Source organism: Salvelinus alpinus, chromosome 6 (assembly GCF_045679555.1).
Source record: "Salvelinus alpinus chromosome 6, SLU_Salpinus.1, whole genome shotgun sequence".
In the NCBI taxonomy this organism is placed as follows: domain Eukaryota; kingdom Metazoa; phylum Chordata; class Actinopteri; order Salmoniformes; family Salmonidae; genus Salvelinus; species Salvelinus alpinus.
In genome coordinates this window covers 24,204,572-24,308,289 of record NC_092091.1, presented here as the reverse complement: position 1 = coordinate 24,308,289, position 103,718 = coordinate 24,204,572, and the positions used below count along the sequence as shown (strand labels likewise).

Genomic DNA, 103,718 nt, shown 5'->3' with positions numbered 1-103,718 from the left:
TTGGGTTAATGACCATAGATTACATTATATTATAAGACATAGAAAATATGTACAAAAAGGTGGACCCGTCTTTTCTTTTTGGACAGGTCACTAGGATGTGTTGAGTGAACAATACTAACTAAGGTCTCCGTCATCATGTCACAACTGGTACACTACGATTGAAATTGTTCTTGTGAAAAGATCTGCATGTGTGTGTTGGGCTTCTTTCGGCATGTGTAAATGCTGTGTGTTTCTGGCTAAGTGAACTGTGCACTATCACCTGACTGCTAACAGAATGGTGGCTTTTACAAGTTTTAAGACCAGATGGATAAATGAAAATATCAGGCACAGCGAGAGGCTTATAGGCCTAGTCTGACAAAAGTGGTTTTCTACAGTCCTTCAGTAGAGGTCAGGTATATAGTTATACTGCTTTCACAGATGCCCTCTCAAGTGAAGTTTGTCAATGGTGCTGTGTTAATGTGCTATTGATGCAAGTATATCACAAGTACAAGAAACCATTATTTTTGATTTAATATACTTGAGAGATCCAAATTCCCTGTCACTGTGATTGATATGAAAAACAAATGCATTGGATTAGCACACTGAAGATACACACCAAACCGTCTCTCACAGTGCTCTCACAACATCACGGTCAAGTTATTGGCATTGTTAGAACATTGCAACAAGGTCACATTGACTTTACATTAGAATGGCATGATCGCTAAGAAGCTTGTGCTATCCAAACATTGCATCTAGCATGTGAACCACCCTTGTTCACCACCCAAGCATAGAAACAATAAAAAGAAGCCAAAGACCAGCTCTACTTGCCACATAAAAAAAAAAATCTAAACAAGAAAAAATGATTAGGAAATTTCTTTGTGTTTCTCTCATTAAAATGAAAGGTAGTCCATTCATTCAATAACAATCCTTTCCTTTTTGGCAAAGTTACCCACCCATCCCCCCTTTTCTCTCTTCTATTCCATCTCAGAGCCCTACTCCAAAACACAGTCTCGACTGGATGCACCACCGGTCCATTATCGCCTGCGCAGCAGTGTGGCCAATGAGAGCAGGAGGAGGAGGATGGAGGGGTGGGTCTGGGTTCCTGTGCTCTTCACCTTCTTGTTCTCAGGATGATTGTAGTATCTGGTGCTGTCTGCTTTGGGCACAATGACACGAGGTCCATTGCGGGCACACGACTCGCCTGTACACATTCCACTTCCTGAACCACTGACGTCATCACCTGGAGACAAGGGAAAGGCATTGGTTAATTGAAATTAGGATATCAGTGAGACCAAGCGGTTCAACATGTTTCTGATACACTCCCAACTCTAACCTGCACATCCAATACCCCCCATCCCCAAACCCAATACCCCATACTCTCTCACCCTGTCTACTATACTCTTGGCCCTTCCTCCCTCCTCTCTCAACCCTCCTTCCCCCTCTCCTCTCCCGCCCGTCACTCACTGGCATCCTGGAAGTCCACGTCATTGCCGTTGAGGGCGTTCCTCAGCCGGTTGGTCATGATCTTCAGCTGCATGATCTGCTGGCGGATAGTCATGTCTGGCTTGGTGATGTCGATGTCCACTTCTGGGTTGTTGATCTGGCTGGCCAGGCCGTCGCCCATCACCTCAAGAAGATACCTGGACACAGAACACATCAATACGTCACTTCGCAGGCAACACATTTGGTACTACTGTGGATTTCTGTGGTACTACATTGCATGAGGATAACAAAAATGTTGGACTAGGCCTCCTGCTGCACATTATTGTAATGTGAATTTGGACCATGATGGAGATGTATGACAAGTAGGTTTTTGAGGGTTATGTTGTCTTTTTCTGTTGTAATCTGTGGGTATTTATGCTTGGACAAATCAATTATCTTTCAGGGATTTGGTCTAGCGATTTCACCAGTTATTGATTTGTCATCCTTTGTATGTGTCTGTCCATCTATCTCAGTCTCTCCTTATCATCTCTATCCTGTCTTCTTCTGGGGTCTCTTCTCATCCACTGGACTATATTGCTGTGGTCACAGTACTGGATGGAAAAACCACACACTCATGCAAATAGTCCGGGTAGCCATTTGATTACCTGTTAAGGAGTCTTATGGCTTAGGGGTAAAAGCTGTTGAGAAGGCTTTTGGTCCAAGACTTGATGCTCCGGGACCGCTTGCCATGTGGTAGCAGAGAGAACAGTCTATGACTGGGGTGGCTAGGGTCTTTGACAATTTTTAGGGCCTTCCTCTGACACCGCCTGTTGTAGAGGTCCTGGATGGCAGGCAGCTTAGCCCCAGTGATGTACTAGGCCGTACGCATTACCCTCTGTAGTGCCTTGCAGTCGGAGGCCGAGCAGTTGCCGTACCAGGCAGTGATGCAACCAGTCAGGATGCTCTCGATGGTGCAGCTGTATAACCTTTTGAGGATCTCAGGAACCATTCCAAATCTTTTCAGTTTCCTGAGGGGGAATAGGTTTTGTTGTGCCCTCTTCACGACTGTCTTGGTGTGTTTGGACCATTCTAGTTGGTTGGTGATGTAGACACCAAGGAACTTGAAGCTCTCAACCTGCTCTACTACAGCCCCGTCGATGAGAATGTTGGCATGCTCGGTCCTCCTTTTCCTGTAGTCCACAATCATCTCCGTTGTCTTGATTACGTTGAGGGATAGGTTATTATTCTGGCACCACCCGGGCCAGGTCTCTGACCTCCTCCCTATAGACTGTTGTGTCGTCTGCACACTTAATGATGGTGTTGGAGTCGTGCCTGGCCATGCAGTCGTGTGTGAAGAGGGAGTACAGGAGGGGACTGAGCACGCACCCCTGAAGGGCTCCAGTGTTGAGGATCAGCGTGGCAGATATGTTGCTACCTACCCTCACCACCTGGGGCAGCCCGTCAGGAAGTCCAAGATCCAGTTGCAGAGGGAGGTGTTTAGTCCCAGGATCCTTAGCTTAGTGATGAGCTTTGAGGACACTGTGGTGTTGAACGCTAAGCTGTAGTCAATGAATCGCATTCTCATGTAGGTGTTCCTTTTGTCCAGATGGGAAAGGGGAGTGTGGAGTGCAATAGAGATTGCATCATCTGTGGATCTGTTTGAGCAGTATGCAAATTGGAGTGGGTCTAAGGTTTCTGGGATAATGGTGTTAATGTGAGCCATTACCAGCCTTTCAAAGCACTTCATGGCTACGGACGTGAGTGCTACGGGTCTGTAGTCATTTAGGCAGGTTACCTTAGTGTTCTTTGGCACAGGGACTATGGTGGTCTGCTTGAAACATGTTGGTATTACAGACTCAATCAGGGACATGTTGAAAATGTCAGTGAAGACACCTGCCAGTTGGTCAGCACATGCCTGGAGCACACGTCCTGGTAATCCGTGGCCCAGCGGCCTTGTGAATGTTAACCTGTTTAAAGGTCTTACTCACGTCGGCTACGGAGAACGTGATCACACAGTCGTCCGGAACAGCTGAGCATAGAAGTGATTTAGCTCGTCTGGTAGGCTCGTGTCACTGGGCAGCTTGCGGCTGTGCTTCCCATTGTAGTCAGTTTGTAGGCCCTGCCACAGCCAACGAGCGTTGGAGCCGGTGTAGTACGATTCAATCTTAGTTCTGTATTGGCACATTGCCTGTTTGATGGTTCGTCGGAGGGCATAGCAGGATTTATTATAAGCTTCCGGGTTAGCGTTCTAAGAAAATCTTGTCTGCTAAATTAACTAGTGTAGCCCACAGCCTTACGGCATAGCCAGAACAAATCAAATTTCCTTTGTCACATACACATGGTTAGCAGATGTTAATGCGAGCGTAGCGAAATGCTTGTGCTTCAAGTTCCGGCAGTGCAGTAATATCTAACACATAATCTAACAAATTCACAACGACTACCTTATACACACAATGTAAGAGGATGGATATGTAAACATTATTAAAGTGGCATTATTTAAAGTGACTAGTGATACCATTATTAAATCAATTTATTAAAGTGGTTAGAGATTTGAGTCTGTATGTTGGCAGCAGCCTCTCTATGTTAGTGATGGCTGTTTAACAGTCTGATGTGCTTGAGATAGAAGCTGTTTTTCAGTCTCTCGTTTCCAGCTTTGATGCAACGGTACTGACCTCGCCTTCTGGATGATAGTGGGGTGAACAGGCAGTGGCTCGGGTGGTTGCTGTCCTTAATGATCTTTTTGGCCTTCCTGTGACATCGGGTGCTGTAGGTGTCCTGGAGGGCAGGTAGTTTGCCCCCGGTGATGCATTGTGCAGACCACACTACCCTCTGGAAAGCCCTGCGGTTGAAGAAGGTGCAGTTGCCGGACCAGGCGGTGATACAGCCCGACAGAATGCTCTCGATTTTGCATCTGTAGAAGTTTGTGAAAATTTCTTCAGCCTCCTGAGGTTGGAGAGGGGCTGTTGCGTGGACCATTTCAGTTTGTCCATGATGTGTACGCTGAGGAACTTAAACTTTCCACTCTCTCCACTACTGTCCCGTCGATGTGGATAGGGGGGTGCTCCCTCTGCTATTTCCTGAAGTCCACGATAATCTGTTTTGTTGATGTTGAGCGAGAGGATATTTTCCTGACACCACCCTCCGAGGGCCCTCACCTCCTCCCTGTAGGCTGTCTTGTCGTTGTTGGTAATCAAGCCTACCACTGTAGTGTCATCTGCAAACTTGATGATTGAGTTGGAGACATGCATGGCCATGCAGTCATGGGTAAACAGGGAGTACAGGAGAGGGCTGAGAACGCACCCAGTGTTGAGGATCAGCGGGGTGGAGATGTTGTTTCCTACCTTCTCCACCTGGGGGCGGCCAGTCATAAAGTCCAGGACCCAGTTGCACAGGGCGGAGTCGAGACCCAGGGTCTCAAGCTTAATGATGAGTTTGGAGGGTACTATGATGTTGAATACTGAGCTGTAGTCAATGAACAGCATTCTTGCATAGGTATTCCTCTTGTCCAGATGGGATAGGGCAGTGTGCAGTGTGATGACTAGGATAGGGATTGATTGAATATGTCCATAAACACACCAGCCAGCTGGTCTGCACATGCTCTGAGGACGCGGCTAGGGATGCAGTCTGGGCCGGCAGCCTTGCGAGGGTTAACACGTTTAAATGTTTTACTCATGTCGGCCACGTTGAAGGAGAGCCCGCAGTCTTTGGTAGCGGGCCGTGTCGGTGGTACTGTATTGTCCTCAAAGCGCACAAAGAAGTTATTTTACTAATCCGTGATTGACTGTAGACCCTGCCACATACGTCTCGTGTTTGAGCCGTTGAATTGCGACTCTACTTGTCTCTATACTGACACATTGCTTGTTTGATTGCCTTGCGGCGGGAATAGCTACACTGTTTGTATTCGGTCATGTTTCCAGTCGCCTTGCCATGATTAAATGCAGTAGTTCGCGCTTTCAGTTTTGTGTGAATGCTGCCATCAATCCACAGTTTCTGGTTAGGTAAGGTTTTAATAGTCACAGTGGGTACAACATCTCCAATGCACTTCCTAATAAACTCACTCACGAGACAGCGTAAACGTATAGGGCATATACATATAGGGCCTAACATAAGGACAACTCAGAGTATGCTATTCTGTTCTTCTAAAATAGACTGCATTTTTTTCATATCATGTTTCTTTAGAACTGTCTAAAATAAATAATGGATTTATTGTGATGGGGTAGGCTATATTACATGGATTTATTAGACTTAGACTAAAATGTAGATGTTCCAAAGATCTGCATCAGTGGCTTATAGGCTATGCGTGGAAAGCCAGGAGATGCTAAATGTGTTTATGTTAATTAACAGTCAGTTATTGTGAGACTGGCAGTTATTTGCTTGATTATCACCTGCTGACAACATTTCATGACCGCCACAGCCCTAGCTACATGCATTACTAATGGTCCCATTGCCTTGGAGTTGCATTTTTATGACATGGCCTGTCACATATTTCAATATTTCAGCATCACACACACACGCACATACACTTTTATATCAGCATCCAATGCTGCTTTAACGCTAACACAAACACACCCATGAACCCACAAGTACATACATTTTTTATGACACAGTCTGACATTATTCAGAGTAAACAGTCCTCCATAAATCAAATTGCCCAATCTCAATCCAATAAGGGAAGAGTTGTGGCTCTGCAGAAGGGGAGGTAAACTGCTCAATAATGTATTTAGAATACAGAGGGTCTTGGGGATTCACTCTAACCAGAGAGAGCGTTGCATGACAAATAGGCAGTGCTGTGTCTATAGCTCTGTGAATGGTTAGCATGTTCATCCTCATTCTAAAGGGCATCTCAGGGTTACCTGAGCAATCCACATCCAACACAGTACAGATGTTCTCAGACATTTGAAGCGGGATAGTATACCATGGGATGGTATGCTACATATTCCTGTTGACAATGTGTCAGTAACAGTCTGTCTATGCCAGACAGCTAAACTACAGGACAGGTGCTCATCCTACCTGGCCTTGGTCATGCCATTCCAGCACTTGTCATCACTAGCTGCTCCTGCTGCCACTTTACTACTGCACAGAGCAGCTGGCAGCTGGACCCAGTACTGCTGCATCTCCCGCAGCTTACTGGACACATCAGATATCTAGGGGAGAAATGACAAACTAGTCAACACAAAACATGCATGTACACACACACACAGAGAGCGAGAGAGAGTGAAAGAGAGAGAGAGAGAGAGAGAGAGAGAGAGAGAGAGAGAGAGAGAGAGAGAGAGAGAGAGAGAGAGAGAGAGAGAGAGAGAGAGAGAGAGAGAGAGAGAGAGAGAGAGAGAGAGAGAGAGAGAGAGAGAGAGAGAGAGAGAGAGAGAGAGAGAGCTATTCTTGGTCTACTGGGCACATTAGACTCAACAGAGAGGATATCCTGCAGTTTTAATGAAACACACACCTGCATCTCCAGCCGGACCCCTGCGGTGGGGCTAGGTTTGTACTCCATTGCGGTGCTGGCGGGGTTAACTCTCTTCTTTCTCTCCTCAGACCCTGAACTTTGTGTGCCTGCCACCTTGGGGGTCCCACAGGCCTGAAATACCTACCACCAAACACACAGTAAAACACACACCTTTAGACACACACATCTGAGACTCAAACACATGTAAAATAGCATAGAGCGTGGGAGTAAAGGTTTAGTCAGGATTTGGTGCTGGTTGAACAGACCTTGCTGGTGAAGACCTCTGTGTTCTCCTGCATGTAGAGGATGGCGTCTGAGATACGGAGGGGGATGGAGTAGATGACCACGTCCACGCTGGGGTCAGAACTGAAACTAGATGCCACCTGCAGCATGGTGTCTGGACAAACAGAGACAGGAGATTAACAAGGGGAAAACTGAGTGTGTGCTTATATTTGCTGTGTGTGTGTGTGTGTGTGTGTGTGTGTGTGTGTGTGTGTGTGTGTGTGTGTGTGTGTGTGTGTGTGTGTGTGTGTGTGCGTACGTGTCCATGTAGTCGGGCGGACATGTGTGTCTCTCACCGATGAGGTTCTGCCACTCGGTGTCGAGGTCGGCCTGGTTGGCGAGGCATCCCTTCATGACATTTCTGCAGTAGTTGGCACAGGGCTTGACTGAGGCCAGGCCTCTACAGTGAGGACAGTACACCAGCTTCATCATGGCACGGGTACACTCTGGGCTGAGAGGTACCTGGAGGAAAAGACCAATCATCATCATCATCATCATCATCATCATCATCATCATCAATGAGCTTTGCATCTTTTCAATTTTGACTTCAATTATGAGGAGTTATGAGTAATACAGCGAGTTGGAATGGGAAGGTTATGTTTTGTAAAATAACTGCTATTCTGTATTCTATTTTCACTCAGGCATGATGACTGGCGCCTGTGTAGAGTAGAGAGTTGTTCTTTGCTACTTCTTAGGTCTCTATATGTATCAAGTCAACTGAGCATATCTGTGCTCCAGCGATAGAGGCCGTTACACTTGTCAGTGCGAAGACCGATGAAAAGCCCAGTAAAGCTCACTTAGAGACATCTTTCCTCCCCTGATGTACTGACTGGTTCCCTCCAGCACTGCCATTTTGTACACCATCTCCAATACAGAGACAGAAGTTCACCCTCATTGCATTTGTGGTTATAATATGTATTATATTCTTGATTATCATGTATTGATTATGATTAAGAGTATTGTGCGATATGGAAGGGCAACACTACCATGCAGCTAACACATGACCGTGGTTAGATAGTGGATAAAGAAGTGGATATGTAGGTCTATGTTGTGAAGATGTTTGTGGTCAGAAGAGTCGGCCATCATTTCCAAGGACAATCACGCATTCAGAGAAGGAACATGTCATTTTCCCAGATTGCAGTTTCAAATTTAGCTCCTTAATGTGGATGTCTAGAGTTTGACACCATTAAGAACTTTACAAGCAAACTGATCAGATAACAAGATTAAAGAGGCATCATTACAACCGGTCCTTGTATTGCCAGACTTCACAGGGACACATCAACAGGGCTTAATGTAAACAGACAGCCGGCATCCTAACACGTCCGACAGTCACCGATTGATTGTGACATCCCCGTGTGAGATCTCCTACAGTGTGACACAACAGGAGGGGGAGTGGAGCAGAGCAGAGGCCAGTTATTGGTGGCTGCTAAATTAAGATCAATGATGGGACAGACGCCCATGATGCCTCACTGTTACAGCAGCCACCATCACTGGCAGTAATGACAATAATCAACCATAGCTCAAAGGAATTCTTCCATCTGCATGCTCTCTCTCTCTCTCTCTCTCTCTCTCTCTCTCTCTCTCTCTCTCTCTCTCTCTCTCTCTCTCTCTCTCTCTCTCTCTCTCTCTCTCTCTCTCTCTCTCTCTCTCTCTCTCTCTCAATTCAATTCAATTCAATTCAATTCAATTCAAGGGGCTTTATTGGCATGGGAAACATGTGTTAACATTGCCAAAGCAAGTGAGTCAGATCCTCTCACTCAGATCCTCTCTCTCTCTCTCTCTCTCTCAGATCCTCTCACTCAGATCCTCTCTCTCAGATCCTCTCACTCAGATCCTCTCACTTTACTCAAACTCTCTCTCTCATACACTCACGTTCATCGATCTATCTATACCTCCTCCTCTCCTCTCCATGTGTTCTATTCAAAGGTGGTAAAGCGTGTGGTATCATGTACTGGAAACACAGTCTGTATTTAAATGGGCCAGACTCTGGCCTCTTTGTGCCAACATAAAGAGTGGTTTGAAATGGTGGTTATTTTTAGCAAGAAGGGAGTGAAAGTCCACTGGATTCCTGCAAGTAGCTATTGGCCTCTGTGGTGTTTGTGTAAACAGCTTGTGTATGTTCGATATGTAACGCACAAATACACATCAATCCACTTTAAAAAACACAACAGATTACACAGTAGACATGACATTACACGTGTAGACTTAAAGTACTTTCATAGAAATGTAACATGCACATTAACTTAAAACCTTAAAACCTCACTCATTACATAGTCTCAAAGGCTCCTTCCTCTCTCCAAGAGTGTGCCAGGAATCCCCTTTTGAAACTCTTTATACCACCAAGAGCATCAAAAAATGGCATACATCCACTGCTGAGACAGAGAAGTGTCCCACTGTTACCCTACTTATGGTTGAAGAGAAAAAGTAGAATGTCCAAGTATTCAGCAAGTAGACAGTGGCTGTAGGAACAGGGACAGGAAGGCCAGACCTCTCTGTTATTCACTTCTGATGGGGAACAGATGTTAAGCTAGCCTAGCTACATTATTCATCTGCCTCTCAGACAAATAAAAACATATTTTATTTTTCACATGCTTTGTAAACAACAGGTATAGACTAACAGTGAAATGCTTACTTAGGGGTCCTTTTCCAACAATGCAGAGTTAAAGATCAAGATTGTATTTTTTTACAAAATAGTGGTACGAGGAATAAATATGCAGTGAATAACGAATAACAATATGGAATAAAAATAAAATGTCCATATATATAGGGAGTAGAAAAGAGGAATGTCCGCAACTCCGGTATGCTCCCATGGTGATTTAATCAGACGCACAATAAACACTAAGTTTTGATCCGAGTTGGATCTTAGTCGTGAAATGCTTTTTGTCCTGCACCTGATAAGTTCAATGTGCATATTTATCCATTTTTCCCCCATTTATATAAGGAGTACCAGTACCGAGTCGATGTACAGGGGTACGAGGTAATTGAGGTAGCTGAGCTGTAGTCAATGAACAGCATTCTTACATAGGTATTCATTTTGTCCAGGTGGGTGAGGGCAGTGTGGAGTGCAATAGAGATTGCCTCCTCTGTGGATGAGTTGGGGCGGTATGCAAATTGTAGTGGGTCCAGAGTGTCTGGGAGGATGGTGTTGATGTGAGCCATGACCAGCCTTTCAAAGCATTTCATGGCTATAGAAGGGAGTGCTACAGGCAATGCACAGCAGCCTTTTACACACCCTTACTGAGACACGCCACTACTGAGACATGCCCCTACTGAGACACGCCCCTACTGAGACATGCCCCTACTGAGACACGCCCCTACTGAGACAAGCCCCTACTGAGACACGCCCCTACTGAGACAAGCCCCTACTGAGACACGCCCCTACTGAGACAAGCCCCTACTGAGACACGCCCCTACTGAGACATGCCCCTACTGAGACACGCCCCTACTGAGACAAGCCCCTAGTGTGCTTTATCTATCCACAGTATTCATATGTTTTCACCAGGGTAACCAAGGTTAAACATTACCTGTGGGTGAAAATTACATAGTCTCATCCAGGGACTTTACTTTTTTGTGACACATTTACACAAGACACTAACTCGTAAAAATCCCAATTTGAACTGGTTGAGAGGGTTTCAGTGTGTGCTGTAGGATGTGAGTAATGTGTGTTAAGGTGGTTAATGGTTAACGGTGTGGCAGATGTGAGGTGATAATCTCAGGTATAAAAAGCACAGCCATGTTTATCAGAGGCAACAGCACGTGAAACAGCACAGGTCTCTACAACAATAGTACCTGGGAGACTTTGCGGACCACCTCTCCACTGACGGTCAGGCCCTGGACGAATGACCGCGCCGCCACCAAGACCCGAGTGACCTTGGACTTGAGGTCGCGGGGAACATCCCCAAAGGGCCGCAGGGTCTCCGTCTGCTTGGCGACACACTCCAGATAGTCATCAGTGAGAGTGTACTGTGGGAGGGCGGAGGCCTTGAACAGGTGCTCCAGCAGCCGTGCCCAGAAGTCGTTGAGCGTCTCCTCCAGGTTGACAGCGGAGCCACGGTAGTAGCGACGCAGGTCAGTGTACAGGTCCTGGAACACAGGGGCGTTCTTGGAGTAGAGGGAGCTCAGTTTGGCCAGGAAGGACTCCTGGAGGGAGCGCTCTGAGCTATTCAGGAGGTCTGTGAAGTATGCTGAGGAGAGAGGAGAGAGGGACGAGGAGTCAAATACTGGACTAGTCAGTTGTATTTATAGGACAGGAGCAGCACCTATCAATGCCTTTGCCAGACCACAAACAGGGCCTAGGGAGCGTAGAGTGAGATACATTTCTTTACTTGAGGAACTTGAGGCAACCGACCAATCAAACACGGAAGAGATTATGAAAGAGACAGGCCTCCAAAGCTCTTTGGTCTAGTCTACAAAAGGGTGATCAGGCTCATTCACACGCATGGTCACCTGCGCCTGGCTGGAGATGCAGGTGTGTGTTTCATTAAAACTACAGGATATCCTCTCTGTTGAGTCTAATGTGACCAGTAGACCAAGACCAAAAATCAATCTTTCCCTCTCTGACACACACACACACACACACACACACACACACACACACACACACACACACACACACACACACACACACACACACACACACACACACACACACACACACACACACACACACACACACACACACACGTGTGGTTCCCACCGTGAAGCATGGAGGAGGAAGTGTGATGGTGTGGGCGTGTGGGCGTGCTTTGCTAGTGATATTGTCTGTGATTTATTTAGAATTCAAGGCACACTTAACAAGCAAAGGCTACCATTGCATTCTGCAGCGATACGTCATCCCATCTGGTTTGCGCTTAGTGGGACTATCATTTGTTTTTCAACAGGACAATGACCCAACACACCTTCAGGCTGTGTAAGGGCTATTTGACCAAGAAGGAGAGTGATGGAGTGCTGCATCAGATGGCTTGACCTCCACAATCCCCAGACCTCAAACCAATTGAGATGGTTTGGGATGATTTGGACTGCAGAGTGAAGAAAAAGCAGCCAACAATATGTGTGAACTCCTTCAAGTCTATTGGAAAAGCATTCCAGATGAAGCTGGCCAGTTAATGGTGGCTGCTGGTGAAGCTGGTTGAGAGAATGCTAAGAGTGTGCAAAGCTGTCATCAAGGCAAAGGGTGGCTACTTTGAAGAATCTCAAATATAAAATATATTTTGATTTGTTTAACACTTTGTTTGTTACTACATGATTCCATATGTGTTATTTCATAGTTTTGATGTCGTCGCTATTATTCTACAATAGTAGAAAATAGTCCAAATAAAGAAAAACCTTTGAATGAGTAGGTGTGTCCAAACTTTTGACTGGTACTGTATATTTTAGGAACTCAGTCAGGGTCTCAACTTACTGTTGAGAGTTAGAATAGTATAGCATTTAGAATAGTATAGCATCAGCAGTTTTTCTCTTGTTATGGTAGTCACTGACAGTCAATCAATTAGCCCATGTCAGCTACCATTTTTTAGATAGGTAAATTAATCAACCGTTCGCTGCCTGCACCCGCACGCCCGACTAGCATCACCACCCTGGACGGTTCCGACCTAGAATATGTGGACATCTATAAGTACCTAGGTGTCTGGCTAGACTGCAAACTCTCCTTCCAGACTCATATCAAACATCTCCAATCCAAAATCAAATCAAGAATCGGCTTTCTATTCCGCAACAAAGCCTCCTTCACTCACGCCGCCAAACTTACCCTAGTAAAACTGACTATCCTACCGATCCTCGACTTCGGCAATGTCATCTACAAAATAGCTTCCAATACTCTACTCAGCAAACTGGATGCAGTTTATCACAGTGCCATTCGTTTTGTTACTAAAGCACCTTATACGACCCACCACTGCGACCTGTATGCCCTAGTCGGCTGGCCCTCGCTACATGTTCGTCGTCAGACCCACTGGCTCCAGGTCATCTACAAGGCTATGCTAGGTAAAGTGCCGCCTTATCTCAGTTCACTGGTCACGATGGCTACACCCACCCGCAACACGCGCTCCAGCAGGTGTATCTCACTGATCATCCCTAAAGCCAAAACCTCATTTGGACGCCTTTCCTTCCAGTTCTCTGCTGCCTGCGACTGGAACGAATTGCAAAAATCTCTGAAGTTGGAGACTTTCATCTCCCTCAACAACTTTAAAAATCTGCTATCCGAGCAGCTAACCGATCGCTGCAGCTGTACATAGTCCATCTGTAAACTACCCACCCAATTTACCTACCTCACCCCCCATACTGCTTTTATTTATTTACTTTTCTGCTCTTTTGCACACCAGTATCTCTTCTTGCACATGATCATCTGATGATTTATCACTCCAGTGTTAATCTGCTAAATTATAATTATTCGATTTATTGCCTACCTCATGCCTTTTGCACACATTGTATATAGATTCTCTTTTTTTTCTACCATGTTATTGACTTGTTTATTGTTTACTCCATGTGTAACTCTGTGTTGTCTGTTCACACTGCTATGCTTTATCTTGGCCAGGTCGCAGTTGCAAATGAGAACTTGTTCTCAACTAGCCTACCTGGTTAAATAAAGGTGAAATAAAAATTAAAATTAAAAATAAAAATAAAAAAATCTAGCCAGCTATCTTGTAGTAACTTGTAGTAATCGTGGTAGTAATCATAGTCGAATATCGACCAGGCACAAAGGGCACGTTCCCAGGGGCCCTGACTTCCAGGGGGCACCCATTGATTTTGTTTGTCACTCTTACTCAGATATCATATTAACTTGGCATAAATTTGCTTGAAAACGGCTAAAGTGTCTCTCCACCCCATGGCATAATATGTAGAATAGCAGCAAACTTGTTTTAAAACTGCAACATTTTCTCTGAGCCCCATGACAAAATGTGTAGAATTGCAGGAAATTTACTCAAAAAATGTTTCCTCTCCACCTTCAAAAGGGAGGCCACTAAAATGTTTTGCCCGCAAGGTTTTGCTTGAGGCCCCCAAAAGACTAGGGCCCTGATTGTGACATACAAGGAGGAGTGCTCTAGCTTTCCTGACAAATGAGCTATAGACACTGTTAGAACCTGTGAATTTATCTGTAGAACTGTAGAGCACTTTTTCAGCTGCAGTTCAGTTCACAGCACTGTGCGGGTACACTCTTAGAAAAAAGTGTTCCAAAAGGGTTATTCGGCTGTCCCCATAGGAGAACCCTTTTTGGTTCCAGGTAGAACCCTTTTAGGTTTAATGTAGAACCCTCTGTGGAAAGGGTTCTACATGGAAACCAAAGGGGTTCTACCCGGAACCAAAAAAGGGTTCTACCCGGAACAAAAAAGGGTTCTACCTGGAAGCAAAAAGGGTTCTTCGGCTGTCCCCATAGGAAAACCCTTTGAAGAACCCTTCTTGGTTCCAGGTAGAACTCTTTTGGTTCCCTTTAAGGTTCTAGATAGCACCTTTTTTCAAAGAGTGTATAGTGAGAGGAGAAGAGAAAAACAAAACAACAAAATCAACAAGGGACAATGTCATTGCCCCATATACCTCCTTATTGAGCCTTGCAATAAAGCGGCATATGTTGAGAGTTACAGTGTCAGTGGGAAATGTAATACATCTCTGTATCCTCCCATTCTGCTGACACACTGACTGGGCTGCTGCTGCTGCCTGCTGCTGGAGCTGACCCCTATAGAAAGAGGGTTAAGATGGGCAGACTGCCTCTGACTCTCCCTCTAATCTGAGGTTTGCATGCTGGAGGAGAGGGGAGGGCCAGGGTGGGGCCTGGGAGTGCTGCTGCTGCTGTGGAGATGCAGTAAAAACCTGCATTTATTTGAGCGAGTCCAGGGCCCACGCCCGACAACCCTGAACACAACCAGATGGCCATGTAGCTCTTACCGTCACTGCTCTCCGCGTCCTTCTGTTCCTTCTGTTTCTACTGCTCCTACTGCTACTACTCCTGTCCTCTACTGCTGATCCGACACAGCTGCAGTCATATCAAATGGGCTTGAAACATCCCCTGCACACTTCAATTTCCTCCTCTCTCTATCGCTGCTTCATGTAGCTATAGCTCTCCTGCTCATTCCTCTTTGATGCGTTGCTTCCTCCTCATCAACATCTGACTTTCCGCTGTCTCTGTGGTTGTAACCTCCTGATGTTGAGGGGATGAAAAGGGGTTGTGGGTTTTGGGGTGAGGGAGCTGTACTGTATGCAGCTGGACTAGCTCTATACTGTTCTGCCAGCCCAGCCCCTGTGTGTGTGATAGTGTCCGTGTTGTTGTGTGGCCCAAACCTTCCTCCTGTTGCTAGGCTAACTCTGCCACATCAGTCACACGTATTTCATCTCGCTGCGTAAATCAGAGCAGCCCAGCAGTCCAGAAAGTGCAGAAAGCAGGAGAAAAAGGAACTGGAACTCCCCATCTGACAAACACTGCCTGACTCATACCACCATACCCTCTCCTCTTTCCTTCTTTTTTAAATTCTTTCAAATGTCCATTAGCATTGCCAGCATCTCAGCCTGTGGCAGTGGATAGGAGGAGGAGAGATAGAGGGAGGGCTCCCTGCTCCCCCCATCCCCACCAACCTGTCAGACGGTGTCTGCTAGGTTCCATGACTCATTACCACAACCAATCATAACTCACTCTCCCAACCGCCCGCAATCTCCTCCCTGTCTCTGTGTCTACTGCTCTCTGTCTATGCCACTCTGATGACAGCTAGGGCCCATCAAAGCAGGAAATATGACTCCATGCCATCATCCCCAGTTCCTGTTCTAATTTTATGTTAATCAGATGGATGGATGGAGGTCCAGATTACTTGTGGGGGATTTATTTCCCTGAGAAAACAACCGTGTTTCAGGCGTTATCAGCTGCTGTCATCGGGGCACCATATCCTTTGGGCCACACTGGTCCTGTAGCTGGAGCCTCAGGACTATATTGATTAGTTTATAAATAGAGTTTATCAGTGATGTGTTAAAGATTGCAGTCTTTAAAATTCTCAGAACAAGTCAAGGACATCATCAAGGGCATCCAGGTCTTGAACTCAAAGATCACACGCAAATACGTGTGTGTGTGCGTGCGTGTTTGTATTGTCAGCATAGAGGAGTGTATGCGTTCTGGGAGGCTGCTACTCACTGTCGAAGCTCCTGTACTGTGCATTGAGAGAGGCCTGTAGCGAGCGTCCAGCCTCTCTGACCAGGCCCTCAAACTCCCTGCGACTCAGGTTGGACAGGGTCTCCTCCATGGCACTGGTACAGCAGGTGTACCCCTGGGGACAGATCCGAAGGTGCTCACCTACACAGACGTAAGACAGAGGAGAGGACATGTTTAGGGTTTTATCCACAGTACATACAAACTATATTTCCATACATTTATTTTATTCTTTCTGTATTTTGTTCATACAGCAAAACAGCACAACTGTGATGGTCATTGTATCTGATAAACTGAAAATGGTCCTTAATGGATTGCTACTGGTCTCTGTAACCTGTGGAGTAATCAATCTCTTAAGGATCTAAAAATAGCTGTGCAGGCCCCTCTGCTTCCCTAGAACCCACAGTAATAAGAAAGAGAGAGGATGATATCTCATTGTTACCACCAGTTCATTACACTGACCTACATGCCATCACATGGCCTCGGGCCCTCAGGACCCCAGAGGTGGAGGAGGCAGCCCACTGGTTATCACATATCACCTCTCCCCCTCTCTCTGACTGTCTCTGAGCAACACATCAGACCAGTCTCTGTCAGACTACAGCCAGAGAAGAGCTTAACCAGAGAGAATAGAGATGAGCTCAGTCATAGAACAGAGATATTGATTATGTTAAAGGACACAGTGGGATCAACTCAAAGAGCATGGAGGTGAAAACTACACTGGAGAACGGGCCATTCCAAAGACTCATATATAAAAACAACCAGATGACATATACAGGTAACTGCCAAAAACACGTGTGTAAATGAGGGATACAAAGTGTATTAAAAGCAGATGCTTCCACAAAGGTATGGTTCCTGAGTTAATTAAGCAATTAACATCCCACCATGCTTAGGGTCATGTATAAAAATGCTGGGCAGGCCATTATTTTGGCCATTATTTTGGTTACCATGGCTATGCCCCATGAGATGACAATGCCCCCATCCACAGGGCACGAGTGATCATTGAATGGTTTGATAAGCATGAAAACAATGTAAACCATATGACAACGCCGTCTCAGTCACCAGATCCCTACCTAATTGAACACTTATGGGAGATTCTGGAGCGGCGCCTGAGACAGCGTTCTCCACCACCATCAACAATACACCAAATCATGGAATTTCTAGTGGAAGAATGGTGTCGCATCCCTCCAATAGAATTCCAGACACTTGTAAAATATATGCCAAGGTGCATTGAAGCTGTTCTCGCTCATGGTGGCCTAACGCCCTACTAAGACACTTTATGTTGGTGTTACCTTTATTTTGGCAGTTACTAATAGAAGAATGGCGCCGTAGGGGTTGGCTGCCGTTTTACAGACTCCTAATCAATTGTGTTATTTTGTGTTTTTGCATTGTTTGTAACTTATTTTGTACATAATGTTGATGCTACAGTCTCTTATGACCGACAAGAGATTCTGGATTTCTGAAAAGCGATCACTCACCTCGAACTGGACGAAGATTATTTCTTTAATGAGTCTGACACGAAGGATATAATGTTGTTTCCTGGACAAGGCCATAATCCCTGTTATTCGCATGAAGAAAAGAAGGAAATACAGTAGACACAGATCAGGGTGCCTTGTGAGAATTCGACAGTGACCCGCCTCCACCATCCGTTCTATTGGCCAATGTGCAATCACTGGAGAATAAACTGGATGAGCTCCGTTTGAGACTATCCTACGTACCAACAGGACATTAAAAACTGTAATATGTGGCTGAACAACGACAGATGATATACAGTTGGCTGGGTTTTCCGTGCATCGACAGGACAGAACAACTACGTCCGGTAAGACGAGGTGTGGGGGTGTGTGTCTATTTGTCAATAACAGCTGGTGCGCAATGTCTAATATTAAGGTAATCTCGAGGTATTGCTCGCCTGAGGTAGAGTAAGCTGTAGACCACACCATCTACCAAGAGAGTTTTCATCTATATTTTTCGTAGCCGTCTATTTACCACCACAAACCGACGCTGGCACTAAGACTGCACTCAACCAGCTGTATAAGGCAAACCAGAAAATGCTCATCCAAAAGCGGCGCTCCTACTGTCCGGGGACTTTAATGCTGGCAAACTTGAATCTGTTTAACCTCATTTCTACCAGCATGTCAAATATGCATACAAAGGGAAAAAAACTCTGGACCACCATAACACCACACACAGAGATGCGTACAAAGCTCCTGCTGAATCCTGCTTACAAGCAACAACTAAAGCAGGAAGTGACTCGCTCAATACGGAAGTGGTCAGATGACGCGGATGCTACTCTACAGGACTGTTTAGCTGGCACAGACTGGAATATGTTCCGGGATTCATCCAATGGCATTGAGGAGTATACCACCTCAGTCACTGCCTTCATCAATAAGTGCATTGACAACGTCATCCCTACAGTGACTGTACGTACTAGAGGTCGACCGATTAATCAGCATGGCCGATTAATTAGGGCCGATTTCAAGTTTTCATAACAATCGGTAATCTGCATTTTTGGATGCCGATTACATTGCAATCCACGAGGAAACTGCGTGTCAGGCTGACCACCTGTTACGCGAGTGCAGCATCAAAAGAACCTTGTGGCTGCAAGGAGCCAAGGTAAGTTGCTAGCTAGCATTAAACTTATCTTATAACAGACAATCAATCATCACACAATCACTAGTTAACTACACATGGTTGATGATATTACTAGTCTAACTAGCTTGTCCTGCGTTGCATATAATCAATGCGGTGCCTGTTAATTTATCATCGAATCACAGCCTACTTCAACTTCGCCAAACGGGTGATGATTTAACAAAAGCGCATTCGCGGAAAAAGCACAATCGTTGCACTAATGTACCGAACCATAAACATCAAAGCCTTTCTTAAAATAAATACACAAGTATATTTTTTTAAACCTGCATATTTAGTTAAAAGAAATTCATGTTAGCAGGCAATATTAACTAAGGAAATTGTGTCACTTCTCTAGCGTTCAGTGCAAGCAGAGTCAGGGTATATGCAGCAGTTTGGGCTGCCTGGTGCACAGCGCTGTTTATGACTTCAAGCCTTTCAACTCCCGAGATTAGGCTGGCAATACTATAGTGCCTATAAGAACATCCAATAGTCAAAGGTATATGAAAGACAAATGGTATAGAGAGAAATAGTCCTATAATTCCTATAATAACTACAACCTAAAACTTCTTAACTGGGAATATTGATGACTCATGTTTAAAGGAACCACCAGCTTTCATATGTTCTCATGTTCTGAGCAAGGAATCGCTTTCAAGGAGCAGGACACTAATCCGAACACTTATAAGATGTAGCAGAGCTTGCAAACTACTATGGACTACAAAGAGAAACCCAGCCATGAGCAGCCCAGTGACGCAAGCCTACCAGATGGGCTAAATGCAGGTAGCCTAGTGGTTAGAGCTTTGGGCTAGTAACCGAAAGGATGCTGGATTGAATCCCTGAGCTGACAAGGTAAAAATTGTTCTGCCCCTGAGCGAGGCAGTTAACCCACTGTTCCCCGGGTGCTGAAGACGTGGATGTTGATTGTGGCAGCCCCCCCACACCTCTCTGATTCAGAGGGGTTGGGTTAAATGCAGAAGCCACATTTCAGTTGAATGCATTCAGTGGTACAACTGACTAGGTATCCCCCTTTCCCTTATGCTCGCTTCGAGGCAAGCAACACTAAAGCATGCATGTGAGCACCAGCTTTTCCGCACGACTGTGTGATCACACTCTCCATAGCCGATGTGAGCAAGACCTTTAAACAGGTCAACATTCACAAGGCCGCGGGGCCAGATGGATTACCAGGACGTTCCCAGAGCATGCACAGACCAACTGGCAAGTGTCTTCACTGACATTTTCAACCTTTCCCTGACCGAGTCTGTAATACCTACATGTTTCAAGCAGACCACCATAGTCCCTGTGCCCAAGAAAGCGAAGGTAACCTGCCTAAATGACTACCGCCCTGTAGCACTCACATCGGTAGCCATGAAGTGTTTGAAAGGCTGGTCATGGCTCCCATCAACACCATCATGCCAGAAACCCTAACAGATCCACAGATGACGCAATCTCAAGTGTAATCCACACTGCCCTTTCCCACTTGGACAAAAGGAACACCTATGTGAGAATGCTGTTCATTGACTACAGTTCAGTGTTCAACACCATAGCACCCACAAAGTTCATCACTAAGCTAAGTACCCTGAGAATGACCACCTAACTCTGCAACTGGATCCTGGACTTCCTGACGGGCCGCTCCTAGGTGGTGAGCGTAGGGAACAACACATCTACCACACTGATCCTCAACACGGGGGCCACTCAGGGGTGTGTGCTTAGTCCCATCCTGTACTCCCTTTTCACCCACGACTGCATGGCAAGCACGACCCTAACACCATCATCATTAAGTTTGCTGATGACACAACAATGGTAGGCCTGATCACCGACAACGATGAGACAGCCTATAGGGAGGAGGTCAGAGAACTGGCAGTGTGGTGCCAGGACAACAACCTCTCCCTCAACGTGACAAAGACAAAGGAGATGATCGTGGTCTACAGGACAAGGAGGGCCGAACACGCCCCCATTCACATCGACGGGGCTGTAGTGGAGCGTGTCGAGAGTTTCAAGTTCCTTGGTATCCACATCACTAACAAACTATCATGGTACAAACACACCAAGAAAGTCGTGAAGAGGGCATGACAAAGCCTTTTCCCCTCAGGAGACTGAAAAGAAAGGCATGGGTCCCCAGATCCGCAAAAAGTTCTACAGCTGCACCATCGAGAGAATCCCGATCGGTTGCATCACCGGCTGGTATGGCAACTGCTCTGCATCTGACCCTAAGGCGCTACCGAGGGTAGTGCCCAGTGTCAGAGGAAGGCCCAAAAAATTGTAAAAGAACCCAGTCACCCATGTCATAGACTGTTCTCTCTGCTACCACAATGCAAGCGGTACCAGACCGCCAAGTTTAGGTCCAAAAAGCTCCTTAACAGCTTCTACCCCCAAGCCATAAAACTGCTGAACAATTAATCAAGTGGCCAACCAGATTATTTGCATTGACCCCCCCCCCCCCCCCCACCCCCCTTTGTTTTTACACTGCTGCTACTTGCAGTTTAATATCTACAGTATGCATAGTCACTTTACTCCTAACTACATGTACAAATTACCTCGACTAACCTGTAGCCCCGCATATTGACTCCCCCTGTATATAGCCTCATTATTGTTATTTTATTGTGTTACTTTATGTTTTAGATTTAATTTTTTTACTTAATTTAGTAAATATTTTCATAACTATATTTTCTTAAAACTGCATTGTTGGTTAAGGGCTTGTAAGTAAGTATTTCAAGGTAAAAATCTACACCTGTTGTATTCGGCGTATGTGACAAATACATTTGTTTTGATACCTGCATATACAGTACTGTGCCTTCAGAAAGTATTCACACCACTTGACTATTTCCTCACGTTGTTGTGTTACAGCCTGAAACTTTAAAATGTATTACATTTAGATTTTTGGGGTTGCTGGCCTATACACAATACCCCATAATGTCAGCATTTTTACAAAGTATTCAAACCCCTTGTTATGGCAAGCCTAAATGAGTTCAGGAAAAAAAGGTGCTTTAACAAGTCACATAATACAGTACGTTGCATAGACTCACTCTTCGTGCAATAAATCAAATCAAATCAAATAGCGTTTAGCATGATTTTTAAATGACTACCTCATCACTGTACCCCACACATACAATTATCTGTAAGGTCCATCAGAGCAATGAATTTCAAACACAGATTCAACCACAAAGACCAGGAGAGGTTTTCCAATGCCTCGCAAAGAAGGGCACCGATTTGTAGATGGCTAAAACATCTAAAAAGCAGACATTGAATATCCCTTTGTGCATGGTGAAGTTATTAATTACACGTTGGATGGTGTACCAATACATCCTGTCACTACAAAAATAAAGCTGTCTTTATAACTCAGTTGCCGGAGAGGAAGGAAACCGCTCAGGAATTTCACCATGAGGCCAATGGTGACTTTAAAACAGTTACAGAGTTTAATAGCTGCGATAGGAGAAAAGTGAGGATGGATTAACAACATTGTAGTTACTTCACAATACTAACCTAGTTGACAGAGTGAAAAGAAGGAATAATAAAAAATATTCCAAAAGATGCATCCTGTTTGCAACAAGGCACAAAAGTAATACTGCAAAATATGTGGCAAAGCAATTCACTTTTTGTCCGGAATACAAAGTGTTATGTTAGGGGCAAATCCAATACAACACATTACTGAGTACCACTCTCCATATTTTCAAGCATAGTGGTGGCTGCATCATGTTATGGGTATGGTTGTAATCATTAAGGACTGTTTTTCAGGATAAAAACATTTATGGAATGGCGCTAAGCACAGGCAAAATCCTAGAGGAAAACATGGTTCAATCTGCTTTCCACTAGACACTGGGAGATGAATTCACCTTCCACTGAGTGACCAGGTTAAATTTTTTACTTAAATCTGCTTGAAAATCTATGGCAAAACTTGAAAATGGTTGTCTAGCAATGATCAACATCCAATTTGACAGAGCTTAAGAATTTTGAAAAGAATAATGGGCAAATATTGTATAATCCAACTGTAAGACTCACAGCTGTAATTGCTACAAAAGGTGATTCTAACATGTATTGTCTCAGGGGTGGGAATACTTCTGTAAATGAGATATTCTGTATTTCATTTTCAATACATTTGCAAACATTTCTAAAAACATGTTTTCACTTTGTCATTATGGGGTACTGTGTGTGGACGGGTGAGAAAAAAATTCTGTAACACAACAAATTGTGGAATAAGTCAAGGGGTGTGAAAACTTTCTGATGCGACTGTAAAATACATCCCAGCTAGCACATAACGTTCTGAGAACCATATGTTTCTTAGAGCTTGGTGAGAGTGTGTTTGTCCTATGGTTATTTTGCATACAACCTTCCCACAACTTTCTGGGAATGGTGCCAGGATAGTGTTCTGGCTTTGGAACATTCTCAGCACATTAAAGGAACTTCACAAAAAAAAATCTTGTTATTTCAATAGTTTAACGTAATGTTTCCTAAAAGTTCAAACATGGTTATATTTAATTTCAATTTTGGTAATGTTCTGGGAGTGTTCTCCAACTGGTTTGACTTTGGGAATGTTCTCAAATAGTTATTCTTGTCCCAAGAACGTTAAGAAAACTTTCCATAAAAACCACAAGAAAACTTTAGTAACATTCAGAGAATGTTCTAAGAATGTTATTTAAAAAGATATACATTGCATTCTCAGCATCAACAAAACTTTCTCTATCCTCTATCTTGTTAAGAACGAAAAGTAAGTCGCTCTGGATAAGAGTGTCTGCTAAATTACATTTAAAACATTTTTTAAGTGTGTTCAGGTGTGTTGGCCGCGCCCACTAATTGGCCACATCTGATTTTAATCAGAGTGATTGTTTCCTTTGAAATGCGTTCTGTTTGAATAGACTAAAATGAACAGCTTTGTATGAGTAAAAAAAACAACATGGCATGCTAGCTCCATCCTGGTGATGCAGTGGACTTATTCCATGGATAAAAAACAGAAGAGCATAGGTTTGAATCTCACTGACGCCGTGCCACAATAAAAAAGAAATGTGTTTGCATGACTAATGCCTAAGCAATTACATTTCCATGTGTCCTATCTGTGCTTGGAGTTCAAAACAGTTAACCCAAACTAAGATAGCAGTGTTATTAAGTCTTATTGAAACATGTTCTCAGAATGTTATTTAATTACCTTCAAATAACCTATAATTTCCATTCTCAGAAGGTTAATAATATCTCCCAGGAAAATGTTCAGGGAACCCTAGTAAAACATTCTCAGAAACTCCCTGCAACCTAAAACTAAAAGGGACATTTCTAAATTCATCATCTCCAGCACCACCCCAACATCAACATAAGTGAAAATGGCGTAAAAACTATTTATATTTTTTACTACAAACATAAAAAGCTCAATTTCCCCATATGTTGATGTTGTGCTGGTGCTGGAGATGATTAATATGATGTTGACATTTTTAGAAATTTCCCTTTAAGGTTCGCAGAACAGGCAAAATGTTCACTTCCATTCTCAGAACGTTTAAAAAACATTCAGTTTTACCGGTAAGGAAACATATGGCTTCATTCCCAGAACCAATGGGAAACAACACATTTACGTTCCCACAACTTCCAAGAAATCAAATGTGCTTGCTGGGATTAACCTCAACAAACACCAATACAGAACAGCACAAAGATGCTAAACACGTCGAAATCGCTGCAGTGCGGCATGTGAACATTGCTAGAAGTGATAGCAGAGCAATGGAGCACACACACAAACAAACACACATGCAGAAAAAAAGAGTGCCAGACAGCTTAGAGTACAGTCTGCAGTCCCAGTCCCCAGGCAGGTGGGGGTGAATCTGAGGAGGGGGTTAAGCAGACACAGGGGGTATGGGGGTTGAGTGGTCTGCCTGCTTGCCTTCTCTGTCATTTCGCAAACAGGTTCCCTGTTAAAGCCCTTCCCTCGGCCTGGCCCTGGATGTCTTTCCAGGGAACTGGAGCAAGAGATGTTATCGCATCCATGCATCTTTTATGACTCCTGACTACAGCAGGTGGGAAAAGTTCAGAGAAGTTTCTATTAACTTGTTTATTTCCTCACTTTTATCTTAAAATTCCAGAGAAAGAACATAGATATCTGCCTACCAGGAAGCTCACTAGTTGTGTGGTAGTCAGGCAGTAGTTTGTCTGTTTTCCTTTAGTGTTGTAAACAGCATGTGGTACAGTATTTTGACATTGTCATGAGGAGTATTGCAAACCTTTATATCAAATCAAACAACTTTGAGAGGACATGGAAAGGGATGATTGATCCTGATCGTGATCATGCTGTATAAAGATGAGAAGGGTAGCACTCAATGAACTTGACAGCCATTTTTATTGTGCATTTTCCTATTGTGTATAATTTAAAAAATCTTTTTAGCTTTATTTAACTAGGCAAGTATAAACTCCTTCCTCCTGAACATCTCTTTTTTTTCTCTTTCTTTTAGTTATGTCTTTACTCTGAAGCAGCGCTTAGCTTCTGAAGCGAGACTTCAAACAGGTTGTGATGAGGTGATTTGATATGCGGAGCAAAGTGTGAACCAGTAAAAACTCAATGGAGGGATTCTAGTAGAGATCATATTGCGTGTCTTACTCGTAGGCCTAGAATACTACGGAGCTGAAAAGGCTAAAATCTCATTAAACAGCTCATCTTGTGGCCTGTTCATGAGCATGCGTCCATTTTAGTCAGCGAGCAGGGGGAAGATGTGTGGCATGCATTTCAATTACTGCTGACAGTGAACAACGAAAGACAAGACTGATAATCTGTCATGTGCACCCACATTCATGCAAGCCAGGGACACAGGAGACACACGCTTGAGCACCCACCCACACCCACCCACACACCTCCCTCCCCAATCCATAGACATGCAAAGACAAACACACAGAATTATAAATAGCAAGTCATCATCAGTATGCGGATAGGATCACATCTCCCATTGGACCAGTAAGACAGCAAGGTTCCTGAGACTTAGGCCTACATTATGTAAATCCCTTACAACGGTATATACTGTATGTAACATTTGCCACTCCATATTGAGATGCGCTAGACCTACAGTATCTACACTCTGTAATATCTGCCTCCTAAGTGGCCAAGGCACTGAACCGCAGCGCTTGAAGTGTCACTACAGCCCTGGGTTCGATGCCAGGCTGTGTCACAGCCTGCCATGACCGTGAGACCCATGAGGCGGCGCACAATTGACCCAGCATCGTCCGGGTTAGGGGAAGGTTTGGCGGGCTGGGATTTCCTTGTCCCATTGAGCTCTAGCGACTCCTTGTGGAGGGCCGGGCACCTGGAAGCTGACCTCGGTCGCCAGCTGTGTGGCTAGCATCCGGGTTAAGCGAGTAGCGTGTCAAGAAGCAGTGCGGCTTGGCAGGGTCGTGTTTCGGAGGACGCATGCTCTCGACCTTCACCTCTCCCGAGTCTGTACGGGAGTTGCAGCGATGGGACAAGACTGTAACTACCAATTGGATATCATGAAAAGGGGGTAAAAAGTACAAAATAATATATATTTTTTTTATATAAAAAATATCTGTGATGGGTATGATTTAGCATTTAAGTCATTTAGCAGACGCTCTTATCCAGAGCGACTTACAAATTGGTGCATTCACCTTATGACATCCAGTGGAACGGCCACTTTACAATAGTGCATCTAAATCTTTTAAGGGGGGGGGGAGTGAGAAGGATTACTTTATCCTATCCTAGGTATTCCTTAAAGAGGTGGGGTTTCAGGTGTCTCCGGAAGGTGGTGATTGACTCCGCTGTCCTGGCGTCGTGAGAGAGTTTGTTCCACCATTGGGGGGCCAGAGCAGCGAACAGTTTTGACTGGGCTGAGCGGGAACTGTACTTCCTCAGTGGTAGGGAGGCGAGCAGGCCAGAGGTGGATGAACGCAGTGCCCTTGTTTGGGTGTAGGGCCTGATCAGAGCCTGGAGGTACTGAGGTGCCGTTCCCCTCACAGCTCCGTAGGCAAGCACCATGGTCTTGTAGCGGATGCTTGCAAATGGGCAGCTACATCCTTGCTATAGTGGCTGGTTGGCTATATCCTATCCATATCCTGTTGGCTGCTTGGTGTTCGTCCCTGCAACTAACTAACTGACAGACAGACAGACAGACAGACAGACAGACAGACAGACAGACAGACAGACAGACAGACAGACAGACAGACAGACAGACAGACAGACAGACAGACAGACAGACAGACAGACAGACAGACAGACAGACAGACAAAGCCCTGGTCTGGTCTGTCTCTGGCTTGCTGGCTGGCTGTGTGAGGGAGCAGGTGCGGGGAGAAAGTCTAGCCCACTTACAGCGTTTATTCAAGAGGCAGATTACTGCTGAGGGATATGAGGGGTGTCCAACCTCGCTCCCGTGTCACACTAATCGAATCAAAGTCATAGCACTGCCAGCCACAGTCAAAGGCACAACCCACACATTTAATACAGACTAATACAATATGCAAGACTTCCACAAAAAATGTAGCTAGCAAATCTAGATTGGACAGCCGTTGAAAGAAAATGTTGACTTTGACTATTTGTCCATGAACCTGCACTCTCCATCTCATTTATATCTATGGCTGCAACCAGAAATGAATGTCTGGACAGACAATTGTGACCAGCCTACACTATATCTAGAACCTAAAATGGTTCTTTGGCTGTCCACACAGTAGGATAACCCTTTAAAGAACCCTTTTACGTTCAAGGTAGAACCCTTTTGGGATCCATGTAGAACCTTTTCCTCAGAGGGTTCTACATGGAACCCAAAGTAGTTTTACCTGGAAACAAAAAGGGTTCTACAAGGAATCAAAAAGGGTTCTCCTATGGGGACAGCTGAAGAACCCTTTTTTATAAGAGTGTACAAATGTCTCTCTATGCAAAAGAGATTGAAAAGAAAACCATGTCAGATGCTTGGAAGGGGCAATAAAAGGCTTGCAAAGACTTTCATAATGTCTAAATGTAACTTTTAAAACTAAATGGAAACTTTGGTTTAAGCAACAAAACCATCCACTTTAATTGAATTGGCATTCCACTTTAATATATTTAACTGTTTTTGGTTTAACCACTGATCTGTGGATGGAGGAAAGACATTTCCACCTCAGACATAGATGTTTGTTGTCATTAGACTGAAGTATGTTTACTACAGTAAAGGGGCTTAAAACCATTACAGCGTTGCTTAGTCATGGAAACTGTGTATCCTGCATGAGCCATACAATTAATTCACTTACAGTGACAAACACATACAGTTGAAGTCGGAAGTTTACATACACCTTAGCCAAATACATTTAAACTCAGTTTTTCACAATTCCTGACATTTAATCCGAGTAAAAATTCCCTGTCTTAGGTCAGTTAGGATCACTACTTTAATTTACGGATGTGAAATGTCAGAATAATAGTAGAGAGAATGATTTATTTCAGCTTTTGTTTCTTTCATCACATTCCCAGTGGGTCAGAAGTTTACATACACTCAATTGGTGTTTGGTAGCATTGCCTTTAAATTGTTTAACTTGGGTCAAATGTTTCGGGGAGCCTTCCACAAGCTTTCCACAATAAGTTGGGTGAATTTTGGCCCATTCCTCCTGATAGAGCTGGTGTAACTGAGTCAGGTTTGTAGGCCTCCTTGCTCGCACACGCTTTTTCAGTTCTGCCCACATATTTTTAAAGGATTGAGGTCAGGGCATTATGGCCAATCCAATACCTTGACTTTGTTGTCCTTAAGCCATTTTGCCACAACTTTGGAAGTATGCTTGGAGTCATTGTCCATTTGGAAGACCCATTTGCAACCAAGCTTTAACTTTCTGACTGATGTCTTGAGATGTTGCTTCAATATATCCACATAATTTTCCTGCCTCATGATGCCATCTATTTTGTGAAGTGCACCAGTCCCTCCTGCAGCAAAGCACCCCCACAACATGATGCTGCCACCCCCGTGCTTCACGGTTGGGATGGTGTTCTTCAGCTTGCAAGCATCCCCCTTTTTCCTCCAAACATAGCGATGGTCATTATGGCCAAACAGTTCTATTTTTTTCATCAGACCAGAGGACATTTCTCCAAAAAGTACAATCTTTGTCCCCATGTGCAGTTGCTAACTGTAGTCTGGCTTTTTTATGGCGGTTTTGGAGCAGTGGCTTCTTCTTCTTTGCTGAGCAGCCTTTCAGGTTATGTCGATATAGGACTCGTTTTACTGTGGATATAGCTACTTTTGTACCTGTTTCCTCCAGCATCTTCACAAGGTCCTTTGCCATCGTTCTGGGATTGATTTGCACTTTTCGCACCAAAGTACATTCATCTCTAGGAGACAGAACGCGTCTCCCTCCTGAGCAGTATGACGGCTGCGTGGTCCCATGATGTTTATACTTGCGTACTATTGTTTGTACAGATGAACGTGGTACCTTCAGGTGTTTGGAAATTTCTCCCAAGGATGAACCAGACTTGTGGTCTACAATTTTGAGGTCTTGGCTGATTTCTTTTGATTTTCCCATGATGTCAAGCAAAGAAGCACTGAGTTTGAAGGTAGGCCTTGAAATACATTCACAGGTACACCTCCTTTAATAATGGAAAAATTGATGTAATCAATTTATCACTAGCCACTTTATATAATGTTTACATACCCTACATTACTCATCTCATATGTATATACTGTACGCTATACCATCTACTGCCTCTTGCCTCTTGATGTAATGTATCACTAGCCACTTTAAACAATGCCACTTCATATAATGTTTTCATACCCTACATTACTCATCTCATATGTATATACTGTACTCTATACCATCTACTGCATCTTTCCTATGCCGTTCGGCCATCACTCATTTATATATTTTTATGTACATATTCGTATTCATTCCTTTACACTTGTAAACACTCGAAATTGTTAGGTTATATTACTTGTTAGATATTACTGCATGGTCGGAACTAGAAGCACAAGCATTTCGCTACACTTGCATTAACATCTGCTAACCATGTGTATGTGACAAATACATTTGATTTGATTTGCTTTGAATTGACTCAAATAATGTCAATTAGCCTATCAGAAGCTTCTAAAGCCATGACATCATTTTCTGGAATTTTCCAAGCTGTTTAAAGGCATAGTATGTAAACTTCTGACCCGCCGGAATTATGATACAGTGCATTATAAGTGAAATAATCTGTCTGTAAACAATTGTTGGAAAAAGTATGTGTCATGCACAAGGTAGATGTCCTAACAGACTTGCCAAAACTAAAGTTTGTTAACAAGAAATTTGTCATTAGATCATTTATTTTGCTATTGTCCATATGTAGCTCGTTTTTGGTCACAGGTCCAGGAATGGCTGAAGAATTGCAACATTTGCGTAGAACTAACGCTGCAGAGAGCAATACTGGGGGATTTGAAAAGCCATAGTCAATCAATCAATAATATAATAATTATTTTTGCAAAGAAATATTTTTCATTTACAATCTGTAGAAGCTATGAGAATAGAAAGAGAATATATGGCAAATAGGAATCCAAAATGGATGATGTTGAGAGATAGATGGGAGGGGTTGAATGGAGCTGAAGGGTGGGACTAATAACAAGATAACCAATGTAAAACATACGGGGTCTGTAAAATATATATAGGTTCAGAAATGTTGTGAAATAGCACAGTTACAAATAGAAATCAAATTGGATGGACATCAGAAATAGAGGACTAAAGGACTAAAAACAAACAAAAGAAAACTATTGTAAAATAGATTGTGTCTGTAAAATGTGTATAAGATGTATAAACTGAAGGTAGAAGCCTAAGTGTTTATTAGTTTACTCCAATTGGGTGATGGGTGGTAGGGTTTGCGGGGAATAATAAAGGTATATTCTTAAAAAAGTATGTATATCTATATAGGTATGTGTATGTATCTATGTGTATATGTATGCATACGTGTATGTATATGGATATATATATTTACTCCAAAAAGATATGGGGGATCGGAAATGACGCAGACAATTACATTGATGGAAGCAACAATCTTTCTGCAATATTAAGCTGAACCACCCCTTAATTTTTTTATTTTTTTTTAAATAATAATAATTTGTGGAGTGGTTGAAAAACGAGTTTTAATGACTCCAACCTAAGAGTATGTAAACTTCCGACTTCAACTGTATACTGCAGGTCAGTCAGGGGTGGATCACATTCTTGTATGGGCTGTTTGTTCCATATGGATGCAGTGGATTAACTCTGACATATTACAATGAACACAATCATATTGGCTTCTTTGAACACTCATTCTGTAGCAGAGATAATGAATGATACTCAATCACTCTGCATCTGTCTCAGGCTGCTCCTTCTCGCCCTATCCACATACCAATGTACTGTATCTATTTTCTTTCAGTTTACCTATGCTTTCTCCATCTTTCTTTCCATATATTGCACTCTGTGCACAGTAATGTAAAAGGCATTTACATGACAGCGGATCCAGTTTACAATCCTGCACCTACTTTCCATTCAATGAACATTATTCACAAGACCAAAATTGAAACAGTAAAATCCATCTCAGAATAGCGGAGCTAGATCCATATACCCCGTAGCCTGGCTGACTCATGTGGTGCACAGCGAGGGAGATCTGTGACACCGGTCTGGGCAGGAGTCTGTTGTTTGTGCAATATTCCTGCTGAAGTTGGCTCGAGCTTTGATTTGTTCTCTCAAACATTTTATTTTCTGGGGGGTTGAGACCTCTCCTTGTTTGGATTTGAAAATCCAACAGTTGTATTGGAAGGGGACGGTGCTCACGGGCTGTGTGTGGCTGTCCATGTGGGTGTTTCAGTGAGAAAGACACAAGGAGGAAAAATCAGTAAAATAGCACATCCCCTTCATTATCAACACTTCGTGCCTACATCAGACTGAAGTCTACATCCAAACAGAAGTCAGGAAGACTTGCAGTTTGGTGTCAGCCAGACTATATAGCCTACACCGGTACATGCATCTCATTCAACAGCACACACATAGAAATTACATTGGATCTAACACAGCAATAATTATTCAATTAAAAAACGTAATTTTCCAATCCATCTGATGGAACTCATCTGATATCATTTCAATGAGATTGTTGAGCACGTATCTGGGATGTGGGCCAGTGTTTAAACATGGCAACCCCACTCCCCCCCCCCCCCCCTCCCCTCCCCTCCCCTCCACCTAACAGCCACACCACCACTCCAATTACTCCCTGCCTACAATTTAATATGGGAAGGACATGGGAGTCATTTCTAAACGCTGTATAATTTTACGGGCACCTTGGCTCTGGGAAGGGCCATTCAGTGACGGTGTGTCCATTTCTGGAAAGTGTGACATCACCACCGGGGTGCTGTGTCCGACGGTGGAGAGGAACGTGACAGATGGGGTGCAGAGGAGGTGATGGTGGGACACCGCTCCTCAACCAGGTGTTGACAGGGTAGACGCTGGGGCCGACTCAGTGAAAGGTCGCCAGACGACCCCAGTGCACTAACGCCAGCCGTCTGTATACAGAGAAAGGCTGAGCCATCACCTGACATTAGACACCTCCTCCATCTCTTTTCTCAGCCATGTGCACAGTGCACAGAGACACATAGATGCGTGCACACGCAGACACACACACACACACACACAGGAGGTTTACACACAACGCCTGTAGGCCAGCACCCAAGGGTTAGAGAAGGATAGAGAATGCAAAGCAACTGAGTGGTCCCGTGTGGCTCAGTTGGTAGAGCATGGCGCTTGCAACGCCAGGGTTGTGGGTTCATTCCCCACGGGGGGACCAGGATGAATATGTATGAACTTTCCAATTTGTAAGTCGCTCTGGATAAGAGCATCTGCTAAATGACTTAAATGTAAATGGTCATGAATTATTTATACGCTACAGCACAGAGGAAGAGAGCAACTAATCACTAATCTACACTGAACAAAAATATAAACACAACATTCAACAATTTCTAAGATTTTACAGAGCTACAGTTCATATAAGGAAATCAGTCAATTTAAATAAATAAATGAGGCCCTAATCTATGGATTTCACATGACTGGGCAGGGGCACCATGGGTGGGCCTGGGAGGGCATAGGCTTACCCACTTGGGAGCCAGGCCCACCCACTGGGGAACCAGGCTCTGCCATTCAGAGTGAGTTTTTCACCACAAAAGGGCTTTATTACAGACAGAAATATTCCTCAGCTAACTTGAGAGAAATTAGCTTTTTGTGGGTATGGAACATTTCTGCGATCTTTTATTTCATCTCATGAAACATGGGACCAACATTGACATGTTGCGTTTATATTTTAGTTCAGTGTTCTTTGGCATGGTAACTAAGGATCTATGGATCCTATTATCAGACATATGGTGTTCGTGCTGAATAGGAGCTTGATCTTTTGTTTCAGGGCATGACAAACATAGACACAGCATGAGTGGCCTGTACAATCATCAACTCTTTCCCACCCTCTCCTGAAAACTGAAAACAGCACACACACACACACGCACACCCACACACAACCCTTGTCATGCCAGTTGATCATAATTGAATTGCTGTGCATCTTCAGCAGAGCACTGCGTCTCCTCTGGCCCACCTGGCATAATCCCACCATAGCCATCCCGTGCTTTAATCGAATGGCCACCACACGCATCTGCTGTGACGCTGGCTGGGGAACATCCATGCATCCCTGCCTGCCTGCCCTCTGGTCTCTGACAGCTCTCAGACTTGGCTGGACAGAGTCCTGATACAGGACCAACTGCCAAGTGGACTGGAGACTGAACTGAGGCCCATGTGTAGCAATTTTATTTATTTTTTATTTTATTTCACCTTTATTTAACCAGGTAGGCCAGTTGAGAACAAGTTCTCATTTACAACTGCGACCTGGCCAAGACAAAGCAAAGCAGCGCAACAAAAACAACAACACAGAGTTACACATAAACAAACGTACAGTCAATAACACAAAGTAAAAGAAAAATTGAAAAATCTATGTACAGCGTGTGCAAATGTAGAAGAGTAGGGACCAAATGCCGTGCTTCTACCATGCTTCTACACCTGCATTGCTTGCTGTTTGGGGTTTTAGGCTGGGTTTCTGTACAGCACCTTGAGATATCAGCTGATGTAAGAAGGGCTATATAAATACATTTGATTTGATTTGATTTAGGGATCTAGGAAATAAATAGGCCCTAAAGGAGAAAATAATTTAAATTTAGCATTAATACTGGAGTGATAGATGTGCAGATGATGATGTGCAAGTAGAGATACTTGAGTTCCAGTCATTGGCAGCAGAGAACTGGAAGGAAAGACGGCCAAAGGAAGTGTTGGCTTTGGGGATGACCAGTGCAATGTACCTGCTGGAGCGCGTGCTACGGGTGGGTGTTGCTATGGTGACCAGTGAGCTGAGATAAGGCGGGGGTTTACCTAGCACAGACTTATAGATGACCTGGAGCCAGTGCGTTTGGCAACGGATATGTAGTGAGGGCCAGCCAACGAGAGCATACAGGTCGCAGAGGTGGGTAGTATATGGAGCTTTGGTGATAAAACGGATGGCACTGTGATAGACTACATCCAGTTTGCTGAGTAGAGTGTTGGGGGCTATTTTGTAAATGACATCGCCGAAGTCAAGGATTGGTAGGATAGTCAGTTTTACGAGAGTATGTTTGGCGGCATGAGTGAAGGAGGCTTTGTTGCGAAATAAGAAGGCGATTCTAGATTTAATTTTGGATTGGAGATGTTTAATGTGAGTCTGGAAGGAGAGTTTACAGTCTAACCAGACACCTAGGTATTTGTAGTTGTCCACATATTCTAGGTCAGAACCGTCCAGAGTAGTGATGCTAGTCGGGCTGGGATGGTGCGGGCAGCAATCGGTTGAAGAGCATGCACTTAGTTTTACTAGCATTTAAAAGCAGTTAGAGGCCACGGAAGGAATGTTGTATGGCGTTGAAACTCGTTTGGAGGTTTGTTAGCACAGTGTCCAAAGAAGGGCCAGATGTATACAGAATGGTGTCATCTGCGTAAATCTGATGTCACCTATGCCATAATATTGAGACAGAGAGAAGAGTTAATTTAGACTGACAATGAAATAGGGATAAGATTGAGATCATATTTGTCTGAGATTAAATGTGTAAAGTGTCTGACAGATATGGTGGAATTGGAAAAATTAGGAAATGCGCAGAATTCAACACTGGTGGTCATTTTTATAAACTTCTTAGAAATTGCATGAACCTCTTTGAACTTTATTGTATTCTCTCTAAGTGCATCAGCAAGGCCAATGATTTCCGCAGGGGGAAAAACCTAATCAGTTGAGCAACCGTAACCAGTAGTCAGAGGTTGCGTTTATACAGGCAGCACAATGCTGACCTATTTTTCACTAATTAGTGTCACGACTTCCGCCGAAGTTGCTGCCTCTCCTTGTTCGGGCGGCGTTCGGCGGTCGACTTTATTGGCTGATTATTTTTCTGAGTAAAGTACGTTATTTTACTCAGTTCTGTGTCCTACGCCTGATTCCGTCCTCACCTCTGCACAACTGACACTTGACAATCAGATCAGCTCTGAAAAAGATCTGATGTGATTGGTCAAAAGACCAATTAATGGAAAGCATTTCAGAATTAGACTGCCTGTGTAAACACAGCCAGAGAGACTAATCTATGGACTAAAACAATGGCCGTTGAGTGCTTAATCCCTCTCTGGTCGACCATTCATGAACAATTCACCTAGTTATTACGGTCTGGATGTTGCATGTTAATGTGGGTCATTACACTATTATACAGTACCAGTCTGCAGTTATCCACTAATTCCTCAGTGATCTACATTCAATGTTCTTTATACATCAATTATTCAATGTCTTAGGCAATTTGAATATGCACATTTTAAGGGAGAAAGGGGGAACCGAGTCAATTGTACAACTGAATGCCTTCAACTGAATTGTGTCTTCCACATTTAACCCAACCCCTCTGAATCAGAGAGGTGCGGGGGGCTGCATTAATCAACATCCACATCTTCAGTGGTTTTAATGGTCAATGTACACTGAACAAAAAGATAAAAGCAACATGTAAAGTATTGGTCCCATCTGTCATGAAGTGAAATAAAAGATCCCAGACATTTTCAGAATGTACAAAAAGCTAATTTTTCTCAAATGTTGTGCACAAATTTGTTTACATCCCTGTTAGTGAGCATTTCTCCTTTGCCAAGATAATACATTCACCTGACGAATGTGGCATATCAAAAAGCTGATTAAACAGGATGATAATTACACAGCTGCACCTTGTCCTAGGGACAATAAAAGGCCACTCTAAAATGTGCAGTTTTGTCACACAACACAATGATACAAACGTCTCAAGTTTTGAGGGAGCGTGCAATTGACATGCTGACTGCAACAATGTCCACCATAGCCGTTGCTAGAGAATTTAATGTGAATTTCTCTACCATAAGCCTCCTCCAATGTTGTTTTAGAGAATTTGGCAGTACACCCAACTGGCCTCACAACCGCAGACCATGTGTATGGAATTGTGTGGGCGAGTGGTTTGCTGATGTCAATGTTGTCAACAGAGTGCCCCATGGTGGAGGTGGGGTTATGGTATGGGCAGGCATTAGCTACGGACAACGAACACAATTTTATCAATGGCAATTTGAATGCACAGAGATACCATGACAAGATCCTTTGGCCCATTGTTGTGCCATTAATCCGCCGCCATCACCTCATGTTGCAACATGATAATGCAAGGCCCCATGTCGCAAGGATTTGTACACAATTCCTGTAAGCTGAAAATGTCCCAGTTCTTCCATAGCCTGCAAACTCACCAGACATGTCACCCATTGAACATTTTTGGGATGCTCTGGATCAACGTGTACGACAGCGTGTTCCAGTTCCCGCCAGCGTGTTCCAGTTCCCGCCAGTATCCAGCAACTTCGCACAGCCATTGAAGAGGAGTGGAACAACATACCACAGGTCAAAATCAACAGCCTGATCAACTCTATACGAAGGAGATGTGTCGCGCTGCATGAGGCAAATGGTGGTCACACCAGGTACTGACTGGTTTTCTGATCCATGCCCCTACCTTTTTTTAAGTACTGTATCTGTGAGCAACAGATGCATATCTGTATTCGCAGTCATAGATTAGGGCCTAATAAATGTATTTCAATTGGCTGATTCCCTTATATGAAGAGTAACTCAGTAAAATATTTGAAATCGTTCCATGTTGCGCTTATATTTTTGTTCAGTATATTTATCCTATGTCTCCATCTGAAATAATCTATAATCTCCATAGCCTTGCATAGTGGGCTTCTAGGCTCTTTCATAACACTCCAATGTGTCAGACACTTGACTGGTAAACTAAACTATTGTCCATAGTCACCCGATTAAATCTGTCCTTGTTTTGCCATACCTTCTCAGACACAGTAAATGATCAATTAACTACAATTATTATAGTTAGACAGAGTAGACAAAATGGTTCACAGTAGCCTAACAATCAGACATTTACTATTTACTATGTATTAGGATCCCCGCCACAGGTGTCGCTAGAGCTCAATGGGACAAGGACATCTCGGCCGGCCAAAACCTGCCCTAACCCGAATGACGCTGGGCCAATTGTACGCCGCCTCATGGGTGTCCCGGTCGGCTGTGACACAGCCAGTATCAAACCAGGATCTGTAATGAAGCAGCTAGCACTGCGATGCAGTGCCTTAGACTGCTGCGCCACTCGGGAGGCCCTTATAAATGCATTTCTATACCTTCCAAAATATTTTTTTACAACGGTGGGGAGGGCCAAGATGGAGGTGGCTTCAACACAGCACCCCCCATTAGTCATCTAATGTACAGTATATATCAGTGATCATGACTCAGATGCACACAAACGCACACACACCACAGATCACATACAGAATTTAGGACCTCCATATAGTAGGTAACTAAGAGAGAAATTTGTGAAGAGGGCCTGCCCATGACCTTTGACCCTATTCTCTCCCTAAACTATTGTCTGGGGAAAATAACAAGACAATTTCAACTGAAGTGGTTCCTCTTATTTGCCAATTGCCTCTAGGCCTTGGCATAAATTTAGTTCCTCACACATCTCAAGGGTTAATACACATACAGTGGGGCAAAAAAGTATTTAGTCAGCCACCAATTGTGCAAGTTCTCCCACTGAAAAAGATGAGAGAGGCCTGTAATTTTCATCATAGGTACACTTCAACTATGACAGACAAAATGAGGAAAAAAAATCCAGAAAATCACATTGTAGGATTTTTTATTAATTTATTTGCAAATTATGGTGGAAAATAAGTATTTGGTCAATAACAAAAGTTTATCTCAATACTTTGTTATAAACCCTTTGTTGGCAATGACAGAGGTCAAACGTTTTCTGTAAGTCTTCACAAGGTTTTCACACACTGTTGCTGGTATTTTGGCCCATTCCTCCATGCAGATCTCCTCTAGAGCAGTGATGTTTTGGGGCTGTTGCTGGGCAACACAGACTTTCAACTCCCTCCAAAGATTTTCTATGGGGTTGAGATCTGGAGACTGGCTAGGCCACTCCAGGACCTTGAAATGCTTCTTACGAAGCCACTCCTTCGTTGCCCGGGCGGTGTGTTTGGGATCATTGTCATGCTGAAAGACCCAGCCACGTTTCATCTTCAATGCCCTTGCTGATGGAAGGAGGTTTTCACTCGAAATCTCACGATACATGGCCCCATTCATTCTTTCCTTTACACGGATCAGTCGTCCTGGTCCCTTTGCAGAAAAACAGCCCCAAAGCATGATGTTTCCACCCCCATGCTTCACAGTAGGTATGGTGTTCTTTGGATGCAACTCAGCATTCTTTGTCCTCCAAACACGACAAGTTGAGTTTTTACCAGAAAGTTATATTTTGGTTTCATCTGACCATATGACATTCTCCCAATCTTCTTCTGGATCATCCAAATGCTCTCTAGCAAACTTCAGACGGGCCTGGACATGTACTGGCTTAAGCAGGGGGACACAACTGGCACTGCAGGATTTGAGTCCCTGGCGGCGTAGTGTGTTACTGATGGTAGGCTTTGTTACTTTGGTCCCAGCTCTCTGCAGGTCATTCACTAGGTCCCCCCGTGTGGTTCTGGGATTTTTGCTCACCGTTCTTGTGATCATTTTGACCCCACGGGGTGAGATCTTGCGTGGAGCCCCAGATCGAGGGAGATTATCAGTGGTCTTGTATGTCTTCCATTTCCTAATAATTGCTCCCACAGTTGATTTCTTCAAACCAAGCTGCTTACCTATTGCAGATTCAGTCTTCCCAGCCTGGTGCAGGTCTACAATTTTGTTTCTGGTGTCCTTTGACAGCTCTTTGGTCTTGGCCATAGTGGAGTTTGGAGTGTGACTGTTTGAGGTTGTGGACAGGTGTCTTTTATACTGATAACAAGTTCAAACAGGTGCCATTAATACAGGTAACGAGTGGAGGACAGAGGAGCCTCTTAAAGAAGAAGTTACAGGTCTGTGAGAGCCAGAAATCTTGCTTGTTTGTAGGTGACCAAATACTTATTTTCCACCATAATTTGCAAATAAATTCATTAAAAATCCTACAATGTGATTTTCTGGATTTTTTCCCCTCATTTTGTCTGTCATAGTTGAAGTGTACCTATGATGAAAATTACAGGCCTCTCTCATCTTTTTAAGTGGGAGAACTTGCATAATTGGTGGCTGACTAAATACTTTTTTGCCCCACTGTACATTTTACCCAGGAGTTAACTCTGATAGGATTTTCTCCTTCAGGCAGGCACAGTGAGAGGTGAGCACTGCAGTGAGAAATACCCTAAATAAATGATAGAATGTTGAGAATAACAAAATATAATTTGTGTCTTGCAGGCTTCTGGTTAAAACACAGCAATTGGTTAGCTCTGCTGATTGCTGTTAATGCTCATTCAAATTCAGTTCTGCATGTTCAAATCAAACTTTATTTGTCACATGCGCCGAATACAACAAGTGTAGACTTTACCGTGAAATGCTTACTTACAAGCCCTTAACCAACAGTGCAGCTCAAGAAGAAAATATTTACCAAGTAGACAACAAAAAAAGTAACACAATAAGAATAACGAGGGGCACCGGTACCGAGTCAGTGTGTGGGGGTACAGGCTAGTTGAGGTAATTTGTACATGTAGGTGGGAGCGAAGTGACTATGCATAGGTAAAAAAACAGCGAGTAGCAGCAGTGTACAAAGGGGGGGGGGGGGGGGGGTCATTGTAAATTGTCCGGTGGCGATTTTATGAATTGTTCAACAGTCTTATGGGTTGGGGGTAGAAGCTGTTGAGGAGCCTTTTGGTCCTAGACTTGGCGCTCCGTCACCGCTTGACCTGCGGTAGCGGAGAAAACAGTCTATAACTTGGGTGACTGGAGTGTTCCTCAATTTTATGGGTTTTCCTCTGACATCACCTATTATATAAGTCCTGGATGGTAGGAAGCTTGGCCCCAGTGATGTACTGGGCCATTTGCACTACCCTCTGTAGCACCTTACGGTCAGATGCCAAGCAGTTGCCATACCAGGCAGGGATGAAACCGGTCAGGATGCTCTCAATGGTGCAGCTGTAGAACCTTTTGAGGATCTGGAAACCCATGCCAAATCGATGACGTCATCGATGCACTTATTGATGAAGCCGATGACTGAGATGTTGTATTCCTCAATGCCATTGGATGAATCCCAGAACATATTCCAGTCTGTGCTAGCAAAACAGTCCTGTAGCGTAGCATCCGCGTCATCTGACCACTTCCGTATTGAGCGAGTTTTGCTGCGCCTTCTTCACCACGTTGTCTGTGTGTGTGGACCATTTCAGTTTGTCCGTGATGTGTACGCCGAGGAATTTAAAACTTTCCACCCTCTCCACTACTGTCCCGTCGATGTCGATAGGAGGCTGCTCCTCTGCTGTTTCCTGAAGTCCACGATCATCTCCTTTGTTTTATTGACATTGAATGTGAGGTTATTTTCCTGACACCACACTCCGAGGATTGTCACCTCCTCCCTGTGGGCTGTCTCGTCGTTGTTGGTAATCAAGTCTACCACTGTAGTGTCGTCTGCAAACTTGATGATTGAGTTGGAGGCGTGCATGTGTAACAGTATAGCTTCTGTCTCTCTCCTCGCCCCTACCTGGGCTTGAACCAGGGACCCTCTGCACACAGACATCAGTTATCCACGAAGCATTGTTACCCTTCGCGCCACAAAAGCCGGGGCTCTTGCAGAGCAAGGGGAACAACTACTTCAGGTCTCAGAGCCACCGATTGAAACGCTATTAGCGCGCACCACCGCTAACTAGCTAGCCATTTCACATCAGTTACACATGGCCACGCAGTCGTGGGTGAACAGGGAGTACAGGAGAGGGCTGAGAACGCACCCTTGTGGTGCCCCAGTGTTGAGGATCAGCGGGGTGGATTTGTTGTTACCTACCCTCACCACCTGTGGGCGGCCCGTCAGGACGTCCAGGACCCAGTGGCACAGGGCGGGGTCGAGACCCAGGGTCTCGAGCTTAATGACGAGTTTGGAGGGTACTATGGTGTTAAATGCTGAGCTGTAGTCGATGAACAGCATTCTTACATAGGTATTCCTCTTGTCCAGATGGGTTAGGGCAGTGTGCAGTGTGATTGCGATTGCGTCGTCTGTGGACTTATTGGGGCGGTAAGCAAATTGGAGTGGGTCTAGGGTGTCAGGTAGGGTGGAGGTCATATGGTCCTTGACTAGTCTCTCAAAGCACTTCATGATGACGGAAGTGAGTGCTACAGGGCGGTAGTCATTTAGCTCAGTTACCTTAGCTTTCTTGGGAACAGGAACAATGGTGGCCCTCTTGAAGCATGTGGGAACAGCAGACTGGGATAAGGGTTGATTGAATATGTCCGTAAACACACCAGCGAGCTGGTCTGCGCATGCTCTGAGGACGCGGCTGGGGATGCCGTCTGGGCCTGCAGCCTTGCGAGGGTTAACACGTTTAAATGTTTTACTCACGTTTGCTGCAGTGAAGGAGAGCCCACAGGTTTTGGTAGCGGGCCATGTCAGTGGCACTGTATTGTCCTCAAAGCGAGCAAAGAAGTTGTTTAGTCTGTCTGGGAGCAAGACATTGTGGTCCGCGAAAGGGCTGGTTTTTCTTTTGTAGTCCGTGATTGACTGTAGACCCTTTCCACATACCTCTCGTGTCTGAGCCGCTGAATTGCGACTCTACTTTGTCTCTATACTGACTCTTAGCTTGTTTGATTGCCTTGCGGAGGGAATAGCTACACTGTTTGTATTCGGTCATGTTTCCGGTCACCTTGCCCTGATTAAAAGCAGTGGTTCGCGCTTTCAGTTTTGCATGAATGCTGCCATCAATCCACGGTTTCTGGTTGGGGAATATTTTAATAGATGCTGTGGGTACAACATCACCGATGCACTTGCTAATAAACTCGCTTACCGAATCAGCGTATTCATCAATTTTGTTGTTCGACGCTATGCGGAACATATCCCAGTCCACATGATCGAAGCAATCTTGAAGTGTGGAATCCGATTGGTCGGACCAGCGTTGAACAGACCTGAGTGCGGGTGCTTCCTGTTTTAGTTTCTGTCTATAGGCTGTGAGCAACAAAATGGAGTCGTGGTCAGCTTTTCCGAAAGGAGGGCGGAGGAGGGCCTTATATGCATCGCGGAAGTTAGAATAACAATGATCCAGGGTTTTGCCAGCCCGGGTTGCACAATCGATATGCTGATAGAATTTAGGAAGCCTTGTTTTCAGATTAGCCTTGTTAAAATCCCCAGCTACAATAAATGCAGCCTCAGGATATGTGGTTTCCAGTTTACATAGAGTCGAATGAAGTTCTTTCAGGGCCATCGATGTGTCTGTTTGGGGGGGAATATACACGACTGAGATTATGATCGAAGAGAAATCTCTTGGTAGATAATGCGGTCGGCATTTGATTGTGAGGAATTCTGTCAGGTGAACAAAAGGACTTGAGTTCCTGTATGTGGTTATGATCACACCACGTCTTGTTAATCATAAGGCATTCACCCCTGCCCTTCTTCTTACCAGAGAGATGCTTGTTTCTGTCAGCGCCATGTGAAAAAACCAGGTGGCTGTACCGACTCCGATAGCGTGTCTTGAGTGAGCCATGTTTCTGTGAAACAAAGAACGTCACAGTCTCTGATGTCTCTCTGGAAGGCAACCCATGCTCCGATTTCGTCTACCTTGTTGTCAAGAGACTGGACATTGGCGAGTAGTATGCTCGGAAGCGGTGCGCGATTTGCCCATCTACGGAGCCTGACCAGAAGACCGCTCTGTCTGCCGCTTCTACGGCACCGTTGTTTTGGGTCGCCGGCTGGGATCCGATCCATTGTCCTGGGTGGTGAGCCAAACAGAGGATCCGCTTCGGGAAAGTCGTATTCCTGGTCATAATGTTGGTGAGTTGACGTTGCTCTTATATCCAATAGTTCCTCCCGACTGTATGTAATAAAATCTAAGATTTCCTGGGGTAACAATGTAAGAAATAACACATAAAAAAACTAAATACTGCATAGTTTCCTAGGAACGTAATTTGAGGCGGCCATCTCTGTCGACGCCGGAAGTACATAAATAACTAGGTATTGTCCTCCAGCAGGTATATTTCACTGGTCATCCCCAAAGCCAACACCTACTTTGGCCGTCTTTCCTTTCCTGCCAATGACTGGAACGAATTGGAAAATCCCTCACTAACTTTGAGCGTCAGCTGTCAGAGCAGCTTACCGATCGCTGCAGCTACACACAGCCCATCTGTAAATAGCCCATCCAACAAACTACCTACCTCATCCCCGTATTTGTTTTTGTTTTTCTACCCTTTTGCACACCAGTATTGCACATCCTCATCTGCACATATATCACTCCAGTGTAAATTGCTAAATTGTAATTACTTTGCCACTATTGGCCTATTTATTGCCTTACCTCCTTACTTCATTTGCACACACTGTATATAGATTTTTCTATTGTGTTATTGACTGTACGTTTGTTTATCCCATGTGTAACTCTGTGTTGTTGTTTTTGTCGCACTGCTTTGCTTTATCTTGGCCAGGTCGTAGTTGTAAATGAGAACTTATTCTCAACAGGCCTACCTGGATAAATAAAGGTGAAACAAAAAAATGTAAAATTAAAATCTCTGTGTGTGTAGTAAAGGTGGTCTAGTATTTTTTCCCCCCTGGTTGCATATGTGACATGCTGGTAAAAATTTGGTAAAACTGATTTAAGTTTGCCTGCATTAAAGTCCCCGGCCACTAGGAGCGCTGCTTCTGGGTGAGCAATTTCTTCTTTGCTTATGGCCTTATAGAGTTGCTTGAGAGCGGTCTTAGTGCCAGCTTTCTTTGTGGTGGTAAATTGACGGCTACGAATAATATAGATGAGAACTCTCTTGGTAGATAGTGTGGTCTACAGCTTATCATAAGGTTATCTACCTCAGGCGAGCAATACCTTGAGACTTCTTTAATATTAGACATCGCACACCAGCTGTTATTGATAAAAAGACACACACCCCCACCCCTCGTCTTACCAGAGGTAGCGTCTCTGTTCTGCCGGTGCATAGAAAATCTCGCTAGCTCTATATTGTATGTATCTTCGTTCAGCCACGTCTCGGTGAAACATAAGATGTTACAGTTTTTAATGTCCCGTTGGTAGGATAATCTTAGTCGTAGGTCATCAATTTTATTTTTTATTTTCCAATGATTGCATGTTAGCAAGAAGAATGGAAGGCAATGGGAGTTTACTCGCTAACCTCCGGATTCTCAGAAGGTTGCACGATCTGCGGCCTTTTTTGCGGCGTCTTTTCTTCACGCAAAAGGCATGGATCTGGGCCTGTTCCAATGAAAGCAGAATATTCTTCTCGTCGGACTCGTTAAAGGAAAATGTTTCTTCCAGTCCGCGGTGAGTAATCGCTTTTCTGATGTCCAGAAGATATTTTCGGTCATAAGATACGGTAACAGCAACATTATGTACACAATAAGTAAAAAAATAAGTTACACAAAACACACAAAAAATAACAAAATAGCACAATTGGTTGGGAGAATGTAAAACGTCAACCATGTTTTTCGGCGCCATCTATTGTATCGAACCATGTTCACGCCTCCAGTGGGCAAAAACCCACCAGTCAGTGAAACATGAAATCCACACTAGAAAATTAAAGACTTTGAGGGGACTATAATTAAAACTTGAAAAAACACCAGCCTCTGTGTTGTGAGAATACAGAACACATTGGACATTGAACAGTAGAAACATTTCAAAACAGTATTGAACCATTTTTCTCAGACAGAAACACTTTTTAACCCCTTGTTAAACATTTACATAATGAATATCAGAATCTAGCGTGAATGTCCAATCCTTCTCCGATTACAGATCCCTCTGTTAATCAGACCAACCAAAATGAATTATCCTCCCTATGTTCTTTCAAAGCCCTCTGTGTATCCCTGGGGCCCGGAGTAAATACCACAGCGAGCCTGAACACAGTTCGAGCCTGAACAGGTGCGAGGGGCGTGGTCCCAAATCCCCCTTGGTAAGGGCGGGAAAACCACATCGTCGTGCTCAGCCCTCGATTCCATAATCGATGCTAGCCCATGTAATTTTGTGAAAGAGAGGCATTCAGAAGCATTACCGGAAAAATGGAAGTTGTTTGAGCTCCATTCAGCCTTCAGCCAAATCTTCAAAGACAAATGGATGTGTCTGACTGGCAGCCAAACAAGCTATTTAAAGCTAATAACAAGCAACAAAGTGATGTTAGACTGAGATGGAAGGTAAGATAGCCTATCTTACTGTAGATCCTAACAACTTAGTTCATCAACTCGGGCCTAAACAGGCACAAATAGCCATTTGCTTTCCAAAAAGGCAATAACTAAGGTGATAATACTGCAGGTTAAATGCAGGCCATTCTGCGATGGCTGAAGTTGATCAAAGTGATGGGATAAATACTTGATGCAAGTAGGCTAGGCTGTATCCACATAAGGCCATGTGAATAGCTAGTGTTGAAACACAGACCTTTCCATATGGGTGTCTCATGGTCATAGTCACACAGAGATAAGCTCCTTTGTTAAGTCTGACCTTGTTTTCAGATTTGGGGTCACAGGCAATCCGAGCTTTATAGAAACAATGGTCTCAATTAAGCAGATCAGTGTGTTTGACAAACACATACACAGACATAATATCAGCATTATGAGCCACAGTGCATAGACAATGAGGTTAAGCACGCCGAGAGTCAATGACGGGTGAGCAAGTGCATGTAATACACAGACATACACACTGTAATATCAGTGTAAAAGAAGGCAACATGCAAAAGTTCCTCATGTTGACATCAGCTAGAAATCCTTTAACTCATTAGCATTACAGTATGTTTGAATTGAACACAGGAGCTTTACTGTAATGGCTTGCATTCACTATTCAGTCTTTTCGGATCCCACTACTGTCTCATTGTGTCGGGTCATTTGTCATTTCTGTGATGGTATTAACGGAAAGAAGCACTCACAAAAAATACCCAATTCACAGCACCTTTCCTCACATCATCTCTTCTCCTTATCTCCCAACCTCCACATCCCCTCTAACGTTTCCTCTATTTCTGCCCCTGTTCATTATCACCCCCCACCCCACCCACTTCTCTCCGCTCCAACTCTCTTCCCTATTTGCCAGTTGTGACATCCGCCTCATGCCTACAGGTTGGTTGCCCCCTGCAGAGTCTGCTGGAGTTGAAAGTACGACACAGGAAGTATTTTACGTCTGTAGCACCTCACCGTCTTATTTTAAGCGCTAGTGCCCTTTGACCCGTGGTCTCATAAAGCCATCGCACTCGGGAAATAAAACGGGATTGACGGCTGCCCTGTGGCTCGCCTCTTTGTGTGCCACAAGAGACAACATCAAAGCAGGTCTGGCGTGCTCTATAAACTGCCAAAAAGTGCCATGTCATTTATTTCTTCAGTAGTTTTTTTATTCCTTCCCTTCCTTTGTAAATGAGCATGTTAGTCATGAGCAGGTTTTTTAGATCATGCTTGTTTCAGATGCTTAAATGAAGGGGTGGAGGGACTGTGTGTGTGTGCTTGGGGGGGTGTGTGTATGTGTGCTTGGGTGGGTGTGTGTATGTGTTGTTGGGTGTGATTCTGTGTATGTGTTGTTGAGTGTGATTCTGTGTATGTGTTGTTGGGTATGATTCTGTGTATGTGTTGTTGGGTGTGATTCTGTGTATGTGTTGTTGGGTGTGATTCGGTGTACGTGTTGTTGGGTGTGATTCTGTGTATGTGTTGTTGGGTGTGATTCTGTGTATGTGTTGTTGGGTGTGATTCTGTGTATGTGTTGTTGGGTGTGATTCGGTGTACGTGTTGTTGGGTGTGATTCTGTGTATGTGTTGTTGGGTGTGATTCTGTGTATGTGTTGTTGGGTGTGATTCTGTGTATGTGTTGTTGGGTGTGATTCTGTGTATGTGTTGTTGGGTGTGATTCTGTGTATGTGTTGTTGGGTGTGATTCTGTGTATGTGAGTTGCCAGCTGTACGGCACACTCTAATGTCTGACTCTACCATTCTCTTAGAAAAGCACCTGTAGCTGATTAAGTGTGCACATTGCCAGCCTCCGAATACATTTTTATTACCTTAGGAGATGGAGCAAAGAGGGAGGAAATAATGATTGACCTGTAATGGTGGTGTCTAATGAGGCCTCATGATCCTATCAGGGCTGGAGAATCAGTGGTGGCAGATGGGAGTGGTTTTCCCCTCTAAATCACTTCACATTAAGTAAGGACTCCTGAGAGCACTGTGGTTTTCTATCGTGTCTTTTTAAGCCTCCCGTAATGGTCCCTCTGACTGTAATAGAAGAGAAGAAACATAGCAAACCAAGTGCTTGTATAAATGGTTGAACGGACCTGTGAATGCTTACTGTAATTCATCAGGATTTGGGTGAGGTTGAAGATTCAAATTCTATGAGGAGATTTAATTGGCCCACTTCCATGTAATATAGATGTCTTGCTTAATGAGACACATAGGAAAGAAGATAAAACAGCACTTTGGGTGAAACATTACTGGGTTTATAAGAGTCTAAAAATACATCACTGCAGTGCTTGGCCTCAACCCTGGCCTGTCTGCACACCAAGCGCGCGAGCGTGTGTGTGTGTGTGTGTGTGTGTGTGTGTGTGTGTGTGTGTGTGTGTGTGTGTGTGTGTGTGTGTGTGTGTGCGTGTGTGTGTGTGTGTGTGTGTGTGTGTGTGTGTGTGTGTGTACACAGCAAGGTAAGGGTGCAATAATGCAATTCTATGTAATTTTATCAAGTACTTAAAAGCCATTTCTTACACAAGCTAGTATTTTATTCCTCATTGCTCTCAGAGGCTGTAAATGTGTGCAACGTGTGCCGTGCTGTGTGTGTGTGTGTGTGTGTGTGTGTGTGTGTGTGTGTGTGTGTGTGTGTGTGTGTGTGTGTGTGTGTGTGTGTGTGTGTGTGTGTGTGTGTGTGTGTGTGTGTGTGTGTGTGTGTGTGCAACGTGTGCCGTGCTGTGTGTGTGTGTGTGTGTGTGTGTGTGTGTGTGTGTGTGTGTGTGTGTGTGTGTGTGTGTGTGTGTGTGTGTGTGTGTGTGTGTGCAACGTGTGCCGTGCTGTGTGTGTGTGTGTGTGTGTGTGTGTGTGCAACGTGTGCCGTGCTGTGTGTGTGTGTGTGTGTGTGTGTGTGTGTGTGTGTGTGTGTGTGCAACGTGTGCCGTGCTGTGTGTGTGTGTGTGTGTGTGTGTGTGTGTGTGTGTGTGTGTGTGTGTGTGTGTGTGTGTGTGTGTGTGTGTGTGTGTGTGTGTGTGTGTGTGTGTGTGTGTGTGTGTGTGTGTGCAACGTGTGCCGTGCTGTGTGTGTGTGTGTGTGTGTGTGTGTGTGTGTGTGTGTGTGCCGTGCTGTGTGTGTGTGTGTGTGTGTGTGTGTGTGTGTGTGTGTGTGTGTGTGTGTGTGTGTGTGCAACGTGTGCCGTGCTGTGTGTGTGTGTGTGTGTGTGTGTGTGTGTGTGTGTGTGTGTGTGTGTGTGTGTGTGTGTGTGTGTGTGTGTGTGTGTGTGTGTGTGTGTGTGTGCAACGTGTGCCGTGCTGTGTGTGTGTGTGTGTGTGTGTGTGTGTGTGTGTGTGTGTGTGTGTGTGTGTGTGTGTGTGTGTGTGTGTGTGTGTGTGTGTGTGTGTGTGTGTGTGTGTGTGTGTGTGTGTGTGTGTGTGTGTGTGTGTGTGTGTGTGTGTGTGTGTATATGGGTGTCCTTTCAGCAGCATTTTATATCATTCTTCTTCAGGGTGTTTTATTCAGACAATTACTGCTGTTGGTTTCTCAATAAGCAGTTACATACTGGTGCTAGGAACATATACCAGAGAGAAGAAAGAGTTTGCAAAAGGCTTTATAAAAATGCTGTTTACCTAATGTCACGCTATACGGCAGGCGACTTCATGCTATGAAACAGTGACAGTTAAAGCTAGAATCCTTAGTTACTACATCCATTTTTGGACTTTTAAATTAATCATGTACACCTATTGATTCTTGAAGAATATAACGTATAAATGCCTCATGAGCTCAGTTCAACTGTTGTTTTTTAATAAAAAATTGTACCTTCATTTAACTAGGCAAGTTCTTATTTACAATGATGGCCTACCCCGACCAAACTCTAACCCGTACGATGCTGGGCCAACTGTGCACCGCCCTATGGGACACCCAATCACGGCCGGTTGTGATACAGCCAGGAATCAAACCAGGGTCTGTAGTGACACCTCTAGCACTGAGATGCAGTGTCTTAGACCGCTGCGCCACTCGGGGGCTCCCATTAGACCTGAAAATATAAGCTTGTTTGACTCCATTGTTTGTAAACAATTTAAATGTAAACAACCACTGTATAGACTCAAAACATGGTTAAAACTATCATTTTGATATCCTGGATGTTCAGTCCTTGCATCCATATCTCTGTCTATGAATTTGAGAGTGGTTACATTTGTTCAGTCCCATCCCTGAGTTCTTTTCCAAATCTGAGGCAAGGTGCCCGCTTCCCACTGGGCACAGACGTCAGTTCAACGTCTAGTTTTGATTTACATTTGGTGGAGTTGTCAACTAACTTGAATTCAACAAAACATTTCACCATGTCATTGGATTTAGGTAAAAAGTTGTGTGAAAAAAATACCAAATGCCCTTTCATTGATTACTTTTTACAAATCCAATCAGTTTTCCACATTGATTCAATATCATCAAATAGATTTTTGGGGTTGAAATGACATGGAAACAATGTTAATTCGACCAGTGGGTTGTTCTTGTTTCAATTAAGGATTCTAGCTTTAACTTGGGATTGATAGATAGTGACCCTATATACCAGAAGTGAATACAGATGTCCAGCTACAGTATATAACCCCAACAAACTGTTGGTCGAAACGGTAGGAGAGAAATGTAACACTTTATTTGGATCATCCCCTTCAAATGATGTGTGGATGTTAAAATGGTTAACAAACTATTAGTTCCACATGTCCATGACAGAATAGCGGGGGAGAAAGAAGGATGAGATGCCAAGACTGGAGATGTTCCCTCCCTTATCACAAGACCAAGATGCTTATTTGAAGGCATCACAACTGCCCAGCATTCAAGACATATATTATCTGGGCAGAATGTCATCTGCAAATTTCACTGATGATCTGATGTAGTGTCACTAGTCTCAATGCAAAATATGATTGCCTATATAGAAATAGCCATGATAATTGGCAGGTAACGTGAGATATCCGATTTACAGTGAGCAGAAGAAAAAAAATATTCAAGAGGTATTTATCCCTATACAGGTATTATGATTGAATTGATACAAAATGTGATTCTATAAACAAGTGGATGGTTACATAAACTCACAACAAACACTAGGCATCAGGGCATGGCAAAATAATTCCTGAATATAATACAGTACATTGCAGTGTGAATAATCTGGTTTTAAACGTGTGTGTGCTGTATGTAAGCATGCATGAGAGACGAAGAGAAAGAGCGAGATAACATCCCATACTGTCACAAGGCCATGGACACAGTCTTAAACTGCCATGCTCCATGCTCTTAAATGCTGGATTACAGCTCTGGGATTGTGGCAAGATTATTCATGTTTTTAAAACATCCTAATCCCTGTGTAATAAATAAGAGGAGGAAATGCCTCGGTAGGAAATCAGGGCCCAAGTGTGGTTGGTTGAGGGCACATTTTGGAGAAAGAGCGAGAGGGGCGAGAGAGGGTGAGAGCGAGAGAGAGTGAAATAGAGTTGAGCATGTGTGCAGTACACATCTGAGTGATGGAGGAGAGGAGAAGTGGTTATGAGAAGAGAAAAATAGATGAGTAAGAAGTATTAAATTGAGTGACTGAAAGTAGCAGGTATTAAATCCCATAACACACACTGGCACATGCTTGTCTCAGCAAAACAGCTCTCACTGAAGTTGCATGAACTAGCCGACCAGCCAGACTTGAATATACACTCTGGAAAATATTTCTACTGAAACATGGATAATTATAGGTCTCTCTCAGAATAAATCTTTGAGTTCAAACCCAAGACATGTAAATGAGAACTTCCCTTAACCAGCTGTGTTAATACTCAGATAGAACACTGCTTCTTTTTCAAGGAATCATTACAAGGAAAACGTATGAGTTATGTGTGTTTGTTTCACTATGTGAAAGTTTGTTTACTCTAAATTATGTTGTTGGGGATAGAGCCATCCACACAAAGAATGGGTACTTCAGTACTCTGATGCTAAACCCTGCTCCCAGTGTGGGTTTAAGGTACCACAGGTTCACATGAACAACAGGATTTAACATTTACCCCATGCCAGGTGCCACACATGGTGTGCAACGCACCTAAAAGAGTCAATGAGACCTGAAGACGGGGCTTCGACCAACCCAGGAGTGTCTGAGACAAGCTAATTCTTCCAATATGAACCCTGTAAAGCAGGGGTGTCAAACTCATTTCGCATCGTGGGCCACATACGGCCTAGGGAGATGTCAAGTGGGCCGGACCATTAAAATTATACCATACTCTGCTATAAATAACCAAAATATCATGTCTTTCCTTTGTTTTGGTGTAAAGAAGCACAAGAACATTAGGAAAATATTGAAATTTAATGAACTATCCTTTTACAAAACATTTCATGAAACACCTCATATTTCCTTAGACAAATGTGCAATTTACTTTTATCATTCACAAATATGCATTGCAACTGATCCCACTGATTGTACAAAGGCACAAAACTTTAATTGGTACTGAAAAATATAGTAATGCACTTTAAGATTAAATGAGACTTTTAAAGAAAGGAATTTTTAAACCACTTACACATACGCATATAAAATCTAAATGTAATCCCTGCGTACACCTTACAAACTAAGGAGAGTGATTTTAAATGTGTAATGAAGAAAGTGTTCGCCTGTCCTGTAAATCTGTAAACTTCATACATGAAACATACATACACATACAATACATACTGAAAATTTATGGAGTTGTATGAACAGTAGAATTCCATCACACAACTTTTGTTTTGAAGCTGCTGACTAACATTAAAGTGCACATTTTTTAAATCACCACAGTAAGGATTCATCTTCACAGAGCTGTATTCTTTCAATGCAAACAGTATCTAAGGCAGCATTTTAAAGGTACCGAAATACCGAAACTTGTTGCAAACACACCAAGCACGAAGGTTTTCCGTGCATCTCTGTAAATAAATAGGACGTGGTCCATTTTTCTTTGAAAATTCTACACTCCTTATCTACTTTTCTCCGTTTGGATAACGACATTTTGGCTAATGAGGGTGTAGCGGAGAGGTAGAGACCAAGGTATTAACAACGTCGTAACAAGCAGCAGATGGCGCATTGATACCGTCTGCTGTTTTCAGTCTGTCTCAGTGATGCGGCTTGTCTTCTACTCTGATGGAAAGAGTGCGCCCCTTAGCGGATAATCCATGAATTGCAGCGAATTAAAAATATTAATTCCATGTCTTTTATGCATTTTTTCCACTTTCAAATTATCCTGCGGGCCTGATCGAACCTCCTTGGGGGCCGGTTCCGGCCCGCGGGCCGTATGTTTGACACCCCTGCTGTAAAGGGATCTAATCAAGTTTATGAAGAGGAGACTGAGTTAAGCAGTCACTCTTACTGATTACATCTGTGGCTCATGACCTCGTTGTGAGGGGTCTTCCTGAGGCGTAAATATAAATGATTTACATTTTCGTTGCAGTGGCGGCAACGAGTTGTGGTGCGCGGCTACTAAATGAATATAGGGGAAACACTGTAAAGGCATGACTGTCCTACTGTGTTAACTGTTATGAACCATAAATTACATTCATAGATCTTGCCTGATTTCTGAGCATGGGAGCTGCATGAAATTCTTTATTAAATACTTTTATAGACCTACAACATTTGCCAAAACTCACCGCCTCTTCAATACAACCGCAAAGGAACGCATGTGTACTTTATTAAGTCCCTAGCATGAAGCACAGATCATGCGGCTCCATTCATAAAACAGACTAATCAAGAGGCCCACATCAAACACTAGCAGATGAACATATTTTAGATTCATTTGGAGAGCAGATGGATCGTTGGACATGCAGAGACAGTGAAGGAGGAAGAGACAATGACTACGAATAGTATCCAACATTACAGATGAAGAGAGGGGTAGGGATGGAAAGCAGTGGCGGTCAGTGCCGTTTTTTCATGAGCATGGCCTTATTTCTATTACAGCATATTGGATGACTCTCATTCATATTCCATTCACCCAGTTCAATGTAAAAGCGAAAGGTTTATTCTACTACATGATACAACATTTTCCCCTAAACCCATCACGAGGTTGCTACAACCTAGCCTATGAATGAAAGTTTACAACGTAGGTGCACAAATGTTGAGAGAAAAATTTGAGATGACAGATAGTGACACATTCAATACCGCCTTGCACACTCTTGCCTGAATCTAGCTTATCTAGGGTGTAAGCATTAGTCCAACAGTTGCAAATGAGAGTTTCTATTAAAAACATTTAGGTGTGTTTATCCCCATTTGTTCCGTTTGCTTCTGTTTAAGAAACATTTTTCAACAGAATTGTCGGAATTAATTCACCCATGATCACGCGTAAACACAGTTCACCTTCATAGCAGCCACGTTGTATTCCTTCTCACACCTATGCGCTCTCCTCCTCTCTCCTTGTCCCTTAGCTTGTGGACTTCAATGCACAACACATCAGCTGTATGTGACCAGGCGAAAAAAACATTCCAAGCTTAACCGCTACACACAGCCTACATCGTTGTCACCATATTAGCTAAAGTAACGTCATAGTCAGGATAGCTAGTAAACCCGCTATAATCATGTGGTAAAGTTAGTGTACAGTCAGTAAGCAGTTACACTGTCAGGCCCCAGTGGCAATAAATTATTAATACCAAAAGCATACCTTGATTTGGAAGAGTTCCAGTGTTGTGTTGGATAGTCATAGCCAGCTAGCTAACATAGCATCCCTCTGTTTGAGCAGGGTGTGTCAATAGGCTAAACTAGCTAGCTGCATTTGCTAGCTAAGTAAGTGAAACTGAAAATGAAAAAAAAATGACAAAATCTCTCTCTCCATTTCTCTCTTGCTTCTCCTTCATTTTTGGAAGAGATTAATTTGTGAAAAACTGTTCAACTATTGTCTTTCTCTCTCTTTGAGTCAACTACTCACCAAATGTTATACACTGCTATGCTAGCTAGCTGTAGCTTATGCTTTCAGTACTAGATTAATTCTCTGATCCTTTGATTGGGTGCACAACATGTCCAACATGTCATAATTACTGTGTAAGTCTATGGAAGGGGGTGAAAACCATGAGCCTCTTAAGTTTTGTACTGAAGTCAACGTACCCAGAGGAGGACGGAAGCTAGCTGTCCTCCGGCTACACAATGGTGCTACCCTACAGAGTGCTGTTGAGGCTACTATAAACCTTCTTTGAAAAATAATGTATTTTAATCAATTGTTTGGTGACATGTGATTACATTTAGTATAATTTTATCTAAAAGAACTTTAATGTTTTACCATTTACATTTTTATGAAATTCACTGAGGAGGATGGTCCTCCCCTTCCTCCTCTGAGGAGCCTCCACTGATGGAACGCAGGTGCAAGATGGGAGCATGAAACTGAGAAGTGAGATTACAGGAGGGACAAACCCACTGGGCACACCACATAATTTCAACGTGGAAATGTGGGTAATTTTTGGTTGATTTCAACCTTTATTCACTCACTCAAAAAGACAGTCTGAAGTTTGTTGAATTTCCAATGTGTTATCACTATGCTTTAACCCATCTTAAAGCACAACCAAATTCCAATGGAAAAACAATGTCTGATTTTAAATGTGGTATCACTGCATTTTCAACCATTTAAAAGCACAACAAATTTCAAATGGGAATACAATGTCAGATGTTTTGTATTTATACAACAACTTAATGTGCTATCACTGTGCTTCATCCAATAGCACAACCAAATTACCTGTATTGTAGTTGAGATCACAATAAAAGTACATAGTTCAAGTGATCAAACTGAGATTCCGCACAGATACTTATATTTGTAAGATAGCCTTAACTTTAGGCTATTTACTGTATTACAAAAGGCATATTAAATTGTGTTAGGTTGACAACGCAACCAAATTTCAACATTTAAAGGAGATGTACTGTATCTAATGCTTGGATGGTTTCAACTGAGCCACTAGCTTAAATAAAGATTAGTTAGTTGCCTAGTTAAATAATGGTGAAATAAAAAACTTTTATTTGGGGTTTAGTTGGAGACCTAAATCCAACATACAATTTGTTAACTTGTCGACGGTATTGCAAAAATGATATTGAATTGTGTTTGGTTGTCAATGCAACCAAATATCAACATTTGAAAGAGAATTATATTTTGTGCCACTGACTTAGGCTGAATTTAATATCAGTTTGTCTACAAATGAATAATTGATATTCACGTCTCTGTCTCAACCAAAAATAAAAGTTAAAGAATATGACAAAATAAAATAAAATCTTTAAATGTGCTTTAAATAAAGTTTGATTTGATTTAGTCCTATTCTTTAACTTAGATTGTTGGTTGAAATAGCGACATTAATCCAACATATTCCTTATTAACTTGAATATTACATTTGACATCAACCAAAGATTGAAATCCTAGGCCTATATTAATTGTCTACATTTAGTTGAACCATGGATTGAATTGAAACAATAGCTGTTGATGACTTTGCAAATGCTATGATATTATAGGCCTAAATAGTATAATTGATGATATATGACGTATAGAGAGTATGGTTACATTTAATTTGCTCTGTTAAACCTACCGTTTGGAATTACTTCGATAGCAACAGTGAATTTATTTAGTTATTAAGAGATCTCTCAAAAATCATTGTCACAATAGCACACTGGTAGTAGTCAGTGACAAATATCAAAGCCAAGCAGGGCTGCTGGGCTTTGTTAAAACCTTGGATGGGAGACAAAATGGATAGCTGTGGAAAGATCAACTCTCCTGTAGGAGGTACTGCCCAGCCTATATATTTTTTCTGATAGTGGATATAACGTTGAAGCTCTGACATTGTTTCAAAGGTACAAATTCAACATATTTCATATGAGGGTTGGCTATGTTGAAAATTGGTTAACATGATGACATAATTCTGTGGTTTAAATTTCACCCTCAAAACAACACAGTTCACCTTCGTGACTTTTTGCGAATCCAATGTATTTTCCAGGTAGATTCCACGTCACAATACGTTGACAAATTACATTGAAACAACGTTGATTCAACCAGTTTGTGCACAGTGGGGAGGATTTTGAGAGGAAAGGAAAAGATAACGAGAGGGTGAGAGTAGCAGGAACAAAGAGAGAGAATGGCCAGAAGAAAGACTACAGGCAACCAAGAGAGGGGAAGTGAGGAGGAGACAGGGATGGGATCCAAGAAGAATAAGAACATGGAGATAAGGGATGGGATGGGATGGGAGGAAAAGAGAGAGGGCAAACTGCAAAGGCTGTCAAGGAGAGCTGGAGATTGTCGTCCTCCGTCCTGCTACCTTTCAAATCTAGATTAGCGTCTCCTCCCACCGGAGGAAGAATCCAAACATCATGAAAAATGTACAGCCAAAGGCTTTTAACAAGCCTGCCCTAAGCCCCTATCAAATACACACACACATCAAAGCACACAACACAGCCACTCCCAGTCCCAAACACACACACACAATGGCATGCTTAACCCATAAAGTACAATCTACTGTATAACTCACTAACCTTGGAACCAGAACCAAGAGAATAACAAACAAAAAAAAACATAAACTAAACAGTCACGTGAATCAGCCCATAAGAAGCATACGAATTCAAAAACTGTGCCGCAAATGCCGAATATATACAGTTCCTTCAGAAAGTATTCACACCCCTTGACTTTTTCCACATTTTGTTGTGTTACAAGTTGGGATTAAAAATGGATTGAATTGTCATTTTTTTGTCAACGATCTACACAAAATACTCTGTAATGTCAAAGTGTAAGAAAAATTCTAAAATTTGTAAGACATTTATGAAAAACAAAACACTAATATGCTGTATTTTGAATACATAAATATTCAATACATGTTTGGCAGTGATTACAGCTGTGAGTGTTTCTGGGTAAGTCTCTAAGACAGAGTTCCCCTATTGTCGGCCCGTGTGTGGTTTTATTTGGCCCCCCAAGTTTTCTGAGCAAAATATATACATATTTTATTTTTATTGTTGGACATAAAAGACTGTAAAAAAAACACCAGGAAATCAGCTCCAAGTGATTTTAACTTAAGACATCTGTTCCCAAGTATTCCCATGCATAATAGAGAGACGTGATCATATACAAATGTAAGCGCAGTCTACGAATTATTTGTAATTATGTTCCGGCCCCCCAACCATCCGCTCAAGAAAAAAAAATCGTCCCGTGCCTGAATCTAGTTGATGATCCCTGCTCTAAGAGCTTTGCACACTATCCTTTTTAAAATTATTCAAGCTCTGTCAGGTTGGTTGTTGATCATTGCTAGAGAGCCATAGATTTTCAAGCTGATTTAAGTCCGAACTGTAACCAGGCCACTTAGTAACATTCAATGTCATCTTAGTAAGCAACTCCAGTGTATATTTGGCCTTGTGTTTTAGGTTATTATGCTGCTGAAAGGTAAATGTGTCTCCCAGTGTCTGTTGGAAAGCAGACTGAACCAGGTTTTCCTTGAGGATTTTGCCTATGCTTAGCTCTATTCCATTTATTTTTATAATAAAAGAAGTCCCTAGTCCTTGCCGATGACACACATACCAATAACATGATTCAGCCACCACCATGCTTGAAAATGTGATGAGTGGATGTCAGTGATGTGTTGTGTTGGATTTGCCCCAAACATAACTCTTTATATTCAGGACATAAAGTTAATTTCTTTACAAACAGGATTCATGTTTTGGAATATTTGTTCTGTACCGGCTTCTTTCTTTTCACTCTGTCATTTACAGTAGGTTAGTATTGTGGAGTAACTACAATGTTGTTGATCCATCCTCAGTTTTCTCCTATCACAGCCATTAAATTCTGTAACTGTTTTAAAGTCACCATTCGACTCATGGTGAAATCCCTGAGTAGTTTCCCTCCTCTCCGGCAACTGAGTTAGGAAGGACACCTGTATCTTTGTAGTGACTGGGTGTATTGATACACCATCCAAAGTGTAATTAATAACTAATACATTTAGCCTCTTGAACTTATTTAGGTTTACCATAACAAAGGGGTTGAATACTTATTGACTCATTTCAGCTTTTCATTTTTTATTAATTTGTACAAATGTCTAAAAACATATTTCCACTTTGACATTTTGGGTTATTGTGTGTAGGCCAGTGACACAAAACCTCAATTTAAATCAATTTTAAATTCAGGCCGTAACACCACAAAATGTTGAAAAAGTCAAGCGGTGTGAATACTTTCTGAAGGCATTGTAGCACATGTGGTCTCTCACTATGGCAGGTGAGCTCAGGTTATAATTCACCTGCATGGGACAGTGCTCTCACAGGCATCCATCCAGCTGGCGAACCAACCGCACGGCACAGATTTTTTTTAAAGCAGCGAGAAACAACAACAGTGCGATAAGGTTTCCTATGCCCTGCTGCACAGTGTGAATGGTTGAGTGAGTAGCTGATCTCGGACGGGTGTTCTTCTGCTAGAGACGATGGACAGCATTGATTTCCTCCCTGACACATGAAAGATCCTCCACCATACCAAGGAAACACTACTGTATGTGTGCTGAAAGTGTACACAGATGCTGCTCTAGGACTGCTCACTTCTTTGTTAGGAATGTATCAATGACCGTATCTACACTGAAAAAATAATTACCTCATCAAAAAAAGAAACGTCCTCTCACTGTCAACTACGTTTATTTTCAGAAAACTTAACATGTGTAAATACTTGTATGAACATAACAAGATTCAACAACTGAGACATAAACTGAACAAGTTCCACAGACATGTGGCTAACAGAAATTGAATAATGTGTCCCTGAACAAAGAGGCGGTCAAAATCAAAAGTAGCAGTCAGTATCTGGTGTGGCCACCAGCTGCATTAAGTACTGCAGTGCATCTCCTCCTCATGGACTGTACCATATTTGACAGTTCTTGTTGTGAGATGTTACCCCACTCTTCCACCAAGGCACCTGCAAGTTCCCGGACATTTCTGGGGGGAATGGCCCTAGCCCTCACCCTCCGATCCTACAGGTCCCAGATGTGCTCAATGGGATTGAGATCCAGGCTCTTCGCTGGCCATGGCAGAACACTGACATTCTTGTCTTGCAGGAAATCCCGCACAGTACGAGCAGTATTGCTGGTGGGTCATGTCAGGATGAGCCTGCAGGAAGGGTACCACATGAGGGAGGTGGATGTCTTCCCTGTATGCACAGCATTGAGATTGCCTGCAATGACAACAAGCTCAGTCCGATGATGCTGTGACACTGCCAGAGCACAGGCCTCGGTGTAACGCTCATTCCTTCGACGATAAACGCAAATCTGACCATCACCCCTGGTGTGACCAAACTGCAACTCGTCAGTGAAGAGCACTTTTTGCCAGTCCTGTCTGGTCCAGCGACGGTGGGTTTGTGCCCATAGGCGACGTTGTTGCCGGTGATGTTTGGTGAGGACCTGCCTTACAACAGGCCTACAAGCCCTCAGTCCAGCCTCTCTCAGCCTATTGCGGATAGTCTGAGCACTGATGGAGGGATTGTGCATTCCTGGTGTAACTCGGGCAGTTGTTGTTGCCATCTGCGGATGTACCGATCCTGTGCAGGTGTTGTTACACATGGTCTGCCACTGCGAGGACGATAAGCTGTCCGTCCTGTAGCACTGTCTTAGGCATCTCACAGTACAGACATTGCAATTTATTGGCCACATCTGCAGTCCTCATGCCTCCTTGCAGATTGCCTAAAGCACGTTCACACAGATGAGCAGGGACACCCTGGGCATCTTTTTGGGGTGTTTTCAGAGTCAGTAGAAAGGCCTCTTTAGTGTCCTAAGTTTTCATAACTGTGACCTTAATTGCCTACCGTCTGTAAGCTGTTAGTGTCTTAACGATCCTTTACAATGAAGATCTGTGAAGTTATTTGGATTTTTACGAATTATCTTTGAAAGACGGGGTCCTGAAAAAGGGAAGTTTCTTTTTTGCTGAGTTTATAAACACAACATGTAAAGTGTTGTTCCCATGTTTAATGAGCTGAAATAAAATATCTCAGAAATGTTCCATACGCACAAAAAGCTTATTTCTCTAAAATGTTTTGCACAGATTTGATTACATCCCTGTTAGTGAGCATTTCTCCTTTGCCAGGATAATCCATCCACATGACAGGTGCGGCATATCAAGAAGCTGACTAAACAGCACGATCATGACACAGGTGCACCTTGTGTTGGGGACAATAAAAAGCAATAAATGTGCAGTTGTCACATAACACAATGCCACAGACATCTCAAGTTTTGAGGGAGCGTGGAATTGGCATGCTGACAGCTGAAATGTCCACGAGAGCTGTTGCCAGATGATTGAATGTTCATTTCTCTACCATAAGCCACCTCCAACATAGTTTTAGAGAATTTGCCAGTACGTACAACCGGCCTCACAACCGCAGAAAACATGTATGGCATTGTGTGGGCAAGTGGTTTGCTGATGTCAACATTGTGAACAGAGTGTCCTATGGTGGCAGTGGGGTTTTGGTATGGGCAGGCATACACTACGGACAACGAACACAATTGCATTTCATCGCAATTTGAATGCACAAAATTACTGTGACAAGACATTGTGAGGCCCATTTTTTTTTTAAAGGTATCTGTGACCAACAGAGGCATATCTGTACTCCCAGTCATGTGAAATCCATAGATTAGGGCCTAATGAATTTATTTCTGTCACGACTTCCGCCGAAGTTGGTCCCTCTCCTTGTTCGGGCGGCGTTCGGCGGTCGACGTCACCGGTTTTCTAGCCGCCACCGATCCACTTTTCATTTTCCATTTGTTTTGTCTTCATTTTACACACCTGGTTTCCACTCCCATAATTATATGTTCCTTATTTAACCCTCTGCGCCCCCCATGGTTTTGTGCGTGTTTGTTCATTGTAAGTTGGTCTCATTTGTGAGCTTGATTATGTTCCTTCTTGGAATATTAGTTTTTTTGAGTAAAGTTACGTTTATTATTCATCTCTGTGTCCCGCGCCTGACTCCGCCTTACCTGCTACACCTAGACGCCTTACAATTTCAATTCACTGATTTCCTTCTATGAACTGTAACTCAGTAAAATCTATGAAATTCTTGCATGTTGCATTTATATTTGTGTTCAGTAAAGCTGTAATTGTAGTGTTATTTCCTAAAAGTGTGAATACAATGCTCTTTCAGATTGTTTTCCTTATAGTATCTTGTATCAGGTTTTGTTATTTTGTTCTGAATAAATGTTATTTCCATGTGAAGGTGGGGAGTGATCCTGTTTAAGTCAGTTCAATGGAACGTTAGAGTTGGGAAAGCCTAGACCACGGGTGTCAAACATCGACCCCAAAATCGGTGGATAGAGGACAATTTTTAGCAAATTTTGACGATTAGGAAATATTATACATTTTCAGTGCAGCCCTCTGGACCTCGTTGAGGACAAATGTGACTTCCATGGCAAAATTAGTTTGACACCCCTGGCCTAGACTAATAAAGCCCTATATTTAAACCCTCAATGAGATTATCAGAAATGTGAAAAGGCACACACTTCCTCAGTATACAGACACACAGGGACCAACTGCAGACCAAAGGAAAATACCAATGCTCTAGAGGGGAGAGGAGGGTGTGTTAAAGAGAGTGAAACTGTTGACTTCAATAGAGAAGAGTGTGCAAGAGAGTAAGTTTCCATAGATCTTCTACTTATCACTGTAATATTTCTCCTGGCTGTGTCTGGAGTGTTAGGCAACAGAGAAACTCAAAAGACATCCCGAGTGTTGGAGGAGAATGTTTCATTAAGGGTCATTTGCCAAACGAAACCCATTAACATTCAGCACAATGCGTTCAGCTCTCTCATGTTTCTCACAAAGGATGTGAAGGCAGGCAGTGGCTCTGGGAGCATTGTGATGAGTAGTGTGCCATCATGACACTGACAGAGTACAAGATAACGATCGCCCTGTCGAACCCTGTCACTTCCTTCCCCTTCAGATCACTTCCCTCCCAGGCTTCACTCTCAGTGCTAAGCTAATTGGGTGAGGAGGGAAAAACTCAAAATGTAAGGGCTGCGGTCAGGTTTCCCTGTAAATTATTCAAAAACGTTGCTAAATCTCAGTGCATCAATTGACTGTGATGAACACACACAGGGTAGGCCTACAGTGAATACTGATAAGCGGGCGAAGCCTAACAAGAGTAACTGTCAAACCTCAACTGAACCTAGAAGAACAAACGGAACCTGGCCTGAAGCCAAGCCATCACCAGCTCATCAGCACGGACAACACAACAATCTTATATTGTTTATTTAACGCTCTGCACATAATGCATAGGAGTTGAGGACCAACTAATGGGAACCACAGATATGAGATGATTATGTGTTTATTATTTAATTTCTGTCCAGTAGTTCTTCTCAGTAGCAGTGAAAAGCAGAGCCAGTATATTTCTATGTGGCTCAGGTGAAAAGCAGCTTTCATGTTTCCTCATCAGAGACAGATTCATTACCCAGCAGAGCTCAGGGGCCTGAGAAACTCCTCTCTTTATCACACCAGTGATTAAGTCTATTGATTTCTGCAGGGAAAAGTAGCTGCTCGGAGTCGGGGCCAGGCTACAAGGCTGATGTTGAGTCTCACTGTGTAGCAGTTGAGGAAGAGGGAACTCACATTGACTTGCTGAACACAGTACTACTGTAACAAGAATAACTTTCAGATGTCTTCCTCAGTGAATGCAACTGAAGTAGATGAAAGTAAACAATGTAAAGGAACATCTAAAAACATGTTGGACTGTCCGACCCATTCATTATAATATCAGGGTTGTATCTGGAGTCTGACTTCAATGGTCGTCTGATGATTCATCGTGGTCTCTGGGAGGGAAGCAGTAATCTGAAGGCCCACACTATGTAGTATATTTAAGTGATCATGCCCGAGAAGTCGTTGTTTGGAGGATATATTGGCACGCGTGTTGTTAGGCCCGAGACAAAGTCGATATATCGGGCCTATATATCCTTCAAAACACCAGCTTTGAGGACATTATCACTTTTATACAACGGTTTACCAACATATTCAAATAAAGATTGACATATTTTCATTAAAAACATTATTTTGATGAATTTATTCGTACTATTTCATCCTTCCACAAGATATAGTCCAGACATAAATCTATGGTTGTTATCTAAGCCAGCTGGTCGTTCGTTCTATCGGTTTGGTTGTTGAACACAGAGACGTGACTCAGTCGTTCAGTCTTTTTGTTTTGTGTCTAAGGACACGACCCAATCGTTCATTCCAAATGTTCCATTGCCATATTGGCTGGCAACGTTTTTATCCCGTGCTTGCTAGCTAGCCAACTACGGCTAACTTACAGTCATGTCAAACAGTGAAGACAGATTAACAACACAGTAGCTGCATTTGTTTAAACTGATTTCTAGTGACATTTATTTGGATAACAATGATCTAATGATCATGATCAATGCGATTTCAGCTGGCATAGAAAATGTGCTCTCTCGTCAAACACTGTTGTTCAGAGGAGCTAGCCAACAACACAACTAACACAATCACTTCAAACTGAAGCTGGAAAGACTTCAAACTAGCTGCACTTTGTTTCGTTTTAACCTGTTTTCTATTGATAGAAATTATGCTAATTCATGATTTCGAGGGGTTGAGAAAAGCTACCTACCTGTCTGTCTCGTCCCGACACGTTAATTACTATGGGACAGCTGGAGATCAAATTTGAATATTGAAACAATGTTGCAAATGTCGGAGAGACAGACAGCAAGGTTTATACAAATCTCCGCTGTTGAAAACTAAATGTTAGTCTAAAAGAAATGTGAGATAATGTCTAGCTGCTTTTTATAGTGGAGATCAAGTTTAGAAATTGCCTGGCTGGGCTGATGAGAGAGTGGATTGTGAAGTCAGATAGAAAATAGGCATTTTAACGTCATAGATTTAGCCTGTGGTAACTTGTGAAATAGACACCAGCTGGAATGCGATTTTAACCAAGCAGCATTCAGGATTAGACCCAACCTTATGTTATTGATGTTTTATGAGTTTGTTTTCACCTCACTGGCACAACACACAATATGCCCTAACGCAGGTGAGGTATGGAGAAATCTGGTCATGGAGTCATGAACCCACTTCCGTACAGCCCGACATCTGTCATATGAGTACATGGGTGTGTCCACAGAAAATGAGATGGGCAATCCATGTTCATGAATGAAATACCCTCGATGGGAGAGGTGTTACATTTCAGTAGGCTTTAAATAAGAATTTGTTCTTAACTGACTTGCCTAGTTAAATAAAGGTTCAATAAAAAATTTAAAAAATGCGCGCACACACACACTCATACACTGAGTGTACAAAACCTGCAACTCAATATTAGGAAGGTCTTCTTCATGTTTTGTATACTCAGTGTATAGCTTCCACCTGAATGGAGGAAATAAAATCCTTTCTTTGTTAAGGATACCGTAGGAAACTAAACGGATTACATTATTGAAGTATCCATTGAACAGTGAACATTGAGGGACCATTGTCAGCTGGGTATTGCTACAGTCGTCACAGATGTTAGTAAGAATAAATACATAGATCAAGCAAAATTACACGCAGCAAACTTAATTAACATTTTGCACAACATAGATCAGTATCTACAGAACATATTTGCTTTTTATCCAGTCCACGGTCACATACAGGGACGTAAGGTGTACAAAAATGATCGATATAGAAGATATAAAGGATCTTTTATCCTGGACGTTATGAAAAACTATAATCTTTATCCAATCCTGAGCTGCAACCAATGTTTTGTTTTGCAGATTTAAAAAAAAAATGACAGACATTGAATGATTCTCACTTGGATTCTCACTTCAATGTTTTCCCCTTGCTTTAACAATATCATTGAGACTGAATGAAGTGACCTTCAAATTCCCTGCAGAGCCCACTGGCAATCCCCCTACTACCTTAGCTCTGTGTACATAATCCACAGCCAACAGGAGACTCAGAAACCCATTACAACTCCGCAATAATGCAAAGGTGGGTGGGTGTGTGTGTGTGTGTGAGTGCATGTGCACCCATATGCATGTGTATGTGCGTACTTATGCATGAGTTATGGATAATACAACAAAGAGTCCACTATAAAGGATGGATTCATTCAAAGGCTGACATTGGCCACTAATCACTGTGACAGAACATGATGCGTTGCATGGGGAACAGGCTAAAACAGATGCTGGATGAGAAAACTGTTCTTTTGATGCATCTTCATCTCCATGGCTGTTTTGATAACCCATCCTGAAATATGAACTGTTTACTACTCACTTAATGTCAGATTGAATGTCAGAATATAGATATAACATACATTTCAGTAATTTAGCATACTGTGTTCAAGCCATGACATCACACCATGACACTATTCAATATGATTATGTGATGACGTCATCTTTGCTGATGGACTGTTTGTTCAGATGAGGCAGTTAAGAGGGAGGCCTTGTCTAATAGAAAAGAGCACTGGGAACAGAAGTCCAAAGGTTAAAGGAACAGGCAGGACAATTAAAAGCGTACCTAAATACAATTAGCATACAAATGGTTAATAGTAAAACAAATATTGTATTGAATATTGAGCCTGAAATAGAATGTATGTCCTACCATGCTTTGCCTCTTGGTTATACCATGCTTTCTTGTATCCACGTGACTGAAAACAAGTGATGCACTCGCAGGTAAAAGGCCACGTGTCAAACTCATTCTACAGAGGGCCGAGCGTCTGCGGGTTTTCGCTCATCCCTTGTACTTGATTGATGAATTAAGGTCACTAATTGGTAAAGAACTCCCCTCACCTGGTTGTCTAGGTCTTAATTGAAATGAAAAAACAAAAACATGCAGGCACTACGCCCTTCATGGAAATGAGTTTGACACCCCTGTAGTAGGCCTACTGATAATTATGTTTTTTTTAATTATCTTTCTGTACACAAAAAGGTGCTATCTAGAACCTAAAATGCTTCTTCGGCTGTCCCCATAGGAGAAACCTTTAAATAACTATTTGTTTGGTTCCAAGTATAACCCTTTTGGTTCCAGGTGAAACCCATTTGGGTTCCATTTAGAACCATTTTTGCATAGGGTTCTACGTGGAACCCAAAAGGATTCTACGTGGAACCCAAAAGGATTCTACGTGGAACCCAAAAGGATTCTACCTGAAACCCAAAAGGGTTCTACCTGGAACCCAAAAGGGTTCTACCTGGAACCCAAAAGGTTATGGTACCCCTACCTGTCCCAGAACTGCTGTTTTCAACTCTTAATGATCGGCTATGAAAAGCCAACTGACATTTATTCCTGATTATTATTTGACCATGCTTGTCACTTATGAACATTTTGAACATCTTGGCCATGTTCTGTTATAATCTCCACCCGGCACAGCCAGAAGAGGACTGGCCACCCCTCATAGCCTGGTTCCTCTCTAGGTTTCTTCCTAGGTTTTGGCCTTTCTAGGGAGTTTTTCCTAGCCACCGTGCTTCTACACCTGCATTGCTTGCTGTTTGGGGTTTTAGGCTGGGTTTCTGTACAGCACTTCGAGATATTAGCTGATGTACGAAGGGCTATATAAAATAAATTTGATTTGATTGATTTGATTTATCTTATGGGGACAGCCATATAACTTTTGGAAACCTTTTTTAAGAGTGTACCACATCTAAAAGTCATACATTGATATCAGGCCCTGGCCTATGTGAAGACACCAGAGCACTTTGAGAAGCTCTTTTCAAATTAAGTGTGCAACTTCGGGACTTCATCAAGTTAGCTGCACATGGAGATTGTGCTAGTAGGCTGTCCGTTGATCCATTGCCTACAACAGCCGACCACTCACCTCCTTATTGCCCTCAATCGTGTCTTATGTTCATAATTGAATTTTTTTACACTGGAAACCAAATTGATAACATTTTATATAATTATTTAATTAAATAGTTGCTTGAAAAATATAATATTATGGCTAGAAAACGTCCCGTTACTTACCAGATATCTCTGTATGTGGCACCCCGTTGAGGGTGAAGCCTTTACCGCTGTAGAACTGTCGGACATCTGAACAGCTACGGGCTTTACTGCTCGCATTGTCCGCCGACAACGGGATAGCAGATAGACAAAGGAATAGGAGAGCCTGGAGAAAATCCATAATGACAACCAAATAGCAAGGTGTAGATCAAAGAGAACGAGTCGAGGCAATTAAAATAAGTCCTACAAAGCCTCGTATGACATTCAACCGGTAGATAAAGCCTCCCTTGGCGGTGTATCTCGCTTTGGCGCGGAGGATACAGCTGGAAACACCAGCTGAACAATCTGTCAGCGCTCCCCGGAGTCCTGTGACGACGCTGTGACTGTCAAGATGAGCAAGTCCTCGCAGTGATGAGTCTACTAGGCAGAACGGCTCTAAAAAAACGAAAATTAATTATTGTAATACGTGTTATCAAAATCCACCAATAAACGGAATAAAGGCTTTGCTACTGTCAGTGAACAGTCACAGTAGTCTTGGATGAAACTGTATGGAACAGGTGAACTCTACAAATATCGAAGATGTGAAAGGAAGAATAGCCCGAGTGTTGTGAGCTGAGCACGTAGCACAGCCAGTATAGGATTGGAATCGCGCTGGGATACTCATGCGGAGCTGCTGTTTTGGTGCCGCCCCGCGGAGAACAGAGGATGGCACCACCTGCAGGTCAGTGCGCTTCTGTTTTCTTTCTTTTTCTTTTTTTGTTGTTGTTTTTTTTTTTTATACATTTTTATTCATAAAACAAAATCAACAACTTCGAATGTGGAGCCCTTTAATATTACGATTTATCATTATTTTCTTCCAGAGACAATCAAAACCTATTTGTTTGGTGAAAAATAAGTGTATAATTCTAGAAAAATCACTCGAGATTTCGCGTTATGGAGATGAGCTCAAATGCATTCACTGTTGGCTCTTGAAAGTCCACATCATCACCACATATCCAGGCTACTGGATGTGATAAAGATGTAGGCTCTTTATTTGTATACCCTGCAGTATAACTTTCATACAATGCAGTAAATGTAAAACTTGTAGCGTATTTGAGGTTAAAAAGGCCTCTGAAGTTTGTAATTTTCACTTATAATTTCAGCCTTTCCCTTACAATTTTTTTTATCAACCCCTACAAAAATGTCCATTCATTATAATCCACGAAGTAATTCAGATTTTCTGTTGCAGCAGAATTATTTTCCTGTTGTAGCATACTGTCTCAAATCTAGATCCTACATCTGTACCATGACCACAATAGGACAATACTCTCTGTTCATCTGTTTGAGTTCCGTGCATAATACATTTTTTACGCACAGGTGCGCATAAAACACAATGACAAAACTCACATAATTGCACCGAACGAAGTGTCTTCATTAATTCTCTACACACATTCCCATTGACATAGGCCTACTGTACTGTCCACACTAATTTCCAAGCATATAATCCGATTGTCAGCCGTATCTCCCTGCATGGCACAAAGATGGCTACAGAAGTCTGAGATGTGGGAGTTGGTGGGTGGGAGGTCTGACCAGCCACTAAGCTGTATGTGTGAAATGACAGTGTAATTACATGTACAGGGGACACATTTAGTCTCTCACTAACCACCTGTAATCCCTGTTACAGTGTAGCCTGCCAGGGTCTGTACTGGATTAACATGGTGTTGTCGTGGATTGGGACACAGCCCTCTGTGTGTGTGTGTGTGTGTGTGTGTGTGTGTGTGTGTGTGTGTGTGTGTGTGTGTGTGTGTGTGTGTGTGTGTGTGTGTGTGTGTGTGTGTGTGTGTGTGTGTGTGTGTGTGTGTGTGTGTGTGTGTGTGTGCGTGTGTGTGTGTAAGTGTGTGCGTGCGTGCGTGCATGTGTGTGCATGCTTGGGTGTGCGTGCGAGGGTGCATGATTGCATGGTTGTGTGTATAGTCTGTATGCATGTGTGATAGAAGTGTGAAATGTATTCCTTAGGCCAACCTGGACTCAGGAAGAGATGTAACATAGTAAATGTAAATCCTGGACACTCCAATTAGTATGATGTATTACGTTTCTTATGGTATGTATTAATTTGTGGATGTCCAGGTTAGGGTTAGGCTTAGCTAACATGCTAAGTAGTTGCAAAGTAGTTAAAAAGTGTTAAGGTGTTGCAAAGTTTCCAATTAGCTAAAATGCTAAATTTGTCCAGGATGAGATTCGAACGTGCAACCTTTGGGTTGCTTGACGTTCGCGTTTAATGCCCACCTATCCATCCCGACCAACAGCCTTAATTTCATTTTTTTTTCAGAAGGTTCAGAAGTAACCTTCTGTCTTTTATATAACCATACCAAACATAACATACCTTACTAATTTGAGTGTCCCGGACAGTGTTACGTCTAGTCTATTACTCTGTTATGCCCATCCAGGCTGCATAGCCCTACAAAGCGAGACAGTTAGAAGACAGAAAGGGCAAGGCACTGATATTTGTCAGTGAAAGGCTCTTGGCAGAGTTCCCTCCCCCTCTCTCTCTCTCTCTCTCTCTCTCTCTGACTGAGAGTGGCAGCCACATTTTGAGTGTACCCATGCCAGTAGGTTGTTACTAGTTACTACAGCCACAAAATCAAAATTGGCAAAGTAAAAAAAAATATTGGTAACAAACATTTGCTTTTTGGTCTAATTCAAGCTCAGTGTTATGCATAAGGTTAGCAGTGTGGTTAGGGTTACGGTTAAGTTTAGATTTAAAATCAGATTTTAAGAAGATAAATTATATAAATAGGCAAGGTTTAGCCATAATCATGACTTTGTGCCTATGGTAACTACTGACGAACATGCCAGGAAGTAAAAGCAGGAAGTGTACCCTTCAATCTGCGCTGTGATTTGTTGAGTCAAATTAACTGACATTACAAAAAATAAATCTAAATATATTTTAGATTTGATATTCTTCAAAGTAGCCACCCTTTGCCTAGATGACAACTTTGCACACTCTTGGTATTCTCTCAACCAGCTTCACCTGGAATGCTTTTCCAACAGTCTTGAAGGAGTTCCCACATATGTTGAGCACTTTTGGTTGCTTTTCCTTCACTCTGCGGTCCAGCTAATTCAAACTATCTCAACTGGGTTGAGATTGGGTGATTGTGGAGGCCAGGACTCCATCACTCTACTTCTTGGTCAAATAGCCATTACACAGCCTGTAGGTGTGTTGGGTCATTGTCCTGTTGAAAAACAGATGATAGTCCCACTAAGCGCAAACCAGATGGGATGGTGTATCGCTGCAGAATGCTGTGGTAGCCATGCTGGTTAAGTGTGCCGTGGAATTCTAAAGTAATCACTGACAGTGTCACCAGCAAAGCACCCCCACGCCATCACACCTCCTCCTCCATAGTGGTTTCATTGCAGAAATTTGATCATGACGGCCTGATTCACGCAGTCTCCTCTGAACAGTTGATGTTGAGATGTGTCTTTTACTTGAACTCTGTGAAGCATTTATTTGGGCTGCAATTTCTGAGGCTGGTAACTATAATGAACTTCTCCTCTGAGCAGAGGTAACTCTGGGTCTTCTTTTCCTGTCGCGGCCCTCATGAGAGCCAATTTCATAATAGCGCTTGATGGTTTTTGGGACTGCACTTGAAGAAAAGTTCAAAGTTCTTTAAATGTTCTGTATTGACTGATCTTCATGTTGTAAACTAATGATGGACTCTCGTTTCTCTTTGCTTATTTGAGCTGTTCTTGCCATAATATGGACTTGGTATTTACCAAATAGGGATATCTTCTGTATACCACCCATACCTTGTCACAACACAACTGATTGGCTCAAATGCATTAAGAAGGAAAGAAATTCCACAAATTAACTTTTAACAAGGCACACCTGTTAATTGAAATGCATTCCAGGTGACTACCTCATGAAGCTGGTTGAGAGAATACCAATAGTGTGCAAAGCTGTCAACAAGGCAAAGGGTGGCAACTTTGCAGAATCTCAAATATAATCGTTTTTTTGATTTGTTTAACACTTTTTTGGTTACCGCATGATTCCATATGTGTTATTTCAGAGTTTTGATGTCTTCACTATTATTCTACAATGTAAAAAATAGTAAAAATAAAGAAAAACCCTGGAATGAGTGTGTGTGTCTAAACTTTTGACTGCTACTGTATATTCGATTGCATGAGCCACATCAGTTTGAATCATTTGAATGAGCATCATACATTTCCATGGCAATTCAGCATCAGTTGAAATAACATTCCAAAATACCATGGAAATTATTGCATCACAATACCAGGCAGCCATTGCGAGTGTACCCATACGTTTACCAGTCAAATTGACAGGGTTAGAGCTTCCAAGCCGTTTTTGTTCATTCTGTTTTTATGGGTTGATATATAGGAGGAAAGTGGAATTGTCGGATGTTGCATGGCTTGCAGACTATAACGGATTACAAAGGGAAAAGCCCAGCGACACAGAACTCCCAAACAAGCTGAATGCCTTTTATGCTCGCATCAAGGAAAACAACACAGAGTCCTGCTTGAAAGCACCTGTTGTTCCAGATGACTGTGGGATCTTGCTCTCCGTGGCCGATGTGAATAAAACTTCTAAACAGGTTAACACTTGCAAAGACTCCGGGCCAGACGGAATACCAGGGCGCGTTCTCAGAGCATGTGCAGACCAGCTGGCAAGTGTCTTCCAAAGCTCATCACCAAGCACCCTGGGATTGAACACCTCCCTCTGCAACTGGATCCTGGACTTCCTGATGGGTCGACCCCAGGTGGTGTTGGTAGACAACAACACCTCCGCCATGCTGCCTCTCAACACGGGGGCCCTTCTGGGGTGCGTGCTTTGTCCCATCCTGTACACTATACAGTGAGTATACCAAACATTAAGAGCCCCCCCCTTTGCCCTCAGAACAGCCTCAGTTTGTTGGGGCATGGACTCTACAAGGTGTCAAAAGCGCTCCACAGGGATGCTGGCCCATTTTGACTCCAATACTTCCCACAGTTGTGCCAAGTTGGTTGGATGTCCTATGGGTAGTGGACCATTCTTGATACACACAAGAAACTGTAGAGTGTGAAAAATCCAGTAGCGTTGCAGTTCTTGACACAAACCGTTGTGCCTGGCACCTTGTGGCACACGTACACAATCATTATCTCAATTGTCTCAAGGCTTAAAAATCATCCTTTAACCTGTCCCCTCACCTTCATCTACACTGATTGAAGTGGATTTAATAAGTGGCATCAATAAAGGATCATAGCTTTCACCTGCGTACACTTGGTCAGTCTGTGTCATAGAAAGTGCAGGTGTTCTTAATGTTTTGTATTCTCAGTGTATATACACACTATACACACACTCACTCACACACATACACTGACACTCTCATGCAAAACCCACACACCTTCACATACACTACAAACGCCCACACACACAACACGCACACGCATACCGACACAACACACACACATACACACACACACACATACACACTTTTACACTCATAATTTGCTGTTGCTACTCTGTTCTTTATTTTACTTGTATTATTATCTATCCTGATCCCTGGTCACTTTACCCTGCCCCTGCACATTGATCTGGTACTGGTACTCCCTGTATGTGACTCCATTCTTGTGTATTTTATTACTCTTCTGTTACTATTACATTTTTTTTTTTTAACTCTGCATCGTTGGGAAGGACTAGTAAGTAAGCATTTCACACTAAAGTCTACACTCATTGTATTCGGTGCATGTGACAAATACAATTACATTTTTTTATTTGATTTTGATCAGCCCCATAGTCTCATTTCTGAGCTTAATGGAGCAGAATAGTCCAATCACTGCACATGCCTCACATGCATGGATCCATTCATTTATGCTGCATAACACCAAAAGTTGTTTTTCTCTGTTGTCAGCTTCTATTCATGATGCCATTCAAGTTTTTTTTAAATGATCATGAGAAACATCCTTCCCACTGGACACAGACGTCATATCAATGTCAAGTTTTTATTTATATTTGGTTGAGTTGAATCAACAAAAAATGTCAATAAGTCAATGGATTTAGGTTAAAAGTTGGGTTGATTCAACGTCATCACATTGAATTTTTTGGTTGAAATGGTGTGGAAATAACATTGATTCAACCTGTTTTTTGCAGTGGGATATAGTGGTTAAGTGCATTGCAGCATTAACAAGCACCTTTCAAACCAAAAGCAAACGGAACTCGGATTAATTTCACACATTCTGCTGCACAGAGTGTACTATTCCGTCAGACTGGTTCTTGTGGTTGACCAATATTCTAACACATGCACATCTCACACGTCATGTTCAATAAATAGTTGGATACCAAGAACTTTGTTTGCATGTCAATGCAAAAACAGAAAATGCTGGATTATTCCCAACAAGATTTTAAGGATGATAATCCAGAGCTATTCATAATATATAGTCTGCTATTCCATTTGATGGCAGTTATTTGTCAAGATAAGATCATGACATTCTAGCTAGGTCTGTTAAGGTAATGACTTTAGGTAATGACTTTAGTCATGACTGATTGGTTTGAGAATGTAAGAATCTGCTCTAACCTGAAAACAATAGTGTGCCATTGTCTGCCACTCTACTACAAAACAATGCCTGTTAGATGCTCTTCATTACATTTAGCGTGTTTATTCTGATTTAGCGTGTCATGGTAATGAAATTGTGGCCAGTGAATCTGGTGTAACATTTGAAACAGCTGGTGACAGAGAGAGCAAACAGAGGTGTATCCTAGTGTAGCCTCTGTCATTTTCACACATGCAGACGGAGAGAGCTGCACTACCAGCCACACATTCCCTTCCTTCCTGACCAGAGTTGGGTAGATGACTTTCTAAATGTAATCTGTTACATATACTAGTTACTTGTCCTAAATTGTAATCAGTAATATAATTTTTTGGATTACCCAATCTCAGTAACGTAATCTGATTACTTTCAGTTACTTTTAGATGACTTTCCTCTTAAGAGACATTAGAAGAAGACAGAAAGGATCAAACAAACAAAGTTGATGTGTCATCGTAGTAGTCTCTGACTTCTGGTCAACAAACTTAAACCTGCACCTTTTTTAAAATGCTGAATTGAAGTAATTGGGGAAATGTAAATGTAATCCAATAAGTAATCATCTAGTTTTTCAAAAACATCGTACAACTGGCGACCGAAGTCAGTGTGCATGCGCCCAGCCCGCCACAAGGAGTCGCTAGAGGGCGATGGGACAAGGACATCCCAGCTGGCCAAACCATCCCCTAACCCAGACGACGCTGGGCCAATTGTGCGCAGGCTCATGGGTCTCCCGGTTGCGGCCCAGCTGCGACACAGCCTGGGATTGAACCCAGGTCTGTAGTGACACCTCTAGCGCTGCGATTCTGTGTCTTAGACCGCTACGCCACTCGGGAGGCACCTGGAATTATACTTTTAACAGTTGATTTGTTGTTGTGTGATCCATCAGAATTTAGATTTTAAACAGTACACTTTCAGCACCAACTTTTAGGCATCAGGGCCAGGTCTATCAGTGTGAAACCCAGTAGTCTGGGAGATCTCCACTAAAGCCCTTTGCCCTCCTTACCGTTCCTCCATGATGGATGACCTCTCATGCTCCACTATCCCCCAGGATAAGGCTGCTAACCTCAGTCCATCCCCTCAGCCCCTCACTGCTAAGACACCGAATTACGAACACACATTTGATGGATGAGCGCCAATTGAACTGAATGAACAGGGCAACTGTGAGGCTTAACCCTCTATAATGTATATGTGCATTCGTGCAGATTGTGTGCACGCACACACATGTACAAACCCACACATTTATGCACTGCTTTAGACTCCACAGAGATGAAAGGGGTGGTAGACTGACGATGAAGATAGATATGGAATCAACACATCTACATACTGTATAGGCTATGCGTTTGTGTGTTTCTGTGGCTCTGTGTGTGGTGCATTCCTGCAGCGTGGTGATGAAAGTCTTGGGGCTGGAGGACAGGGCTCAGGTCAGAGGGGGCTGGGCTGGGGGTAGTGGGGGCTCCAGACCTTTGGGTCTGGCTCTCCGGATGGCGCTCTGCTCTGCCTCTATCTGGCAGAGAGAGGTCCTGGAATAGCTCTGTGCTGCTGGCCTGGCAGAGAGAGGTCCTGAAATAGCTCTGTGCTGCTGGCCTGGCAGAGAGAGGTCCTGAAATAGCTCTGTGCTGCTGGCCTGGCAGAGAGAGGTCCTGAAATAGCTCTGTGCTGCTGGCCTGGCAGAGAGAGGTCCTGAAATAGCTCTGTGCTGCTGGCCTGGCAGAGAGAGGTCCTGAAAGAGCTCTGTGCTGCTGGCCTGGCAGAGAGAGGTCCTGAAATAGCTCTGTGCTGCTGGCCTGGCAGAGAGAGGTCCTGAAATAGCTCTGTGCTGCTGGCCTGGCAGAGAGAGGTCCTGAAATAGCTCTGTGCTGCTGGCCTGGCAGAGAGAGGTCCTGAAATAGCTCTGTGCTGCTGGCCTGGCAGAGAGAGGTCCTGAAATAGCTCTGTGCTGCTGGCCTGGCAGAGAGAGGTCCTGAAAGAGCTCTGTGCTGCTGGCCTGGCAGAGAGAGGTCCTGAAATAGCTCTGTGCTGCTGGCCTGGCAGAGAGAGTCCTGAAATAGCTCTGTGCTGCTGGCCTGGCAGAAAGAGGTCCTGAAATAGCTCTGTACTGCTGGCCTGGCAGAGAGAGGTCCTGAAATAGCTCTGTGCTGCTGGCCTGGCAGAGAGAGGTCCTGAAATAGCTCTGTGCTGCTGGCCTGGCAGAGAGAGGTCCTGAAATAGCTCTGTGCTGCTGGCCTGGCAGAGAGAGGCAGCTCGACCGTTAGCTCCGCTGATCCCCACCTCTCCCTGACGGGAGGAATCCCTGCTATTAATGGAGCGTTATTAGAGAGCACCATGAGACTATATCAGCATTAGAAAGTGTGAACCCATTATGGGCAACTGCAAGCTAAATCCTATTCAATCTTTCTTACAGAAAACTGAATTCAATAGGCTAATGAAGCTGAGCCAACATGAACTACAGTTGAAGTCTGAAGTTTACATACACCTTAGCCAAATACATTTAAACTAAATTTTTCACAATTCCTGACATTTAATCCTAGTAAAAATTCCCTGTTTTAGGTCAGTTAGGATCACCACTTTATTTTAAGAATGTGAAATGTCAGAATAATTGTAGAGAGAATTATTTAATTCAGCTTTTGTTTCTTTCATCACATTCCCAGTGGGTCAGAAGTTTACATACACTGAATTAGTATTTGGTAGCATTGCCTTTAAATTGTTAAACTTGGGTCAAACGTTTTGGGTAGCCTTCCACAAGCTTCCAACAATAAGTTGGGTGAATTTTGGCCCATTCCTCCTGACAGAGCTTGTGTAACTGAGTCAGGTTTGTAGGCCTCCTTGCTCACACACACTTTTTCAGTTCAGCACACACATTTTCTATGGGATTGAGGTCAGGGCTTTGTGATGGCCACTCCAATACCTTGACTTTGTTGTCCTTAAGCCATATTGCCACAACTTTGGAAGCATGCTTGTGGTCATTGTCCATTTGGAAGACCCACTTGCGACCAAGCTTTAACTTCCTGACTGATGTCTTGAGATGTTGCCTCAATATATCCACATAATCTTCTATCCTCATGATGCCATCTATTTTTGAAGTGCACCAGTCCCTCCTGCAGCAAAGCACCCCCACAACATGATGCTGCCACCCCCGTGCTTCACGGTTTGAATGATGTTCTTAGGCTTGCAAGCCTCCCCCTTTTTCCTCCAAACATAACGGTGGTCTTTATGGCCAAACAGTTATATTTTTGTTTCATCAGACCAGAGGACATTTCTCCAAAAAGTACAATCTTTGTCCACGTGTACAGTTGCAAACCATAGTCTGGCTTTTTTATGGCGGTTTTGGAGCAGTGGCTTCTTCCTTGCTGAGCGGCCTTTCAGATTATGTCGATGTAGGACTCGTTTTACTGTGGATATAGATACTTTTGTACCTGTTTCCTCCAGCATCTTCACAAGGTCCTTTGCTGTTGTTCTGGGATTGATTTGCACTTTTCGCACCAAAGTACGTTCATCTCTAGGAGACAGAACGCGTCTCCTTCCTGAGCGGTATGATGGCTGTGTGGTCCCATGGTGTTTATACTTGCGTACTATTGTTTGTACAGATGAACGTGGTACCTTCAGGTGTTTAAAAATTGCTCCCAAGGATGAACCAGACTTGTGGAGGGATACCATTTTTTTTCTGAGGTCTTGGCTGATTTCTTTTGATTTTCCCATGATGTCAAGCAAAGAGGCGCTGAGTTTGAAGGTAGGCCTTGAAATACATCCGCAAGTACACCTCCAATTGACTCAAATTATGTCAATTAGCCTATCAGAAGCATCTAAAGCCATGACATCATTTTCTGGAATTCTCCAAGCTGTTTAAAGGCACAGTCAACTTAGTGTAACTTCTGACCCACTGGAATTGTGATAGAGTGAATTATAAGTTAAATAATGTGTCTATCAACAATTGTTGGAAAAATTACTTGTGTCATGCACAAAGTAGATGTCCTAACCGACTTGCCAAAACTATAGTTTGTTAACAAGAAATTTGTGGAGTGGTTGAAAAATGAGTTTTAATGACTCCAACCTAAGTGTATGTAAACTTCCGACTTCAACTGTATGTGACCTGGCCGGGATAGGATAGTTGGTGGTTTTGGCCAAGCTCCAGGTCCAGCCAGGGTGTCACAGAAATCAGATGTTAAGATAACCTCTTGAGTTGAAGCATTGGCATAAATAAAAAAATTAAAATCTGCCTTTATGTGTTTCATAACAAGTCGGAATCGGATTTCACCTTCGAGATTCAAGGTTTTTGTAGCATTTGTGAATTTGATCAAACTTGGGTAAGTTATATACTTGTCAGACCACGCACAGTTGCACTTTGACCTACTCTAACATGCTGACCACACCACTCGCCGTCGCGTGCGCAAGCGCTACAAAAGGAATGTACACATACATGTTATTCAGTCATTGCACTCCGAATGTCTGCGTAGCTAGGCGCTAAAGTAGAACTCGGCTTTATTTGTAATGCTTGACGCGCTGTAAGTCCGGCCTCTCCCATCTCCTCATTGGTTTTTAGGAGTATATACCCAAGTGGGTGATTGAAAGATGAACTGAGGTCCACACTCCAATCCAGTTGGTGGTGGTAATGCACCTTTAAGTTGGTTGCCAACTGCCATATAAAGCCAAAAGAAGAACCGTGAAGGAAGAGAGATGACTATAAACAAACTCGGTTTACCATTTTATCTGTGTATTAATTGTCGGAGTAGAGGGCCTTGTTTATTTCAGGTAATATACCAACCCAATGTTTATATCCCAGGACAAATTAGCTAGCAACAGCAAGCTAGCTAGCTAAATTGCCTTAAATGTTTAATGCTTTTGGACCTGTCCCCAAATTAATATAGTTGGTTCAGAGTTTGTTTTGATATTCCAACCTGTGTGTCCTGATCGTGTCTGGTGTGGGTGGACAAAATCAACATGCGCGCGATGGCGCACTTGGACGCTCACGCACACGAAACCAGCATTCTGGCTGTCTCCCCTTGTGGTGTGGGTTCTGCCTCACTGGTTACTTGGTATTCAGTGAGAGATGTATTTATTATCCAGCAGGGCAGTGATTGGCTCCAGCTTGTGGGGCTTGGCAGCAGCCGTTGCCAATCCAATCACAGTAATCCGGTGAAGGGCCAGAGGGCAATGAGCAGCGGCAGCCTGCCCAGCCCAGTCCTGCCCTGCCCAGCCCAGCTTAGCTCAAGAGGCACAAAGTGGCAGAAACAACACAGACATGCACTATTTGGCAAATCAATGCAGAATCACCAGCACAGTACTGGAAATATACTGTAGAAAATCCCAGAAAATTTTCCCTGATCGTCTCGTCATACAAGATTCAACTTCCTTTATCAATATTCATATCAATACTGCAAGGGCACTGTCTCATAGTGCAGTCTTTCCTAACTCCAGTCCTCTAGAACCACCAACAGAACCAGGGTATGATCATTAGTTGAATTGGGTGTGCTTGTCTGTGGCTACAATAAACATGTGCTGTTGGGGGTACTGGACAGGAGTTGGAAATTAAACACTGTCATAGTTGGTGAGAAAATAATGATATTGTTCACAGATTGATGGTTTGGCTAGGCATGACTATGACGGAAATGAAACGTGCTTACTCACCACACTATCTCAGGAACAGCTTGTCTAAGTACCTCGACAAACACTTTGAACAGTTTGAGGAAAACAAATCAGAGTCTTTCATGCAATCTCACACGATCTCAAAGAGAGCAAAGAGAGACTGGCACATCATGGTCAGGTTGACTGTTATATGTTTATTAAATGTCCATGCGAGTCTACAGACAAAGGCTCCATCTGTTTAAGATAAAGGGCCAGTCTAGTATATCAGTCCTGTCGCCACTCACATGGCTCTGAACATTTACAGCATTTTAAAGGGGTTGCAAAGCAAGATCACATCATATCATAACATTGACATTGAAAGGAGTATAGAAGCAGTGTAGAAGAAGTGATGAGGTACATGATGTACCACTGGACCTGGCATTCAGAACAACAGGGGAGCCACAGGGTACATGGCTGTCCAGTATAGCAGAATATTGGACAATCTGTCTCCCAGTAACAGCTCAAAGCCACAAGGATAGATATGGAGTTCATGGGGTCGCACCTAAAAAAAGACTATATTATAAACTTGGTGGTTCGAGCCCTGAATGCTGATTGGCTGAGAGCCGTGGTATACCACGGGTATGACGAAACATTTAATTTTACTGCTCTAATTACTTTGGTAACCAGTTTATAATAGCAATAAGGCACCTCAGGGGTTTGTGGTATATGGCCAATATACACGGCTACAGGCAGTATCTAGGTACCACGTTGTGTCGGCCCTTAGCCATGGTATATTGGTCATATACCATAAGTATACTTATTGCTTAAGTATACTATGGTATAAATACTATAGTATTCACTGTAGTGTTTTTGCAGACTTTATTGTAGTATTCACTGTAGTATTTGCTGTAGTATTTACAGTAAACTATAGTATAGTAAAAGAACTGTAGCATATACTGTAGTAATTAATGTAGTTTTTTGCGGACTGTACTATACTGTAGTATTTACTGTAGTGCTTTTGCGGACATTACTGTAGTATTTACTATAGTGTTTTTGTTTTATTATCTTTTACATAGAAGTGGAGGCTTTCTCCTTCAGGAAACATACTGGAGAAATACTAAAAGAGCACATTTTCCATAACCTGTAGGTAGGTAGGACTGGGGTCTGAACGGATAGTAGGGAACAATAACCTGTAGGGAACACAATATACTGTATGGTCTATAAATGGAATGTAGGTTTCTCATTTATGGGTGAGAAAAATTGCGATATGGTGGAGGGGAATTTGCAGATATGGGGGAGGGGAATGGGCAGGGTATATGCAAATAAGATACTGTAGTATTTACTATAGTTTAAAAAGGGGTAGTGTTTTTGCGGACATTAATGTAGTATTTACTACAGTGTTTTTTTGTGGATACTGTAGTATCTACTTTAGTATTTTACAGTGTACTACAACATTCTATAGTAAGTACTACACATGATCGAGGGATACTACAGTGTGTAGTAGTGATGGTGGACAAAATCGATATTGTTACATATCGGGATATTATTTTTGACGATATATATAGTATCGTTTTGACAATATTGCAGTATTATTTATGCACTAGTTGGCTGTACCTGCACCAAAACTCCAGTGTTTTTCCTTCATAACTTGTTCTCCATCTTCTTTTTAAATAGGGAGCCAATTTGTATTCAGCACTTTTATTTCCATGACTGATGAAACTCATTTTCTCATGGCTCTCTCTTGACCATCTGCAGCAGATATATGGTAAGCAATATGTTTGGAACATCGATTTGCAATAAAATCACAGTATCGAATCGCAATACAAATAGAATCGTGAGAATCGTAAAAATCGCAATACATATCACATCGGCTAACGTGATAATATCTAGTGTGTAGTATAGTATTCTAAAATATAATACAGTTTAATATAGAATTCTATAGTGTAGTATTCTATAGTGAACTGTTGTATTTTTTCATGTGGGGTCTTTATTGAGTTGTAGGCGATTTGTTTATGCAGCTATTGTTTCCTTACTAGGCTAGGTTAAACACACTTGCTTATCGGTAAACCTGAAATGTCATGCAGGGTGGAGGTGTTTGCAGCATCCCTTTAAAGTGAGCAACTTCTGTAATAAAACATGTAACATAGATGAATAAGCATTGTGTGCGACTTCAAATATTTACATGTATACACTTTCCCTAATTATAGAGGTGATCTCGATGCAATGGATGCAGGTTAACTAGGATGTCAGTGTGTGGGAACATATTTTCGGGCTTTGGCCAATCAAAACACACAGGCAAAATAATATGGTGAAGTTTATATTTCCACAGCAACAACTCCAATTAACCCCTTGTCATCCTATCCTTATACAGTACAAACTGTATATTTACATAAATATGTGTATTTACATTTGTCTAATAGGTCAGTTCTAGTACTGTACAAGCCATTATTACAAGTTTTGAAATGAAAGAAAATTATAGGTAAAGAAACACATACAGTGCCGTGAAAAAGTATTTTCCCCCTTTCTATTTGTCTCTACTTTTGCATATTTTTAATAATGAATTATCAAATCTTCAACTAAAACTTAATATTAGATCAAAGGAACCTGAGTGAACAAATAACACAACAATTACATGGATCATTGTCTTACTGAATGACCCAGCTGCACTTCAGCTTCAGCTCACAGACGGATGGCCTGACATTCTCCTGTAGAATTCTCTGATACAGAGCAGAATTCATGGTTCCTTCTATTAAGGCATGTCGTCCAGGTCCTGAGGCAGCAAAGCATCCCCAAACTATCACACTACCACCTCTATGCTTGACCGTTGGTATGAGGTTCTAACTGTGGAATGCAGTGTTTTGTTTTTGCCAGGCATAATGGGAACCATGTCGTCCAAAAAGTTATACTTTTAAATCATCTATCCATAGAACATTCTTCCAAGAGTCTTGATATTCATCCAGGTGCTTCCATGTGCTTTTTACTTTAGTCAACTTTTTGGACGACATGGGTCCTGTTATGCCTGGCAAAAACCAAACACTGCATTCCACAGTTAGAACCTCATACCAACGGTCAAGCATAGAGGTGGTAGTGTGATAGTTTGGGGATGCTTTGCTGCCTCAGGACCTGGACGACATGCCTTAATAGAAGGAACCATGAATTCTGCTCTGTATCAGAGAATTCTACAGGAGAATGTCAGGCCATCCGTCTGTGAGCTGAAGCTGAAGTGCAGCTGGGTCATTCAGCAAGACAATGATCCAAAAACACACAATCAAGTCTACATGAAAATGGCTAAAATGCAGCAAATGTTAAGTTTTGGAATGGCCTAGTCAAAGTCCAGAGCTAATCCCTATTGAGATGTTGTGGCAGGACTTGAACCGAGCAGTTCATGCTTGAAAACTCACAAATGTCGCTGCATTAAAGCAGTTCTGCATGCAAAAGTGGGCTAACACTCCTCCACAGCGATGTGAGAGACTGATCAACAACTACAGGAAGCATCTGGTTGCAGTCATTGCAGCTAAAGGTGGCAGAACCAGTTATTGAGTGTAAGGGGGCAATTACCTTTCACACAGGGGAATTGGGTGTTGCATAACTTTGTTCATTAAATAAATAAAATAAGTATACATTTTTTTGTTATTTGTAAACTCAGGTTCCCTTTATCTAACATTAGCTTTTGGTTGAAGATCTGATAACATTCAGTATCAAAAATATGCAAAAATAGAGAAAATCAGAAAAGGGCAAATACTTTTTCACGACACTGTACATGTAGACGTAAATATAGGTAAATAAACACACACAAACAAATACACACACATGAATACACAATCTAAGTCCCACATGGGACCATATAAACATGTATAGTATGCTCGGTGACTATTAACAGGTGGCATAATCAAATGAAAACTAAGTAACAAATGGAGAGACCCCAGAGAACATGACGGTTGACGTTGCATGTAGAGAGGTGAGGAGAGATGATGTCTTTTTAGGGCCTGATTACATTCTTCAGTTCAGCACTGTTTGTGAACTTTACTGATCCTAAATCTAAGGACCACAGGAGAACCACCAGAACCATGGTTGTCCCTACTAGAGAGCAGTGGGATGTGTAGCTGGCCACGTCTGATGGTCAACAGACCAGGCAGTCCAGAGAACCAGAGAGGAGGAGGCAGTGAGGAAAAAGCAGTGGAGAAGGCAGCAGTGGAGAAGGCAGCAAGGAAGAGAGAGATAGAGATAGATTTTATTAGACATGCAGCCCGGCTCCCACTAACAAACAGGGAGCAGCTGAGGGAAAGCAACAGGTTCGCTGGCGAGCTCCTCCTCTTGTCCTTTTTCTCATCCTCCTCTTCTTGCTTTTCCTTCTTGTGAATGCTCCCCACCTCTCATGTGTGCTCAGTCGGTGTGATTAGCGGAGGGGGTTTCAGAGTGGGTGCCATGGTAACGCCAGGGCAGACAGGAGAATGAGGGTGATGGTGATAGCTGAGTGGGGTGTTGGGGTGTGACCCGCAGCTCTCACAGCTACCTGTGGTGGGGGTTGGGCAGTGGGGACGTGCCATGGGGGCTCCCTGACTGCTGGGCTCTTCCCAAAAGGAACATGAGTGCTGGCCACGTCCACTCTCTCATCTGCAGAGGGAGACAGAGAGAGAAACCAGAGAGAGCTGCTGCTGTCAAGACAAAGAGGTAGAGAGGGAAAGAACGACAAGATGTAGAGATAAAGACAGAGCGCGTGAGGTATCCTAAAACACAAAGACAGACACACACAGGCTTTTGTGCGCACACACACATACACAAACACACAGCTCTGTTCCAGGAGATCTACAAAACCTTGCACTTGCTACTGACCAGTGGCGGTCAGTGCCGTTTATGATGAGGGAGGAATATATTATTTTTTTCATGAGCATGGCCTTATTTCTATTACAGCATTTTGGATGACTGTCATTCATATTCCATTCATCCAGTTCAATGTAATGTAGATAGGTTTAGGGTACTACATGATACTCAAATTTCCCTATACCCATCATGAGGTTGCTACAACCTAGCCTATTAAAGAAAGTTTACAACGTAAGTGCACACAGGTCGAGAGAGAAATTTGAGATGACAGACAGTGACACATGGACAGACAGTGACACATTCAATACCGCCTTGCAGACTCTTGCCTGTATCTAGCTTATCTAGGATGTAATCATTAGTCCAACAGTTGCAAACAAGAGTTTCTATTGGACAAAAGTTTTTCAACAGAATCGGCAAAATGAATACACCACAGATCATGCATAAACACAGTTCACTTTCATAGCAGCCACGTTGTATTCATTCTAGCCTCTATGCACTCTCCTGTTCTCACCTTTTCCCTTCGTTTGTGGACTTCAATGAACAACACATCTGCTGTATGTGACCAGGCGGAAAAACGTTTCAAGCCAAACCATGTCATAACCGATACCCACAGCCTACATCATTAGCTATATTAGCTAAAGTAATGACCTAGTCAACATAGCTAATAGAACTAATGTGTTAGTAAACCCGCTACAATCATGAAGAAACGTTACAGTGTATAGTCAGTAAGCAGTTAGACCGGCGGGCCCCGGTAGAAATAAATTAATAAAACCAAAAGCTTACCTTGACTTGGAAGAGTTCCAGTGTTGTGTTGGATAGTCATAGCCAGCTAGCTAACATAGCACCCCTCTGTTTGAGCCAGGTGTTTGAGTAACTAAACTAGCCAGCTGCATTTGCTAGCTAAGGAAATGAAACTGAAAGTGAAAACATTTTACGAAATCTCTCTCTTTCTCTCTCTCTTGCTTCTCCTTCATTTTTGAAAAAATGTATTTGAAAACTGTTAAACTATTGTCTTTCTCTGTCTTTGAGTCAACTACTCACCACATGTTATGCACTGCAGTGCTAGCTAACTGTAGCTTATGCTTTCAGAACTAGATTCATTCTCTGATTCTTTGATTGTGTGGACAACATGTCAGTTCATGCTGCAAGAGCTCTTATAGGTTGGAGGACGTCCTCCGGAAGTGTTCATAATTACTGTGTAAGTCTATGGAAGGGGGTGAGAAACGAGCCTCCAAGGTTTTGTATTGAAGTCAACGTACCAAGAGGAGGACAGAAGCTAGCTGTCTTCCGGCTACACCATGGTGCTACCCTACAGAGTGCTGTTGAGGCTACTGTAGACCTTCATTGCAAAACAGTGTGTTTTAATAAATTATTTGGTGACATGCGAATATATTTAGTATAGTTCTATCTAGAAAGGGTAACTTTTTCAATGTTTTCCCATTTTTATTTGTATGAAATTCACTGAGGAGGATGGTCCTCCCCTTCCTCCTCTGAGGAGCCTCCATTGCTACTGACAGGTAACACACACAAAACAGGGAGACAAAACATGAATGTATACAGTAAATACGTGAAAACAACTCTGTCACAGAATAACTTAAAATCCGTTGTACATCCTTTCTACCAGCATGTCACATGTTCAACCAAAGGAAAAAAAACTCTAGACCACCTTTACTCCACACATAGAGATGCATACAAAGCTCTCCCCCTGTCACGTCCGTCATTAGATGAATGAGACCAAAGCGCAACGTAGAAAGTGTTCATGATTTTTAATACTGAACTCCGACAAAACAACAAAATACAAAACCGAACGTAACGTTCTGCAGGGCTAGACAGCAACTATGCAAAAACAAGATCCCACAAACTCAGGTGGAAAACAGGCTGCTAGCATGATCCCCAATTAGAGACAACGAGAAACAGCTGCCTCTGATTGGGAACCATACTAGGCCAACAAAGAAATAGAAACATAGATTTGCCCACCCAAGTCACACCCTGACCTAACCAAATAGAGAATAAACAAGGCTCTCTCAGGTCAGGGCGTGACAGTACCCCCCCCCCCCCCCCCCCCCCAAAGGTGCGGACTCCGGCCGCAAACCTGAACCTATAGGGGAGGGTCCGGGTGGGCATCTCATCTCGGTGGAGGCTCCGGTGCGGGACGCAGACCCCGCTCCGCTTGAGGCTCCCCCCACTTTGGTGGCGCATCTGGTGCGGGGATCGTCGCCGGGTACTCCGGACCGTAGATCGTTGTCGCGGACTCCGGACCGTAGATCGTCGTCGCGGACTCCGGACCGTAGATCGTCGTCGCGGACTCCGGACTGGGAACCGTCTCTGGAAGCTCCGGACTGGGGACCGTCTCTGGAAGCTCCGTACTGGGGACCGTCGCTGGAGGCTCCGTACTGGGGACCGTCGCTGGAGGCTCCGGACTGGGGACCGTCGCTGGAGGCTCCGTACTAGGGACGACGCTGGGGGCTCCGTACTAGGGGCCGTCGCTGGGGGCTCCGGACTGGGGACCGTTGCTGGAGGCTCCGGACTGGGAACCCTCGCAGGCGGCTCTGGACTGGGAACCCCCGCTGAAGGCTCTAGGCTGCAGACTGTCGCTGAAGGCTCTGGACTGCAGACCGTCGCTGTAGGATCCGGACTGCAGACCGTCCCTGGGGGCTTCGGGCCATGGATCATCACTGGAGGCTTTGTGCCATGGATCATCACTGCAGGCTTCGTGTCATGGATCATCACTGCAGGCTCCGGGCCATGGATTATCACAGGAGGCTTCGCGGCATCGATCATCACTGGAGGCTTCGTGCCATGGATCATCACTGGAGGCCGGGTGCATAGAGCTGGCACAGGACGCACCGGGCTGGAAAGACGCACTGGAGGCCTGGTGCGTGGAGCTGGCACAGGGTTTACCGGGCTGGGGAGACGCACTGGAGGCCTGGCGCGTAGAGCTGGCACAGGGCTTACCAGGCTGGGCAGACACACAGGAGACCGGGTGCGTGGAGCTGGCACAGGATATACAGGGCCGTGGAGACGCACCGGAGGTCTGGAGTGCAGAGCTGGCACAACCCGTCCTGGCTGGATGCTCACCCTAGCCCGGCAACTGCGGGGCGCTGGCACAGGACGCACTGGGCTGTGAAGGCGCACCGGAGACACAGTGCGCAGATCCGGCGCAGGATATCCTGGGCCGAAGAGACGCACCGGAGACCAGGAGCGCTGAGCCGGCACAATCCGTCCTGGCTGAATGCCCACTCTAGCACGCCAAATGCGGGGAGCTGGCACAGAGCGCATCGGGCTGTGGACGCGTACCGGAGACACAGTACGTGTAACCGCAAAGCATGGTGCCTGAAGGGTCACACGCTCCTCAAAGCGACTGTCTTGCTCCAGACTCCAACCCCTCCAAACTCTTTCGTCCCTCTCCACTGCCAACCACTCCTTGCTTAAACGGTCCAAGAACTCCTCCTCAGTCTCGGACTCACCCCTCAGCACCGACGCCCACGTCATCTGTCCCGTCCCCCCCCCCCCCCCCCAAAATGTTGCTGCCTCTCGGGTTTCCGTTGTGTCCTCTCCTCCTGACCACGCTGCTTGGTCTGTTTGTGGTGAGATCTTCTGTCACGCCCGTCGTTAGATGAATGAGACCAAAGCGCAGCGTGGAAAGTGTTCATGATTATCAATACTGAACTCCGACAAAACAACAAAATAGAAAACCGAACGTAACGTTCTGCAGGGCTAGACAGCAACTATGCAAAAACAAGATCCCACAAACTCAGGTGGAAAACCGGCTGCCTAAGTATGATCCCCAATTAGAGACAACGAGAAACAGCTGCCTCTGATTGGGAACCATACTAGGCCAACAAAGAAATAGAAACATAGATTTGCTCACCCAAGTCACACCCTGACCTAACCAAATAGAGAATAAACAAGGCTCTCTAAGGTCAGGGCGTGACACCTCCGCCCTCCATTTGGCAAATCTGACCATAATATGTTCCGGAATTCATCCAAGGGCATTGAGGAGTATACCACCTCAGTCATCGGCTTCATCAATAAGTGCATCTACGACGTCATCCCCACAGTGACCGTACGTACATATCTCAACCAGAAGCCAAGCAACACTGAAGCATGCACGAGAACGCTCTCGGTAGCCGATTTGAGCAAGACCTTTAAACAGGTAAACATTCACAAAGCCACAGGGCCAGACGGATTACCAGGACGTGTACTCAAAGCATGTGCGGACCAACTGGCAAGTGTCTTCACTGACATTTTCAACCTCTCCCTGACCGAGTCTGCAATACCTACATATTTCAAGCAGACGACTATAGTCCCTGTGCCCAAGAAAGCGAAGGTAACCTGCCTAAATGATTACCGCCCTGTAGCACTCACGTCAGTAGCCATGAAGTGCTTTGAAAGGCTGGTCATAGCTCACATCAACAGCATCCTCCCGGATACCCTAGACCCACTCCAATTCGCATACCGCCCCAACAGATCCACAGATGACGCAATCTCAATCGCACTCCACACTGCCCTTTCCCACCTGTACAAAATGAACATATATGTGAGAATGCTGTTCATTGACTACAGCTCAGCATTTAACACCATAGTGCCCACGAAGCTCATCACTATGCAAAGGACCAAGGGACTGAACACCTCCCTCTGAAACTGTATCCTGGACTTCCTGACGGGCCGCCCCCAAGGATAGCCAACAACACGGCTGCCACGCTGATCCTCAACACTGGGACCCCTCAGGGGTGTGTACTTAGTCGCCTCCTGTACTCTCTGTTCACCCACGACTGTATGGCCAAACACGACTCCAACAGCATCATTAAGTGTGCTGACGACACAACAGTGGTAGGCTAGATAACCTACAACAAGGAGACAGCCTATAGGGAGGTGGTCAGACACCTGGCAGTGTGGTGCCAGGACAACAACCTCTCCCTCAATGTGAACAAGACAAAGGAGCTGATTGTGGAATACAGGAAAAGGTGGGCCGAACAGGCCCCCATTAACATCGACAGAGCTGTAGTGGAGCGGGTCGAGAGTTTCACGTTCCTTGATGTCCACATCACCAACGAACTATCACACACCGAGACAGTTGTGAAGCATGACAACACCTTTTTCCCTTCAAGAGACTGAAAAGATTTGGCATGGGTCCCCAGATCCTCAAAAAGTTTTACAGCTGCACCATCGAGAGAATCCTGACCGGTTGTATCACTGCCTGGTATGGCAACTGCTCGGCATCTGACCATAAGGCGCTACAGAGGGTAATGCATACGGCTCAGTACATCACTGGGGCCAAGCTCCCTGCCATCCAGGACCTATATAATAGGCGGTGTCAGAGGAAAGCCCATAAAATTGTCAGACTCCAGTCCCCCAAGTCATATACTGTTTTCTCTGCTACCGCATGGCAAGCAGAACCGTTGCTCCTTAACAGCTTCTACCCACAATACATAAGACTGCTGAACAATTAATCAAATGTCCACCGGACTATTTATATTGTCACCATCCCCCCCTCCATTTGATTTTTGTACACTGCTGCTACTCGCTGTTTATTATCTATGCACTCACTTCACACCTACAGTTGAAAATTATGTCATGGCTTTAGAAGCTTCTGATAGGCTAATTGACATAATTTGAGTCAATTGGAGGTGTACCTGTGGATGTATTTCAAGGTCAATCTTCAAACTCAGTGCCTCTTTGCTTGACATCATGGGAAAATCAAAAGAAATCAGCCAAGACCTCAGAAAAAAATTTGTAGACCTCCACAAGTTTGGTTCATCCTTGGGAGAAATTTCCAAACGCCTGAAGGTACCACGTTCATCTGTACAAACAATACTACGCAAGTATAAACACCATGGGATCACGCAGCCGTCATACCGCTCAGGAAGGAGGCGCGTTTTGTCTCCTAGAGATGAACGTACTTTGGTGCGAAAAGTGCAAATCAATCCCAGAACAACAGCAAAGGACCTTGTGAAGATGCTGAAGGAAACAGGTACAAAAGTATCTATATCCACAGTAAAACGAGTCCTAAATCGACATAACCTGAAAGGCCGCTCAGCAAGGAAGAAGCCACTGCTCCAAAACCGCCATAAAAAAGCCAGACTACGGTTTGCAATTGCACATGGGGACAAAGATCATACTTTTTGGAAGCCGAAGAACACCATCCCAACCGTGAAGCACGGGGAGGGACTGCAGGAGGGACTGGTGCACTTCAAAAATAGATGGCATCATGAGGATGGAAAATGATGTGGATATATTGAAGCAACATCTCAATACATCAGTCAGGAAGTTAAAGCTTGGTCGCAAATGGGTCTTCCAAATGAACAATGACCCCACGCATACTTCCAAAGTTGTGGCAAAATGGCTTAAGGACAACAAAGTCAAGGTATTGGAGTGGCCATCACAAAGCCCTGACCTCAATCCTATAGAAAATGTGTTGGCAGAACTGAAAAAGCGTGTGCGAGCAAGGAGGCCTACAAACCTGACTCAGTTACACAAGCTCTGTCAGGAGGAATGGGCTAAAATTCTCCCAACTTATTGTGGGAAGCTTGTGGAAGGCTACCCAAAACGTTTGACCCAAGTTAAACAATTTAAAGGCAATGCTACCAAATACTAATTAATAGCACATAGGAATACCTATGTGAGAATGCTGTTCATCGACTACAGCTCAGCATTTAACTTCATACTACCCTCCAAACTCGTCATCAAGCTCGAGACCCTGGGTCTCGACCCTGCCCTATGCAACTGGACTTCCTGACGGGCCGCTCCCAGGTGGTGAGGGTAGGTAACAACATCTCCACCCCGCTGATCCTCAACACTGGGGCCCCACAAGGGTGCGTTCTGAGCCCTCTCCTGTACTCCCTGTTCACCCACGACTGCGAGGCCATGCACGCATCCAACTCAATCATCAAGTTTGCAGACGACACTACAGTGGTAGGCTTGATTACCAACAACGACGAGACAACCTACAGGGAGGAGGTGAGGGACCTCGGAGTGTGGTGTCAGGAAAATAACCTCACACTCAACATCAACAAAACAAAGGAAATGATCGTGGACTTCAGGAAACAGCAGAGGGAGAACCCCCCTATCCATATCGACGGGACAGTAGTGGAGAGGGTAAAAAGTTTTAAGTTCCTCGGCGTACACATCACAGACAAACTGAATCGGTCCACCCACACAGACAGTGTGGTGAAGAAGGCGCAGCAGCGCCTCTTCAACCTCAGGAGGCTGAAGAAATTCGGCTTGTCACCAAAAGCACTCACAAACTTTTAGAGATGCACAATCGAGAGCATCCTGTCGGGCTGTATCACTGCCTGGTCCGGAAACTGCTCTGCCCACAACCGTAAGGCTCTCCAGAGGGTAGTGAGGTCTGCACAACGCATCACCGGGGGCAAACTACCTGCCCTCCAGGACACCAACACCACCCGATGTCACAGGAAGGCCATAAAGAGCATCAAGGACAACAACCACCCGAGCCACTGCCTGGTCACCCCGCAATCATCCAGATGGCGAGGTCAGTACAGGTACATCAAAGCAGGGACCGAGAGACTGAAAAACAGCTTCTATCTCAAGGCCATCAGACTGTTAAACAGCCACCACTAACATTGAGTGGCTGCTGCCATATATGTAAAAAAAAATTATCACTAGCCACTTTAAACAATGCAACTTAATATAATGTTTACATACCCTACATTACTCATCTCATATGTATATACTGTACTCGCTACCATCTACTGCATCTTGCCTATGCCGTTCTGTACCATCGCTCATTCATATATCTTTATGTACATATTCTTCATCCCTTTACACTTGTGTGTATAAGGTAGCTGTTGTGAAATTGTTAGGTTAGATTACTCGTTGGTTATTACTGCATTGTCGGAACTAGAAGCACAAGTATTTCGCTACACTCGCATTAACATCTGCTAACCATGTGTATGTGACAAATACAATTTGATTTGATTTGAAATAATACATTTTCTCTACTATTATTCTGACATTTCACATTCTTAAAATGAAGTGGTGATCCTAAATGACCTAAGACAGGGAATTTTTACTAGGATTAAATGTCAGGATTTGTGAAAAACTGAGTTCAAATGTATTTGGCTAGGTGTATGTAAACTTCTGACTTCAACTGTACCTACATGTACAAATTACCTCGACTAACCTGTACCCGCGCACATTGACTCGGTACCGGTACCTCCTGTGTATAGCCTCGTTATTGTTATTTTATTGTGTTACTTTTTATAATTTTTTACTTTATTTGGTAAATATTTTCTTTACACTTCTTGAACTGCACTGTTAGTTAAGGTCTTGTAATTAAGCATTTCACGGTGGTCTACACTTTGTATTCTGCGCATGTGAGAAATAAAGTTTCATTTGACTTAACTGGGTTTCATCCGTTCTGTGGGTTTTTCACCCCAGAGAGCTGGGGAGGCTCAGCTATGAATCAATAACAAGCTGGGGTGAGTAAATCACTGAGACAGGAGGGGGAATGATAGCGGTATGTAGTGAATGTCATGGCAGGTAACAACATAAACCTGACATCACTAACAGCTGATGGCCTCATAGGATGAATTAAACACAGATTCACAGACACACAAGCTCCTGTGTGTGTATGTATAGTAAGCAAGAACACACATACATACATAGTAATTAGATAAACATTTGCATACGCCTACTGCTTTTGGTCGGATGGCCGTCCACACTGTCATTAACTCCCCTCCGTATTTATTTGGACAGTTAAGCTAAAAAATAAATGTTATTTCTTTATCTGGCATTTTGGATTTGAGATCAAATGTTTCATGAGAGGACGGTACAGAATTTCAACTTTTATTTGAGGATATTTTCATACAGTATCTGTATTACCGTTTAGAAATGAATGCACTTTATATATTTAGTCCTCCCATTTGAAGAAGTCATAAATATTTGGACTAATTAACCTGTAGTGTAGTAGTAAAACTTGTAGTATTTGGTCCCATATTCCTAGCAGACAATGACTACATCAAGCTTGTGACTCTACAAACTTGTTGGATGCATTTGCAATTTGGTTTGGATGTGTTTCAGATTTATTTTGCCCAATAAGAACAGAAAGGTGAATAATGTTTTGTGTCATTTTGAAGTCACTTTTATTGTAAATAAGAATAGAATATGTTTAGCACTTCCACATTAATGTGGATGCTACCATTATTATGGATAATCATGAATTAATCATGAATAATGATGAGTGAGAAAGTTAGAGGCACAAAGATCATACCGCCCAAAACATGCCAACCTCCCGTTATTGGTAATACACTATAAGTGAATTTGTCCAAATACTTCTGACTTCTTCAAATGGGGGGACTGGATACATAAAGTGATTTCATTTCTTAAAGGTAAAACAGATATGTATGAAAATACCATCCATTAAAAGGTGACATTCTGTTGTCACCTCATATAATTTGTTTTTATCTCAAATCCAAAATGCTGGAGTTTAGAGAGAAATTAAAACATTTTAGCTTCACTGTCCAAATAAATACAGAGGGGAGTGTACAGACACACACACATGTGCGTGCGAGCATGAGGTAAGTTTTCTTCAATGTGTAGATAGTTTATCTCCTTGTCCAGGCGAGGCACTCAGTAGGAGCTGGCTGGCTTGGTTTGTCCTCAGGGAGAGTTGTTACGTGGTTCCAGCAGATACACAGCAGATGTCTGGAGAACACACTCCAGGTTCTCCTCTCTTGCTCAATGCCACTATGCGTGTGTGTTTGTATGTGTGTGTGTATGTGAGAGAGAAAGAGTAGCGAGACAGTGAAAGAGGAGCGAGGGAGAGGCAGAGAGAGAGAATGTGTCCATGCGTGCCTGTCTGTCTGTGCGTGCCTGCCCTCCCACCCATCTGTGTGCGCGCCTGTGCTTGTGTCTGCTGGCATGCATTTCACTCCCTGACAAAACCTCTCCCTGCTCCCAGGAGTGTTGGCTGAGCTATATTAGTGGATTAAGACAGTACAGGCCGAGGGGAGAAACAGACACACCTGCTGAGCCTGAAACTCAATTCCCCAGTTACAATGGCCATTGTGCTCACAGTACAATAGACAAAGGAGCACTTTATCTCCCAACGCAATGAGGTGAGCTGTTTATGCTCACTATAAAAAGAAACAGATTAATATCGGAGATGAATTAACCCCCCCCCCCCCCCCCCCCCCCCATAGGCCTATTGACTATATCGACTGTGTTGCCAGGATGTGAGCATCCCAATGTGTTTGTCAGGATGTTTACAGATGTACTGGTGAATGTGAATCTGTACATGAGAAAATCAGTGTGAGTCCACAACAGATGATTTAATAGCGCCAGAATGTTTACTGTCTCTCTGCATCTGTCCTGGATTTCATACTATCGCAGTCACTAGCTGTGAGGAAACTTCTATTCTCTGGAGAGTCAGGCTCATTCTCATTCAATCTGGGGCACTGGGACTAGCAGCACAAACACACCACTCTGTGTGTGCGTGCGTGTGTGTGTGCGCGTTTAGAGGTCAGCGGTAATTGAGAGGGTTTAGGGAGGAGGACATGACAGAGGATAGTGGTAGAGCAGTAGAGCTGGTGGTAACGGGGCACTAAGCCTTGTGCCTACCCAGTTTACATGCCCTGCAGCACTGCTGTCTCCTAGCAACAGCCTCAGAACATGCCACTGTTGATAGAGTGGAGACACACGGCCCTTTGGTGAGTGATGAGCAACACCCAGAGAGAGTCCCCATGCTAATGGAGCCTTTTTACCTTTTCTCAGGAAGAGGTTCATGTGTCGGTGTGTGTGTGTGTGTGTGTGTGTTTTTGCATGTGTGTATGTTTGTGTGACGTTGCCATTTCCAGGAATCTTCAGTACCAAGCTCCATAGGGATAATATCCGTAATTACTCTAAAATCGTCTGCCTACGTGGCCACGTCTGTGTCTATGTGCAAGTATATATACAGTGACTGAGATGTGGCTTTATATGTGAAGTGTAAATGAGTGTGTTTATACATATGTGAATGTGACATGCTATGAATATTTGATGTTAATGTGTGTAATTACAGAGTATACTGTAGGAATGAGTATGGCCCAGTTACTACAACAGGCTGCTCCACTACATTGTGAAGTGGTAGTAGTGAGACACAGTCAGGGACACTGATGTTTGCATCCAGTATGGTGGCCAGACTGCATGTCTGATAGAGACGTAAGCTCCTACAGATCTGGTCTGAGGATAGTGAGTCCCTCAGCTCTGCCTGCTTTCAGCTTGGTCATGGTGGCAGTGGGGGGGGGGGGGGGGGGTATGCGAGGGGTTTGCTATGGGGTCCTCCGGTGGCCCTCGAGCATAGTGACGGGAAATAAATCACCCAGCCGGGAGACATCGCCGTGACAACCCAGAGGAATTCGCCCAGCGAGGGGAACCAGACAGGGTGAAATATGGAGGAGATCTCCCTCCCTCCCTGCCGGCCTCCCTCCCTCCCTGTCTGCCTCCCTCCCTGTCTGCCTGCCTCCCTCCGTCTCTCCCTACCTGCCTCTCTGCCTGGCTTCAGCAGAGCGCGTCGCTTCATCTCTCACATAGACATGTTGATGAAAGGAGGAACACCACTCTACATCAGGGTTTCTGTTTGTCACAATATTCTCCTGACTGCTGAGCTGTCATACCTGCAGGCCATTCCTCATGGTCTCTGGCTGAATGGAAATACACTGTGCTCTTTCCATGACATAGACTGACCAGGTGATACAGGTGAAAGCTCTGATCCCTTCATGTCACTTGTTAAATCCACTACAATCAGCGTAAATGAAGGGGAAGAGACAGGTTAAAGAATGATTTTAAGCCTTGAGACAACTGAGACATGGATTGTGTATGTGTGCCATTCAGAGGGTGAATGGGCAAGACAAAAGATTTAAGTGCATTTGAACGGGGTGTGGTAGTAGGTGCCAGGCGCAACGGTTTGAGTGTGTCAAGAACTATAACGCTGCTGGGTTTTTCACACTCAACTGTTTCCTGTGTGTATCAAGAATGGTCCACCACCCAAAGGACATCCAGACAACTTGACACAACTGTGGTAAGCATTGGAGTCAACATGGGCCAGCATCCCTATGGAATGCTTTTGGCACCTTGTAGAGTCCATGCCCTGCGGAATTGAGGCTGTTCTGAGGGCAAAAGGGGGTGCAACTCAATATTAGGAAGGTGTTCCTAATGTTTTGTACACTCAGTGTATATTTTACAGTATTATAATCAGGTGGTGTCCCGTTTCATATGGACTGCCCTTCAGTGGATACAGTAACAGTCGTGTAACACACAGCTCTTTGACAAAGCAAGAATCCTAAGTATGGTAAACAGGGGAACACAATACTGCATTGTGCATCTGTTTTCCCAAAAACAACGGCTTTGGCAGGGCAGGAATGTTGAACATCCTTTGATGCCGTTAAGACAAAGGAAAGACGTAGTGTGTGTGCCACTCTTAACCATCTGAGAGAGTGCATCATGCTTCAGTGTCACGCTATACCAAGGCCACAGCCACCATGGCGCTCGGAACACAAGACAACGTTCCGTCTGTGGGTGGGACATTATTAAGAAGTGAGATCAGAAATGGGGAACTGAGAATGGGAAAAAGTCTGGACCATGAAGTGACAGTGCCTGACCAATGGTCAAAGTTGCAAACTGTAACCATGCATTTAAAGAGGAAGAGAAGGAGGAAAACAGGAAGTGAGAAAGGGACCCGAGAAGACAGATGGAGCCGGACAGAGATTGAGAACGAGAGAGATCGAGAGGGGGAGGAAGAGCGGAAACTAACAAATGAGCTCACATGCCGTCAGATGACTACTACAGCCCACACCCTCCACCTTCCAACCCTAATGTCTGCTCTGTCAATCATCCCCATATCAAGAGCCTAAGGACGGCTCATTTTCTCACCTTTAGTGACAGCTAGTGGGAGAATTCACTCAGCACTGTGCTGTGTGACTGCATGCAGGTATGTCTGGAAGATGTCCCGTGACAACAAACAGGGGATGCAGCATGTCAGGGGCAGAACACAGTCAGGATTCAGAATGGCTGAGGGGAGGTCACCTTAATTATAGTTTACCATGCTGATGCGCCCCTTTGATGTGGAAAACCAGGAAAACTCCAGTCTTATAATTATCCTTACAGTACGTACACATACCAGGAAATAAGATATGGGCTGGGGTTTCACTGTGTGACATGCAAACAGTGGTCTGAGCTCCTGCCAGAGACCTGTCTGGTACCGCAGCCTCCTTTGTGCTGTGTCTGTCTAAGACTGCTAATAGATACAGTATATGAGGAGGGTGGATTGAGGTGTGGACTGTGAAGGGATGAAAGACACAGTGAGAGAAGCAAGGGGTTTTCCATAGACTTGTTAGACATAGACAGACATAACTTGTCAAGCACTCAACACATGGAACATTCAGATATGGCATTCCTGAGATTCTTGGATGCCGTACTAACACTCAGATTGCACATAGTGTACAGTCCTAGAGATTCTCTCATTACATCCTCTACATGTAAAGTGTTGGTCCCATGTTTCATGAGCTGAAATAAAAGATCCCAGAAATGATCCATATACACAAAAAGTGTATTTCTCTAAAGTTTTGTGCACACATTTGCTTACATCTGTGTTAGTGAGCATTTCTCCTTTGCCAAGATAATCCATCCACCTGACAGGTGTGGCATATCAAGAAGCTGATTAAACAGCATGATCATTACACAGTTGCACCTTGTGCTGGGGACAATGAAAGGCCACTCTAAAATGTGCGTGCATTTGACGTGCTGACTGCAGGAATTTCCACCAGAGCTATTGCCAGAGAATTGAATGTTGATTTCTCTACCATAAGCAGCCTCCAACGTCATTTTAGAGATTTTGACCGTACATCTAACCGCAGACCACGTGTATGGCAACGTGTGGGCGAGCGGTTTTCCGATGTCAATGTTATCAACAAAGTGCCACATGGTGGCGGTGCGGTTATGGTATGGGCAGGCATAAGCTACAGGCAAAAAACACAATTGCATTTATCAATGGCAATTTGAATGCACAGAGAGATACCGTGGCGAAATGTCACCCATTGAGCATGTTTGGGATGCTCTGGAGCGACATGTACGACAGCGTGTTCCAGTTTCCTCCAATATACAGCAACTTTGCACAGCCATTGAAGAGGACTGGGACAACATTCCACAGGCCACAATCAACAGCCTAATCAACTCTATGCAAAGGATATGTGTCGCGCTGCATGAGGCAAATGGTGGTCACACCAGATACAGACTGGTTTTCTGATCCACGCCCTTCCTTTTTTTAAGGTATCTGTGACCAACAGATGCTTATCTCTATTCCCTGTCATGTGAAATCCATAGATTAGGGCCTAATAAATGTATTTCAATTGACTGATTTCCTTATAAGGACCGTAACGCAGTGAAATCTTTGAAATTGTTGCATGTTGCGTTTATATTTTTGTTCAGTATACATAGTTGAGCCTGTACCACAGGAGAACAGAAAAATGCACGCACATACACACACACACACACACACACACATATACTGTACACCAACATTTACCCACTGATGTGATGTGACCTTGAGTGGGGCTGGAGGGGGGCGGGGGTGTAAAAGTATCCCTGTATTTCCAGTTGAATCAGTAATGAGCATTTCATTACCTTGGCCAATATCCCCTAGAGATGACTGGCTACACCAACAAAGACCTGAGGCAGAGACTGTCCTGATTGTACACAGCTAGGCTAGACTGGCAGACACTACAGAGTTCTCTCTCTCTCTCTATCTCTCTCTCTCTCAATTCAATTCAAGGGGCTTTATTGGCATGGGAAACATATGTTTACATTACCAAAGAGAGTGAAATAGATAATAAACAAAAGTGAAATAAACAATAAAAAATTAACAGTAAACATTACTCACTAAACTTCCAAAAGAATGAAGACATTTCAAATGTCATATTATGTCTATATACAGTGTTGTAACAATGTCCAAATAGTTTAAGTAAAATACTGAAAATAAATAAACATAAATATGGGTTGTATATCCAAGGGTGTTTGTTCTTCGCTGGTTGCCCTTTTCTTATAGCAACAGGTCAGATATGGGTGTTTGTCAAAATTTGATTCGTTTTTGAATTCTTTGTTGGTCTGTGTAATCTGAGGGAAATATGTTTCTCAAATATGGTCATACATAGAGCAGGAAGTTAGGAAGTGCAGCTCCGTTTCCACCTTTCTCAATAGCCAGGCTATGCTCACTGAGTCTGCACATAGTCAAATATTTTGTTAATTTTGGGTCAGTCATAGTGGTCAGGTATTCTGCCACTGTGTACTCTCTGTTTAGGGCCAAAAAGCATTCTAGATTGCTCAGTTTTTTTGTAAATTATTTTCAATGTGTCAAGTAATTATGTTTTTGTTTTCTCATGATTTGGTTGGGTCTAATTGTGTTGCTGTACTGGGGCTCTGTGGGCTTTGTTTGTGTTTGTAAAAAGAGTCCCAGGACCAGCTTGCTTAGGGGACTCTTCTCCAGGAAGGTTTGGGAATCACTTCCTTTTAGGTTGTTGAATTTAACAGCTCTTTTCTGGATTTTGATCATTAACGGGTATCGGCCTAATTCTGCTCTGCATGCATTATTTTGTATTTTATGTTGTACACAGAGGATATTTGCGAAGAATTCTGCATGCAGAGTCTCAATTTGGTGTTTGTCCCATTTAGTGAATTATTGGTTGGTGAGCAGACCCCAGACCACACAACCATAAAGGGCAATGCGTTCCATTACTGTTTTTTTGTTGTTGTTTTTTTAAAGTATTTTTTGCCAGATCCTAATTGCTATGTCAAATTTGATGGTCCTTTGGATGGCATAGAAGGGCCCTTCTTGCCTTGTGTCTCAGATCGTTCACAGCTTTGTGGAAGTTACCTGTGGCGCTGATGTTTATGCCAAGGTATGTATCGTTTTTTGTGTGATCTAGGGAAAGTACCCCCAGGGGTATGCACAATGCCGTCAGGTGTACGCCAAATAAAAATGTGATTCACATTTAAAAAATAAAAAATAACAACTTTAGAAAATAAAATCTTCACATTTTCAAACAGTCCATTTATATTTTCCAACAGGGCTATACATTTGGGTGAGGCTTTTTTCTCACCTGAGTAGCCTCGTTTCACTGTCAAAAATAAAATTAAACCATCTAGTGTTCAGCAAAATAACAACACAATGTCAAATACTGGTAGCCTAGTCAAATAATTAACATCCAATCACATTAAACGTTACTCTCTCACGGGAATTCCACTTCCACGAGGACATCCAATGCTAGCATCAGTAATTCTACATTTGTTGTTAGCCCAGCTAGCATGGACACTGACAGTCGTGAATCTGATGCAGCCGACGAGCTACTGTCCCCTTACCCGGGAAAGCACCGAACAACAGACAGGGAAGTTGGACCATACTAGAGGCGCAAATATGATGAGAACTACATTGATTTGGGGTTCACTTACACGGAACCCAAACCGGCTGCGCCCGTGCGCCATCGTGCATAAATGTATTTTGGCCCCCCACACCAAACGCGATCACGACACACAGGTTAAAATATCAAAACAAACACTGAACCAATTATATTAATTTGGGGACAGATCGAAAAGCATTAAACATTTATGGCAATTTAGCTAGTTAGCTTACACTTGATAGCTAATTTGTCATATTTAGCTAGCTTGTTGTTGCTAGGTAATTTGTCCTGGGATATAAACATCGAGTTGTTATTTTACCTGAAATGCACAAGGTCCTCTACTCCGACAATTAATCCACACATAAAACGGTCAACCGAATCGTTTCTAGTCATCTCTCTTCCTTCCAGGCTTTTTCGTCCCTTGACATTATATTGCGATTGGCAACTTTCATAAATTAGGTGCATTACCGCCACTGACCTCGTTCGTCTTTCAGTCACCCATGTGGGTATAACCAATGAGGAGATGGCACGTGGGTACCTGCTTCTATAAACCAATGAGGAGATGGGAGAGGCAGGACTTGCAGCGCGATCTGTGTCACAAATAGAACTGACTTCTATTTTAGCCCTTGGCAACGCAGACAGTCGTTGGCACGCGCAAGCGAGTGTGGGTGCAATGATTGAATAATATAGATTTCTACATTTATTTTGCAACGCTCGCGCACGCGACGCGAGCGGTGTAGTCAACCTGTAACACTCCCGTTCAAAAGTTTGGGGTCACTTAGAAATGTCCTTGTTTAATTGTTTAATTTAATTGTGTCCATTAAAATAACATCAAATTGATCAGAAATACAGTGTAGACATTGTTAATGTTGTAAATGACTATTGTAGCTGGAAACGGCTGATTTTTAATGGAATATCTACATAGGCGTACAGAGGCCAATTATCAGCAACCATCACTCCTGTGTTCCAATTGCACGTTGTGTTAGCAGTGAAGAGTCGACTCCGCGATGCTGGCCATCTAAGCAGAGTTGCAAAGAAAAAGCCATATCTCAGACTGGCCAATAAAAAGAAAAGATTAAGATGGGCAAAAGAACACAGACACTGGACTGCCTAGAAGGCCAGCATCCCAGAGTCGGCCTCTTCACTGTTGACGATGAGACTGGTGTTTTGCGGGTACTATTTAATGAAGCTGCCAGTTGAGGACTTGTGAGGCGTCTGTTTCTCAAACTAGACACTCTAATGTACTTGTTCTCTTGCTCAGTTGTGCACCGGGGCCTCCCACTCCTCTTTCTATTCTGGTTAGAGACAGTTTTCGCTCTTCTGTGAAGGGATTAGTACACAGGGTTGTACAAGATCTTCAGTTTCTTGGCAATTTCTTGCATGGAATAGACTTAATTTCTCAGAACAATAATAGACTGACAAGTTTCGGAAGAAAGTTCTTGGTTTCTGGCCATGTTGAGCCTGTAATCGAACCCACAATGCTGATGCTTCAGATACTCAACTAGTCTAAAGAAGGCCAGTTTTTTTGCTTCTTTTATCAGGACAACAGTTCTCAGCTGTGCTAATAATTGTAAAAGGGTTTTCTAATGATCAATTAGCCTTTTGAAATGATAAACTTGGATTAGCTAACACAAAGTGCCATTGGAACACAGGAGTGATGCTTGCTGATAATGGGCCTCTGTACGCCTATGTAGATATTCCATTAAAAATCTGCCATAACCGAGTGGCTAGAACAGGCAAGCCCCATACTATCGTGGAGGACTAAATTCTTCCTGCTGCCGCAGATATGGCTGGGAATATGCTGGGGGAAAAGGCCCCAAAAACTATACAGACAATGCCTTCATCAAACATCACTGTTTTACGACGCATCAGTGAGATGGCAGGAGACGTTTTGAAACAATTACTACTTCGCATACAAGCCAGTGAATTCTATGCGTTACAGCTGAATGAGTCAACAGACATGGCGGGCCTGGCACAGCTCCTGGTATATGTCCGCTACGTTTATTGGGAGTCAATTAAGGAAGACATCCTCTTCTGCAAACAACAGGAGAGGATATTTTTAAAGTACTGGACAGTTTTGTGACATCAAATGGACTTTGGTGGTCAAGATATGTTGGTATCTATACTGATGGATATGTTGGTATCTGTACTGATGGCGCAAAAGCCATGACAGGAGGACACAGTTGCTCCCGATGCCACTTGAGTACACTGCAGCATCCACCGAGAGGCTCTGGCTGCCAAGGGAATGCCTGACAGCTTGAAAGACGTTTTGGACACTACAGTTAAAATGGTTAACTTTGTTAAAGCAAGGCCCAGGAACTCTCATGTATTTTCTGCACTATGCAATGATATGGGCAGCGACCATGTAACGCTTTTACAACATACAGAGGTGCGCTGGTTATCAAGGGGCAAAGTATTGACCGTTTTTTTAAATTGAGAGGCGAGCTTAACGTTTTCTTTACTGGGCATAATTTTCACTTGTCTGACCGCTTGCATGATGACGAGCTTCTCACACGACTGGCCTATCTAGGTGATGTTTTTTCTCGCCTGAGTGATCTGAACCTAGGATTACAGGGACTCTCCGCAACTATATTCAATGTGCGGGACAAAATTGAGGCTATGATTAAGAAGTTGGAGCTCTTCTCTGTCTGCATTAACAAGGACAACACACAGGTCATCCTATCATTGTATGATATTTTTTGTGTGCAAACGAACTCAAGCTTGCGGACAATGTCAAATGTGAAATAGCGAAGCACCTGAGTGAGTTGGGTGCGCAATTACGCAGGTACTTTCCCAAAACGGATGACACAAACAACTGGATTCGTTATCCCTTTCATGCCCTGCCTCCAGTTCATTTACCGACGTCTGAACAAGAGAGCCTCATCGAAATTGCAACAAGCGGTTCTGTGAAAATTGTATTTAATCAGAAGCCACTGACAGATTTCTGGATTGGTCTGCGCTCAGATTACCCTGCCTTGGCAAATCGCGCTGTTAAGACACTGATGCCCTTTGCAACCACATACCTATGTGAGAGTGGATTCTCGGCCCTCACTACCATGAAAACTAAAT

General features: G+C 43.5%; 2 protein-coding genes across 2 annotated transcripts in view; both read right to left on the bottom strand.

The window, feature by feature from the left end:
* Nucleotides 1-495: 495 nt before the first annotated feature.
* LOC139578425 (glypican-1-like) lies at nucleotides 496-67,932 on the bottom strand. The gene is made up of 9 exons (XM_071405990.1): nucleotides 67,348-67,932; nucleotides 16,233-16,391; nucleotides 10,916-11,310; nucleotides 7,423-7,588; nucleotides 7,111-7,241; nucleotides 6,845-6,985; nucleotides 6,412-6,545; nucleotides 1,444-1,619; nucleotides 496-1,219 (listed from the first exon to the last, which is right to left on the bottom strand). The coding sequence occupies exons 1-9, from the start codon at nucleotides 67,502-67,504 to the stop codon at nucleotides 1,014-1,016; spliced, it is 1,665 nt and encodes a 554-aa protein (XP_071262091.1). The 5' UTR covers nucleotides 67,505-67,932; the 3' UTR covers nucleotides 496-1,013.
* An 11,700-nt stretch (nucleotides 67,933-79,632) lies between these two features.
* LOC139578424 (glypican-5-like) overlaps nucleotides 79,633-103,718 on the bottom strand; it is a 126,102-nt gene continuing 102,016 nt past the window's right edge. Inside the window, exon 9 of the mRNA XM_071405989.1 lies at nucleotides 79,633-84,051. Coding sequence (XP_071262090.1) covers nucleotides 83,849-84,051 — 203 coding nt within the window. The 3' untranslated portion in view covers nucleotides 79,633-83,848. The remainder of the gene's footprint in view (nucleotides 84,052-103,718) is intronic.

Coding starts and splice junctions, on each gene's coding strand:
- LOC139578425 (XM_071405990.1), bottom strand. CDS start 67,504: ATGGATTTTCTCCAGGCTCTCCTATTCCTTTGTCTATCTGCTATCCCG. Junction 16,392..67,347: donor GCCACATACAGAGATATCTG/GTAAGTAACGGG, acceptor ACGTCTGTGTAG/GTGAGCACCTTCGGATCTGT. Junction 1,620..6,411: donor AATGGCATGACCAAGGCCAG/GTAGGATGAGCA, acceptor TTCTGTGTCCAG/GTATCTTCTTGAGGTGATGG.